The following is a 140,707-nucleotide window of genomic DNA, read 5'->3' as shown; positions in this document are numbered from 1 at the left end:
CGGGGTTGGGCAGTGGGGTACTGGCTGGCGGGGTGCGGGGGTTGGGCAGTGGAGAGCCCAGATTCCCAGTTTGAATTTAGCCATTCCCATCCCTGGGGCCCGGCCTGTAACTTCAACAAGCCTGACCCAAAGCCAAGCCTGCAGCCAATGGAGTTCCTCCTGGACCCACACACTGGCAAGGGAGCCCTGTACCGTGGCACAGAGCACTGCTGCCTCACCGCGCCAGGGACCCGGGTTCGATTCCCCTCTGGGTCATTGTCTGTGCGGAGTCTGCACGTTCCCCCCCCCCCTGTATGTTTCCTCCGGGTGCTCCGGTTTCCTCCACAGTCCAGTGACGCGCAGGTTAGGTGGGGTTACTGGGATAGGGCAGGGAAGTGGGCCTAGGTGGGGTATTCTTTCAGAGGGTCGGTGCAGGCTCGAGGGGCTGAATGGCCTCCTTCTGCACTGTGGGCATTCAAAATGCTGGTCTTCTGAAGCAGGTTCTTGTGACCCCCCCTCCCCCTTCCTCCCCCCCCTCTCCCCCACCTTCCCCCACCACCTCGCAATGTTTTGCCTGAGGGGGGGTTTTTTCGACCTTCATGCAGTCGGAGTTAGGGGAGTGGAGGGTATCTTTAAGTTTCGAACGCTGGTGTTTTATTCCACTTCGATCAGTCGAAAGCGGTGTTATTGGTGAATCAGATGGGGCGGAAAACTTGGCACTGCAAGTTTCGGGAGGGTGGGGGGGGGGGGGGGGGGGGGGGGGTGGGGGGTGGGGGGAGAGAGCCGGGGAGCAGTTTGCATCAATCGAGTGTCATAACATCGCGAGGAGGACTTCACAGGAAGTGTGTGACGTGTTGTTTGTGTTTCTCTCGCTGTGTTCCCTTCCTGACGTAGTCTAAGTGTCAACTTGAGAACAGAAATAGTGAAGATCAACGTCCGGGAGGAGGTGGGGGGAGAGGGGTGGGGGTGGGGGGGGGGAGCGGAAAACAGACGTTCAAACGTGAATCCCTTCCCCGGGACTCGCAAAAGGCGTCGGTTCTGGTCCGTGCGCCTTCGAAGAGCGAGCTCTCGCATGCACCTCTTTGGGGACCTTCCTGCAGACTCGGCACAGACAGTGACCCAAGGCCGCAATCGAACCTGGGACCCTGGCGCTGTGAGGCAACAGTGCTGACTGCTGTGCTAACCAGGCCGCCCCAGGCAGCTGAGGACGCCAAATGGCGACACGATAGAACATCGGAGGTGCTCAAGAGGCCGGAATTGGAGGAGGGCGGAGGTCCCAGAGGCTGGGGGAGATGGCACGGGAAGATTAGCATTGTTGCCTCGCCGCGCCAGGGACACGTGTTCGATTACGGCCTTGGGTCACTGTCTGTGCGGAGTCTGCACGTCCTCCCCGTGTGTTCGTGGGTTTCCTCCGGGTGCTCCGGTTTCCTACCACAGTCCAAAGATGTGCAGGTCAGGTGGATTGGCCGTGATCTATTGTCCCTTGGTGTCCAGGGATGTGCAGGTTAGAGTGGTGTTACAGGGATAGTGTGGGGGAGTGGGCCTGGGTAGGGAGCTCTTTCAGAGAGTCGGTGGAGGCTCGATGGGCCGAATGGCCTCCTTCTGCTCTGAAGGGATTCTATGACAAAACTACACGTGAGCACTCAGTCAGAGGACAACGTTTCACCACTTACTCGAGGTCGAATGAGGTGACTCAACGTGACCTCACCGGCCTATCCACGCCTCATCATTTGACGCGGGGGTTGGAACAAATTAATGTCTCAATCAACCCCAACTGCTCACCATTAATCACTCCCCTCCGCCCCCCCCCCATTAATTTCAGACATTCGTCATTCTAATCAGCTTCCCAACCTCTTCCCAAATTCCTGTACAAGTAGTGATCTGCAGTCCTAGAGATTTCCCATGGTTCTCCGAGTTCTTATCCTCAATCTCACATCCTGTTCTAGACACCGTCACCAGGATCAACTAAGATGGCCGGCAGAGAGGAGGAACTAAGATGGCCGCCAAAGAGGAGGAACTAAGATGGCCGACAGAGAGGAGGAACTAAGATGGCCGACACAGAGGAGGAACTAAGATGGCCGACAGCGAGGAGGAACTAAGATGGCCGCCAAAGAGGAGGACTAAGATGGCCGCCAAAGAGGAGGAACTAAGATGGCCGACAGAGAGGAGGAACTAAGATGGCCGACACAGAGGAGGAACTAAGATGGCCGACAGAGAGGAGGAACTAAGATGGCCGACAGAGAGGAGGAACTGATGGCCAACAGAGAGGAGGAACTAAGATGGCCGACACAGAGGAGGAACTAAGATGGCCGACAGAGAGGAGGAACTAAGATGGCCGACAGAGAGGAGGAACTAAAATGGCCGACAGAGAGGAGGAACTAAGATGGCCGACAGAGAAGAGGAACTAAGATGGCCGACAGAGAGGAGGAACTAAGATGGCCAACAGAGAGGGGGAATTTCTTCTCTCTGAAGATGGTCAGTCTGTGCAATTCGCTCTCCCCAGAGAGTGGTGGGGGCTGTGGGTCGCTGAATATATTCAGACAGATTTCTGATTGACAAGAAGGTCAAAGGGGACAGGGATGGAAAGTAGAGTCAGGGGCCCACAAGATCAGCCATGATCGTATGGTCTTGTGGGGCAGGCTTGAGGGGCCAAATGGCCTCCTCCTCTCAGGTTCTCATGTTCATTTCTTCGGGAATGGGCAAACCTTTACTGTTGATCAAACTGGTGGCTGCACGGGTCGTACCAGGTGTATTTCTCCTGTAAAACTCTACGGGAGGAACGCTTGGTTCACCGACGGCGATTTTGTAATTGGTGATCGGGCGGAGAATCCTTTTTAACGATGGAATCGGGGGTGGCGCCTGTTTTCAGATGCTCCGTCCGCTCCAAAATGGCATCATCGAGGAGCGCGCCGCACGCCGTTGGGAGACCTCAGGGCGTCAGCTGAGGCCCTCCCCCGAGGCTCTGCCTCCGATGGCCCGAGTTCCCAACCACGCGGGGGAACGTTCGGCATCAACGGTCGGGAACCCGGCATGGTGGCTGCGGACTGCGTCTAGCGGCGCCACAGTCGGGTGAGAGCCGTACCGCTTCGGTGAGGGATGGCGGTGGGTGGGGGTGGCCCAGGAGTGGCGAGGGGGGTGTCCAGTTGGACACTATCTGGCAGGTCGGGTCCGCGCGCGGCCACAGACCCGGCCATCTTCCGGCCGCTTTTGTTCTCCGCCTGGTAGCCCCTCACCGGACGATCAGTGCTGGGCCGCCACCGATATTTTTTGACGTAAAACGTCACGGGCGCGATTCTCCGCCCCCACGCCGGGGGGGAGAATCGCGGGAGGTCCGCTCCCGCACCTCCCGCGATTCTCTCACGCGACACGCCGCTCGGAGATTCTCCGACCCGGATGGGCCGAGCGGCCTGCCGTTCGCGACCGTTTCACGACGGCGGCAACCACACCTGGTCACTGCCGTCGTGAAACCGCCGTCAGATGCCCGTTTGGGGCTTGTCGGGGGCCTAGAAAGGAATGAGCACCACGGCCGTGCTCGGGAGGGGACAGGCCCGCGATCGGTGCCCACCGATTGTCGGGCCGGCATCTCAATGGGACGCAGTATTTCCCCTCAGCTGCCCCGCAAGATCAAGCCGCCACGTCTTGCGGGGCGGCTGAGGGGAAGACGGCAATCGTGCATGCGCGGATTGGCGCCGTCGAAACTGCGCATGCGCGGCTGACGTCATTAGGTGCGTCAACCGCGTCATTTTCGGCGTGCCGGGCCTTGATGCCAGCGACAAGGCCCGGCGGCCGAGTTTCCCGGCACGGCCCTCCTATCCCCCCGGGTAGGGGAGAATAGGGGGCCGGGCGAGGCTTCCTGGAGAGGTTCACGACGGCGTCGGGCCTCTGGGAGAATTTCGCCCCACGTATCGTCTGGACATAGCCGGGAAATCGGAGAATCCAGCCCTATGACTTTATGACAGGATAGTAGCCTTTCTGGGAAATCGAGGTGGGAGGGGGGGGGGGAGGGGGGAGCTGAGTAAGTGAGCCTGAGACCAGAAGAACACACAATGGTTTCGACAACGATGGGCCGAATCGACCACTTCCCCCCCCTCCCCCCCTCGTTTGGGGGCCCTTTGTTTTATTTTATATTGGTGTTGTCGAACTCCGAGCAGAGGATGTCACCAGTAAATTCCCCCCCCCCCCCACGGCCAGTCAGAGAAGGAAGGGAGAGGAGGGACAGGGGCAAACCCTCTTGGCAACATTCACTGGGGGCTTTACCCGGCGCCCAAATGTGACAAAAGAAAAGCTACAAGGCCGGCGTCGGCTGTGGGCCACGCCTCCCAAAGCCCCTACCACGTCATTAGCGGAGAGGGGGGGGGGGTGGTTGAATGGTGTTTCCTGGGCCCACGGGCAGTGACGAAGTGCCTCCCTGTTTGGAGAGAAGAGAGGGGGAGGGACACCCCGTGTCGTCACTGACCTAATAAGGCAGCTGCTGGCAAGGGTTCCGGCTCCGACAGTATAAAATGACAAGAGGCAGCTCCCTCACAAAGAAACTAAAAGGATTCAAGTGGATTTAACCTCCAACTGTGCATTCCTCTCTCAGCACTGACCGTAAGTATTTGCCAGGTCGCAACTTAACTCACTTACGCTCTGTAAGACCCGTTGAACTCTCTATTTTGCTGTCACTTAATTAACAAAGAGACTTGGGCTTGTTAACCTTGGAGTCAAACTTGAATCTGAAATGAAAATTGATTAGCTACTTTTTAAAGAAAAATACACCGGACAGAGAGTTAAGTTTAATTCAATCGTTTGGGATCAAACTCAAATCTCTATGTTCTGTGTTTTGTAAATATTCGTGAAGTTATCTTAAATTGCTGATATTGTAGTTTAATTCAACTTTATTTGCCATGTAGTTTAATTTCACTTTTATTGCAACGTGCTGGGATCAATTGAATTTTTAAATGTTCTGTGTTTTTATTTTACGGGCAGCAGGGTAGCATGGTGGTTAGCATAAATGCTTCACAGCTCCAGGGTCCCAGGTTCGGTTCCCGGCTGGGTCACTGTCTGTGCGGAGTATGCACATCCTCCCCCTGTGTGCGTGGGTTTCCTCCGGGTGCTCCGGTTTCCTCCCACAGTCCAAAGATGTGCGGGTTAAGTGGATTGGCCATGATAAATTGCCCGTAGTGTGCTAGGAAGTAAGGTTAAGGGGGGGGTTGTTGGGTTACGGGTATAGGGTGGATACGTGGGTTTGAGTAGGGTGATCATTGCTCGGCACAACATCGAGGGCCGAAGGGCCTGTTCTGTGCTGTACAGTTCTATGTTCTATGTTCAATTCTGTACGATTACTTAAATTTTTTTTTTAGAGTACCCAATTCTCCCCCCCCCCCCAATTAAGGGGCAATTTAGCGCGGCCAATCCACCTACCCGGCACATCTTTGGGTTGTGTGGGGATGAAGCCCACGCGGACACGGGGAGAATGTGCAAACTCCACACGGACAGTGACCCAGGGCCGGGATCGAACCCAGGACCTCGGCGCCGTGAGGCAGCAGTGCTAACCCACCGCGCCACTGCGCCGCGCAGAAAGATCATTTTACCCGTAACTGGAACCGAATCATTAAATTCTTCAAGCACCAGAAAGCTGACTTGAATATAATTGTTGGGAATGGGATTTGATGACAATTTTGTTGAAAAAAGCCACTTTTTTTTTCGAAACAGAAACAAAGAATATCTTCCCACTCGTCAATTTGAGAGAGGGAAATCGTCACAGGATAGAATAAAAGAGAAGTTTTTGTTCATCTGCTACTGTAAGTCGTGCCCCTCATCGCAATATGGTGACCACCGAATCGCTGGAGGTGGACTGTTGCCACTTGGTGAAGCTGCTGGTCGAAGAAATCCTCCTGCTGGACTGTCGCCCGTTCTTGAGTTTCAACGTCTCCCACATCCGGGGGTCGCGCAACGTGTACTGTAACACCATCGTGAAGCGGCGCTCGAAAGGAGCCATCGCCCTGGACTGCATCCTGCCCGAGGAGAGTCTCCGCGCCTCCCTCAGCTGCAGCCGTTACCGGACGGTGGTGGTGTTCGACGACAGGAGCCCCAGCTTGGCTGCGCTCGGTCGGGACAACACAGCCAGGCTGGTCCTCAACACCCTCAATGCTGAGCTGGACACCAGCAGAGTGCAGCTCTGCTTCTTGAAAGGTAAGACTCAATTCCGGCCCCCCTCGAAAACAGATCCAAACGATTATACGAGAGGCACGCTCTGATTTTTTTAAAAAACGACTTGCTCAGCAGGTGAAAGTGCTTGCTCACGGGCAAATCAGCTTAATCTATAGTCTACCCACCAAGATCTGATTACGGTGGGTCAACCTTTGCAATGAATGCCATCTCTCAGCCCTCCCCCTGTGCCTGACTTGCTATTGATCGTATGCCTTGTGCAATTCTGGTTATTAACCTTCTCTCTCTCTCTCTCTCTCGCAGGTGGCTACGAGACCTTCCATTCCCTCTTCCCTGAGATGTGCACAGAGGACCTCAGCTGTTGCCCACAGGCGGGCACCATGCCCACGTTGGTCGCCAGGGGCACACCGCTGTACGATCAGGTGAGGAGTCCAGAGGGGAGTCAGAGCTGGGGGGGGGGGGGGGGGGGGGGGCAGGGAGCACAGTTGGCCACGATAATCAGTACAGCTTTCATTAAACTCGTGTCGTTTCGATCTGTCCTAACGCGGGAGCAATGTGTTTGGTTTCTTTCCAGGGTGGTCCCGTGGAGATTCTGCCCTTCCTCTACCTTGGCAGCGCCGCCCATTCCTCCCGGAAAGAGACACTGCAGTCGCTGGGAATCACTGCCCTCCTCAACGTGTCCTCCAACTGCCCCAACTATTTCGAGGGGGTCTTCCAGTACAAATGTATCCCTGTTGAGGACAGCCACATGTCTGACATCAGCGCCTGGTTTTGCGAAGCTATTGATTTCATTGGTGAGCGAGCGTTTTTTTCTCTCTCCCTTCAACCTCCCGTTCAGCTCTGAGGGTGGGGGGGGCGATGAATCACCGGCCACCCATCAAGCACCTTTCCACGATCGAGCAGACAAGTGCTCGTCTAAATGCTTCTCAATAGTTGTGAGAGTTCCCGCCTTGACCACCCTTTCGGGCTGTGAGTTCCCATCATCCTCTGGGTGAAAGAGCTTCTTTTCAAATCCCCTCTCAGCCTCCTGCCCCTTCCCTTAAATCTGTGCCCCCCTTCCCCAAAAGAGAAACATTTCTACCCATCGACGTCCCTCATAGTTCTATACATTCCCGTAGCGGCCTCCCCGAACAGGCACCGGGATGTGGCGACTAGGGGCTTTTCACAGTAACTTCATTTGAAGCCGACTGGTGACAATAACAGTTTCCTTCCTGAGAAGGGTGGCGCAGTGGTTAGCACTGCTGCCTCGTGCTGCCGAGGCCCCGGGTTCGATCCCGGCCCCGGGTCACTGTCCGTGTGGAGATTGCCCATTCTCCCCGTTGTCTGCGTGGGTCTCACCCCCCCACACAACCCAAAACGTTGTGCGGGATTGGCCACGATAAATTGCCCCTGAATTGGAAAAAGTATAATTGGGCACTCGAAATTTAAAAAGAAAAAAAAATCCTTACCGATTAATGAGCCAGATGGGTTTTTACGATAATCAGTGAGAGTTTCTCGATCTCCGTTATATTTTATGAATTGAATTTAAATAATAATCGCTTATTGTCACCAGTAGGCTTCAAATGAAGTTACTGTGAGAAGTCCCGAGTCGCCACATTCTCCCTGTTCGGGGAGGCTGGTACAGGAATTGAACCCGCGCTGCTGGCCTTGTTCTGCATTGCAAGCCAGCTGTTTAGCCCACTGAGCTAAACCAGCCCCCGCCCTAGTGAGATCTGGCGCCTGTCGTCTGAGTATTAGCCTGGGTACCAGCCCAGTGACATGGCCACTACCACACCAGTTGTGCCAATGTTTAGGATGTGAATGATGCCCACGGTTGACATGTATTAATGAGATTTTCCTCCTTGGATTTGCCCCCTATTAGATTCAGTGAAGAACAATGGCGGACGAGTCTTGGTTCACTGCCAGGCTGGCATCTCCAGGTCCGCCACCATCTGCCTGGCGTATCTCATCCGAACACAGCGGGTGGGCCTGGAAGAAGCCTTCGACTTTGTCAAGCAGCGCCGTGGAGTCATCTCGCCCAACCTGGGCTTCATGGGGCAACTGCTACAGTTCGAGACCGAGGTCCTCTGCCGCTAACGCCAGCTGGCCGGGTTTTTGCATTTCGCATTGAGGGGAAGGGGGGAAACAAAACGCAGGTCATTGCTCTCCCCAGCAGTCCTCTTTCACCCCTCCCCCCTCCCCAACCCCAATGACTGGGAAAACGGCGTGCCTCACTGCCCACTTTTGTGACCCTCCTGTCGAGCCACTAGGCCGGTTCAGAACACATGACGTCAACTCTGTATCAGCCGTCGCCATTCATGACAGACAAAACTGCAGCACATTGCGTCTGCCATGTGGCCATCTTAGCACTTCACTGTTGCGGGAGCTGTTGACTTCAATCCCAGCGTGTTGACGTTCCCATTGGGAATGAGCGGGACAATTCATTCCTTGCCGTCTGTCAAGGAGGCCTGTTTGACCGAAATCTGCGAGTTGAGTTGACGCCACGTCTTGGAGCATGCCACCTTGCCGGTTTTAAGGCTCGGCTCACCGCGAACCATCTCGTAAGGAGACCCTCCCGGAGATTATCCCGCCCAAATGCTGCTCTTCCCATCGCGGAATGGATGCCAGGCGCCTGCCGATGTTTGTTTGTTTGTTTCTTTGTTTTCTGAGCCAGAACCGTCCTGAGAAGCGGTAAACGCTGCCACCATGTGAGACTCACGGGGCGTGCGTTTCTCTACCTTATAGCACTGACTGCGTTCGAGAAGGGGGGAACTTCCAGGCGAGGCCACCTCAGGCCGAAGTCGCTGAAACGATTAGAATCACCCCGGACTCTCGCCCCACAGCCCCCTCTCGAAACACAATGGAAAATGTGACTCTGTTATAAGAGAACTACCTGCTAATTTCCTTCGGAAGAAAAGTACTTTATAAATAAAGATATATATACATATACGCACAAATATATTTTTTGAAATACGCGTTTAGTAAATTATGGGATGCATTATTTATTCTGTGACAAATAAAATGATTTGAAAATTTGCAATATTTAAGTCTCCTTGTTAAGTGTTTGCGATTGTCAGCTCCTTGCCTCTCATGGCACCCTGGGCATTGTCGCACCGTAACAGCCAAAGTCAGTGGGTGATCGCTTTTGGCAGAATGAGCCCACCTTGTCCGTCAGGCAATGAGTACATGTCTCCGGGAGGGGGCGTGTGAAAGCTTTCCAACACGCACCATGGTCAGAGCAGGGGAGATTGCCTCTTCGGAGACCCGGGAGCGTTCAGAGCGCCCAAGGAGGCTAATTAGCCCATCGTTCCCAGGAATATCTGACGACACTGATCCCATTTCCCAGCACTAGGCCCGAGGCCTTGTCTGCTGCGGCGTTTCAAGAGCTCATCTAAACACTTTTTAATAGTTGTGAGAGTTCCTGCCTCTACCACCCTGTCAGGCAGCGAGTTCCAGATTCCCATCATCCTCTGGGTGAAATCCTTTTCCTCAAATCCCCTCTAAATCTCCCGCCCCTTACCTTAAATCTGTGCCCCCTGGTTATTGACCCTCTACTAAGGGGGAAAGTTCCACCCTATCCACCCGATCTGTGTCCCTCATAATGTTGTCCACCTCAATCAGGTCCCCCCTCAGCCTTCTCTGCTCCAAGGAAAACAACCCCAGCCTAACCAGCCTCTCTCCATAGCTGAAACGCTCCAGCCCAGGGCAACATCCTGGTGAATCCCCTCTGCTCCCTCTCCAGGGCAATCACATCCTTCCTATAGAGTGGCGACGAGAACTGCACTCAGTACTCTAGCTGTGGCCTAACCAGCGTTTTATACAGCTCCATCATAACCTCCCTGCTCTTATATTCTATACCTCGGCTAATAAAGGCAAGTATCCCATCAGCCTCCTTAACCACCTTATCTACCTGCCCTGCTGCCTTCAGGGATCGATGAGCATGTACCCCAAGGTCCCTCTGCTCCTCTGTACTTCCCATGCCTGACCATTCATAGTGCAATCCTTTGCCTCCTTCGCCTTCCCCAAGTCCGGTTTTTCCGGGTTGGATTCCATTCGCCACTCCTCTGCACACCTGACGATATTCCCAGTCCGTCACGCGGTGGAACGAACACTGCCGTCTCTCCTGTGACAATCCTTGCTTCGAGCTTACAACAGGCTTGAAACAACGTACGTTGAGAGTCAGAGAGAGAGATGAAACAACGGGAAGACTTGGAGCGAAGAGGCGCGGGCTGGCGGTGCCCGAATGAAGGATGAGAGGTTGAAATCGGAGGAATGGGGGGGGGGGGGGGGGGGGGGGGGAGCAATGGAGATAGGGAGGGATGACACCATGGGATAGAATTGGACCAAAGCTGAGAATTTTAAAAGTCAAGTGTATTTGAAGTCGGCTCACTCAGTGAGGAAATAGCTCCCCTTAGTGGTCACCTAGTGTATAAACCCGGGAATGCTGTGTTCTGAAGACGGATGTGGTTGAGCCTCATCCCTGGCGATCCAGGATAGGAGCTGGAAGATCACCTCACTCCACTTTGGGGGAACTAAGTCACCCACGCCCGCCGGAAGACGGGCGAGAATCACTCCGGACTTTTTCCTCGAAAGTCCGAGGGGGCTCCCCGTTCTCCAGGGGGCTAGCAGGACCCCGGCGTGCGTCCCATAGCTCTGTCCGATCCCCACACCCCCTCCCCACGCTCACACCAGCCGTGACTCTGAGTTCCCGCCGGGTGGAACCACATTAGAACCACGGCGGCGGGACTGGGCGGGCAGTCGGCCCGTCGAGCGCGGATATTCGCCGGAGAATCGCGTGCCGGCGTGGGAGCCTATTTTGGGTCATTCTCTACCCCCTGCGCCGAGCCCGATTTCGGCGCGGAACTTAGGTGAATCCCGCCCCGGCTCTCCAGTGGGGTAAGAAGTCTGACAACACCAGGTTAAAGTCCAACAGGTTTGTTTCGAATCACTAGCTTTCGGAGCACAGCTCCTTCCTCAGGTGAATGGAGAGGTATGTTCCAGAAACATCTATATAGACCAGGGGTTCTCAACCTTTTTTAACCCATGGACCCCTTTTCCTCTTAATTTTTTTTTGTGGACCCCCATAGCCATTCCACAGAAAAAAAAGCTTCTTATATGCGTGGTAAACTAATCCTAAAGTCCATCTACCTTACCGTGAGGGTTGGAAACGGATTAGCGGTATTTTCGTACGTTGCCAAACTTATTCTAATATAAAAAGTAATGAAAAAAACTTTTTACTGACTAAATTGAATTAAATTACTCTAAAAATAACCAATTCATATCAAATATACACAGTTTCTAGTGATTACTGTGTTAAATCATTCATTAAACTTGTCAAGGAGAAACGTGGCATAAGCGTCAGGTCAACCGTGGGTATTTAATAAGCTGCTTCTGTCATTAAAGGTCCTCCAGGCTGTTCCTAGGGGACAATAGCCCGGGCAATCTTCAACAACAACTGTCATTAAAGCACAATAAACCCATTTGTCATCAACCGGTATGGATTTTTTTTCCTCAGAATGCAGTACCACAAAAATAAACACAGCAAATGCACCTTTTTGGTTCTGAGCCCCTTCAGCCCTCAAGGTAAATTAGATAGATTATAATCTCTCTTTGACCTTTGTCAGTGCGAGAGAGAGAGAGAGAGAGAGAAAGGTGAATATTCATCATGAAAACAAACATTTTTTTCTTCTACTTGATTCTCAGTAATAACAATTGTTCTGAAGTAGAATTGCTCTATGGACCACTAAAATATCACCGTGGACCCCCAATTCGGTATTTTTTTGTGCGGACCCCCAGTAATGTTGCATGGACCCCCAGGGAAGGACCCCGGTTGAGAACCACTGATATAGACAGAGTCAGAGATGCCGGACGATGCTTAGAATGTGAGAATTTGCAGGTAATTAAGTCTTTACAGATCCAGAGATGGGGTAACCCCAGGTTAAAGAGGTGTGAATTGTCTCAAGCCAGGACAGTTGGTAGGATTTGGCAAGCCCAGGCCAGATGGTGGGGGATTGGTGCGGAACTTAGCTATCAGTTTCTGCTCAGCGATTCTGCGTTGTCGCGTGTCCTGAAGGCCGCCTTGGAGAACGCTTACCCGGAGATCAGAGGCTGAATGCCCTTGACTGCTGAAGTGTTCCCCGACCGGAAGGGATCATTCCTGCCTGGTGATTGTCGCGCGATGCCCGTTCATCCGTTGTCGCCGCGTCTGCATGATCTTGCCAATGTACCACGCTTCGGGACATCCTTTCCTGCAGCGTATGAGATAGACAACGTTGGGCGAGTCACACGGGTATGTACCGCGTACCTGGTTGGTGGTGTTTCCATGTGTAATGGTGGTATTCATGTCGATGATCTGGCATGTCTTGCAGAGATTGCCCTGGCAGGGTTGCGTGGTGTTGTGGTTGTTTGAAGGCAATTAGTGGGGGTGACCTTGGCAAGATGTTCATCTTCATCGATGATGTGTTGAAGGCTGCAAAGAAGATGTCGCAGTTTCTCCGCTTCGGGGAAGTACTGGACGACAAACGTTACTCTGTCGGTTGTGTCCCGTGTTTGCCTTCTGAGGAGGTTGATCCGGTTTTTTTGCTGTGGTGCGTTGGAACATCGACCGATGGGTCGAGCGCCATATCCCGTTCGTACGAGGGCATCCAGCAGGGGGCGGTGATTCCTCCCTCCAGCAGGGGGGCGGTGATTCCTCCCTCCAGCAGGGGGCAGTAACACCTCCTCTCCAGCAGGGGGCAGTAACACCTCCTCTCCAGCAGGGGGCACTGATACCACCCTCCCAGCAGGGAGCACTGATTCCTCCTATCCATCGGGGACGGTCAAACCTCCCCTCCAGCAGGGGGCACTGATACCACCCTTCCAGCAGGGAGCACTGATTCCTCCTATCCATCGGGGACGGTCAAACCTCCCCTCCAGCAGGGGGCGGTGATTCCTCCCTCCAGCAGGGGGCGGTGATTCCTCCCTCCAGCAGGGGGCGGTGATTCCTCCCTCCAGCAGGGGGCTGTGATTCCTCCCTCCAGCAGGGGGCAGTAACACCTCCTCTCCAGCAGGGGGCAGTGATTCCTCCCTCCAGCAGGGGGCAGTGATTCCTCCCCTCCAGCAGGGGGCGGTGATTCCTCCCCTCCAGCAGGGGGCAGTGATTCCTCCCTCCAGCAGGGGGCAGTGATTCCTCCTCTCCAGCAGGGGGCAGTGATTCCTCCTATCCATCGGGTACAGTTAAACCTCCCCTCCAGCAGGGGGCACTGATACCACCCCTCCAGCAGGGGACACTGATTACTCCTATCCATCGGGTACAGTCAAACCTCCCCTCCAGCAGGGGGTGGTGTTACCTCCCTCCAGCAGGGGGTGGTGTTACCTCCCCTCCAGCAGGGGGCGGTGATTCCTCCCCTCCAGCAGGGGGCGGTGATTCCTCCCTCCAGCAGGGGACACTGATACCACCCCTCCAGCAGGGAGCACTGATTACTCCTATCCATCGGGTACAGTCAAACCTCCCCTCCAGCAGGGGGTGGTGTTACCTCCCTCCAGCAGGGGGCAGTGATTCCTCCCCTCCAACAGGGGGCGGTGATTCCTCCCCTCCAGCAGGGGGCGGTGATTCCTCCCCTCCAACAGGGGGCGGTGATTCCTCCCCTCCAACAGGGAGTGGTGATTCCTCCCTCCAGCAGGGGGCAGTGATTGCTCCCTCCAGCAGGGGCGTTGACTCCTCCCTCCAGCAGGGGGCCTCAGGGGGCAGTGGTTCCACCCCTCAGGCAGGGGGCGGTGGTTCCTCCCTCCAGCAGGGGGCAGTGATTCCACCCTCCAGCAGGGGGCGGTGATTCCTCCCTCCAGCAGGTGGCAGTGATTCCTCCCTCCAGCAGGGGGCTGTGAGTCCTCCCTCCAGCAGGGGGCGGTGATTCCTCCCTCCGGCAGGGGGCGGTGGTTCCTCCCTCCAGCAGGGGGCAGTGATTCCTCCCTCCAGCAGGTGGCAGTGATTCCTCCCTCCAGCAGGGGGCTGTGAGTCCTCCCTCCATCAGGGGGCGGTGATTCCTCCCTCCGGCAGGGGGCGGTGGTTCCTCCCTCCAGCAGGGGTCGGTGGTTCCTCCCTCCAGCAGGGGGCGGTGATTCCTCCCTCCAGCAGGGGGCAGTGATTCCTCCCTCCAGCAGGGGGCGGTGATTCCTCCCTCCATCAGGGGGCGGTGATTCCTCCCTCCATCAGGGGGCGGTGGTTCCTCCCTCCAGCAGGGGGCAGTGATTCCTCCCTCCAGCAGGGGGCGGTGATTCCTCCCTCCGGCAGGGAGCGGTGATTCCTCCCTCCAGCAGGGGGCGGTGATTCCTCCCTCCAGCAGGGGGCAGTGATTCCTCCCTCCAGCAGGGGGCTGTGATTCCTCCTTCCAGCAGGGGGCAGTGATTCCTCCCTCCACCAGGGGGCAGTGAGTCCTCCGTCCAGCGGGAGGGCGGTGATTTCTCTCTCCAGCAGGGGGCGGTAATTCCTCTTTCGCGCACTCCGATTGGCTATACGCGCTGTCACTCACTGCTTCACTCTATTGTGATTGGTGATTCCAGCTGTCAATACAACCTGACGTCACCTTATTTTCTCCTCACTGATTGGTCCATTCCACTCTATCCAGAGCTCTGATCGGTCATTCGCGGGGGCGGTGACTCATCCTTCGTCTCCTCCTCCTATTGGTCAGTTTTCAGATGACGCCCCGAGATCCTGCACTTTGATTGGTCCTCCGCATTGTCAATCTGGTGCGTAAATCTCCCCCGCCCTTATCGTCATCCCGTTACGTTCCTGCTGATTGGTTACCCGCCCTGTCACTGTGGGTAATTCGGTTCGCTGATTGGTCCATTGCGCTGAGTCAGAGGGGGTGGGACTTCCGTACCCGCGGCCCTGCCCTATCACGCCTGCTCGCCGTATCGCGCCTGCTGATTGGTTGGCCCTGCTGACACTCAAGGCGGGGCCGCCCTACCATTGGATGACGCAGCTGTCGATCAGGGGCGGGCTCCACCGGCGGTTTCCGGTCCTAGTCCCAGTGGGTATCGGGGATGCGGCGGGTGACGCTGTTCGTGAACGGGAGCCACCGGGACGGGAAGGTGAGGCCGGGGGTCAGGGGGTAAAGGATCAAGCTTGGGGTCAGGGGGTAAAGGACTGTGCCTGGAGGTCAGGGGGGAAACGACTGAGCCTGGGGGTCAAGGACAGAGTCTGGGGGTCAAGGGGTAAACTACTGAGCCTGGGGGGGTCAGGGGGTAAAGGACAGAGCCTGGGGGTCAGGGGGTAAAGGACAAACCTGGGGGTCAGGGGGTAAAGGACATAGCCTGGGGATCAGAGGGTAAAGGATCGAGCCTGGGGATCAGAGGGTAAAGGACTGAGCCTGGGGGCCAGGGGGTAAAGGACTGAGCCTGGGGGTCAAGGACAGCCTGGGGGTCAAGGACAGCCTGGGGGTCAAGGACAGCCTGGGGGTCAGGGGTTAAAGGACTGAGCCTGGGGTCAGGGGGTAAAGGATCGAGCCTGGGAGTCAGGGGGTAAAGGACTGAGCTTGGGGGTCAGGGGGTAAAGGATTGAGCCTGGGGGTCAGGGGGTAAAGGATTGAGCCTGGGGGTCAGGGGGTAAAGGACTGAGCCTGGGGGTCAGGGGGTAAAGGATCGAGTCAGGGGGTAAAGGGCTGAGCCTGGGGTCAGGGGGTAAAGGACTGAGCCTGGGGGTCAGGGGGTAAAGGACAAACCTGAGGGTCATGGGGTAAAGGACTGAGCCTGGGGGTCAGGGGGTAAAGGACAGAACCTGGGGGTCAGGGGGTAAAGGACAAACCTGGGGGTCAGGGGGTAAAGAACTGAGCCTGGGGGTCAGGGGGTAAAGGACAAACCTGGGGGTCATGGGGTAAAGGACTGAGCCTGGGGGTCAGGGGGTAAAGGACAAACCTGCGGGTCAGGGGGTAAAGAACTGAGCCTGGGGGTCAGGGGTAAAGGACCGAGCCTGGGGGTCTGGGGTAAAGGATCGAGCCTGGGGGTCAGGGGGTAAAGGACTGAGCCTGGGGATCAGGGGGTAAAGGACTGAGCCTGGGGGTCAGGAGGTAAAGGACTGAGACTGGGGGTCAGGGGGTAAAGGATTGAGCGTAGGGGTTAGGGGGTAAAGGACAAACCTGGGGGTCAGGGGTTAAAGGACCGAGCCTGGGGATCAGGGGGTAAAGGACCGAGTCTGGGGGTCAGGGGGTAAAGGACAAACCTGGGGGTCAGGGGGTAAAGGATCGAGCCTCGGGGCCAGGGGTAAAGGACTGAGTCTGTGGTCAGGGATTAAAGGACTGATCCTTGCAGCCGATGTGACCTTTCATGTTGGCAAGTTAATTTTCTGGCGTGAGTTCATGTGGGTCTGAATGAAGCTTTTAATCGCGTTGCAATTTGAAAGGTGGATTTGTTAATTATTTTCAGAAGGGACATATTCCCAGTGTTTCCTCTGATTTCCGCGTTTGGGGTTGTGGGAACCTGCGGGAGCCAGTTCCCTTTTTGAAACCCGGTTGTTTTTATCCGGGAGGGGGCAGGGATGCGGGAGATCGCACTTCCAGCCGAAATTGGAAGACCCGATGGTCTCCCAGCACGGGATCTTGCTGTGCATCCTATCAATTGCTGTGTTGCAGCCTGCATGCAGTGCTCCTGGTCACCTTCTCACTGTTTTCTCCCCCCACTTCCTCCCCACACACTCTCTGGGCAGGTCGTTGCTGTGTACGGCGCACTGTCGGATCTGCTGTCAGTCGCGAGCAATAAGTTGAACATCAAGGCCGTTAACCTCTACAATGGAAAGGGCGGCCTCATCGACGACATCGCGCTCATTCGGTGAGTGTTTCTAACCAGCCAATTCCATCGACGGATTTCTACACCACCAGTTGCCACCGCTTCAGATCTGTGGCCGAACGCAATGCTGGAGGGGGTGATCGAGCACATTTTCCAAAATTCATTAACCGATTGGTGTTTTGAGGGATAAGTCAGAGATTGAGCAGTTCAGGCCTATACGCTCTTGAGTTCAGAAGAATGGGGGGGAGATCAAATTGAGACCGACAAGATGCTCAGGGGGATTGACAGGGTAGACGCAGATTTCCCCTCGTTGGACATTCTAAAACTAGAGGCCAGAGTTTGAGGCAAAAGGGGGCAGAGATTTAAAACCGAAATGAGCAGATCCAGGATGCTGAATCTGTGGAATCCTCGAACTAAAGAGCAGTGGACCCTGGAACACGAAACAAACAACCTAAGGAGGCGTCAGAAAGGTTTTTAATTAGTCGTGGGATGAAGGGTTATGAGGAGCGGACAGGAAAGCGGGGATGAAATCAGCACAGAACAGCGGAGCAGACGCGAGGAGCTAATGGCCCACGCTTGCTCCTCGTTCTTATGTAAAGCCAGCACTCACTCGGAGATCAAATCTGGACCTTTCAGTGTGGGACACACTCAATCTCACCCCAACAGGATAATATGACCATTAATGAATCGAATTAGGAAATTTCTTGTCTCCCAAGGAAATGTGAAACTCGGCAGGACAGGAGATGTTTGAGTTGCGACTGATGCTTTGGAAGAAAGTAGGCGAGTGCAGGAGAGAGGAGGGGGATAGAAAGAGATGCTGAAGTGAATTGGGTGGATGAAAGCGGCCTGGTGTGCAGTGTCCCACCAGCAGGCTCGCTGGGCTGAGTCCCACTTGTTGGGGGGGGGGGGGGGGGGGGGGGTGCGCTGGCAAATGAGTTGCCCATCCCTAAGTGCCCCTGTGACAATAGCCTGGCCTATCCAAGGCTGTGTATTGTCGAGCCCATTGCCATACGGGAGTCTTGCTGTGATTGACTTCCAAACAACAGTCTCCTCTGCCTCCCGAGGATGTGAAAGTGGCTATCGAAATGAAACTCTGCTCGCTGACCCCTCAAGCTGGTCGTGCTCTCGGAGGTGGAAGTTCAGATGTCATCTCTGTTGAGTTTAATCCAAAACTCGGCTATTTCAGAGGCACTAAATATTGTCTTAATAATTTACTCTTCTTTTTGTTCCTGAGCAGAGATGATGATGTACTGTATGTGTCTGAAGGCGAGACATTTATAGGTGAGTGTGCCTCTGAATGAGTTAGACCATGCGTTAGAAACTTTGTGCCCTTTTTGTAAAATTGGATCCTGGGAACGTTCAATAATATAATATAATTTATGAAGCCATAGTGCACAAATTTAATTGGTTTTCATGCTGTGACAACATGGCATGTTAATTGTGTTGTTGGGAGAGACTGGTGATGGGTATTGTTTGATTAAGGGTCTTGAGCATGTAGAAAGAGAGACCGCTGTCCCTTTTGGGATGGTCAGTCTGTTTAATTTGTTTGATTTTACTGGATGAAGAGAGAGATGGTGGGTGGGGGGGGTTTTTGGAAGGTGCAATGCTGTAACTAAACCTATTACCAAGAAACGTCTTGATCGGCATAACGAGCTCGGAAGTGGGCTGGTTCCGTCTTGCGATGCCTGCGCAAACAGTGCCTTGTGATAGAATTGGCTCCTAATGTCTGAATTTTCACCTCCCCATGTTGGCAGACCCGGAGGCACATGATAAGGAGATGGAGGCCAAGTCAAGCATGTGTACCGATTGGATAACACTAAACGTTGGGGGGCAATACTTCACCACGACACGGTAAGGAAGCTCGCGGCGGGAAAATTGGGATTGTCTTCGGGACTGTATTCCTGCCGTACTCGAGCTTTCACGCTCTCGGAATGTGTTAGCTGAAGATCAAAGCTCAATACAGCAGAGGAACAGGCCCTTCGGCCCTCCAAGCCTGAACTGGTCATGATACCAACCTTTGCCAAACCCCTCAGCCCTTCCTTGTGCCGTATCCCTCTATACCCATCCTATCCATGTGTTTGTCAAGATGCCTTTTGAACGCCGTTAATGTATCTGCTTCCACAACCTCCCCCGGCAACGTGTTCCAGGCACTCACCACCCTCTGTGTAAAAAACCTGCCTCGCACATCCCCTCTAAACTTTGCCCCACGGACCTTAAACCTCTGCCCCCTGGTGAGTGACCCTTCCACCCTGGGAAAGAGTGCCTGCCCATCCACTCTATCCATGCCCCTCATACTCTTGTAGGCCTCTATCAGGTCACCCCTCAACCTCCGTCTTTCTAATGAAAACAGTCCGAGTCTATTCAGCCTCTCCGCATAGCTAACACCGTCCAGACCAGGCAACATCCTGGTAAACCTCCTCTGCACCCTCTCCAGAGCCTCAACATCCTTCTGGTAGTGTGGCGACCAGAATTGTGCGCAATATTCCAAGTGCGGCCTTCCCAAGGTTCTATCCAACTGCAGCACGAATTGCCAGTTTTTATACTCCAGCGCTTTTCAAATTGAAGGTGAAGCAAATTATCTCCCTTCTGGTCAGTAAGATGCTAAAGTGTCTCGGCAGTTAATAACGTTTATTTTGAAAGGGGCTCTTTTTTTTTCTCTCCCAATCCAAAAGTGCTGCTTTTACTTAGTAATCTCATTATCGTGTGGGCCGCTAATCCAAATCTGACTTTGGGTCAACATCAGGGACTGGACGAACAAAGAAAAGTACAGCACAGGAACAGGCCCTTCGGCTCTCCAAGCCTGTGCCGACCATGCTGCCCGTCTAAACTAAAATCTACTACACTTCCGGGGTCCGTATCCCTCTATTCCAGGGGTGGGCAAACTTTTCCGTGCAAGGGCCACATTCAGAAATTCACAATTCACAAAGGGCTGCATAGTATATTAAGTAAAATAATTACTTCACCTGGTTATGATTCTGGGCGCCTCATATAGAACATAGAACAGTACAGCACAGAACAGGCCCTTCGGCCCTCGACGTTGTGCCGAGCAATGATCACCCTACTCAAGTCAACGTATCCACCCTATACCAGTAAGTAACCCAACAGCCCCCCCCCCATTAACCTTAAAAAAATTTTTAAAAAAAAATTAAAAAAAAATTTTTTAAATTTATTTTTTAATGACTTGGTGGGCCGCAGAAATACCTTTGGCGGGCCGCATGCGGCCCGCGGGCCGTAGTTTGCCCACCCCTGCTCTATTCCTATCCTATTCATGTATTTGTCAAGATGCCCCTTAAACGTCACTATCGTCCCTGCTTCCACCACCTCCTCCGGCAGCGAGTTCCAGGCACCCACTACCCTCTGTGTAAAAAAACGTCCCTCGCACATCTCCTCTAATCTTACCCCATCGCACCTTAAACCTATTTCCCCTTGTAATTGACGCCTCTACCCTGGGGAAAAACCTCAGACTATCCACTCTGTCATGTTGATGGGGACAGTGTAGAGGGAGCTTTACTCTGTATCTAACCCCGTGCTGTACCTGTCCTGGGAGTGTTTGATGGGGGCAGTGTAGAGGGAGCTTTACTCTGTATCTAACCCCGTGCTGTACCTGTCCTGGGAGTGTTTGATGGGGACAGTGTAGAGGGAGCTTTACTGTGTATCTAACCCCGTGCTGTACCTGTCCTGGGAGTGTTTGATGGGGACAGTGTAGAGGGAGCTTTACTCTGTATCTAACACCGTGCTGTACCTGTCCTGGGAGTGTTTGATGGGAACAGTGTAGAGGGAGCTTTACTCTGTATCTAACCCAGTGCTGTACCTGCCCTGGGAGTGTTTGATGGGGACAGTGTAGAGGGAGCTTTACTCTGTATCTAACCCTGTGCTGTACCTGTCCTGGGAGTGTTTGATGGGGACAGTGTAGAGGGAGCTTTACTCTGTATCTAACCCCGTGCTGTACCTGTCCTGGGAGTGTTTGATGGGGACAGTGTAGAGGGAGCTTTACTCTGTATCTAACCCCGTGCTGTACCTGTCCTGGGAGTGTTTGATGGGGACAGTGTAGAGCAGGGGTGAGCAAACTTTTCCGTGCAAGGGCCACATTCAGAAATTCACAATTCACAAAGGGCCGCATAGTATATTAAGTAAAATAATTACTTCACCCGGTTATGATTCTGGGCGCCTCATATAGAACATAGAACAGTACAGCACAGAACAGGCCCTTCGGCCCTCGACGTTGTGCCGAGCAATGATCACCCTACTCAAGTCAACGTATCCACCCTATACCAGTAAGTAACCCAACAGCCCCCCCATTAACCTTTAAAAAAAATTAAAAAAAAAAAAATTAAAACAAATTTTTTTAAAATTTTTTTTTTTAATGACTTGGTGGGCCGCAGAAATACCTTTGGCGGGCCGCATGCGGCCCGCGGGCCGTAGTTTGCCCACCCCTGGTGTAGAGGGAGCTTTACTCTGTATCTAACCCCGTGCTGTAACTGTCCTGGGAGTGTTTGATGGGGACAGTGTAGAGGGAGCTTTACTCTGTATCTAACCCCGTGCTGTACCTGTCCTGGGAGTGTTTGATGGGGACAGTGCAGAGGGAGCTTTACTCTGTATCTAACCCCGTGCTGTACCTGTCCTGGGAGTGTTTGATGGGGACAGTGTAGAGGGAGCTTTACTCTGTATCTGACCCCGTGCTGTACCTGTCCTGGGAGTGTTTGATGGGGACAGTGTAGAGGGAGCTTTACTCTGTATCTAACCCCGTGCTGTACCTGTCCTGGGAGTGTTTGATGGGGACAGTGTAGAGGGAGCTTTACTCTGTATCTAACCCCGTGCTGTGCCTGTCCTGGGAGTGTTTGATGGGGACAGTGTAGAGGGAGCTTTACTCTGTATCTAACCCCGTGCTGTACCTGTCCTGGGAGTGTTTGATGGGGACAGTGTAGAGGGAGTGTTCTGTTAAGTGGGTGACCTCTGACAGACTGAAACATTGCTTTCCCGATCTTCGACTAACACCTCCTTTCCTGTCATTCCCAGGAGCACTTTAGTGAATAAGGAACCAGAGAGTATGCTTGCTCACATGTTTCGAGATAAAGGTTAGTATTACCTTAGCCTCCAGCACCTTACCAGATGATATAGCTGAATATACTGCTGGCTACACAAACTAAGGGGCAATTAATGTGGCCAATCCATCTACCCTGCACATCTTCAAGTTGTGGGGGGTGAAACCCACGCAGACACGGGAGAAAGTGCAAACTCCACACGGACAGCGACCCTGGGCCGGGATTGAACCCGGGTCGTCGGCACCATGAGGCAGCAGTGCTAAGCACTGCGCCATCGTGCCACTTGTTGCTGTGGCACATGTAGGCCAGATGGGGTATGGGCAGCAGATTTCCTTTCCGAATGGACATTAAGTGAACCAGTTGTGCTTTTATGTCAATCGGTAATAATCGCGTGGTCATCATTACTGGGATTAGCGACAATTACAGATTTTATTAATTGAATTTAAATTCCACCAGCTGCTGTGGTGGGATTTGAACCAGTGCCCCCCAGAGCTTTGGCCGGGGTCTTGATCTTAGTATTCCAACGACAATACCGCTACGCTGCTGTCTCCCTTCACTAGCCTGCGTATTTTGTGAACATGATGTGTAGATGCCGGTGTTGGACTGGGGTGGGCACAGTAAGAAGCCAGGTTGAAGTCCGACAGGTTTGTTTGGAATCACTAACTTTTGGAGCGTAGCCCCATCATCAGGTGAGTGACGAGGTAGGTTACACAAACACAGCATATACAGACAAAGCCAATGATGCAAGATGATACTTCGAATGCGAGTCTTTGCAGATAATTAAGTCTTTACAGGTCCAGACAGTGAGACTGGAGAGAGGGATAATCACAGGTTAAAAAGGTGTGAATTGTCTCAAGCCAGGACAGTTGGTAGGATTTTGCAAGCCCAGGCCAGATGGTGGGGGATGAATGTAATGCGACATGAATCCAAGATCCCGGTTGAGGCCGCACTCATGTGTGCGGAACTTGGCGATCAGTTTCTGCTCAGCGATTCTGCGTTATCCTGCGGCCTTCCGAAAGCTCGTGATTGCAAATAAACCCGTTGAACTTTAGGGCAGCACGGTAGCACAGTGGATAGCACTGTGGCTTCACAGCGCCAGGGTCCCAGGTTCGATTCCCGGTTTGGGTCACTGTCTGTGCGGAGTCTGCACATCCTCCCCGTGTCTGCGTGGGTTTCCTCCGGGTGCTCCGGTTTCCTCCCACAGTCCAAAGATGTGCAGGTTAGGTGGATTGGCCGTGATAAATTGCCCCTTAGTGTCCAAAAGCTTGGGGGGGGGGGGGGTTCTTGGGTTACGGGGATAGGGTGGAAGTGAGGGCTCAAGTGGATCGGTGCAGACTCGATGGGCTGAATGGCCTCCTGCACTGTATGTTCTCTGGTGTCCTTACTATGCCCACCCCAATCCAGCGTCGGCATCCCCACGTTATCTACATGCCGTGTTTGTGTAACCTACCTCTTCACTCACCTGGTGGAGGAGCAGTGCTCCGAAAGCTAGTGATTCCAAACAAACCGGTTGGATTTTAACCTGGTGTTGGAAGACTTATTATTCTGTGAACATGGTTCTGTTATAAGTTGAGGTGTCAAAGATGCCGCCTCGGACCATTACAGGGCATTGGTAAACACACCAACGCGAGCATTATACACTAGCCCGGACGCACCCCTTTCCAGCTGCACCAGCCAGCTTAGGCTGTTGCTTGCCGAGTGTTGAAAATGTCATCGGTTTTGGACAAGTGAGAGGAGGGAGGGTGGGGAGTCGGGGAAAGAGGGAGGCCTCTGATGGGGCGGAGAGCAGGAGAGATTAAACGACAGCACAGTTCTCGACGCGAGGCTCGAGGGAGTGGTCGTGCGGCAGGTAAAGAAAGGGTGGGGGGGGTGAGGTGCGAACGGCAGCACACGAGCCAACTGAAGCAACAGGTCAAGGAACCCTGTTATCCCGAGAAAGCGGGGAGTTTGGAGGCTGAGTTGGCGCTAAGCTTCATTAGAGTTCTGGTAGAGCGACGACAGAGAGATCTCAGAGCGACAAGAAGCCCTGTGGCCATTCGGCCCATTGTAGCTGGACTCTGCACCCTGCTACGTTGCTCATTTTCTGATATTTCCCCCTCCCTCTTTTTGTTGTTGCTGTTTGCCACATGGCTTTCTTCGGCGAGCAAGATGCTTGGGGCAATAAGAGGGACCATCAAGGAGGCTTCCTCATCGATCGGAGCCCAGAGTTCTTCATGCCTATCCTCAACTACCTACGTCATGGGCAACTCATCGTCAACAAAGGCCTCAACTTACTGGGTAAATTCGGAGATGCTGTGTACAGTGTTAGCTCCCGGACCCTGTGTACAGTGTTAGCTCCCAGCCCCGGACCCTGTGTACAGTGTTAGCTCCCGGACCCTGTGTACAGTGTTAGCTCCCGGACCCTGTGTACAGTGTTGGCTCCCGGACCCTGTGTACAGTGTTAGCTCCCGGACCCTGTGTACAGTGTTAGCTCCCGGACCCTGTGTACAGCGTTACCTCCCGGACCCTGTGTACAGTGTTAGCTCCCGGACCCTGTGTACAGTGTTAGCTCCCGGACCCTGTGTACAGCGTTACCTCCCGGACCCTGTGTACAGTGTTAGCTCCCAGCCCCGGACCCTGTGTACAGTGTTAGCTCCGGACCCTGTGTACAGTGTTAGCTCCCAGACGCTGTGTACAGTGTTAGCTCCCGGACCCTGTGTACAGTGTTAGCTCCCGGACCCTGTGTACAGTGTTAGCCCCCGGACCCTGTGTACAGTGTTAGCTCCCGGACCCTGTGTACAGTGTTAGCTCCCGGACCCTGTGTACAGCGTTACCTCCCGGACCCTGTGTACAGTGTTAGCTCCCGGACCCTGTGTACAGTGTTAGCTCCCGGACCCTGTGTACAGTGTTAGCTCCCGGACCCTGTGTACAGTGTTAGCTCCCGGACCCTGTGTACAGTGTTAGCTCCCAGACCCTGTGTACAGTGTTAGCCCCCGGACCCTGTGTACAGTGTTACCTCCCAGACCCTGTGTACAGTGTTAGCTCCCGGACCCTGTGTACAGTGTTAGCTCCCGGACCCTGTGTACAGTGTTAGCTCCCGGACCCTGTGTACAGTGTTAGCTCCCGGACCCTGTGTACAGTGTTAGCTCCCAGCCCCGGACCCTGTGTACAGTGTTAGCTCCCGGACCCTGTGTACAGTGTTAGCTCCCAGCCCCGGACCCTGTGTACAGTGTTAGCTCCCGGACCCTGTGTACAGTGTTAGCTCCCGGACCCTGTGCACAGTGTTAGCCCCCGGACCCTGTGTACAGTGTTAGCTCCCGGACCCTGTGTACAGTGTTAGCTCCCGGACCCTGTGTACAGTGTTAGCTCCCGGACCCTGTGTACAGTGTTAGCCCCCGTACCCTGTGTACAGTGTTAGCTCCCAGCCCCTGTGTACAGTGTTAGCCCCCGGACCCTGTGCACAGTGTTAGCCCCCGGACCCTGTGTACAGTGTTAGCTCCCAGCCCCTGTGTACAGTGTTAGCTCCCAGCCCCTGTGTACAGTGTTAGCTCCCAGCCCCGGACCCTGTGTACAGTGTTAGCCCCCGGACCCTGTGTACAGTGTTAGCCCCCGGACCCTGTGTACAGTGTTAGCTCCCGGACCCTGTGCACAGTGTTAGCCCCCGGACCCTGTGTACAGTGTTAGCTCCCAGCCCCTGTGTACAGTGTTAGCTCCCAGCCCCTGTGTACAGTGTTAGCTCCCAGCCCCGGACCCTGTGTACAGTGTTAGCCCCCGGACCCTGTGTACAGTGTTAGCCCCCGGACCCTGTGTACAGTGTTAGCTCCCGGACCCTGTGTACAGTGTTAGCTCCCGGACCCTGTGTACAGTGTTAGCTCCCAGCCCCGGACCCTGTGTACAGTGTTAGCTCCCGGATCCTGTGTACAGTGTTAGCTCCCAGCCCCGGACCCTGTGTACAGTGTTAGCTCCCGGACCCTGTGTACAGTGTTAGCTCCCAGCCCCGGACCCTGTGTACAGTGTTAGCTCCCGGACCCTGTGTACAGTGTTAGCTCCCGGACCCTGTGTACAGTGTTAGCTCCCAGCCCCCGGACCCTGTGTACAGTGTTAGCCCCCGGACCCTGTGTACAGTGTTAGCTCCCAGCCCCTGTGTACAGTGTTAGGTCCCGGACCCTGTGTACAGTGTTAGCTCCCGGACCCTGTGTACAGTGTTAGCTCCCGGACCCTGTGTACAGTGTTAGCTCCCGGACCCTGTGTACAGCGTTAGCTCCCGGACCCTGTGTACAGTGTTAGCTCCCGGACCCTGTGTACAGTGTTAGCTCCCGGACCCTGTGTACAGTGTTAGCTCCCAGACCCTGTGTACAGTGTTAGCTCCCGGACCCTGTGTACAGTGTTAGCTCCCAGCCCCGGACCCTGTGTACAGTGTTAGCTCCCAGCCCCGGACCCTGTGTACAGTGTTAGCTCCCGGACCCTGTGTACAGTGTTAGCTCCCAGCCCCGGACCCTGTGTACAGTGTTAGCTCCCGGACCCTGTGTACAGTGTTAGCCCCCGGACCCTGTGTACAGCGTTAGCTCCCGGACCCTGTGTACAGTGTTAGCCCCCGGACCCTGTGTACAGTGTTACCTCTCGGACCCTGTGTACAGTGTTAGCCCCCGGACCCTGTGTACAGCGTTAGCTCCCAGCCCCTGTGTACAGTGTTAGCTCCCGGACCCTGTGTACAGTGTTAGCTCCCGGACCCTGTGTACAGTGTTAGCCCCCGGACCCTGTGTACAGTGTTAGCTCCCGGACCCTGTGTACAGTGTTAGCCCCCGGACCCTGTGTACAGTGTTAGCTCCCAGCCCCGGACCCTGTGTACAGTGTTAGCCCCCGGACCCTGTGTACAGTGTTAGCTCCCGGACCCTGTGTACAGTGTTAGCTCCCGGACCCTGTGTACAGTGTTAGCCCCCGGACCCTGTGTACAGTGTTAGCTCCCGGACCCTGTGTACAGTGTTAGCTCCCAGCCCCGGACCCTGTGTACAGTGTTAGCTCCCGGACCCTGTGCACAGTGTTAGCCCCCGGACCCTGTGTACAGTGTTAGCTCCCGGACCCTGTGTACAGTGTTAGCTCCCGGACCCTGTGTACAGTGTTAGCTCCCGGACCCTGTGTACAGTGTTAGCCCCCGTACCCTGTGTACAGTGTTAGCTCCCGGACCCTGTGTACAGTGTTAGCTCCCAGCCCCGGACCCTGTGTACAGTGTTAGCTCCCGGACCCTGTGCACAGTGTTAGCCCCCGTACCCTGTGTACAGTGTTAGCTCCCAGCCCCTGTGTACAGTGTTAGCTCCCAGCCCCGGACCCTGTGTACAGTGTTAGCTCCCGGATCCTGTGTACAGTGTTAGCTCCCAGCCCCGGACCCTGTGTACAGTGTTAGCTCCCGGACCCTGTGTACAGTGTTAGCTCCCAGCCCCGGACCCTGTGTACAGTGTTAGCTCCCGGACCCTGTGTACAGTGTTAGCTCCCGGACCCTGTGTACAGTGTTAGCTCCCAGCCCCCGGACCCTGTGTACAGTGTTAGCTCCCGGACCCTGTGTACAGTGTTAGCTCCCAGCCCCGGACCCTGTGTACAGTGTTAGCTCCCGGACCCTGTGTACAGTGTTAGCTCCCGGACCCTGTGTACAGTGTTAGCTCCCAGCCCCGGACCCTGTGTACAGTGTTAGCTCCCAGCCCCGGACCCTGTGTACAGCGTTACCTCCCGGACCCTGTGTACAGTGTTAGCTCCCAGCCCCGGACCCTGTGTACAGTGTTAGCTCCCAGCCCCGGACCCTGTGTACAGTGTTAGCCCCCGGACCCTGTGTACAGCGTTAGCTCCCGGACCCTGTGTACAGTGTTAGCCCCCGGACCCTGTGTACAGTGTTAGCTCCCAGCCCCGGACCCTGTGTACAGTGTTACCTCCCGGACCCTGTGTACAGTGTTAGCTCCCGGACCCTGTGTACAGTGTTAGCTCCCGGACCCTGTGTACAGTGTTAGCTCCCGGACCCTGTGTACAGTGTTAGCTCCCGGACCCTGTGTACAGTGTTAGCTCCCAGCCCCGGACCCTGTGTACAGTGTTAGCTCCCGGACCCTGTGTACAGTGTTAGCCCCCGGACCCTGTGTACAGTGTTAGCTCCCGGACCCTGTGTACAGTGTTAGCTCCCGGACCCTGTGTACAGTGTTAGCTCCCGGACCCTGTGTACAGTGTTAGCTCCCGGACCCTGTGTACAGTGTTAGCTCCCAGCCCCGGACCCTGTGTACAGTGTTAGCCCCGGGACCCTGTGTACAGTGTTAGCTCCCGGACCCTGTGTACAGTGTTAGCCCCCGGACCCTGTGTACAGTGTTAGCTCCCGGACCCTGTGTACAGTGTTAGCTCCCGGACCCTGTGTACAGCGTTACCTCCCGGACCCTGTGTACAGTGTTAGCTCCCGGACCCTGTGTACAGTGTTAGCTCCCAGCCCCGGACCCTGTGTACAGTGTTAGCTCCCAGCCCCGGACCCTGTGTACAGTGTTAGCTCCCAGCCCCGGACCCTGTGTACAGTGTTAGCTCCCAGCCCCGGACCCTGTGTACAGTGTTAGCTCCCAGCCCCGGACCCTGTGTACAGTGTTAGCTCCCAACCCCGGACCCTGTGTACAGTGTTAGCTCCCGGACCCTGTGTACAGTGTTAGCTCCCGGACCCTGTGTACAGTGTTAGCTCCCGGACCCTGTGTACAGTGTTAGCTCCCGGACCCTGTGTACAGTGTTAGCTCCCGGACCCTGTGTACAGTGTTAGCTCCCGGACCCTGTGTACAGTGTTAGCTCCCAGCCCCGGACCCTGTGTACAGTGTTAGCTCCCGGACCCTGTGTACAGTGTTAGCTCCCGGACCCTGTGTACAGCGTTAGCTCCCAGCTCCCGGACCCTGTGTACAGTGTTAGCTCCCGGACCCTGTGTACAGTGTTAGCTCCCGGACCCTGTGTACAGTGTTAGCTCCCGGACCCTGTGTACAGTGTTAGCTCCCGGACCCTGTGTACAGTGTTAGCTCCCGGACCCTGTGTACAGTGTTAGCTCCCGGACCCTGTGTACAGCGTTACCTCCCGGACCCTGTGTACAGTGTTAGCTCCCGGACCCTGTGTACAGCGTTAGCCCCCGGACCCTGTGTACAGTGTTAGCTCCCGGACCCTGTGTACAGTGTTACCTCCCGGACCCTGTGTACAGTGTTAGCCCCCGGACCCTGTGTACAGTGTTAGCTCCCGGACCCTGTGTACAGTGTTAGCTCCCAGCCCCGGACCCTGTGTACAGTGTTAGCTCCCGGACCCTGTGTACAGTGTTAGCTCCCAGCCCCGGACCCTGTGTACAGTGTTAGCTCCCAGCCCCGGACCCTGTGTACAGTGTTAGCTCCCGGACCCTGTGTACAGTGTTAGCTCCCGGACCCTGTGTACAGTGTTAGCTCCCGGACCCTGTGTACAGTGTTAGCTCCCGGACCCTGTGTACAGTGTTAGCTCCCGGACCCTGTGTACAGTGTTAGCTCCCAGCCCCGGACCCTGTGTACAGTGTTAGCCCCGGGACCCTGTGTACAGTGTTAGCTCCCGGACCCTGTGTACAGTGTTAGCTCCCGGACCCTGTGTACAGTGTTAGCTCCCGGGCCCTGTGTACAGTGTTAGCTCCCGGACCCTGTGTACAGTGTTAGCTCCCGGACCCTGTGTACAGTGTTAGCTCCCAGCCCCGGACCCTGTGTACAGTGTTAGCTCCCGGACCCTGTGTACAGTGTTAGCTCCCGGACCCTGTGTACAGTGTTAGCTCCCGGACCCTGTGTACAGTGTTAGCCCCCGGACCCTGTGTACAGTGTTAGCCCCCGGACCCTGTGTACAGTGTTAGCTCCCGGACCCTGTGTACAGTGTTAGCTCCCGGACCCTGTGTACAGTGTTAGCTCCCAGCCCCGGACCCTGTGTACAGTGTTAGCTCCCAGCCCCTGTGTACAGTGTTAGCTCCCGGACCCTGTGTACAGTGTTAGCTCCCGGACCCTGTGTACAGTGTTAGCTCCCGGACCCTGTGTACAGTGTTAGCTCCCGGACCCTGTGTACAGTGTTAGCTCCCGGACCCTGTGTACAGTGTTAGCTCCCAGCCCCGGACCCTGTGTACAGTGTTAGCCCCCGGACCCTGTGTACAGTGTTAGCTCCCGGACCCTGTGTACAGTGTTAGCTCCCGGACCCTGTGTACAGTGTTAGCTCCCGGACCCTGTGTACAGTGTTAGCTCCCGGACCCTGTGTACAGTGTTAGCTCCCAGCCCCGGACCCTGTGTACAGTGTTAGCTCCCGGACCCTGTGTACAGTGTTAACTCCCGGACCCTGTGTACAGTGTTAGCTCCCGGACCCTGTGTACAGTGTTAGCTCCCAGCCCCGGACCCTGTGTACAGTGTTAGCTCCCGGACCCTGTGTACAGTGTTAGCCCCCGGACCCTGTGTACAGTGTTAGCTCCCGGACCCTGTGTACAGTGTTAGCCCCCGGACCCTGTGTACAGTGTTAGCTCCCGGACCCTGTGTACAGCGTTAGGTCCCAGCCCCGGACCCTGTATACAGTGTTAGCTCCCGGACCCTGTGTACAGTGTTAGCTCCCGGACCCTGTGTACAGTGTTAGCCCCCGGACCCTGTGTACAGTGTTAGCTCCCGGACCCTGTGTACAGTGTTAGCTCCCAGCCCCTGTGTACAGTGTTAGCTCCCGGACCCTGTGTACAGTGTTAGCTCCCGGACCCTGTGTACAGTGTTAGCTCCCGGACCCTGTGTACAGTGTTAGCTCCCGGACCCTGTGTACAGTGTTAGCTCCCAGCCCCGGACCCTGTGTACAGTGTTAGCTCCCAGCCCCGGACCCTGTGTACAGTGTTAGCTCCCGGACCCTGTGTACAGTGTTAGCTCCCGGACCCTGTGTACAGTGTTAGCTCCCGGACCCTGTGTACAGTGTTAGCTCCCAGACCCTGTGTACAGTGTTAGCTCCCGGACCCTGTGTACAGTGTTAGCTCCCGGACCCTGTGTACAGTGTTAGCTCCCGGACCCTGTGTACAGTGTTAGCTCCCGGACCCTGTGTACAGTGTTAGCTCCCGGACCCTGTGTACAGTGTTAGCTCCCGGACCCTGTGTACAGTGTTAGCTCCCAGCCCCGGACCCTGTGTACAGTGTTAGCTCCCGGACCCTGTGTACAGTGTTAGCTCCCGGACCCTGTGTACAGTGTTAGCTCCCGGACCCTGTGTACAGTGTTAGCCCCCGGACCCTGTGTACAGTGTTAGCTCCCGGACCCTGTGTACAGTGTTAGCTCCCGGACCCTGTGTACAGTGTTAGCCCCCGGACCCTGTGTACAGTGTTAGCCCCCGGACCCTGTGTACAGTGTTAGCTCCCAGCCCCGGACCCTGTGTACAGTGTTAGCTCCCGGACCCTGTGTACAGTGTTAGCCCCCGGACCCTGTGTACAGTGTTAGCTCCCGGACCCTGTGTACAGTGTTAGCTCCCGGACCCTGTGTACAGCGTTAGATCCCGGACCCTGTGTACAGCGTTAGCTCCCAGACCCTGTGTACAGTGTTAGCTCCCGGACCCTGTGTACAGTGTTAGCTCCCGGACCCTGTGTACAGTGTTAGCTCCCGGACCCTGTGTACAGTGTTAGCTCCCGGACCCTGTGTACAGTGTTAGCTCCCAGCCCCGGACCCTGTGTACAGTGTTAGCTCCTGGACCCTGTGCAGTGTTAGATCCTGGACCCTGTGTACAGTGTTAGCTGCCGGACCCTGTGTACAGTGTTAGCCCCCGGACCCTGTGTACAACTTTACCTCCCGGACCTTGTGTACAACGCTTTCTATTCCCTTCCATGAGTTGATGTTTTAAGCGACCTATTGTTGTCTGCCGCAGGAGTCCTGGAGGAAGCCAAGTTCTTCGGTATCGAGTCACTAATTGAACAATTGGAATTGGAGATTAAGGTAAATGCGTTGACCGTTACGTTTCTGCTGCTTCATGGAGCTAGCTCAAAATGATGGGCAGAATGGCCTCGTCTGCTGTCATCTGTGATTCTGATTAATGTTGGTGTTCGCTGTGAAGGGCGGTACTTTGCGATTCCGCCTGGCTCTCGTAGCTGAGGCCCCATGTTAATCCTTGCGTTTGGAGGCTCTCGGAGATGTCCCTGTTCTGTCTTGTGGGTCGTGCGTGTGGGTGGGTGGGTGTGCGCGGGCTGGCCGGGCGTGACCAACACGGCAGCGCGAGCGTTCACCCACTGAGCCAATCACTGAGGGTTGAATCGGGCACCAGGATCCGGGACAGCTGACTAACCAATTGGGTCGGTTGCTTCTTTGCAGAATTCCTTGCCCGCTGAGGATCACTCGCCCATCTCGCGGAAGGAGTTTGTCCGGTTTCTCTTGGCCACGCCCACCAAGTCGGAGCTCCGATGTCAGGTGATCCGGGGGGGGGGGGGGGGGGGGCGGGATTTCTATCTCTCAGTGGGTGCTCGGAGGCTGGGTTGCCAGACGACCACGGGCTGGGCTGAAGAGCGAGGCGTGCAGGAGTGTCTCGATGAGGGACAGAGAGCGGCGTAGAGGGAAGGGATTCCAGAGCTTAGTGGGGAGAGGGGGGGGGGGGGGGGGAGGGGGGTCCCAGGCAGCTGAAGGCACGGCCGCCAACGGTGGAGCGATTAAAATCGGGGAGGCCGGAATTGTTGGAGCTCGGAGATTTCGGAGGGTTGTCGGCGTCTGAGGAGATCCGGGGAGATGACACACCCGGGAGAGGTTTGAAAACAAGCAAGCGGGTTTTAAAATCCAACTTGTTGGCTGACTGAGTGCCAACGTGGCTCAGCACAGGGGGTGAGAGCGGGAACGGGGGGGGGGGGGGTGGGGAGCTACCCCGGGGCAAGTTAATACTCTGGCAGCAGAGTTTTGGATGGGTTTACAGAGAGGAGAATGTGGGAGATTAACCAGGAGTGTGTGGGAATAGCCAAGCAACGAAGGGAGTGAAAGAGGACACCCAAGTTTGACTTCATCTCCCCAAGCTCAATAACAAGTGATCTCTGCAGGCTCCAAAGCAGATTAACTCCCCAGGGACTTTCCCAGTCAAACCACAGTCCATTAGCCCAGACTGAAAAACTACATCCCTTTGTCAATTTCACCGACTGGCTGATAAAAGCACCCAGGCCCTGAGAAACAGAATTCTTTTTTTTTATTTAAAAAAACGTGACCACTGCGGTCAAACACACCCTAACCCCAGGCCTTTTAACCCTTAAATTACCCATTACTTAGAATCCAATATTCCAGTCGTCACACTCTGGGGTGTTCAATTGCCGTACCGGCTGAGGTTCTTCATGAAGGCCCCCCCCCCCCCCACTCCTCATCCTTGCCCCCCCCACCCACCTAGTCCGAGGTGTGGTGGCCCCCAGGTTAAATCACCACCAGTCACCAGGCGGCATTGAGATTTTAGAAATCGTGTTATGAATAAAATATGTCGGGGAAATTTTGCGAGAGGCAGGAGACTGGGAAATCTGAAGTTTTAAAGTTATTCCACAAGATGTTGTTGGCTAAACCCAGCATTTGTTGCCCATCCCTAATTGCCCCTTGAGAAGGTGGTGGGTGAGCCGCCTTCTTGAGCCGCTGCAGTCCGTGTGGTGTAGGCACTCCCCCAGTGCTGTTAGGGAGGGAGCTCCAGGAATTTGACCCAGTGACAGTGAAGGAACGCCGATATATTTCCAAGTCGGGGCGGTGAGTGACTTGGAGGGGAGCCTCCAGGTGGTGGGGTTTCCAGGTATCTGCTGCCCTTGTCCTTCTAGATGGTAGAGGCCGTGGGTTTGGAAGGTGCTGCCTAAGGAGCCTTGGTGAGTTGCTGCAGTGCATCTTGTAGATGGTACACACGGCTGCCACTGTGCGTCGGTGGTGGAGGGAGTGAATGTTTGTGGATGGGGTGCCGATCAAGCGGGGCTGCTTTGTCCTGGATGGTGTGGAGCTTCTTGAGTGTTTCTTGGGAGCTGCACTCATCCAGGCAAGTGGAGAGTATTCCCTCACACTCCTGACTTGTGCCTTGTAGATGGTGGACAGGCTTTGGGGGGAGTCAGGAGGTGAGTTACTCTCCGCAGGATTCCCAGCCTCTGACCTGCTCTGGTAGCCACAGTATTTATATGGCTGGGTCCAGTTCAGTATCTGGTCAAGGGTAACTCCCAGGATGTTGATTGTGGGGGATTCTGGGATGGTAATGTCAATGTCAAGGGGCGATGGTTAGATCCTCTCTTGTAGGAGATGGTCATTGCCTGGCACCTGTGTGGCGCGAATGTAATTTACCGCCTGTCAGCCCCAAGCCTGGATATTGTCCAGGCCTTGCTGCATTTGGACACGGACTGCTTTAAATCCCATGAGAGGAGAGGGGAAAGTGAATGCCAGTGGGACGGATTGGAAAGCTCCTTGAAAAGCAGGCAGACGGAACCATGGGCCTCCTCGACCTCACCTTTTGACATCCTTGCCTTCTGCCTTCAGGGGCTGAATTTCCGAGGGACTGATTTGTCACGATTGGACCTTCGTTACATCAACTTCAAGATGGCCAACCTCAGCAACTGTAATCTGAGTCACGCCAACCTCTGCAGTTCAAACCTGGAGCGGGCGGACCTGTCCGGCGCGATCCTCGATGTGAGTGTGTGTTGGACATGCAGTAATGCCGTGCACCCGGGCAGCACGGTGGCACAGTGGGTTATCCCTGCAGCCTCACGGCGCCGAGGTCCCAGGTTCGATCCCGGCTCTGGGTCACTGTCCGTGTGGAGTTTGCACATTCTCCCCGTGTCATAGATCATAGAATTTACAGTGCAGAAGGAGGCCATTCGGCCCATCGAGTCTGCATCGGCTCCTGGAAAGAGCACCCTACCCAAGGTTAACACCTCCACCCTGTCCCCATAACCCAGTAACGCCACCCAACACTAAGGGCAATTTTGGACACTAAGGGCAATTTATCACGGCCAATCCACCTAACCTGCACATCTTTGGACTGTGGGAGGAAACCGGAGCACTCGGAGGAAACCCACGAACACACGGGGAGGATGCGCAGACTCCGCACAGTGACCCAAGCCGGGAATCGAACCTGGGAGCCTGGAGCTGTGAAGCGATTGTGCTATCCACAATGCCACCGTGCTGCCCACTTGTCCGCATGGGTTTCGCCCCCACAACCCCAAGATGTGCAGGCTCGGTGGATTGGCCATGCTAAATTGCCCCTTAATTGGAAAAAAATAATTGGATACACTAAATTTTTTAAAAAGTGGTGCACCTCATCTAGGTCCTAAATGATCGGTTGCTACCTTACCCCGAAGCTGTGCCCCTGCGTTTTCGATTGAGCAATTTATCCTCTCTGAGCTGCTCCAGCGTTCAATATGACCATGGCCGATCTCATCCTGGCTCCAACTCCACCCTCCTGCCCGTTCTCCATAACCCTTCAACACATTACCAATTAAAAATTTAGTCTAACTCCTCCTTAACTTGACTCATTTTCCACCGCACTCTGGGGTAGCGAATTCTACAGATTCACAACCCTTTGGGAGAAGTAGTTTCTCCCCAAATCTGTTTTAAATTTGCGACCTCTTATCCTAAGATTATGACGTCTCGTTCTAGAGTTCCCCACGAGAGGAGGATCCTCTCCACGTCTGCTTTCTCCATACCTTTTATCATCTTGTAAACCTCAATTTGATCTCCCCTCATTCTTCTAAACTCTCGAGTGTATCGACCTAAACTGTTCAATTTCTCCTCGTACGACAAACCCCTCATCTCTGGAATCAATCGAGTGAACCGCCTCTGAACTGCCTCCACAGTCACATCTTTCCTCAAATAAGGGAACAAAACTGTGCTCAATACTCCAGGGGTGGTCTCACCAATGGCTTGTACAGTTGCAACAACACTTCCTCACCTTTATACTCTGTCCCTTTAGCTAGAAATGCCAAAATCCCATTACCTTTATTACTGGCTGTACCTGCAATGCTAATTTTCTGCGACTCATGCACTAGGTCACCCAGATCCCTCTGCAACGGAGCACCCTGAAGTCTGTCCCCCTTGAGCTACCTCACACTTATCCACGTTAAGCTCCGTCTGCAACGCGTTGGCCCATTCTCCTAAACCTGTCTCTATCCATTTTTATTTCCTCATTGCAACTTACTGCCCCGCCTATTTTCCTGTCGTCGGCATGTTTGACTTTGGAACCTTCTATCCCTATATCCAAGTTGTTTCTATAGATTGTAACTAGTTAGGGCTCAAGGACCCAACCCCTGTAGTTACAAATTGCCATCCAGAGAAAGACCCATTCATCCCCGCTCTGTCCGTCACCTATCCAAGCTTCCTTCCCGAAAGGTTTATGACAGACGATTTTTGACGACAATCGACAGTAGTTTTCAAATTCGGATTCTGATTGAATTCAAATTTCACCATCCGCAGTGGTGGGATTTGAACCCGGGTCCCCAGAGCGTTAGCCCGGGTCCCTGGGTTGCTAGTCCAGTGAGAATACCACTGCGTCGCCCTCTCCCAACTGCGCGGTACGTTCCTTATTCCCGTCCCCGGATCCCCCTTGCGCGGAATTTGGATAGGGTCCTTTGCGAAAATGGAGACGAAGGCTTGAATTTTCAGATGCCCCACGTGGGCCGAGGTGCCGTTTGCCGGCTCCTCCTGTTGCGAGGGGGGGGGGGGTATCTCAGCTCGGAATTGATTAGCGGTTTTCACCGAGGGCTGTTTTTTTTTTTAACCGATGTCAGGGCGCCAATCTCCAGGGGGTGAAGATGCTGTGCTCGAATGCAGAAGGGGCCTCGCTCAAAGGCTGCAACTTCGAAGACCCTTCGGGCCTCAAGGCCAACTTGGAAGGTACGTCGAATCGCCCTCGGCATTTCCGGCGTGCAGGTACATCCCAAATTTTCCAGGGAGCGAAACGCCGGGGTAGTGTCGGAAACAGGGCAGCCTGGTTGCCCATGGCAGCGTGGTGGTGGGGGAGTGCGGCCTTGGGGCCCGGCTCTGAGGCGGGAGTGGGGGGGGGGGGGGGGGGGGGGGGGGGCGGTGGGCTGCGTCAAACCGTCGCCCAGTGGGAGGTCTCAGATTTGGTGATTGTGGTGTGGCGTTGGCGGGGATGTGGGGCGTGCGGGGGGTGGGGGGGGGGGGAAGAGAGTGGGGCGTGCGCAGCGGGGATCGGTAATCAGTGTTGGATTTTCCAGGGGCCAACCTGAAAGGAGTGGACATGGAGGGCAGTCAGATGACGGGAATTAACCTGCGGGTCGCCACCTTGAAGAATGCCAAGCTGAAGAACTGCAACCTCCGAGGCGCTACGCTGGCCGGGACGGACCTGGAGGTGAGCTGATCAGACGCTTAAACTCAGATTTCGCAACCTCCTGCTGCCTTGACACCCGTGGTTTACCTCATGGCAAGAGTGGAAAATTAGGGATTTGGAAATAAAAGGTGGGCCGAATGTGATTAAAGTTGCCGAGGGAGGAGTTCCTCCCCCTGCCCGCCTGTTATTGTAATCCTTATCATGGAGGTTAGGGTGAGCTATGCGTGTGTACCTGGGCTTTGGGAAGGTCTGGGGGCCTGTTGGGAAGGCCTCGGGGGGCCTGTTGGGAAGGCCTCGGGGGGCCTGTTGGGAAGGCCTCGGGGCCTGTTGGGAAGGCCTCGGGGGGCCTGTTGGGAAGGCCTCGGGGGGCCTGTTGGGAAGGCCTCGGGGGGCCCTGTTGGGAAGGCCTCGGGGCCTGTTGGGAAGGCCTCGGGGGGCCTGTTGGGAAGGCCTCGGGGCCTGTTGGGAAGGCCTCGGGGCCTGTTGGGAAGGCCTCGGGGGGCCTGTTGGGAAGGCCTCGGGGCCTGTTGGGAAGGCCTCGGGGCCTGTTGGGAAGGCCTCGGGGCCTGTTGGGAAGGCCTCGGGGGGCCTGTTGGGAAGGCCTTGGGGGGCCTGTTGGGAAGGCCTTGGGGGGCCTGTTGGGAAGGCCTCGGGGCCTGTTGGGAAGGCCTCGGGGGGCCTGTTGGGAAGGCCTCGGGGCCTGTTGGGAAGGCCTCGGGGCCTGTTGGGAAGGCCTCGGGGGGCCTGTTGGGAAGGCCTCGGGGCCTGTTGGGAAGGCCTCGGGGCCTGTTGGGAAGGCCTCGGGGGGCCTGTTGGGAAGGCCTCGGGGGGCCTGTTGGGAAGGCCTCGGGGCCTGTTGGGAAGGCCTCGGGGGGCCTGTTGGGAAGGCCTCGGGGGGCCTGTTTGAAATGAGTCCTCACCCGTTCCTGTTTTCTGTTCCAGAATTGCGATCTCTCTGGCTGCGATCTCCAGGAAGCGAACCTCAGAGGGTCCAACGTGAAGGGCGCCATCTTCGAGGAGATGCTGACCCCCTTGCACATGTCTCAGAGTGTGAGATAAGCGGTGCGAGCGAGTTTGGGGCGGGGGAAGAGGCGATGGGTCCCTTCCGACCGGACGTGCGAGCGTCTCGGACGACGCAGCGTTCCCTTTGGGACGGGGCAGGCGCGGGGGCCTACTTAGTATTGCTCCCCCATCCCACACTCTTTCCCCCCCCCCACCCACCTGCATTGCCGTTTCTGTTTTTTTAATCAAGAGGTGACACCCTGTCCAGATTTGACTGGTTTTCACATTGGCGCGATGGCATTGCGAAGCGGACGCCATTTTGCTTTCCTCCAAGTTTGACGTAAGGCTTCTGTCCTGATTTGGGAGGCGCGTAGAGATGCTTTTATCCACACCTATGGGGTACAAAGGGGAGACAGGGGTGAGTTTGAATATGGACGCAACCCCGAGTTTGTGATGCATGGGAACACTTGGCTCAAATATAGCACATACCTATTCGAGCCTGCTTGTAACTTGCTCTGCGTAATACCCACACACACACACACACACACACACACACTCAAAGTACTAGCAGGCTGTTCCACTCAGGAAAACGGGGACAGGCAGCAAGATGTTTTGCACAGAATGGAAAGTAGTTTCAGAAAATGCGACGGTTCGTTGGTCCCAGAATGCTTCACTTCATACCGACCGCTAACAGCGATCTGTGATACCTGGGTGCGAATCTCTCGCCGCCGTCGAGCTGCCCGATTTATAGTTTTCACCTCCTGCTTTACTCTGCGCACGCACAATTTATTGGGCTGGGTTTTTCGAGGGGGGAACTCTTGCTTCGAAGGCCGGGAGCGCGCTGCACTCGGGGTTAGTTGTTCCAGAGAGCTAATCCCGCCCCAACATGAGACAGGGGGAAATGATGTGGGAGGGAGGCCCACTCTTATCGCCCGCCCCAACGCAAGCTAGGAAATTATTGCGTTTGATACCTCAAGAGTGCGTCACGTGCAAACGGATTTACGTGGGCTGGGGGACAGCGAATGGGCCGCGTATAATATCTGGTTTCTATGGCGGCGCTCCCAGAATTCGGCCTGCGACACAGCCGGCAGCTATGGCGGCATGGGCCGGGCAGGCTGGACTGTTGGGATCCTGTCCGACTTTGTCATGATGCGATGCAGTCGGTCCACGTGTGGCGCCATGTTCCAGGCCTACCTATTAAAGGTCCCCGCAGATTCTGGGCCTACTTTCGGTCAATCTCTGCCTGGCTCGCTTGCCCGAGGATAGGGAGGATTTAGTTCTCCCAACGGTGAAGTTCAAGTTTTGGGACAGCCCCCCCCCCCGTTAGCCCGTGACATGAAAGGCCCCGAGCCAAAGACGCAAATTCTTTCTCTCGCAAAACTCCGGCAGGCTCGAGAAGCGGCGTGGGCAGATTGCCCGGGAAGACGACGACACCGACGCACCCCCTACAGAGACGGAGCCTGGTTGCTGGGTGTTTGGAGCGGGAAAGAGCGGAGTTCTGTTCGTCGCACGCAACACTAAGGCGAATGAGCGCAATCTGCTTGTTTTAAAACAAATAAATCTTGGTGCGTTCTGCATATTGCAGGGATACCTTCCTAGCACGATTGACACTTAATTTCCAAAGCTGTAATGGTTAATCATTGCAAAGTTGTACTGATAATCTTGAAGTAAATAATCTTTGCAGGACATCTGGAGGCTGGTTTTTTTTTGTATGTGCATTGACCCCCTTCATTACACATGTAGCCAGTTTTGGTTTTCACTCACAATTTCTGATTTAGGCATTTGTTTCACTTGTGACTTGGGAGCTGGAGGCCGTTAAGCCCCTCGAGACTGCTACCCCATTCAGTACGATCATTTAGGGCAGCACGGTAGCATTGTGGGTAGCACAATTGCTTCACAGCTCCAGGGTCCCAGGTTCGATTCCGGCTTGGGTCACTGTCTGTGCGGAGTCTGCCCGTTCTCCCCGTGTGTGTGCGTGGGTTTCCTCCGGGTGCTCCGGTTTCCCCCCACAGTCTAAAGATGTGCAGGTTAGGTGGATTGGCCATGATAAATTGTCCCTTAGTGTCCAAAATTGCCCTTAGTGTTGGGTGGGGTTACTGGGTTATGGGGATAGGGTGGAGGTGTTGACCTTGGGTAGGGTGCTCTTTCTAAGAGCCGGTGCAGACTCGATGGGCCGAATGGCCTCCTTCTGCACTGTAAATTCCATGAAATGACTGGACTGCCTTTGAGCCGCTCTCCCGCTTGCTCTCCGTTAATTTCCCCAAGGGATCAAAGGAAACCGATCTCTACCTTCAATGTTGCCAAGATGCCCCGGGCTAGTTCATGGCCCCGGAGTCCCAATATAAGCAAATTTACCAATAATTTGTCTAAAATTCCCCAAATCTTTGGCGGTCCAGTAATTTATAGTCGCTAGGTTTATAAGTTGTTACACAATTCTTGTTTATATGTAACCGAAATAAAGATGAAATAGACAGTAATTACTACAGGCTAACCTACTACAGTCCCACCCTCTATCCACAGAAACAGGACAAACAAACAGTGGCGGAATGGAGTAAAAAAAAAAGGAAATCAGATAAAAATAGATGAATCCTTGTTTTCGACCTTTAATTCTTTGCATTATGCTTTCCTCCCAGCATGCTGAGTGCTCAAAGCCACCTGGGCACAGTTGGTAATGGTCTTCCGGCAGGAACATTCAGTCAGTACTCACAGGCAGTATTTCCTCTAAAGAGATACTTTACCCTTATTACCCTGGGCCTTCAACTCAAAGGTCCACCTTTAGTGGAATCCCAACAGGGCAGAAGGAGGCCATTTGGCCCATTGAGTCTGCACCGATCTTCCTGAAAGAGCACCCAATCTAGGCCCACAACCCCATTCTATCCCAGTAATCCTACCTAACCTTTTGGACGCTAAGACAATTTAGCACGGCCGCTCCACCTAACCTGCACATCTTTGGACTGTGGGAGGAAACCGGAGCACCCGGAGGAAACCCACGCAGACACGGGGGAGAACGTGCAGACTCCGCACAGACAGTGACCCAAGCCGGGAATCGAACCCAGGACCCTGGCGCTGTGAGGCAGCAGTGCTAACCACCATGCCGGTCGCTAATATTTGAGACTACACTCATACGGTTCTTGGTCTCGCATTCAACCCAGCTTCCCCAACCCTGTTGGGGCCTCACGGTAGCATGGTGGTTAGCATCAATGCTTCACAGCTCCAGGGTCCCAGGTTCGATTCCCGGCTGGGTCACTGTCTGTGTGGAGTCTGCACGTCCTCCCCGTGTGTGCGTGGGTTTCCTCCGGGTGCTCCGGTTTCCTCCCACAGTCCAAAGATGTGCGGGTTAGGTGGATTGGCCATGCTAAATTGCCCGTAGTGTAAGGTTAATGGGGGGATTATTGGGTTACGGGTTACGTGGGTTTAAGTAGGGTGATCATTGCTCGGCACAACATCGAGGGCCGAAGGGCCTGTTCTGTGCTGTACTGTTCTATGTTCCAGCCCGAGGTTTTTTAAATATAAATTTAAGAGTACCCAATTCATTTTTTCCAATTAAGGGGCAGTTTAGCGTGGCCAATCCACCTGTCCTGCACATCTTTGGGTTGTGGGGGTGAGACCCACACAGACACGGGGAGAATGCAAACTCCACACGGACAGTGACACGGGGCCGAGATCGAACCCGGGACCTCGGTGCCGTGAGACAGCAGTGCTAACCACTGCGCCACCGTGCAGTTTTAATCACAATCCGTTGCAGTAGGTGGATTGGCCACGCTAAATTACGCCTTAATTGGGAAAAAAAGAATTGGGTACTTTACATTTTTTTAAATTGTTCTAGAATCTGCTTGCTTGAATCAAAGGCTGCTTGCTGCTGACTGTTTTACCTTAAAGTCACCGGCCGCTACTCCTGCTTCTGTGAAAGATACAGGATGCCTTCAAGTCACATGTCCATAAATCATCCATAGGTTAAAATTGTAATAGCGAATAAAAGGGCCGGGGAACAGCGAACGAACAGGATTTAAAAAGGAGGCTCCTCACAATGTCTTCAACGATAGGGGATCCACAGCCCTCACGGCATCGAGAATTCCAAAGATTTGTGAGCCTTCACGGTGAAGACATTTCTCCTCGACTCCATCCAAAATGATTGTCCCTCTTGCCCTCAGGCCGTGACCCCCCCTTGATCTCGATTCCCCAACCGGGGAAGGGGGGGGTGACAACCTTCCCTTCAGAATCTTGTACGCTTCAACGATAACACTCCCTCGAGCCATAAATAAACGGCTTGCTCGGAGGGCGATAAAGACTCAGCCGCGTTGCTGTTTGTGATCTGGAGTCACATGTCGGCCAGACGGGGTAAGGACGGCAAATTTCCTTCCCTAAAGGACGGTAGTGAACCAGATGAGGTTTGACCCATGTTTCATGTTCGCCGTTACTGAGACTTTTATGACAGATTGTTTTAAACTAAATTTCAAATTGGGAGTGAGCACACATCTCCGCAACATTCTCTCAGGCTCTGGATGACTGGTCGAGTAACATCGCCCCTGCACTATTGACCCCCCTGTTCAGGGTCTGGTGGGTGCCGATGGAAATGGCTCCTTGTTCGTGGCTTGAGCGTGGAAGGCCCCCTCGGGAGAGGCGTGGTCTGAAACGTGAGCAATAGGCTCGCTGGGCTGAACTATTCCACCATCTTCCAAAAAACCATTTGAAATTTGCAGGAGAGGATTAAACCCATTTCGAGCATCACGTACAAATGCACCAGCGTGAGATCACAGTCATAAGCCAGCGATTAAGCACTGGGTGGTAACGTCTGTGCGAGTGCGATTAAAAAGGCCAATTATCACATTAATCCTTTTGTTAGTCACTCTTCGTCTGTACATATCTGTGAAAGATCAATTCCTAACTCAACCTCAAAAGTTTTAAATGTTTTCGCGCAAGTATTTTCTTCCCTTCGCTCCTGAAGCAATGAACCAAGGTTGTCCTCTGGTGTTAAACTTAAGCGACCAAGATTCCTGTCGTGATCCCATATCCCGTGAGTTTGAAGATGGACTGTAGCGCCTGTCAGTGCTCCAGTTACGATCAGCTAACGGCGTACACTGACGATAGAACTAGCCGCCATATCTATCACTCAATTGTACAGCATGCAAAACTTGCTAGTCGGTCTCTGTGACAGCACTGGAGTAATCTAACAATCTTTATTGTCACAAGTGGGCTTACCTTAACACTGCAATGACGTTACTGTGAAAAGCCCCTAGTCGCCACATTCCGGTGCCTGTTCGGGTACGCAGAGGGAGAATTCAGAATGTCCAATTCACCTAACAAGCACGTCTTTCGGGACTTGTGGGAGGAAACCGGAGCACCCGGAGGAAACCCACGCAGACACAGGGGGAACGTGCAGACTCCGCACAGACAGTGACCCAAGCCGGGAATCGAAACTGGGACCCTGACGCTGTGAGGCCACAGTGCTCTCTCTTTCAGACACACACACACTAAGTATAGATGATAGAGTGTGGAGGATAGATTAAGTAATTGAGAATCTAGTAAAATGAAGGGGGTATGTTACTCTTAGCCATTTGGTCTCTTGGCTGACTCTAGCACGTTTTGGGGATGAGGTGGTTTGAAGTTAGAGACAGACAATTTGTCTGTTCTTCCTGTGACAGAAGTGCTGTGTTGAGTTCTTGTTTAAATCTCTACGGCATCTGGATAGTCAAAATCACTAGACAGGGTTCAAAAGCTGCAAGCTGGATGAGAGAGAGAGGGGGGAGGCGAGACACGCATTCAAGATCTTGTCCTTTCAGTGTCTCAGTTGTTTGCCCTGTCCTGCAGAGGAAGACGGTGCTTAAACCCACAAAGGGCTGGCTCGCCACAAGACCTTCTCTCGCCAACTGCCCAGTGACCCAAATATGGTGATGACTAGTGTATTCCAGTTACCTTGATTAGATCATGAGAATTCAAAGAAGAAAGAAAAGTACAGCACAGGAACAGGCCCTTCGGCCCTCCAAGCCCGTGCCGACCATGGTGCCCATCTAAACTAAAATCTTCTACACTTCCGGGGTCCGTATCCCTCTATTCCCATCCTATTCATGTATTTGTCAAGATGCCCCTTAAATGTCACTATCGTCCCTGCTTCCACCACCTCCTCCGGCAGCGAGTTCCAGGCACCCACTACCCTCTGTGTAAAAAAACTTGCCTCGTACATCTCCTCTAAACCTTGCCCCTCGCACCTTAAACCTATGCCCCCTAGTAATTGACCACTCTGAGCTGGGAAAAAGCCTCTGACTATCCACTCTGTCTATGCCCCTCATAATTTTGTAGACCTCTATCAGGTCGCCCCTCAACCTCCGTCGTTCCAGTGAGAACAAACCGAGTTTATTCAACCGCTCCTCATAGCTAATGCCCTCCATACCAGGCAACATCCTGGTAAATCTCTTCTGCACCCTCTCTAAAGCCTCCACATCCTTCTGACAGTGTGGCGACCCAGAATTGAACACTCTGCTGCAGAAGCATCAGTTTCCGATGCTTGAGTCAGGGTCTCATTGTCCAAATGACTTCAGGTATTTGCAGACAGTTGCTCTCCATTTGAATAGTTTTGGAACACAGAAGGAGCAGCGATGCAAATGTGCGGCCATCTTTGATGACGATCACAGGTCACTGTGTGTTTCTTTAAAAATCAATTAGGGGGACTGGTCAATTCAAATTTAGTCCGAAGTTCGGTATTAAGTTGTAACAAATTAGGGGGCCTTCTGGTAAAAACTCGGGATTGATGCGAGGGAGCTTCCCTTTGCAGTGAGTGAGATCAACGATCCTCCACTCATGCATGGCAACTCGGACCGAGAACTGAACGGGGAAGTCAGTAATACATATTCATGGAGTCGTCGATGTCTACGTAACAGAAAAGGCCCAAAACAACCACCTAACTATTAGAACATAGAACAGTACAGAACAGGCCCTTTGGCCCTCAATGTTGTGCCGAGCCATGATCACCCTACTCAAACCCACGTATCCACCCTATACCCGTAACCCAACAACCCCCCCCATTAACCTTTACTTTTTTTAGGACACTACGGGCAATTTAGCATGGCCAATCCACCTAACCCGCACATCTTTGGACTGTGGGAGGAAACCGGAGCACCCGGAGGAAACCCACGCACACAGGGGGAGGACGTGCAGACTCCACACAGACAGTGACCCAGCCGGGAATCGAACCTGGGACCCTGGAGCTGTGAAGCATTTATGTTAACCACCATGCTACCATGCTGCCCCTAAAATCGCTTATTGTCAGAAGTAGGCTTCAAATGAAGTTACTGTGAAAAGCCCCTAGTTGCCACATTCCGGCGCCTGTTCGGGGAGGCTGTTACAGGAATCGAACCGTGCTGCTGGCCTGCTTTCAAAGCCAGCGATTTAGCCCTGTGCTAAACAGCAACTCCAATCCCATTTTCTAGCACTTGGCCCCAAACACCTTCTATGCCTTGGCATCGCAAGTGTATATCTAAATATTTCTTAAATGTTGTGCAAGTTCCTGCCTCGACCACCCTTTCAGGCAGCGAGTTCCAGATTCCCATCATCCTCTGGGTGAAAAGATTCTTCCTCACATCCCCTCGAAAGTTCCCGCCCCTTACTTTAAATATATGCCCCCTAGTTATTGACCCCTCTACTAAGGGGAAAAGTTCCTTCCTCTGAACTCTACCTATGCCCCTCATAATTTTATATATCTCAATCACGTCTCAGTCTCCTCTGCTCCAAGGAAAACAGCCTCAGTCTATCCAGACCTTCTCCATAGCTAAAACTCTGCAACCCAAGGCAACATCCTGGTAAATCGCCTCTTCGCTGACTGGGGCAATTAGCTCAAATGGTAGAGCGCTCGCTTTGCATGTGAGAGGTAGTGGGATCGATGCCCACGTTCTCCACTTTGATTTTATCTATGGGAAGGGCACGGTAGCACAGTGTTTAGCACTGTTGCTTCACAGCACCAGGGACCCAGGGGTTCGATTCCCGGCTCGGGTCACTGTCTGTGCGGAGTCTGCACGTTCTCCCCCGTGTCTGCGTGGGTTTCCTCCGGGTGCTCCGGTTTCCTCCCACAAGTCCTGAAAGACGTGCTCGTTAGGTGAATTGGACATTCTGAATTCTCCCTCCGTGCACCCGAACAGGCGCCGGAATGTGGCGACGAGGGGATTTCCACAGTAACTTCATTGCAGTGTTAATGTAAGCCGACTTGTGGCACTAGTAAAGATATTTAGATTATTCCACTGCTATCACATACCAGCATAAGGTGGATTCCAGAACTGCACACAATTCTCTAGCTGTGGCTTCACCAATGTTTTATACAGTTCCAGCATAGCCTCCCTTCTCTTAAACTCTATGCCTTGGCTAATAAAGGCAAGTATCCCAAATGCCTTCTTAACCACTGTATCTACCTAACACTCTACCTTAAGGGATATTGTTACAACACCCTGGGCTAGTGTGTGGTCAATTCCAGCCCCACCTGCCCTGGAGTCACCACACAAGTGAATTAGCCAATAATTGTTGGACAAATACCCGCGATCCTTGGCTGTCCAGGTTTGCAAATGTAGAACACAATTACTTGTTATTCGTGGCAAGAACTATAATGAAACCTGCAGCAAACACAACTAGTTAACTATTACCTAATCCCTAATGCCACACTTTAACTTGCCCCCACCCTCGACATACACAGACACACAAGACAGACTAACACAGAGGGGGAAGAATGGGGTAAAAAAAGAATAGGAAAAAGGAAAAACGTGCCTTTGGTTCAGCTGGTGGTTTTCAGCACCGTACTCCTCTTCAAACCTCACTTTCAGTTTGTGGTTTTATTGTAGGTTATTCAGGCCTCTGAGGTTTCAGAACTACTGCACTCATGGGCTTTCCTGGTGAGAGGTAGCAGGTTCTGGTCTTAGTTTCCAGCCTGCAAATGGCTTTCATGTAGCTAGATCCGTTCAGGTTCTACGCCAGTTCAGAAATGCAGCATTCCCAGCTTTTCTGGAGCAAACATGAGGGAGTGGGGGAGTAGCGGGATCTTGTCTGTGTTGCCAGGGTCAAACTCCTTGGGACCCTGAAAAATCATTCCACTGGGATGGGATTCAATCCCCACCGGTTACCGGGCAGAGTACAACCTTTCCAGCCAATTCACTGGCTTCCAGCCAATCAATCAAACCGAGTCGCACCCCATCTTTCTCTCTGGTGTTGACAAGTCTTCCAGCTCCTATTTAAACCAGCAGAGATGAGCGGAGTGTTCCCTCTGTAACCTCTGAATGTCACATAGATACATAGAAGATAGGGGCAGGAGGAGGCCTTTTGGCCCTTCGAGCCTGCTCCGCCATTCATCACGATCATGGCTGATCATCCAACTCAATAGCCTAATCCTGCTTTCTCCCCATAGCCTTTGATCCCATTCTCCCCAAGTGCTATATCCAGCCGCCTCTTGAATATATTCAATGTTTTAGCATCAACTACTTCCTGTGGTAATGAATTCCACAGGTTCACCATTCTCGGGAATGTGGCGACTAGGGGCTTTTCACAGTAACTTCATTGAAGCCTACTCATGACAATAAGTGATTTTCATTTCATTTCATTTCTTGGTGTGAAGAAATGTCTCCTTATCTCTGTCCGAAATGGTTTACCCTGAATCCTCAGGCTGTGACCCCTGGTTCTGGACACACCCATCATTGGTAACATCTTCCCTGCATCTACCCTGTCTCGTCCTGTTAGAATTTTATAAGTCTCTATAAGATCCCCCCTCATTCTTCTGAACTCCAGCGAGAACAATCCTAACCTCGGCAATCTGTCCTCACGTGACAGTCCCGCCATCCCTGGAATCAGTCTGGTAAACCTTTGCTGCTCTCCCTCGAGAGCAAGAACATCCTCCCTCAGAGAAGGAGGCCAAAACTGCCCCCAATACTCCAGGTGTGGCCTCACCAAGGCCCTGTACAATTGCAGCAACACATCCCTGCTTCTGTACTCAAAACCTCTCGCAATGAAGGCCAACATACCATTAGCCTTCTTTACCGCCTGCTGTACCTGCATGCTGACCTTCAGCGAATGGTGCACAAGGACACCCAGGTCCCACTGCACACTCTCCTCTCCCAATTTACAACCATTCAGGTAGTAATCTGCCTTCCTGTTTTTGCTTCCAAAGTGAATAAACGCACACTTATCCAAATTATACTGCATCTGCCATTGGTTTGCCCACTCGCCCAACCTGTCCAGGTCTTGCTGTAGGATCCCTGCATCCTCGTCACAATTCACCCTCCCACCCCAACCCAACATCTGCAAACTTTGAGATGTTCCATTTTGTTCCCTCATCTGCTTGCCTTAAAGACACGTCCATTAATCCATCCATGGATCGAAAATAGTAACGGCAAAAATAATAGACAGAGGAAATAGGGGAATCAACAGGACGTGCCCTCACGACAGGCACACACCAAGGTACCTCTGATCCCCAGTGCATCTTAAAAAATGTGTGCAAAGAATGGGTTTCCATCTTCAAATCTGAGGTGCAAGATCCGAAATATCGCCTTGTCATATGGTTACAAGGTAGGGGACCTGTTTAATGTGTCTTTAATCTGTAACAGCTAAATGGATTAACAGCTCTTCTGAAGGGGAAGTAATTTCTGACTAATACATTTACATCTACGCCCCACTGTGCCACTTTAAGGCGAACTTTTAGCCTGGGCACTTTGGAATCATAATTCGTCCCCCGGAGATTGATCAATTTGTTGGAGTTGACTTCAGCGGCTCAATAATTACAGGTATGGCGGAGAGGGGATTATGGGTTTAGTTTAATCCTCTGCAGGATTCCACTTCCCCCCCCCCCCATTGGGATCTTAATGCCTGTATTGTATATATACAGCGGCCGAGATTCAAACTGAGCACAGGGCTCCGAGTCGCAACCAGACAAGGTAAGGGATTTCTTGTTCCCTCATTGTTATGCTGCCCTCCATGGTCAACTCTTTAATCAGTTGCTCCCGTTCCCTGAGCTAAAGGAGGCAGTTTCCAGCTGTATCATAGATCATAGATCTCCCCACAGTGCAGAGGAAGGCTATTCAGCCCATCGAGTCCGCACTGACCCTCCGAAAGAGCACCCGACTTGGGCCCTACTCCCCCCTCCCTCGTCCTATCCCCGTAACCCCACCTCACCTGTACATCCCTGGACACTAAGGGCAATTTAGCATGGCCAATCCACCTAACCTGCACGTCTTTGGACTGTGGGAGGACGGTGGAGCACCCGGAGGAAACCCACGCAGACACGAACGTGCAGACTCCGCACAGACAGTGACCCAGCCGGGAATCGAACCTGGGACCCTGGCGCTGTGAGGCAAGCGTGCTGAGAACTGCTCCACTGCGCTGCCCACTTGCATATTCCCAAGGAATCCCCTGTCGAGTGCAGGGCTTAGCCAGTTGACGACAGTCAAAGAGCATGTCAAATCTGCAGTGAACAGTCAGTGCAGACTGGACGGGCCGAATGGCTTCTTCTGCACTATTATTCTGTGATTCCGCGAATAGTGAGCCTCAAAAATGTGGGTGTGGTGGAGCCACGGTACACAGTGAAGATGATGAGTAGGCCAGAGTGTTGACTGTGAGGGGTGGGGTTTGCAAGGCAGAACCACGCTCGGGCTGTGAGATAAAGTTTGGGTGGGGGGGGGGGGGGGGGGGGGAGGGAGAGAATGTGCAGGTGCTGGTCAATGTCCTAGAGAAGATGCAATGGGCTGAATGGTCTTTCCTTAACCACCGGCGGCTCACTTGAGCTCCTATTAATAGGAGCAGACTGATACTGGAGGGTTAGGAGGTATTTGCTTGTGACTTGTATCTCCGCAAATAAATCAGTGTGCAAAGATTGTTAGTAATAACGCTGTGATATTCTCTTATAATGGAATGGGGGCGTGCGCAGCAGATTTCAACGGTCGAACTTGTGGGCAGCACGTTGCATAAGTGGATAGCACTGTGGCTTCACAGCGCCAGGGTCCCAGGTTCGATTCCCCACTGGGTCACTGCCTATGCGGAGTCTGCACGTTCTCCCCGTGTCTGTGTGGGTTTCCTCCGTGTGCTCCTGTTTCCTCCCACAGTCCAAAGACGTGCAGGTTAGGTGGATCAGCCATGATAAATTACCCTTAGTGACCAAAAAGGATAGGAGGATTTATTGGGTTATGGGGATAGGGTGGAAGTGAGGGCTTAAGTGACAGATGGGATGGGCCACATGTCCTCCTTCTATACTGTATGTTCTATGTTCAATAAGAAGGGCGTGAAGGCAAGTGGTTTGATGCGATGATGAATACAGGGATCACGGGAACTTAAATAAGAATTTACATCAAGCAAAGAAAGAAGTAGTTTGAAGTTGGCTGTTGAATTTCAAAGGGAAACATATACAATTGAAAGATTGTAAATAAATGAGACAAAGATGGTGTAAGTTTACTTTTAAAATAGGGAAACAGAAAAATAGGAGCAAGAGTCGGCCATTTTGCCCTTCGGGCCTGCTCCGCCTTTCGATATGATCATGGCTGATCCTCTATCTTAACACCAAACTCCTGCACTCTCCCCAGACCTGTGAGAACCAGTTTTCTTTCACACTCAGTGAACGCTACAGCATCAGGGTACTGCGTGGTAAAGTTATTGGAAATTTTGAGGTAAGATAATCTGTAAGGACTGTTGCCATCTAAAGGGTGAGCTGGGGGCGGGGGGTTTATTTGAGGCCAAAACTTTTTTTGGGGGATCTCTTAAAACATACTGCTAACTACGTAAAGGCGTTCTTGTATTTATTTATTTATTTAAAAAACTAAATTTAGAGTACCCAATTTTTTTTTCCCAATTAAGGGGCAATTTAGTGTGGTCAACCCATCCTACCCTGCACAACTTACAGTTGTGGGGGTGAGACCCATGCAGACACGGGGAGAATGTGCAAACTCCACACGGACAGTGACCCGGGGCCGGGATCGAACCCGGGTCCTCAGCATTGTCAGGCAGCAGTGCTAACCACTGCGCCACCGTGCCGCCCAACTTTAATGTAAAATCTAGTTGCTCCTCATAATACACAAATTGCAAAACCGTTCTGGCAGCTGCCTCAAGTCTCCCAAGGGATTTGGGCAGTTTGTCTCTTACCTGGTGTCACGAATCATACTGCAGTATGTAAGGCCCCAAGAAATGCAGCATGGTAGCACAGGGGCAGCACGGTAGCACAGTGGTTAGCACAGTTGCTTCACAGCTCCAGGGTCCCAGGTTCGGTTCCCGGCTTGGGTCACTGTCTGTGCGGAGTCTGCACGTTCTCCCCCGTGTCTGCGTGGGTTTCCTCCGGGTGCTCCGGTTTCCTCCCACAAGTCCAAAGATGTGCGGGTTAGGTGGATCGACTATGCTACATTACCCTTAGCGTCCAAAAAAATGTTCGGCAGGGTTACTGGGCTACAGGAATAGGGTGCGGGGTTAGATAGGGTGCTCGTTCCAAGGCCCGGTGCACACTCGATGGGCCGAATGACCCGAATGTAAATTCTCTGATTCGATGAAATATTTGTTAGTAATGCCCTTAAGTATGGCTGTTAGCTGTACTGGGGTTGGCGAACTGTCCTGTGAGAAGTGGCTGCTTCAACAAGGCCTGTATAAACTAGAGTTTAGAAGGATGAGATTTTAATGGCATCAAGGTGTATGGGGAGAAAGCAGGAATATGGCTTTGAGGTCAAGGGTCAACCCTGATCATATTGAATGGCTGAACAGACTTGAAGGGCCAAAGAGCTTCCTCCTGCTCCTAATTTCAGTGCCTAAAGGATTCTGGGGGGCTAATTAAAACACTTCTTTGGCGGCACGGTTAGCACTGCTGCCTCACGGCGCCGAAGATCCGCGTTCGATCCCGGCCCCGGGTCATGTTAAATGCATCAGATGCTGTGGTATGAAGAGGCAAGCGTTCAGCTCCTTTTTCCCCTAACACACCTTTAATGGTTCAAACTCACTCTGCACAGAACTCTACAGATCATCACAAGTCCACCTGAAGCCCCTTTACATATCAGTGTCAATCATTGAACACTTAACATAAATGAGACAACTAATTGCAATGTCTCTTAACCCATTACTTAACAGGTCACTGTCCGTGTGGAGTTTGCACATTCTCCCCGTGTCTGCGTGGGTTTCGCCCCCACAACCCAAAGATGGGTTTTGGGCAGCACGGTAGCATGGTGGTTAGCATAAATGCTTCACAGCTCCAGGGTCCCAGGTTCGATTCCCGGCTGGGTCACTGTCTGTGTGGAGTCTGCACGTCCTCCCCGTGTGTGCGTGGGTTTCCTCCGGGTGCTCCGGTTTCCTCCCACAGTCCAAAGATGTGCGGGTTAGGTGGATTGGCCAGGTTAAATTGCCTGTAGTGTCCTAAATAAGTAAGTTTAAGGGGGGGTTACGGGTATAGGGTGGATACGTGGGTTTGAGTAGGGTGATCATTGCTCGGCACAACATCGAGGGCCGAAGGGCCTGTTCTGTGCTGTACTGTTCTATGTTCTATGTGCAGGGTAGGTGGATTGGCCGCGCTAAATCGCCCCCTTAATTGGATAGCAGAAGAATTTCTTTTAAAATCCATTCTCTTTTTAAAACAATATTCATTCTTAGAGCTGATTCTGTATGGCACGTACACCCCACCCCACTTATTTTTCCAACTGACGAATAATTCAATCTATGTTTTAAAATTTGCAGCTCACGACGCCCTCGCTCTCCCGGAATGTCACCCACGATGAAATTGCTGGTCTGTTTTGCGCTGGGCAGCGCCATCTTTGTCAACTTCCTGTCTGCACAGCATTGGTCCTTCGATCTGCGGCCTGGTGGGAAACGAGAAGCTGATGATGACCTTGTTGAATCTTTCCAGGAGGTCGGTACCTCCCCCCTGTGTTTTCCCCAATTCCCTTTCGGAATCCACACTGTGGCACAGTGGTTAGCACTGTTGCTTCACAGCGCCAGGGCCCCGGGTTCGATTCCCAGCACTGCCTGTGCGGAGTACGCCCGTTCTCTCCCCCGTGTCTGCGTGGGGTTTCCTCCGGGCGCTCCGGTTTCCTCCCACAAGTCCCGAAAGACGTGCTTGCTGGGTGAATTGGACATTCTGAATTCTCCCTCCGTGTACCCGAACAGGCGCCGGAGTGTGACCTCGCCGGAGTTTAGAAGAGAGTGGATCTTGCTGAAACGTATAAAATCCTTTTCGATTTTAATGGCGTCAATGAGCTTGGGGAGAAAGTGGGAACATGCCTTCGCGATCAAGGATTAGCCGTAATGAGCAGTCTCGAAGGGCTGAATCGTCTTCTGCTATTTTCTATCTTTCTATGTTTAATCTTGTTGAAGTTAACACCTGGAGGAAGTGACTGAAGGGTCAGGGTCATCCTTATGAGATTGTATCCCGTGTTAACTGGAGATTAATGGTGTTTAATAGTGCCGAGGCGTCGCTCAATCTATAAACAGGAGGAGATAGAAACGGGAGTGTGTTGGGAGGTCCTTAAGACATAGGAGCAGAATTAGGCCATTCGGCCCATCGAGTCTGCTCCGCCATTCAATCATGGCTGATATCTCATCCCCATTCTCCTGCCTTCTCCCCGTAACCCCTGACCCCCTTATTAATCAAGAACCTATCCATCTCTGTCTTAAAGACACTCAGTGATTTGGCCCCCACAGCCTTCTGCGGCAAAGAGTTCCACAGATTCACCAGCCTCTGGCTGAAGAAATTCCTCCTCATCTCTGAGGAACCTGCACGTTAACCTTAAGAGAATCGCAAACCAGGACTCCCGCGTCCCTTTGTGCTTCTGATTTCCCAAACCTTTTCCCATTTAGAAAATAGTCTATGCCTCCAATCCTCCTATCAAAGTGCACAACCTCACACTTTTCCACATTGTATTCCATCTGCCACTTCTTTGTCCACTCTCCTAGCCTGTCCAATTCCTTCTGCAGCCCTCCCCCACTGCGTCCTCAGTACAGTACTACCTGTCCTTTACAGAGATTTGAAGGCAGTGGGTGGGATTCTACCCTACCCGGTCCCGGGGCTGAGGAATGGCGTGAACCACTCCGGCCGGGCCGCCACACCTTCAGGGGCTAGGCCGGCGTCGTCGGGGTAGGTCCCGTGCCAACCGGTGCTGAAGAGCCTCCGCCGGCCGGCACGAGTTGGCACACGCGCGGGAGTGCCAGCGTGGTGCTGGTGTCATCCCAGCGCATGCGCGGTGGGGGGGGGGGGGGTTCGTCTCCGCACAGGCCATGGCGGAGGTCCACAGCGGACAGTGCGGAGGGAAAGGGTGCCCCCACGGCACAGGGCCGCCCACGGATCGGTGGGCCCCGATCGCGGGCCAGGCCACCGTGGGGGCAGCCCCCGGGGGCCAGATCCCCCCCCCCCCCCCCGCGCCCCCCTGAGGACCCCGGAGGCCACCCGCAGAGCTGGGTCCCCCCCTGTTAAGTACCAGGTCTAATTTACGCTGGCGGAACCAGCCAGAAACGGGCGGCCGCTCGGCCCATTGCGGGCCGGAGAATCGCCGGGGGGGGGGGGGGTCGGAGAATCATGCCCAGTGTTTTGCAATGAATGTGTCCCTGTGGGGGAAAGACGAGCGGTCTAACCTTATTGTCCTTCATTCCAGGATGCCGGGAATGTGGATGGGTTGACCCACAACAGCCGGATGGAATGTCCCTTCCCTGATTGTTTGCGAGGGACTTTGGTAAGCACGGGATTTGACAATGGCGGCTGGCGCGGGAGTGTCCGCGCGTCGCCCCCCCCCCCCTCTGAACACGTTTCTCAACAACCGTGGCTGTTGGCTTTGATCTTTATCCCTTTCCCGGTACGATTTCCTTGGCCTGAATTCCGTGTTTCTACAAACCTCTCCTTCAAAGTGCCACTGAGTGTTAACCTGGCCTTGTCGACCACAGCGACCTGCACACTCAAGAACCCTCTCGCAATCGGTTACGCTATCTGGCCGATAGTTACCTGTTTTTTTTCGTCTCCCTCAGTTTTACTTTGGCAGTTTTCCAATCCTCTGGTACTTTCCAGAATTGAAGAATTCCTGTACGATTACTACCAGTACATTTCTGTCGCTACTTCCTTGAACATCCTGGAATTCAACCCATCAGGTCCAGGGGACTTCCTGGCCATTAGCCTACTTTCCCTAATACTTTTTCTCTTGTGTGAGTTGATGTATTTATTTCCTCCCCACTCCCTTCTCTATCTCTTAATTATTTAGTATTTTTGGAATGATGTTACTGTCTCCCATTGTGAAGACTGACACAAAGTGTTTGATTAACTCCTCTGTCATCTCCTGGTTCCCCATTGCCATTTCCCAGTTTTGTTCTCGAAGAACGTGCAGACTCCACACAGTGACCCAAGCCGGGAATCAAACCTGGGACCCTGGAGCTGTGAAGGAACTGTGCTAACCACTGTGCTACCGCGCTGCCCTATATATATATGCCTTGCTGTCCGTTTTTATATCAATAGCTGGTTTGCCCTCAATTTAGGGGCTGGTTTAGCTCACTCGGCTAAATCGCTGGCTTTGAAAGCAGACCAAGCAGGCCAGCAGCACGGTTCGATTCCCGTACCAGCCTCCCCGGACAGGCGCCGGAATGTGGCGACTAGGGGCTTTTCACAGTGACTTCATTGAAGCCTACTCGTGACAATAAGCGATTTTCATTTTTAATTTTTTCTTTTATCTTCTCCCTTTTTAGTATAGTTTTTGGTCATCCCTTGTTGGTTTTTAAAAAACTTCCCCAATCCTCTGGTTTACCACTGATCTTTGCCACGTTATATGCATTTTCTTTCAGGGTAATACCGCCCTTCACATCCTTGGTTAACCACGGCTGACTTATCCCCTTCCCAGAATCCTTCTTCCTCACCGGGATATATCTTTGTCGTGAGTCATGAACTATTTTCGGTGACTCATCAACAAGACCCTTTCGGGCATCAACAATTCCCTAACCTCTCTCACCAAAACAAGAAGCGAGTGGGGCCGTTTAAATGAACCGTGTGTCAAAATTGTTCGATTCCTGTCTTTTCCAGGCAAAGTTCACACCGAGGAGGAGGAAGCTTTAGCGGGGAATGGCGATCAATATTCCGGGGGAGTGGAACAATAAATCGCTTCTCCTTTTCTCCCGCCGGCAGTTGTGAAGACGGCCGGTCCTGACCAGATGGTTTCTGGGAACCGTACGTTACTGAAGCGTCGAGTGGAAATAAAATGAAGTGTTTGAACTCGTTGAGTCACAGTGTGGTCTTATTCGCTCTCCGTTCACTCAATATGTCTCTTTGGAAAGAGGCCTGGAGCGGGGATTCTCCGTCCCGTTTTCCGGCACGGTTTTCCCATTATGGCCACCGTCGGGAAACCCCGTGGGTGTAGATGCGCTGCCGAGGAAGCGGAGGAGCCCGCTGTTGGCGTTTGATGAGATGCTAGGCCGAGAGCCTAACCACGTCGGACAGCATCAGTCTGCCTTCTGTGCAGTAAAATGTCCCAAGGTGCTTTGCAGAAGCACTATCCGTGTCTTACATTGCAGCACGTCCCGTTCCCCTATTATAACCCCCCCCCCCTCCCCCCACCCCCCGGGGCGCACTCTGGCTCCTTGCCTGGCCACAATTTTCAAATGATCACTCTCGTCCTCAAACCCCCCCCCCCCCCCCCCCCCCCATGGTCTCATCTCTCTCTGTATCTCCTCCAGTGTAAGGCTCCTTCCTGTTTATTCCCATCATTCCCCTTTCTTTTATTCTGCCGTCCTTGTTTTGCTTCATGGACACGCCCCTTTAAGACAAGCGGCCTGTACCTTTAATTCCTGCAGGAGCGATCACTCTGCCAGCATTTAGTGCTGGTTTGAGCAGGAGACCACAGAGGTGCCAGCATCAGTGAGCAAGATGGGGAGAGACTCGGTTTGATTGGTGGCCAATGAATTGGCCCAAAAGGCCGCACTCTGCCCGGTAACAGGTGGGGATTGGATCCTGTCCAAATGGGATGCTTTTCAGCATCCTAAGGAATTTCAGTTTTGATTCTGGCAGAGCAGAGGGAGAACCGACTATCTATCGCTCCCGTAAGCCTGTGAGTGCTAACTCTCTCCAGAAAGCCTGTGTGAGAGCTGCATTTCTAAAACTACAGAGAACCTGGATGAATGAATCTACAGAGACCATTCTGGGCTGCAAACAAAGACTTAACCCATAAGCGTGCTGTGAAAGAAGATATGCTAAAAAAAAAACATCATCTGAAACATAAACTCTTTTCCCTTTCATTTATGGTTTTTACCCCTTTCCGCCCCTCGGTGTTTGTCTGTCTCTTGTGTGTGTATGTGTGTCGAGGGTGGGCAGGCAAGTTAAAATGGGGAATTAGGAATGAGTTAATAGTTAACCAGTTGTACTCGGCGTATCGGTCATTATAGTTCCTGTTATAAACAAACGCTAATTGTGTTAAAACTTACAAACCAGGTGACTGTAATTATCGGGCAGCAACGTGCCAAAGACTTCAGACGTTATGATGAGAAATATTGGTCAATGCACTGGTGTTGCGACTCCAGGACCTGTCGGGATTGAATTGACCACACACTAGCCCAGGATGTCGTAACCCCAGACCCCTCCGCGATCTCTCCGCTGCCCAAAACCGGGCCTCTTGAGCACTCCCCCGATTATTTTCTTTAAAGTTTAGAGCGCCCAATTATTTTTTTCTCCAATTAAGGGGGCAGTTTAGCGCGGCCAATCCACCTACCCTGCACCTCTTTGGGTTGTGGGGGTGAGACCCACGCAGGCAACGGGGAGAACGTGCAAACCCCACACGGACTGTGACCCGGGGCTGGGATTCGAATCCGGGTCCTCAGCGCCGCAGTCCCACCGCTAACCACTGCGCCACATGCCGCCCCTACCCCCCCCCCCCACCGAATATAATCGCTCCGCCATTGTTTGCCCGTGACCCCCAAGATCTGGAACTCCGCTCTCCCCTGAAACGGGACGAACTCGATTGGACCCTTGGCAGTGAGAGGAGGGTGGGGAGGCGTTTTGTCTTACGAGTTGAGTCCGCGCGCGTATTCGCGTCCAACACCTTTTGGAATCAATTTGTCCTGAAGTCGGATTAATGGCTCTATTTCTTGCATGGAGGCTGGATGAGAACCTGATACCAAAAAAACCTTCTGTTCAATGGTTGTCTCTCCAAAGACTACCGGTGTGATTAAGATTGGAGGTGGGGGTGGTGGGGAATAATTGGCATCATAGCCAGTTATTTCACGTGGGTCAATATATATTTGGACCATAAGACATAGGAACAGAATTAGGCCACTCGGCCCATTGAGTCTGCTCCGCCATTCAATCATGGCTAATAGGTTTCTCATCCCCATTCTCCTGCCTTCTCCCCATAACCTCTGATCCCCTTATTAATCAAGAACCTATCTATCTATGTCTTAAAGACACTCAGTGATTTGGCCTCCACAGCCTTCTGCGGCAAAGAGTTTCACAGATTCACCACCCTCTGGCTGAAGAAATTCCTCCTCATCTCTGTTCCCTTTAGTCGGTGATGGTGTCCTCTGGTTCTTGTTTTTCCTACAAGTGGAAACATCCTCTCCACGTCCACTCTATCCAGGCCTCGCAGTATCCTGTAAGTTTCAATATGATCCCCCCCTCATCCTTCTAAACTCCATCGAGTACAGACCCAGAGTCCTCAATCGTTCCTCATACGACAAGCTGTTCATTCCAGGGATCATTCTTGCGAACCTCCCCAGGACCCTTGCCAAGGCCAGCACATCCTTCCTTAGATACGGGGCCCAAAACTGCTCCCAATACTTCAAATGGGGTCTGACCAGAGCCTTATACAGCCTCAGAAGTACATCCCTGCTCTTGTATTCTAGCCCTCTCGACGTGAATGCTAATATTGCATTTGCCTTCCTAACTGCCAACTGTTAACATAGAACATTACAGCGCAGTACGGGCCCTTCGGCCCTCGATGTTGCGCCGACCTGTGAAACCATCTGAAGCCTATCTGACCTACACTATTCCATTTTCATTCATATGTCTATCCAGTGACCACTTAAATGCCCTTAAAGTTGGCGAGTCTACTACTGTTGCAGGCAGGGCGTTCCACACCCCTACTACTCTCTGATTAAAGAAACTGCCTCTGACATCTGTCCTATATCTACCACCCCTCAATTTAAAGCTATGTCCCCTCGTGTTTGTTATCCTCATCCGAGGAAAAAGACTCTCACTGTCCACCCTATCTAACCCTCTGACTATTTATATGTCTCTATTAAGTCACCTCTCAGCCTTCTCCTCTCTAACGAATACAACCTCAAGTCCCTGAGCCTTTCCTTGTAAGACCTTCCCTCTATACCAGGCAACATCCTAGTAAATCTCCTCTGAACCCTTTCCAAAGCTTCCACATCCTTCCTATAATGTGGTGACCAGAACTGCACGCAGTACTCCAGGAGCGGCCGCACCAGAGTTATGTATAGTTGCAGCATGACCTTGTGGTTCCGAAACTCAATCCCCTACTGATAAAGGCTAGCACACCATATGCCTTCTTAACAGCCCTATTAACCTGGGTGGCAACTTTCAGGGATTTATGTACCTAGATGCCGAGATCCCTCTGTTCATCTACACTACCAAGAATCTTGCCATTAGCCCAGTACTCTGCATTCCTGTTACTCCTTCCAAAGTGAACCACATCACACTTTTCCGCATTAAACTCCATCTGCCACCTCTCAGCCCAGCTCTGCAGCTTATCTATGTCCCTCTGTATCCTATAACATCCTTCAGCACTATCCACAACTCCACCGACCTTCGTGTCATCTGCAAATTTACTAACCCATCCTTCTACACCCTCTTCCAGGTCATTTATAAAAATGACAAACAGCAGTGGCCCCAAAACAGATCCTTGTGGTACACCACTAGTAACTGAACTCCAGGATGAACATTTGCCATCAACCACCACCCTTTGTCTTCTTTCAGCTAGCCAATTACTGATCCAAACCGCTAAATCACCTTCAATCCCATACTTCCTTATTTTCTGCAATAGCCTACCGTGGGGAACCTTATTAAACGCCTTACTGAAATCCATATACATCACATCAACCGCTTTACCCTCATCCACCTGTTTGGTCACCTTCTCAAAAAACTCAATAAGGTTTGTGAGGCATGACCTACCCTTCACAAAACCTTAAGAGAATCGTGAACAAGGACTCCCAAGTCCCTTTGTGCTTCTGATTTCCGAAGCCTTTTCCCATTTAGAAAATAGTCTTTGCCTCCATTCTTCCCACCAAAGTGCACAACCTCACACATTTCCACATTGTATTCCATCTGCCACTTCTTTGCCCACTCTCCTAGCCTGTCCAAGTCCTTCTGCAGCTTCCTCAATACTACCTGCCCCTCGACAGATCTGTGTATCATCTGCAAACGCGGCAACAGTGCCTTCAGTTCCTTCCAGGTCTTCAATCTGCCATCCTACCCCTGTCTGGCCTACATGTGACCCCAGAGCAACACAGTTGACCCTCAATTTCCCCCTTTTGAAAATAGGGAGCCTTGATCCCGGCTCTGGGTCCCTGTCCGTGTGGAGTTTGCACATTCTCCCCGTCTTTGCGTGGGCTTCGCCCCCCCCACAACCCAAAAGATGTGCAGGGTAGGTGGATTGGCTGCGCTAAATTGTCTCTTAATCAGAAAAAATGAATTGGGTACTCTAAATTAAAAAAAAGAAAAGGAAATAGGGAGCCACTCGGTTCAAGGGCAATGAGGGACGGGCGACAAATGTTGACCCATGCCCGGCGATGCCCAAATCCTGGAGAGATTGAATAAAGGAGAGAAAGGAGCAGAAAACGAGCAAAGTAATCACTGTACACATCGTATTTAATAATGAATACAAAGGAAGCTCAGAATTTCATTTCGATGTGGCGGCGCAGAGTACGCGCGCACCCGTCTCAATAAAGACATTTTATTCTTTCTAAAAATCAGTATATTTACAAACTTTACAGCAGGAGTGCATGTTAAACATTACGAGAAGTCACAGTGCTTTGAACTGGTATTCTATCGGGGGGTGGTTACGGGAGGGGAGCCTTCTCTACAGGGCCCTCTGTTTTTGATTGTGCGTGGTTGTGGGTGGGGGTGGGGGTATAAGTGTGTCTCTGAATGTTGTTGCTGGGAGAGGGGATGTCCGATGGGGGCTAGGATGTACTGGGTTACTTGTTGCGCGCGGAGTAAGGCCCGTCCTCTCGCTCGTCTCGGACCACAGGCCTTCCTGTAAATTATTTGTCAGCTGCAGATAGCAGGGCCGGCCTGTGGCTAATAATTAGGGCGATTGTTAAAATATCATAGAATTTACAGTGCAGAAGGAGGCCATTCGGTCCATCGAGTCTGCACCGGCTCCTGGAAAGAGCACCCTACCCAAGGTTAACACCTCCACCCTATCCCCATAACCCAGTAACCCCACCCAACGCTAAGGGCAATTTTGGACACTAAGGGCAATTGATCACGGCCAATCCACCCAACCTGCACATCTTTGGACTGTGGGAGGAAACCGGAGCACCCGGAGGAAACCCACGCACACACGGGGAAGATGTGCAGACTTCGCACAGACAGTGACCCAAGCCGGGAATCGAACCTGGGACACCCCCCCAACCAAGCTAATCGAACCCAGTCCTCTTCAAGGGGGCCTTTGCGATTAGCATGGAGTCTCATTCGGCCTGGGGACTCAGCACTGAGACGGCACTAAAGGCTCCAGGGCAGGGATGTAGTCTGGCCAAATTATCATTACCCCCCCCCCCCCCCCCCCCCCCCTCCAGTTTCAGACGTTGTAGCAACAAGAATAGTGAACGGGTCCAGTTCTGATTAGTCAGGGCATTAAATGTGTGGTGGGGGAGGGGAGATGGGGTAGAACTGCCTCTCAGGTGAGGCAGAGCAGTTAGAATCCAGAGCATTTGGCTCAGTTTGCCACCAGTGACCAGCGCGTGCGCAATGCTGATGTCGGATTAACCCAGATCGTTCGGGGCAGGGGGCAAACATGGCCGCTACGACACGCTGTCAAAACAGCTGCTTGACAGTCTTGGCGCTCAGAACGAGAACACGTTGCTGGGGCTGTAATGGCTCCCCAGGCAAAATGCAAAGAGTGTCAAACTTCAAACAACCACAATTTACACCCCCGTAGGAAAGGCTGTGGTAAAAGGGGCAGCGCTCGATGAACAATCCTGAGTGGGCTACCAACCAATTCAAGATGATCAGACGATCTCATAACACGGCTCATTTACACTCGCTCGAAGCGACGCATATCCATGCACATGGTCTGTAAGCAAAAGGAATATGTCCAAGCCCTGTGCTTTCTTAGAATTATCCAGGAGCTTGGGGTGATTAGAATTGCTTTCTCCATGGTGACCCCCCCCCAACCAGTCAGTCGACTTGCCAGCCAATCAGCACCGTTTTCACTGCAGTGTAGATTGTTGCGATTGGTAGAAATTTGGCATTTAAAGAGGCTCTTCAAAAAAGAAAGTTGCGCAACACTGGTCCAACAGGATGCATGAGTTCGACTGAAGGTGAGACGTGAACTACTGAGATTGACCACTTGGACTTTATTCCGATTGGTTTAGTGTGCTGATTGTTTCGCCCAGTGGGAAAAGTGCTGAGGTTTTCAAGTCCGTGTCCTTGGCAACAGGAGCTCAACGCTGGGATGGAGCTCAGAGGGTGCTGGGCCAGCTTCCTCAACCTTGTTTGGCGTCAGAGTAAAATGAAACTTTCACCTCTGAGACAGTATGGTTCGACGCCTTGCTTCAGTGCCACCCTGCATCTGGGTCCGAGGGAGAGCCACCTTTATTTTCCAACAAGCACAGGGCCTGTACTTGTGCTGGAGTGAGTGGAAAAAAAAGGGGGTTCTGTACTTTCAGAAATCATCGGTACCTCGGTTCGAAGCTCTCAACGGCTCTTTTTGGGTTGCAGTGTTGGAGAGGGAGTAGTGGGGTCCAAGGGGGGATGATTCGTGACACGGAAGGTGGACCACAACACTTCCAAGGAGTGTGAACTCCAGCTCTGGAACCAAATGTGGAACGGCAAACCCCAATTCAACCAATGGTGTGTTAGAAACAAACATGATATGATTATCAATAATCAACTGCGGCTATTAACATCCTTACATTCAAGTGGTTTAGAATCTTAAATTAATGAGTTAATTAACCCTCTTAGTTGTCCATTTAATATACAATTTAAATTGTGCATTGCAATAAACATTCCTTATTAACTGGGAGAGAGAGTGTTGGAGGGCTGGGGGCGCTGAAATGCTGTCAAGGTAGCTTGGCGAGTTTTGATTGTCCCTTCCAATTTCGTCTGCCTCTTTCTCTCTCTCTCTCCGCCACGCACGTCGAACGATCTCCCTCCACCCCACTCTGGTGAACTCCCATTCTGCATTGTGAAGGCGTCTCGATTGGAGGTTGGCGCTCGATGCCCAGGCATGGCTAACGGCAGGCAAGAGTGTGCTGGTGGAGGGGGGGGGGGGGCTGTATGTGTGTGTGTGTGTGTGGGTGGGAGGGATGGTGGAGCGTCAGCCGGCGTGGAGTGCAATCCGGGGTCTTGCTGTGGCCGCTAGCCGCACCGACCGAGGGAAGGGACAGGATCTGGTATGAACCCGTGCGCCAGGCCCGGATTTGAGAGCCGTACACGAGATGGAAGGCGCGCTCCGGTGAACGCCACGCGGCGAGGGCGGCAGTCGGGCCTACACGTCTGCTGTTAGCGTACAGCACTACCGCCCCCCCCCCCCCTCCACCCCGGCCCGTGTTCGCTCTCAGGAGTCTCCCGCGTGCCCGGGAGGGAAACGATTCCAGTTGGAGACGGAGGTCCGCTATCGCTGCTATTCAGCTCCGAAGGAATATCCGGCGGGGATAATTGACTGCGATCTCCTCACTTTCGGTGGAGGCGTTGGAGGCCGGGGTGAGAGCTTGTCGGGCAGACGCGGGGCGACCTGAAAAAAGAAACACAGCCCAATGACGGATCGAGCTCTCACTTCATGCCGATTCAACTCTTCATTCGAACCAGTATGGCTGCTGTTCGCTCTCCCTCTCCTCTCTTCCTCCACCCTCAATTTCATCGTTCCTCCTCTCTCGCTATTCCCTCCTGTCCTTGGGTCCTTCGCCAGCACCTCTTCTTTCTCCCACCTCTCTCTCTTCCCCCCCTTCTCCCCGTTCGCCCTCTTTTCCTCTTTTCCCACATCTTACAGGAGGAACATCAGGAGCAGGAGGAGGCCAATCAGCCCGTCGAGCCTGCTCCACCATTCATTTACCATCATGGCTGCTCAATGGCTGTGTTACCACTCTGGCACAGTTCCCCTATCGCTTTGTGGGGCATGTCTCTCTCTCTGATGCCTTTGTTTATTCTCCTCCCTCCCTCTCTTTCTTTCTCTCTCTTGCATTCTCTCTCACTTTGTTTCTCCCACTCTCTTATAATCTATCTCTCTCATCCTCTCTCCCCTCCCTCTTTCTCCCAATCTCTATCTCTCCTTCTCTCTCTCTCTCCCACTCTCTCTTTATTCCTCTCCCACTTTATCTTGCTCTGCCTCTTCCCCTCTCTCTCCCTCCTTCCATCTCTCTCCCACTCTCTTCCTCCCTCCTCCTCTCACCACTCTCCCCTACTCTCTCTTTCCATCTCTCTCTCCCCTCTCTCCCTCCCTCTCTCCATCCCCCTCTCTCTCCCCTTTCCCCTTGCCCCCTCCCCCTCCCACTCTCTTTCTTTCACTCCCACTCTCTATCCCTACCACTCTCTATCTCCCTCTCTTTCGTCCCCTTCACTTCCTCACTCTGTTTCCCTCTGCCCCTCTTTCCCTCCCTTTCTCTACCCCCTTCTCTCCCTCTCTCTCTCTCTCCCTCACTCTCTATCCTTTCCTTCTCCTATCCCCCCTGCACAGATTTCCTCTTCTTTCCGATTTCTCTCTCCTTTCACAAGACCCCTTTCCCCCCCCTCCCGTCCACCCTTTTCTCCCACTCGTTCGATGCGCTCACTTCCTTTGTCGCGACCTCTCCGTTGCCTCCTCCCTCTTTCTCTCTCTCCCCCTCTTTCCCTCGCTGCCTGATTTAATCGGCACTCTCTAATCCACTCAAATCCACTGCGCCTCACCTCCGACACGTCTCTCTGGCTCCCAACCTCGTAGGGTTTGTTTTTCGGTGGGGTTGGTGGAGGAAGGTCAACTGAATCCGGTGTGACCTCTGGGCTACTCTGAAGTGTGGGGTAACCTGCGAGAGAAAAGGGAGATTCCTTCAATCCCCTCGGCCTACGAAAATCATAACCCGTCGTCCGATTTGAACATGGGCTCGAGAGGCCTCCAGACCCGTGACGATCATGGCCTGCAGACTGGGCCGGAACCCTCTGTCGCGAGATCCGCCCCGCCATTGCTGCCAGTGCGCTCGGAGAATTTACCACAGAGAATCCCGCCCCTGATATCACTCCCCCATCCCAAATTTGGAATAAAAGTTATCCGGCGTCAACACTCGCCAAGTGGTTCCAAGGAAAACATTTGGAAATTGGTATCTGATTGGTCAGAACATCAGAAACAGGAGATTTGGGGGGAGAGTAACAGGATGGTGTAGCAGTCCTCTGGACTGAAAATCCAGGCTAATGATCTGGGGACAGAGGTTCGAATCCCACCAGGGAAGATGGCGGAATTTAAATTCAATGAATAAAATCTGGAATTGTCACTAATCCCAGTAATGATGACCCTGGAACGATTATCTTCTTAAAATAAATTTAGAGTACCCGATTCGTTCTTTTTCCAATGAAGCGGGGCCAATCCATCTACCCTGCACATCTTTTTGGGTTGTGGGGGGGGGGGGGGGTGACACCCCGCAGACACGGGGAGAATGTGCAAACGCCGCATGGACAGTGACCCGGGGCTGGGATTGAACCCGGCTTCCCGGCGGCGTGAGGCAGCAGTGCTAACCACTGTGCCGCCTGACCATGAAACTCTTATCGATGGTCATTAAAAACCCATCTGGTTTACTACTGACCCTTCAGGCAAGGAAATCTGCCGTCCTGACCGATTCTGGCCTACATGTGACTCCAGGCCCACAGTAAATTTGGCTGATGGTTTCGGGCCCCTCTGGAATGGCCGAGCGAGCCTCTCCGATCGAGGGCAATCAGGGAGGGGCAGCAAATGCTGGCCTGGCCGCAACGATGCCCACGCCACATGAGAGAGCGAACACAACGAAGCTGAAGGAGGCCATTACCGTCGAACATCAAGATTCCCAGCCTCTGACCTGCTCTGGTAGCCACAGTATTTATATGGATGGATCCAGTTCAGTGTCTGGTCAATGGTAACTCCCCAGGATGTTGATAGTGGGGGATTCAGCGATGGTAATGCCATTGAATGTCAAGGGGCGAGGGATAGATCCTCTCTTGTAGGAGATGGTCATTGCCTGGGGCTTGTGTGGCGTGAATGTAACTTGCCACTTGTCAGCCCCAAGCCTGGATATTGTCCAGGCCTTGCTGCATTTGGACATGGGCTGCTTCATTATCTGAGGAGTCGCTGAACATTGTCCTCTCGCCACCTCTGACCTTACGGTGGGAAATAGCTCTATCTGCGAAGAATTGACAATCAGATGCACCTTTGGGGAGATGGGTGTTGGATGGAGAGGGAGGGGGGGGAGGGGGGGTGACAAATCGATCGAGAACAGCACCAAAAAGTTTAAGAATGTTGGGGAAATAAAGGTTGGAGAGTTCCAATGCCTCGGGAAATAAATATTGGTAAATAAAGACCAATACAGCACAGGAACAGGCCCTTCGGCCCTCTAAGCCTGTACTGGTCATGATAACAATCTTGGACTAAACCCTAAAGAACAAAGGACGCTGCAGCACAGGAACAGGCCCTTCGGCCCTCCAAGCCTGTACTGGTCATGATAACAATCTTGGACTAAACCCTAAAGAACAAAGGACACTGCAGCACAGGAACAGGCCCGAAGGCCCTCCAAGCAGAACATCTCTTACGTACTTAGGGTCCGCGTGGCACTCGGAGCCCTGCTTGGCAACGACAGGTATGTCAGCTGGGAGGAGCAGGTCTGCAAAGGAGAGTGACGGCTGTCGCCGAACTGAAGACTCTTTGGCCGCTGGGGTCTCTGCGAGGCAATCTGGAAGATCAGAAGGAATGAACAGAACAGGGTGGCGGCCATTTTCCCCAACCCATCGCGCGGAAATCTCTCGCTTTGAAGCCAAAGTCACGCTTCCAGTCGCTAACTGGGACCCTGTTGTTTGTTTTTCTCGAACGTACACACCGACGGATATCGGATTCGGAGCAGGAATAGGCATCCCGGCCTCTCGAGCACGCCCCGCCACTCAATAAGATCACAGTTGATTTTTTTCTAAAATTGAGAGTACCTAAATCATTTTTTCCAATTAAGGGGCAATTTAGCGTGGCCAATCCACCTACCCTGCACATCTTTGGGTTGTGGGGGGCGAAACCCACGCAGACACGGGGAGAATGTGCAAACTCCGCACGGACAGTGACCCAGAGCCGGGATCGAACCTGGGACTTCGGCGCCATGAGGTAGCAGTGCTAACCACTGCGCCACCAGGCTGCCCTCAATCACTGTTGATTTAATTGTAACCGTAACCCCCCGCATTCCTGCCGACCCCCCATAACCTGTCACCCCCCCCTTTCGTTCATCATGAATTTGATTAAATGACTTGGGGGACTGTGCGGAGTCTGCACGTTCTCCCCGTGTCTGCGTGGGTTTCCTCCGGGTGCTCCGGTTTCCTCCCACAAGTCCCGAAAGATGTGCTTGTTGGGTGAATTGGACATTCTGAATTCTCCCTCTGTGTACCCGAACAGGCGCCGGAATGTGGTGACGAGGGGATTTTTACAGTAACTTCATTGCGGTGTTAATGTAAGCTTACTTACGACAATAATAAAGATTATAAACTCTACTCGATACAAACCTACCCTCACCAAACCATTCCTCATGAGACAACCCGTCCACCCTTGCTATCAGTCTAATAATAATCTTTATTATTGTCACAAGTAGGCTTACATTAACGCCGCAATGAAGTTACTGTGAAAATCCCCTCATCGCCACATTCCGGCGCCTGTTCGGGTACACAGAGGGAGAATTCAGAATGTCCAATTCACCCTAACAGCACGTCTTTCAGGGACTTGTGGGAGGAAACCGGAGCACCCGGAGGAAACCCACGCAGACACGGGGAGAGCGTGCAGACTCCGCACAGCCAGTGACCCAAGCCGGGAATCGAACCCGGGACCCTGCTAACCACTGTGCTACTAGTCCTGTAAACCTTTCAGCAAAAACTTGCTCGAGAGCACTTAACAGATCCTCCAGGTGACAGCGACTATTACACGCACATTCAATGAGGGGAATGGTCGTGTCGTGGTTACGTTACTCGAAGGATGAATGTCCTTGGAGATAAATGGGTTCAAATCCCAGAGGCTACTGTTGAAATTTAAATTCAATTGATTAATACATTTATTAAAATGATTGACCTGATTTTTTTTTTAAATTTTAGAGTACCCAATTATTTTTTCCAATTAAGGGGCAATTTAGCGTGGCCAATCCACCTACTCTGCACATTTTTGGGTTGTGGGGGCTGAGACCCACGCAGACATGGGGAGAATGTGCAAACTCCACACGGACAGTGACCCAGAGCCGGGATCGAACCTGGGACCTCAGCGCCGTGAGGTGGTTGTGCTAACCACTAGGCCACCGTGCTGCCCTTTGATTGACCTTAACTAACAATGATCTTGAAACTACTGCAGAAACCCATCTGGTTCACTAATGTCCTCTGTGAGGAAGGAACTCTGCCACCCTGACTTGGTCTGGCCTACCTTGTGTCTCCAGGCCTCACAGTGACGTGGTTGACCCGTACACGCCCGTCTGAAAATGGCCGACGAGCCTACTCTGTCGTATGGAAACCCGCTCACAGCAGAGCTGCAAGGCTGGTGGAGTATTGACCAGAGGGGCAGGAACGCTGAGACTGCACCGCGGGCGTGCCGACACGGCATTTGACCGCGGCGTTTCAAGGAGGCAGCTGACGGCTGCCTTCTCGAGGGGGAATTCGGGGGTGCTGGGCGCCTGGAGGAATGGAAGCGCAACCCAAACGTGGGCGCAAAGTACGTACGGTTTCGGAAAAGTAGATCTTTTCAGTCGAGAGGTCGTTCTTCTGCCCCCTCTCGAAGATCACCTGGGATTTGCTGAGGTGCGCCTCCCTCCTCTTCGACTTGTTCGCTTTGCCATCTAACTCGTCCTTGTCTGGAGTGTCGTCGGGCCCAGCGGGGGGCAGAGGCCTGCGTTCCAGCAAGGGGTCCAAAACGGACCTGCAAGGGGTACAGAACAGATCATTGCCTTCGTGAGCTGGGTGCGGTGTCTACTTGAGGGAAAGATGGCATCTCTACAACTGTGCCGCACTGGAATGTCTATCCCACCTCCCCAACTGAGTTGAACCAGAAACCACGTGACCTTGAGGCGATCAAAAATTCCATTCATTGAAAATTCAGGGGGACAAAGGCGCAGGAGCAACGTAAACTGACGGCAAAGGAGACGGAGGTGGCCATTTTGGCGCTTCCAGCGGTTGGAGGACCCTTAGGAGCCCTGCGCCGCCTGACACAACTTCCATCAAATCAGGCACTTGTTTAGACAGCCATCTGAGTTATGGGCGCTGTTGAGTGGAAATCCTGCTTTATTGCCCCCCCCCCCCCGCCCCCTCCTCAACCCCGAAGAGATGCCACCACCTACTCAGAGGCCTGTACAACACTCAGGCCCGCAAGGAGGGGGGGGGGGTCTCCCACACTGCCCCCCGCCCCAACACCCCGCCTCCCTCCCGCTACGCCGCCCAACCGCCTCATGAATAATCCACTCACCCATTGGACGCCGGCCTAGAGGAGGCACTGTCCGATGATGTGGAGGAGCTGGATGCTGCCGACGAGGCCACGGATATGGTGGAGAGGCGCCAGAGGGTGGACGACATGATGTAGGGCAGGACCATGGAGCCCGATCTGCTTCGCTTCCTGTCAGTGAGAGAGGGCGCCTGGGCGGAAGAGGGGAGGGGTGGGGGAGATGGTCAGACAATAGCCAATCTACTCAGCCAACCAGCGCGCGCAAAACCCAAAACATAACGCCTACTGTTTGGCCTGTTTTTTGCGTTTGGGCAGCACTTTTTGAACAGTCCTGAGTGCGCTAATAGCTTCACCTACTTCCAACTTCATTTTTTTCCAATTAAGGGGCAATTTAGCGTGGCCAATCCACCGACCCTGCACATCTTTGGGTTGTGGGGGCGAAACCCAGGCAGACACGGGGAGAATGTGCGAACTCCCACACGGACAGTGGCCCAGAGCCGGGATCGAACCCGGGACCCTGGTGCCGTGAGGCAGCAGTGCTAACCACTGTGCCGTCGTGCGGCCCTCTAACTTCCGACTGAAGATAATCAGTCTCGTTCATACTGTGGCTCATTTATACGAGCTCGAAGGGGCATACACAGCGACACCTTGTCTGCAAACAAAAGGAATAGGTTCAGGCCTTGGGCCTTTTGCGAGTCAACCGAGCGCTTGGGGAGGCTGTCACCAGTTGATTTCAGCACCCTGTCACCAATTCATTTTCACTATTCTGGGTCGGCGGAAACAAACCCGGTCTTCAGGGTTTAGGTTGCCGTAGAGACACCGGGGTCATAAACCCTCATAAATTGAGTTTTCAAACAGCGGGGTTCAAAGACGGGAATTAACAGGGCCATACGGGGTCGTGACGGCAAATGTCTCTGTGTTAGCCGATTGGGGGTTGGCACTGAGGGCCCCCAGCCGCGGGCGGGGCCTGTTCCGGGCAGCAAGCCTCCGCCAGCTTTGAAGAGGGCACCGGTTGGCATTAATCTCTCCCAAGTTGAAAGGCGTTAAAGACGTCATCCCAGCCCACTCGTTGCCCCAGCTCGGGTGGCCCCCCCCCCCTCCACCCGCGCAGCCGCAGACCGTGCGCGCCCGCCCCCCCCCCCCAGCAGGGCGGAGGCGATAATGACGCACCAGTGTGATCACGCCGTAGAGCTTTTCCACCTTCCCCTTCAGCTCCTTGAAGCAGGACGCGATCCGGGCGTGAAGAGGTTTCAGCTCCTCCGTGGACTTTTCCCCGTGGATCCGTATTCCTTCCGTCAACAGTGGAATCTGGGAAAAGGTTCGGGGTGGGGGGGGGGGGGAAGATGAGGAGATCCACACTCAGCGCTTGACTGTGCAAGAACAAAGCAACGAAGAGGAGGGGGCCTTGGGGTCAGGGGTCACGGGTGACCAAGTCATGGCAGTGTGGGAGGCGGGCAATGTACCAGCGGGCACCAATTGACTTTCCGCTCCTTATTTCCCGAAGGGATTTAAGAAAGGGCACAGATTATTATCTCAAGTGTGGCCGCCCCTTCCCCCCACCATGCAGGCACTAGCCCCACCAAAGATGGAGGCCATTCAGCCCATTGATTCCAGCCGGTTTCTTTTATCCCATTCTACTCCCTTCTTCCCCCACTACCCTGTAGTCATAGTCATAGAATTTACAGTGCAGAGGGAGGCCATTCGACCCATTGAGTCTGCACGCTCCCTCCCCCCATAGCCCTCGAACCGCCGTCCAATTCTCTTTCGAAATCGCCCCGGCATCTCTGCTTCTCCCTCATCCCCCCCTACCCCACCACTTTGTTCAGATCACTCTGATTATTGTTTCATTCGTGGCCCAGTTTGGGCCAATCTTAATCAAGGATGAATACTGTCCAAAAACTCCCGTGAGAGCCATCACTCGGGTGTGCCAGGTTCTGTGGTGATATGCATCACTGTAAATACACAAGGGGTTAATGTAAGTACACGTAGACTAGCTAGACACTAGAGGGAGCACCAGAGACATGACACACAGACACTCAACCAATAGGTCAGTAAGATAGGACACGACCAATGGGCATTCACGACACACACAGAGGTGACACTACCACAGGAGGGCATTACACCGACCCATATATAAAGGACACAGCACACACAATCTTCCTCTTTCCAGTGGAGACACTCAGTGAGTACAGACACAGGGTTGATTGAGCATCACACCCACCACGTGGATTGTAGCAGACTGGTTCGTCAGTCTGAGTAGCTATAGAAGGATTAACAGGAGAGGCGAATCCGAGTAGGAGAATTGTTAGTAGTTTAATAAACGTGTTTATTAAACGCAGCACGGTAGCATGGTGGTTAGCATAAATGCTTCACAGCTCCAGGGTCCCAGGTTCGATTCCCGGCTGGGTCACTGTCTGTGTGGAGTCTGCACGTCCTCCCCGTGTGTGCGTGGGTTTCCTCCGGGTGCTCCGGTTTCCTCCCACAGTCCAAAGATGTGCGGGTTAGGTGGATTGGCCATGCTAAATTGCCCGTAGTGTCCTAAAAAGTAAAGTTAGGGGGGGAGGTTGTTGGGTTACGGGTATAGGGTGGATACGTGGGTTAGAGTAGGGTGATCATTGCTCGGCACAACATCGAGGGCCGAAGGGCCTGTTCTGTGCTGTACTGTTCTATGTGTTGAAGCTATCTCCAGGTCTGAACCTTCCTTTGTCAGAGTGCACATCAAGGAAGCAGCTTATGCTACGTCAAGTATAACAAAACAGGTTCAAACCCCACCATGGCAGATGGTGAAATTCGAATCCGATTAAAATCGATTGCTGATTGGTGTAAAATTAAAATCCCATCGCATTCCCGGACGTCAATTTTGGGAAGGAAATCTGCCTGTTCCCAGGGCCCAGTGCTCTATCCCCATTAGTTAGCGAACTCACGCAGTGTAGGCCCCAAACCAGTTACGTAGACCCTAAGGGATCGCCCGTCAAATGTGGTTGACTCTTAAAACGCCCCCTCGGAAACTCTCTCAGTTTAAAATGGAACTGTGCGCAGTTTTGGCCTCCATATCGAAGAAAGGATATATTTGCGCTGGAGGCTGAACAGCCGAGGTTCGCTCAATTGGTCTCTTTCTCTTCCTCAGGATAAACCTTGTGGACCTCCTCCAGACTGCCTCCAATGCCAGTATACCTTTCCTCAGAGAAGGGGGCCAAAACTGTCGACAGTATTCCGGGTGTAATCCAAAGGCTAATGTGCCGAGTTTTGAGTTCAAAGCTCACCGGGGCCAAACTTAATTAATTAATGTGGTGGTGGTGGGGGGGGGGGGGGGGGGGGGGGGGGGTGATAGTAGGCTTACCTGCAAGGCGATGAGCTGTTTCAAGGTCTCGATTTTTTCGAGATCTTCGGGACGATCTTGCAAGTACCTGGAATTGAAGAACGCCTGAAAAAAAAAGAGAAGAGCAAAGAGAGAGAGAGAGAGACGTTTTTCTTTCAAATTTGGCCAGCTCAGTTAAGACGACGCAGCATGGGGGCGGCGGGGAAATCACAAGGCTTGAACATATTCCTTTTGTTTGCAAGAGAACGGACCCCCGTGGATGAACGTACGGCGCTTCGAGCATGTGTAAATGAGCCACGTGACGAGCTCAATCTTAAACTGATTGCTGCTGTAGGTATCGGCGCACTCAGTATTATTCATATATTGCTGCCCAGTCAATTCTCAATTGGGGTTTCGCGAGCGGGAGGTTGGCCGGTGAACCTGATGGCTTTCTCTCAGCACCCACCCCGCCTGACCTTGTTCAGATTTCCCGCGGGCTCTGCGTACCTTTTCGTAATTCGCGAGTCCGCCCATCACGCTTGCGTCGACTATGCCAGAGAGGAGCATGGAAAGAGGGTGAGCGGGGAGTGTCCTATCCCAGGCATACTGCTGCACCATGTTGCTGATCTTCTCGTTCGTCCTCTCCATGGTTTCAATGGCGTTTTCCAGGGGACTGATCTCCTCCTGTGTGCAGGAAATTGGAAAGGGGGTAAACATTTTGGGCTGGGGCGTGACTCTGTGCACCATCGTCCATCTGCCTCCCTCCAAAAAACAGCCTCTCCTGAACAGTGAGGCCTTACTACGATAGCGTCGCCCTGTAACTCACTCAGATTTCCTCTTTCTTCGAGCAAAATCTGCTCGAATTTATCCCTGGTGAATTTGATGACGGGGTAGTTACTATTGACCAGACACCGAACTGGACCCAGCCATATAAATACTGTGGCTACCCCAGCAGGTCAGAGGCTGGGAATCCTGCGGAGAGTAACTCACCTCCTGACTCCCCCCAAAGCCTGTCCACCATCTACAAGGCACAAGTCAGGAGTGTGAGGGAATACTCTCCACTTGCCTGGATGAGTGCAGCTCCCAACAACACTCAAGAAGCTCCACACCATCCAGGACAAAGCAGCCCCAGCTTGATCGGCACCCCATCCACAAACATTCACTCCCTCCCCCACCGACGCACAGTGGCAGCCGTGTGTACCATCTACAAGATGCACTGCAGCAACTCGCCAAGGCTCCTTAGGCAGCACCTTCCAAACCCACGGCCTCTACCATCTAGAAGGACAAGGGCAGCAGATACCTGGGAACCCCACCACCTGGAGGTTCCCCTCCAAGTCACTCACCGCCCTGACTTGTAAATATATCAGCCGTTCCTTCACTGTCGCTGGGTCAAAATCCTGGAACTCCCTCCCTAACAGCACGGTGGGTGTACCTACACCACACGGCCTGCAGCGGCTCAAGAAGGCGGCTCACCCACCACCTTCTCAAGGGGCAATTAGGGATGGGCAACAGAAACTGGGCTTGGAATGTTGAGGAACGATGGGTGATTTGAGAGTTTAGACTTGGTTCGATGGTCTCTTCAGTCTTCTGCTCCTGACTTGTTCTCGGCACGAAAAGCTCACCATAAAAGGGTAACTCTTTAAAAAAAGGAATGAAAACAATGCTTACGGACACAGTGGCCTTGACTTCGAACCATTGTAGGATGCCGGGGAAATTGTATGCCGTCGTGTACGTCACTCTTTCAATCCACATCGTCTGGAAGGTAAGAGGCATCTTTAGGGTTACTCATCGCCTTCCCCTGACCCTGACAAGATGGAGACGGTTCCGCCCCTTCCCCACCCTGGCGTTAACGCCCATCCCCGCACCCCCCCCCCCCCCCCCCCCCCCATTATCCCAGTGTCAGCCTTTCATAGATGAGACAGAGAATCAGAGTCAACCTTTCTGATTGGTCGACCTGAAGCAGATTAAGAGGCTATTTGGTTTAGTGGAACTGATTTCATGTCAAGGGTCAAAGGTTAAGAATGGTCTGCAGGGGGTGGGTGAGTCAATGTGGGGGGGGGGGGGGGGGCGCGGGGGGGGGGGGCCCATTTCCAACTTTACACACACCCCTTGATGGTTCAAGGGGACAAAACAACCCTTGGTAGCAGCACGGGACCTGACGTTCACTAAAAAAGAAATGTCTTGTCAAAGCTTTTCATCTCGGACCCATCAGGACAAACAGAAGAATAGTAAAATTTCAAACAGTCGCAACGATCTGTACAACAGCGCCGGTTGGTTGAGGTGTTACCATAGAGAAAGCAATAGGGAACTATAGGCTCTTGGGTAATTTGAAAATGCCGTGAGGAAACAGTGCTAACCACTGCGCCACCATGCCACCCCAATAGGGCTCTACATATGAATGAATGTGACTTAAGCATGTATGAATGAGCCGTGTCATGACAAATTATCTCAAATGTGTCGCTCTTGTCGCACTCAGGAGTGTTCAAGTTAGGAGCTATTTTGGATACCTGGGAGCGTATTGTTCCCCTTGCTTTCTCCATGGCAACGCCTTGGCCAATCAGAGTCCACTTGCCGACCAATCAGCCCCCATTCCTCCCGTGGTATAATAATTGCGACAATTTGAAATTTGACATTCTTGTTTTTCTCCCGACGCCGAATGAGCCCCCCCCCTCGCCGCGACTGTGCGCCTTACCGCAAACTCGTTGTCGGGATCTTTCTCTCCTTTCCTGAACGGCCGCGAATACTGGAACTGCTGAACCTCATTCGCTCGGTAGAAACTGTTTGAGGAACAGAGAGGGAGGAAGTGAGGATGGCTCCTGGTGCCCTCCCTATTCGCCATTTCGAAACCCCCCCCCCCCCTCAAAATGTCTGAAATTCAGCGGCCGGAGCGGGTACGTGGGGTGAGGTCGCAAATTAGCCATGATATCGTCGGTACAGCCTCGGGAGGGGCTGAATGGCCTCCACCTCCTCCATTACCTAATTTTCCAATCAGGCCCGGCCATTGTGGGAAATGGTGAAGCCCACTATGTTTATTCACCCCTCGAGGGGGGGGCGATCTCACTTACTTCAAGATCTGTTCTGGAATGGGCTTGTCCTTGTAGTGCAGCGGGAGGTTAAGAACGGGCTTGACTGTAAAACACTGAGCATCTGGCCGCTCGGGTTAAGGAATGGAAACAGCGGTAGATTCGCAAGGTTCAAGGTTTGACATCTACCTCACGCCTGAATCCACCCCCTTAGCCGTCACTCCAGGGTCGATAGTGGCCTGAATTTCAACTGTGGGTGGTGGGGGGGGAGGGAGTAGCAGCTAACGACACGTGCAACTTGCCAAGAACAATCAGGCGCAATGGGGGACGGTATTGCCGGAAGCGAAACTGGCAGGCAAGGAAGCCTTCGGACGGTGCAAGCGAAGAGCGTCGGCCATGGCCAGGTTGAAGGCTGGCGTTTCCAGTGACTTCTCCTCGGAGGGCGGAGCTCCCACTGCTCACGCAAGGATGTCAGGTGACGGTTTCTGGCGTTCCAATCACCTCCAGCAGTTACGCCCCACTGCCAGCCTTCACCATGGTCTGGCGGCAGCTTGTGAAACGCGTACGTCAGTCGCTGAAAGTAAGCGCTCAAGTACGGCAGGCAGCGAAGGCAAATGGCATGTTGGCCCTATAGCGAGAGGATTTGAAGATAGGAATAGGGATGATTCACTGCAATTGTATCAGGCATTGGTGAGGCCACACCTGGAGCATTGTGTGCCGTTTTGGGGTCCTTATCTGAGGAAGTATGTTCTTGCGATGGAGGGAGGGCAGCGAAGGTTTCCCAGGCTGATTCCTGGGATGGCGGGACTGTCATATGAGGGGAGACTCAGTCGGTGAGGATTATATTCATCGGAGTTTAGAAGAGTGAGTGGGGATCTCGCAGTAACTTATAAAATTCTGACAGGATTGGACAGGGTAGATTAAGAGAGAATGTTCCCGATAGTGTGGGAACTAGGGGTCGTAGTTTGAGGATAACATTCATAGATTCATAGAATTTACAGTGCAGAAGGAGGCCATTCGGCCCATCGAGTCTGCACCGGCTCTTGGAAAGAGCACCTTACCCAAGGTCAACACCTCCACCCTATCCCCATAACCCAGTAACCCCACCCAACACTAAGGCCAATTTTGGACACGAAGGGCAATTTATCATGGCCAATCCACCTAACCTGCACATCTTTGGACTGTGGGAGGAAACCGGAGCACCCGGAGGAAACCCGCGCACACACACGCGTGTGCAGCAGAGGCCATGGAACACATGACGGATGATATCGTCAGGCCCCCTGGGACAAGACCTCCTTCCCAACGAAGGGGAGGCAAGCATTGCCAGTGACCATCAGGGAATGCGGCATGGCTGGGTCGGCAGAGCGGCGCAGTGGTGAGCACTGCTGCCTCACGGCGCCGAGGGCCCGGGTTCCATCCCGGCCCTGGATCACTGCCCGCGTGGAGTTTGCACATTCTCCCACCCCGCGTCTGCGTGGCTCTCACCCCCACAACCCAATGTAGGTGGATTGGCCACGCTAAATTGCCCCTTAATTGGGGAAAAAAAAAATCAATGCGACATGGGGGCAGCGGTGGGAAAAGCCAGCGATTTCTGAACACTCGATTGAACAACGTACAATCCTCAACCCATTCACGGACAACAGAAGTCTGGCTGTGAAAGTGAAACAAGATGTCTTAATAGACTCAGGGAAAAGGATACATTGTTTTGGGGATGTTTTCAGCTCATCACTGGGTGGGGCGGTGCTTGTCATCTTTTCTGCATTGGGAAAGTGGGTCGCTAGCTTCAATCGAAAGTCCTCGTACCGTTCGTATTCCTTTCCACGGTGAATAAACATTCTATTCTGGAGAAGGAAAGCAGACTCAAATGAGGTCCACTGTCGTCACCTCAGTCGAAACACACTACCTTGACACGTAGCCCTGTCTCATCTGGATACATTCCCATCGCTCACTCCAGATTCAGACCAGCGCTCGGATAATTCCATCCCTTGTTTTACATACATCCAAATGGACGAGTGCGGAGGGAGCTCCAATCTGCACTGAAGTCCGGTTATGTAGACCAGTGTTGGAGACAATTATATTCAGCTTCTAACCCCGTGCTGTACCTGTCCTGGGAGTGTTTGATGGGGACAGTGTAGAGGGAGCTTAACTCTGTATCTAACCCCGTGCTGTACCTGTCCTGGGAGTGTTTGATGGGGACAGTGTAGAGGGAGCTTTACTCTGTATCGAAGCCCGTGCTGTACCTGTCCTGGGAGTCTCTGATGGGGACAGTGTAGAGGGAGCTTTACTCTGTATCTAACCCCGTGCTGTACCTGTCCTGGGAGTGTTTGATGGGGACAGTGTAAGGGCAGCTTTACTCTGTATCTAACCCCATGCTGTACCTGTCCTGGGAGTGATTGATGGGGACAGTGTAGAGGGAGCTTTACTCTGTATCTAACCCCGTGCTGTACCTGTCCTGGGAGTGTTTGATGGGGGCAGTGTAGAGGGAGCTTTACTCTGTATCTAACCCTGTGCTGTACCTGTCCTGGGAGTGTATGATAGGGACAGTGTAGATGGAGCTTTACTCTGTATCTAACCCCGTGCTGTACCTGTCCTGGGAGTGATTGATGGGGACAGTGTAGAGGGAGCTTTACTCTGTATCTAACTCCGTGCTGTACCTGTCCTGGGGGTGTTTGATGGGGACAGTGTAGAGGGAGCTTAACTCTGTATCTAACCCCGTGCTGTACCTGTCCTGGGAGTGTTTGATGGGGACAGTGTAGAGGGAGCTTTACTCTGTATCTAAGCCCATGCTGTACCTGTCCTGGGAGTCTCTGATGGGGACAGTGTAGAGGGAGCTTCACTCTGTATCTAACCCCGTGCTGTACCTGTCCTGGAGTGTTTGATGGGGACAGTGTAGAGGGAGCTTTACTCTGTATCTAACCCCGTGCTGTACCTGTCCTGGGAGTGTTTGATGGGGACAGTGTAGAGGGAGCTTTATTCTGTATCTAACCCCGTGCTGTACCTGTCCTGGAGAGTTTGATGGGGACAGTGTAGAGGGAGCTTTACTCTGTATCTAACCCCGTGCTGTTCCTGTCCTGGGAGTGTTTGATGGGGACAGTGTAGAGGGAGCTTTACTCTGTATCTAACCCCGTGCTGTACCTGTCCTGGAGAGTTTGATGGGGACAGTGTAGAGGGAGCTTTACTCTGTATCTAACCCCGTGCTGTTCCTGTCCTGGGAGTGTTTGATGGGGACAGTGTAGAGGGAGCTTTACTCTGTATCTAACCCCGTGCTGTACTTGTCCTGGGAGTGTTTGATGGGGACAGTGTGGAGGGAGGAGCATCACTTACCCGCAGGAAGGAGGGAAATCCCAGACCATAATAACCGACAGCAAAATACTCAGGCAAAGGCCTCATCGCCTTCATAATCTTCTCATAGAACTTGGCCTGCTGTCTCTGTGATGAAAATGCACAAAGGTCAGCAGTGAGAGACGAGAGGGAGACACAGAAACATTGGCCGACTGTTGTGTATCCGTGTGCCTCTTTTTAAAAAAATGTTTTTATTCTCCATTTTCACATTTTTCTTCAGAATGTACACCCCACCAACAAGAAGTAAACGGTAACAGATACAAAGTCAACACCCTTAACATCAGCAACGATTCCCTTCCCCCACCACCCCAACCAACTGCCCACCCGCCAATATATGCATCAAATAAAACAAACCCTCCCACGGTGGGAAAACACAAAGGCGATAAAGAGAAAGGAGTCCGGGACGGCCCATGGTCACCATTAACCTATAGAGCCCCCTCCCCCCCCTCCGACGACACTCAATGCCATCCAACCTCCGAAAGAGTACGTGAATGACACCCAAGAGTTGTAAACCACCCCCCCCCCCCTCAACTCCCCTCCACTTCCTCTTGTAAAAACCCTCCCCCCCCCCAACCCCGGTTCCTTCCCCCCCCCCCCCCCCCCGACTTTCCACACCGGCTAGACCCCTCGGACCCTGTACTGCCAGGCTCCGATGGCCGAAGCCCCTCCCCCGCACCTCACCCCCGTTCACTGGCCGGTTTAAGCCGGCCAGCGTGGAGGCCCCCGCCCATGTCTCTCTCCCCCTTGCCCGGCCCCAGGAAAAACCCAGAAGTCCCCTTCAGCGCACAAACCCCTCATACACGCCCACAGCCCAAAGGACCGATTGAAAGTCCCATTTCTTCCCTTGTCCAAATATACACAACGTTGGCTCCTGTAGCCCATACACCAGCACACAGTGAAACAAAAAAGGAAGAAAAAATACAGTCATGAGGCTACATGACCATTTCTCAATTCTGCCACAGTCCTTCTGCCTTCGCAAACTCCTCCACTGCTTCCGCCGTCCCAAAATAAATGTCCTTGAACTTGTAGGTCACCCTCAGCTTCGCTGGATATACAATGCCGCACTGCACCTTGCTGATGTACAGTGCCCTCTTCACCCGGCTGAAGGCAGCCCGCCTCCTCGCCAGCTCCACCGTAAAGTCCTGGTATACGCGTATACCAGCTCCAGCCCACTGCACCACCCGCTTCTGCTTAGCCCAGCACAGGACCTTCTCCTTCACGCTGTACCTACGGAAGCACAGAGTCACTACCCTTGGCGGCTCACTCGCCTTTGGTACAGGCCTCCACGGCCGAGGAGCCCGATCCAGTCCATACCGGGAGGGATCCTCCCCCAATAGTTTCGCCAACATCGTGGCAAAATACTCAGTCGGCCTCGGCCCTTCCACCCCTTCGGTCAGACCCATAATCCTCAAATTCTGTCGCCTGGATCTGTTTTCTAAGTCGTCCATTTTGCCTCGCAGAACCTTGTTGATCTCGATGACCCTCCGCATCTCCTTCCCCATCGGGGTAAGTTGATCACTGTGCTGCAATAATGTCTCTTCCACTTCCTTCAGAGCCTCGCCTTGCTCCCGCACCTCCGCCACTGCGCTCACCACCAACGTCGTCACCGGGGAAATCGCCTCCTCCACCAGCCCTTTCAATACCGCCCCCATCTCCTTCCTCATTGCCTCCATGTGTTTTGCGAACTGTCTTTCGACTTCCACGGCCATCACCTTAGTTATTTCTTCAGCCGTAAGCAATGCGGCCTCCCCTGGTGCTCCAGCCTCCATTTTCTTTACTGACCCCGCGGTGACCTTTCCACTCCCCGACGGACTTTCAGCCGCTTTTTTCACGGCCGTTTTTTTTTGCTGATCTTTGACATTTCCTCCCCCCTGTGCTGTCTCCCGACGTTTGCTGCCTCCGCTGCCCTTAGGACCGGGTGTTACCCCTCCCCCCCTCCCCCGACAATGCCGTTTCCCGAATGGGAGCCCTCCAACGCGCAGCTGCCTCCCGCCCGCCGTCACCGGAACTCATCCGCGCGCCTCTTACCAGCAGATTGCTCAGCTCCTCGTACTCGAATATCTCTTTCTCGTACATCCCTGCCAGCTCTTTGCACAGCTTGATCGCGTTTTCCCACATCTGTGAGCAAGATGAGGCAAACCTGAGTCTTTTTAAGACATGACAGGACGTCATTTATTCATTGGAGCGTGCGCATCCCGCTGGGATCGAGGAATTAAGGGATCGCTTTGTGACGGATAGTATTGCAACTGTACTGGGCTTTGGCGTTTCCGCATCCGAAGTACTGCGCGCAGTTTTGGTCCCCTTACTCGAGGAAGGGTGTTAAATGCATTCGAGGCGGTTCAGAGAAGGTCCGTGAGATTGATTCCAGGGATGATGCACTGATGAAGAGGGATTGAGTAGCTCATGGTCTGTACCCGTTTAGAAGGAGAGATCTAATTGAGGTGTATAAGGGGATTGACGGGGTAGATAGAGAGCAGATGTTTGCCCTTGTTGGGTGCTTCTGAATGAGAGGCTATAGTTTTAGGTTAAGCGGGCGGGATTGGGTGGGGGAGGAGGGGTCGGAGAGCAAACAAGACATACAGAGGGATGGAATTGAAGATTATTGAACTCTGGTTGCCCCAAACCTTTGAGGACTTGTGCCATGGACTGGAACAGTGCCTGGGTTGAGGAACTACGGGTACTGAATAGATTGGAGGGGTTGGGACTGTCCTCGTTGGAGGAGAGGAGATTGAGAGGAGATTTGATCAAATTGTTCAAAGTTACGAGGGAGTTTGGGACAGAGTCGATAATCTAAGGGTCCTTCCTGTTTTCTTATTTCTTATTTTTGCCGCCATCTTCCTTGATCTATGGATGGCTGGTGGGCCATGTGTCTTTAAGGAAGCCTGTATCTTTAATTCAAACAGAAGAATCCAGAAGGATTTAAACTGGAGTTGCAGACCAAGTGCGAAAGATTGACAGCGACTCAGTTTGATTGACTTGTAAGGCGCTGAACGAATTGGCCCAAAAGGCTGTACTATGTCTGGTAACAGGGAGTGATCGGGTCTCATCCCAGTGGGAGGTTTTCGTTTAGATTCTGGCAGCACGGTAAACAGACCCAGCTAATTCTCCACAGCAAGATCCTGCAAACTCTCTCCAGAAAGCCTGTAGTGAGGTCTCTCTCTCTCTCTCTACCTCTCTCTCTCTCTCTCCCCAGTATCCTGTGGGTTTTGAGTTCCTGGAATTACAGGGGCCTGAAGACAAACCAGGGGCTGAAAGCAAGGTTTGATGAGAAGTAAGAGGCGCCTACAGAAAGGTTGTGAGTACTAGATTTTTCAAACCAAGGCGAACCTGACTTAATGAATCTACAGTGAGGACTACTGCAACAAAGACTTTAATCTGCCAGCTTGCTGTGAAGAGAACCATCACCTGAACCAAAGATTCTTTCTCCCTTTTTATTTTGATTTTTACCCCTTTCCAACCCTCGGTGTGTGTCTGTCTCACGTATATGTGCGAGCGTGTGTGTATATCGAGGATGGGGGGGTGGGGGGGAAATTAAAGTGGGAGTTGGCTCAGTCAACCAACAGATTCTGCTACGTATTTCATTATAGGTCTTGTGATAAATAAACAGTAAATCTGTTTACATTTACAAACCTGGTGACTGTAATCATTGGACAGCCAAGGGGCCAAAGAATTCGGGTGTTTTTGAAATAATTATTGGTCAATTCACTTGTGTGGTGACTCCGGGGTCTGTGGGACTGGAATTAACCGTGAACTAGTCCAGGGGGTCGTACAAGTAGGGAGAGGCTGTTGGAAGGATCGAGAATGAGCGAGGACAGATTTAAGGTGATTGGAAAAAGAAGCCATGGAGACTTGAGGATAACCTTTTAACGTAGAGAGTGGTTACGATGTGGAACTCGCTTCCTTAGAGCCCGGCGGAGGCAGGTTCAATCGAGGTTTCAACAGGGAATTGGCGAATTATCTGAAGCAGGTTACAGGGAAAGGTGGGGTCGGGGGGCTGGGAGAAGAGGGAGATTACTCTCGCACAGGGCTGGCAGAGACCTGATGGGCTGAACGACCTACTGGTGTCACCATTCTATTCCAAAAGAAATTGCAGGAGGCGGGGCTCGAGGGACATAGACCTGCGTTGGGGAGCACGCGGACTTGTGTGTGTGTGTGGTTGTGTAAGTGTTTGAGGCGTGTGGGTTGTGTGTGTGTGTGGTTGTTCGAGTGTTTGAGGTGTGTATGTGTGTGTGTGGTTGTTCGAGTGTTTGAGGTGTGTGTGTGTGTGTGTGTGGTTGTTCGAGTGTTTGAGGTGTGTATGTGTGTGTGTGGTTGTGCAAGTGTTTGAGGTGTGTGTGTGTGTGGTTGTGCGAGTGTTTGAGGTGTGTGGTTGTGCAAGTGTTTGAGGTGTGTGTGTGTGTGGTTGTTCGAGTGTTTGAGGTGTGTATGTGTGTGTGTGGTTGTGCAAGTGTTTGAGGTGTGTGTGTGTGTGGTTGTGCAAGTGTTTGAGGTGTGTGTGTGTGGTTGTGCAAGTATTTGAGGTGTGTGTGTGTGGTTGTGCAAGTGTTTGAGGTGTGTGGTTGTGCGAGTGTTTGAGGTGTGTGTGTGTGTGGTTGTGCAAGTGTTTGAGGTGTGTGGTTGTGCAAGTGTTTGAGGTGTGTGGTTGTGCAAGTGTTTGAGGTGTGTGGTTGTGCAAGTGTTTGAGGTGTGTGGTTGTGCAAGTGTTTGAGGTGTGTGGTTGTGCGAGTGTTTGAGGTGTGTGGTTGTGCAAGTGTTTGAGGTGTGTGGTTGTGCGAGTGTTTGAGGTGTGTGGTTGTGCAAGTGTTTGAGGTGTGTGGTTGTGCAAGTGTTTGAGGTGTGTGTGTGTGTGGTTGTGCGTGTGTGTGTGGTTGTGCGAGTGTTTGAGATGTGTGGCTTTGTGTGTGTGTGTGGATGTGCGGGTGTTTGAGGTGTGTGTGTGTGAGGTGTCATTCTGCGTGTGTGTGTGTGGTTGTGCATATGTGTGTGAATTATCATTATGCGTGTGTGTCTGTGGTTGTGCGCGTGTGTGTGTGCGCATGGTTGTTCAAATGTTTGTGGAGTGTGGTTGTGTGCGCATGGTTGTTCGAGTGTTTGAGGTGTGTGGTTGTGCAAGTGTTTGAGGTGTGTGGTTGTGCAAGTGTTTGATGTGTGTGGTTGTGCGTGTGTGTATAGTGTGTGGTTGTGCGGGTGTTTTAGGCGTGTGATTGTGCGTGTGTGGTTGTGCGAGTGTTTGAGGTGTGTGGTTGTGTGTGGTGTGTGGTTGTGCGAGTGATTGTGTGTGTGAGGTGTCATTGTGCGTGTGTGTGTGGTTGTGCGTATGTGTGTGAATTATCATTATGCATGTGTGTGGTGTGTGACTCTGCGCAGTGTACCGACCTTGCCCATGTCACAGTAATGGATAATTTCTTGGTATAATTTCTCTTTGAGTTCCCGGTTCGTCAGCATTTGATAATCCTCTCTGTGGATGAGATAGGCAGCACAGGACTGGTCCGACCACTACATGGAGCAACAGAAGAGAATACAGGGGGATTCAAAAACGATTATATTATTTGTTTCTGGGCCAAATCTCGTGTCTTGTCGTTACCACGCTACGCAGCACAAAAATGAGTCATGCGTTGAAATGATTTCGGTACGAGGTACACAGGGCGACCATCCCAACAAACTGGTGGACCGTAACAAACAACATGTCCCTCAGTGACCATACTCAACCAGCCAATGCCCTTCAAACCTAACGTTGAACTGGAAATATTTCAATGTTGGGGCAGCACTTACTGAACAATCCCAAATGTTCTGCAAATTACACGAACCGATTTAAGCTCATCAGTACTTCACTTAACGTAAAGTTGCCATAGTCCCAGATAACTATAGGTCGCTTTCTCCTTGGGGGGGGGGGGGGGGGGGGTGAGCTGAGAGGTGGTGATTTAGCCTGAGTGTCACCACGCCTCAGGCGAGAGGTAAGATTGAGAAGGTGGGGCCCTCATGCATAACCTCAGCCGGTACGGGAAGTGAACCCACGCTGCTGGCCTCTCTCTGCATCAGCTGCCGAGCCCACCAAGCTAAACCCGCCTCTCTTACATTTACACTCCTCTGCAAATAAAAGGGACACGTCCAGGCACCTTGCATATTTTTTGAATCAAACAAAAGGCCAATAGAATCCTGGTTCCTTCTCCACACCAACGCCCCAGTCAATTCGCCAACCAATTATACTCATGCAGTATAAATTGTGCCTCCCTCGAAAATGCGGCACTTCTGCCCCTATTCTAACAAGCACGAGACGGAAAAGCTTCGACCGAATATCACTTTGTCCAGCGGCCTCCGGGTTCTGTCGTCCCTTATCGCCACTGAGGGGAACAGGTGCCCCTCGAAGCTGGCGGGCACTCATTTGGAGGATGTGGCGCCAACACTATCCCAATTGCCCGTTGCGCTGTGGCTTGTTAAGGCTATCAGTCCCTTATAGATTGCCTCTTACCTGGAGCAGCTCTGCGTGCAGCAGCAGTGTGTATGCGGCCTCAGTGTAGTTTCCACAATCACGGTGCAAATCCCGCAGTTTGTAGAGGTACCTGACGGCCAGAATGCCAGAGAGTTAGAGAGTCCTCGGCCACTTCTATCCCGGGCTTTCCGATTGCCAGGCTCGCGTTTCAAACGTTGGCATTTCTTCCCAGAATTCCCTCCTCCTGGCTGAGCTTGTTCCTGTCAATCAATAAACCCTCCCCACTGCCCCTGTATTACCATCTTTGGGGCAGCACGGTAGCATTGTGGTTAGCACAATCGCTTCACAGCTCCAGGGTCCCAGGTTCGAATCCCGGCTTGGGTCACTGTCTGTGCGGAGTCTACACATCCTCCCCGTGTGTGTGCGTGGGTTTCCTCCGGGTGCTCCAGTCCAAAGATGTGCAGGTTAGGTGGATTGGGCATGATAAATTGCCCTTAGGGTCCAAATTGCCGTCAGTGTTGGGTGGGGTTACTGGGTTATTGGGATAGGGTGGGGGTGTGGGCTTGGGTAAGGTGCTCTTTCCAAGAGCCGGTGCAGACTCGATGGGCCGAATAGCCTCCTTCTGCACTGTAAATTCTGTGAACATCTCAATGACATTCGTACCTACTTTATCTAACTTTCTGCTGCGTCGCTTGTGTCAAGAACGTTAAAAACAAAAACATTCTTGGTATTTATGTATTAAAACAAGTATTTAAGAACGTGAAATGGAGGCAGAATAGGCCATTCAGCCCCTTTCAGTCCATCCTGCTACTGCTTACTATCATAGTTGTAGAATCATAGAATTTACAGTGCAGAAGGAGGCCATTCGGCCCATCGAGTCTGCACCGGCTCTTGGAAAGAGCACCCTACCCAAGGTCAACACCTCCACCCTATCCCCATAACCCAGTAACCCCACCCAACACTAAGGCCAATTTTGGACACTAAGGGCAATTTAGCACGGCCAATCCACCTAACCTGCACATCTTTGGACTGTGGGAGGAAACCGGAGCACCCGGAGGAAACCCACGCACACACGGGGGAGGATGTGCAGACTCCGCACAGACAGTGACCCAAGCCGGAATCTCCCCATATCCTTTAGAATCCGAAAGTCTATCGATTCCTTTCTTGGATATACTCAACAATTCCCTTCTGGGATTGGGAATCCCTAAGATTCACCACCCTCCGAGTGAGGAGCTTTCTCCTCATCCATTTCCAAAATGGTCGACTCTTTATCTTGAGACTGTGTTGCCAGGTTGGAGATGCCCCAGCCAGGGGGTCGGGGGTGCGGGGAAATAACCTCCCAGCTCTACCCCTGGATAGCTATCGATAACCATCACCTCTCGTTCTTCGAAACTCCACGTAACATAGCCCGAGCCTCCTCAAAGGACAATGCCCTAATTTCCAGGAAGATCGACTGCGGGAATGAAAGACGTGTCTTACGAAGAGCGATTGAGCAGTTTTAAGACTCACTCTCGCTGGAGTTGGGAATAATAAGAGGAGATCTAATTGAGGTGTGTAAGATGCTGAGGGGGGTTGAGAGGGGAGATGGAGACCGGGTGTTTCTCCTAGTTGGACATTCTAGAAGGAGGGCATAGTTTGAGACGAAGGGGAGAAGATTTAAAATGGAAAGGAGGACGAATTAGATTAATCTGTGAAATTCTTTACCCTAGAGTGCAGTGGACCCTGGAACACTCAACAAATTAAAGAGGAGATTGATAGCTTTTTAATTAGTAACGGGATGAAGGATATGAAATGAATGAAAATCGCTTATTGTCACGAGTAGGCTTCAATGAAGTTACTGTGAAAAGCCCCTAGTCGCCACATTCCGGCGCCTATGGGGAGTGGGCAGGAAAGTAGGGATGAGATCGGCCAAGATCATGTCGAATGGTGGAGTAGGTTTGAGGGTCTGAATGGTCCACTCCGGTTTCCAGTTCTTCATTCCACTCCGTCTGTGGCAAGTATTTAGAAAATCACACCATAATTGGGCAGAGCAGGGCAGCACGGTGGTGCAGTGGGTTAGCACTGCTGGCTCACGGCGTCGAGGTCCCAGGTTCGATCCCGGCTCTGGGTCACTATCCGTGTTGGGTTTGCACATTCTCCCCGTCCTTAAATAACGGGATTAAATCTGCAAAGGTACCATAATCCAGGCATGGCTTCACCAAAGCCCTCCTCAATTTCAGTAATACTCTTACGGTCAATCCCGAACATACCTTCTGAGTTGCTGCACCGAGCTCTCTGCGATTCAGACGCAGGAACACCCTGGGCCCTCTAAATATCGACACGCGCACCAGTTAGAAATATTCTGTCGCTCTCTTAAAGTGGATATTTTCACTCCTCCCCTCCCCGCATTATATTCCATCTGCCATTTTCTTGCCCGCTCAATTAACCTGTCTATATCCCTGTGTGTTCTACTCACAGCCTACATTCAAAAGCGAATTGGGTACTTATCTGAAAACAAAGAACGTGTTTGGGTCACGACGTGAAGGGCGGGGAGTGGCACTCGGTAAACTGCATAACCAAAGGGCCAGCAGAGGGGGCCGAATGTCCTCCTTCAGCGTTTGTAACCATTCTGAGATTCTATGCACCTCTTTTGCGGCATCTTAACAAATGCCTTTCGCAAATCTAGATATACTACATCTACTGGCTCCCCCTTATCCATCCTCCAACAGATAGGCCAAGCACAATTTCCTCGATATACTGCATCGACTGGTTCCCCCTTATCCATCTTATCTGGTTTAGCTCACTGGGCTAAATCACTGGCTTTTAAAGCAGACCAAGCAGGCTAGCAGCACAGTTCGACTCCCGTACCAGCCTCCCCGGACAGGCGCCGGAATGTGGCGACTAGGGGCTTTTCACAGTAACTTCATTGAAACCTACTCGTGACGATAAGCGATTTTCATTTCATCCTCCAACAGATAGGCCAAGCACAATTTCCTCGATATACTGCATCGACTGGTTCCCCCTTATCCATCCTCCAACAGATAGTCCAAGCACAATTTCCTCGATATACTGCATCGACTGGTTCCCCCTTATCCATCCTCCAACAGATAGGCCAAGCACAATTTCCTCGATATACTGCATCGACTGGTTCCCCCTTATCCACCCTCCAACAGATAAGCCAAACACAATTTCCCTTCCATAAACTTTGTGACCACTCTGCCCAATTATTTATTTATTTATTTAAAAAATACATTTAGAGTGCCCAACTCATTTTTTTTCCAAGTAAGGAGCATATTAGCACGGTCAATCTACCTACCCTGCACATCTTTGGGTTGTGGGGGCGAAACCCACGCAAACACGGGGAGAATGTGCAAACTCAATACGGATAATGACCCAGAGCCGGGATCGAACCAGGGACCTCGGTGCCATGAGGCAGCAGTGCTAACCACTGCGCCACTGGGCTGCCCTGTTCTGCCCAATTATGCTGTGATTTTCTAAGTGCTTGGATACCACATTAATAATAATAGATTCTAATATTTTCCCTGCCATCGATCCCTGGTTAACTAATTTATCGTTTCCCGTTATTGTGCTTCCTTAATAAGTAAAAACACATGGGTTTGGAGTCACGTGTAGGCCAGACCAGGTAAGGACGGCATATTTCCTACCCTTAAGGACGTTAGTGAACCAGATGGGTTTTTACGATAATTGATAATAGTTTTATGGTCATCATTACTGAGATTAGCGACAACTCCAGATTTTAGTAATTGAATTTATGTTCCACCAGCTGGCTGATGTGGTGGGATTCGAACCCATGTCCTCAGAGCACTGGTCCCTCTGGGTTACCAGTCCATATCGGTGAAGTGAGCCTGTGCAATCGGTGTGTTCAGTGCGATGATGTTTACCTACCTGATGTAAATGTCCTCCCGTTTCTTTTCCTTATAGAAGGTCTGTGGTAGAAAGGGAAAGGATTTCTTTCAGTTTCACATCTTTCCATTGGCTCCCCAACAGAGGGTGGGGGAGGCGAAAATTTCCCTCCATTTCCTCTTTGACATGCATTAGACGTACAGTGCAGAAGGAGGCCACTTGGCCCATCGAGTCTGCACCGACCCACTTAAGCCCTCACTTCCACCCTGTCCCCGTAACCCAATAACCCCTCCTAACCATTTTGGACACTAAGGGGCAATTGATCACGGCCAATCCACCTAACCTGCACGTCTTTGGACTGCGGGAGGAAACCGGAGCACCCGGAGGAAACCCACGCACACACGGGGAGAACGTGCAGACTCCGCACAGCCAGTCACCCAGCGGGGAATCGAACCTGGGACCCTGGAGCTGTGAAGCGAAAGTGCTAACCACTGCGGTACCATGCTGCACTTTAACCCGCCCCCCCCCCCCCCCCCCCCGGCAACTTTGCACTCATCTCTCGAGCTTATTGCTTGCTGGGAGGCTGTGTTTAAAGAGCTCTTCTAAACACTTCTTAATAGTTGTGAGAGTTCCCGCCTCTACCACCCTTTCAGGCAGCGAGTTCCAGATTCCCATCATCCTCTGGGTGAAAAGGTTTTTCCTCAAATCCCCTCTCAATCTCCTGCCCCTTACCTTAAATCTGCGCCCCTGGTTATTGACCGTCCGCTAAGGGGGAAAGTTCCTCCCTATCCACCCTATCTGTGTCCCTCATAATGTTGTCCACCTCAATCAGGTCCCCCCCTCAGCCTTCTCTGCTCCAAGGAAAACAACCCCAGCCTAACCAGCCTCTCTCCATAGCTGAAACGCTCCAGCCCAGGCAACATCCTGGTGAATCTCCTCTGCTCCCTCTCCAGGGCAATCACATCCTTCCTATAGAGTGGCGACGAGAACTGCACTCAGTACTCTAGCTGTGGCCTAACCAGCGTTTTATACAGCTCCATCATAACCTCCCTGCTCTTATATTCTATACCTCGGCTAATAAAGGCAAGTATCCCATCAGCCTCCTTAACCACCTTAGCTACCTGCCCTACTGCCTCCGGGGATCGGTGGACATGTATCCCAAGGCCCCTCTGCTCCTCTGTAGGTCCCACTGTTCATTGTGTATTCCCACAATGCATCACCTCACACTTCTCAGGATTAAGTGAGGTTTTCTCTTTAAATATAAAACATTTTTTCTAATTAAGGGGCAATTTATCGTGGCCAATCCACCTACCCTGGACATCTTTGGGCTGTGGGGGTGAGACCCACGCAGACACAGGGAGAATGTGCAAACTCCACACGGACGGTGACGCGGATCCGGGATCGAACACGGGTCCTCGGCGCCGTGAGGCAGCAGTGCTAACAGGGTGAGGTGACGACATCAACTGTGACATTCCTTTTGACTGCAAGACACATTTCCTCCCACAGTCCAAAGGTGTGCAGGTGAGGTGGGATTGGCCATGATCTGGGTAACGGGGATAGGACGGGCGATTGGGCCCAGGCAGAGTGCTCTTTCAGAGGGTGCAGACTCGATGGGCTAAATGGCCTCCTTCTGCACTGTAGGGATTCAAAGGTCGTGGGAATGCGAAAGGCGATGAGGTTAAGACTGCAGCTGTACAGACCCTTAGTGGCCTAATTTCTATGTTTCCATCATAGATACATAGAAGATAGGAGCAGGAGGAGACCATTCGGCCCTTCGAGCCTGCTCCACCATTCATCACGATCATGGCTGATCATTCAACTCAATAGCCTAATCCTGCTTCCTCCCCATAGCCTTTGATCCCATTCTCCCCAAGTGCTATATCCAGCCGCCTCTTGAATATATTCAAAGTTTTAGTATCAACTACTTTCTGCGGTAATGAATTCCACAGGCTCGCCACTCTCTGTGTGAAGAAATGTCTCCTTATCTCTGTCCGAAATGGTTTACCCTGAATCCTCAGACTGTGACCCCTGGTTCTGGACACACCCATCATTGGTAACATTTTCCCTGCATCGACCCTGTCTAGTCCTGTTAGAATGTTATAAGTCTCTATGAGATCCCCCCCCCTCATTCTTCTGAACTCCAGCGACAACAATCCTAACCTCGGCAATCTCTCCTCATGCATCAAACCCCCCCCATCCCCAGTACAATTTGTGTCAATCCCCTCCCGCGCCCTCTCAAGAGGCCTTGACAGCCGACTGAAAATTTGGCGCCCCGTCCTGGACTCATTGGTCCAGCCAGGATGTAACCAGTGACCTATAAAAGGTTATCATGACCTCCTTGCTGTTACGCTTGGCAGAGCTCGTGTGGAAAGAAGAGGGGCAGCAGCTGAAGGCCTAAAACGGCGAAGGGGAAACCGCATAGCCTCCCCAAAACTTACCAGGACGTTGACGGTACAGCTCATCTTGTTTTCCTTGCTTCCATCGTGCATTATAGCCCTGTAATCAAGGAGATTTTCCAAAAGACTGGATACCAAAAGGACGAAGGTCTCTCCAGAGTTAGCGAGGTATTTATGCTTCCGACAGTGCTCCAACAGGCTGAAGAAAGGTTAGCACAAGGTGAATGCTCAGACATAAATCATCACTTTAGCAACTCGCTCCGCTTCCCGACCCTCCTCGCCCACCTTTCCCTCGACGTTGATACTCCCGATGTTAAAAAAGAACCAAATTTATATTGTGCCGACCCATGTCCAAGGGAGTGTCACATCTTAACAAAGTGCTTTGAAATGCCAGGGACAGACCTTGAGGCGGCAAATGGAGCTGTGTTACTGCGCACAGTAAGATCCCATGGCCAGCAGTGATCTGTTGAGGTGTCACTCTGCTGTGAGCGAGACGCGAGTTCCTATCAAACTTCCACCAGAATGGCCAAACAGCCAGACACATGGACTTGGATAATTCCTCGTATGAAGCATGATGCCGCTGACAGTGCAGCACTCCCTCAGTACTGACCCTCTGACAGTGCAGCACTCCCTCAGTACTGACCCTCTGACAGTGCAGCGCTCCCTCAGTATTGACCCTCTGACAGTGCAGCTCTCCCTCAGTACTGACCCTCTGACAGTGCAGTGCTCCCTCAGTACTGACCCTCTGACAGTGCAGTGCTCCCTCAGTACTGACCCTCTGACAGTGCAGCACTCCCTCAGTACTGACCCTCTGACAGTGCGGCACTCCCTCAGTACTGACCCTCTGACAGTGCGGCACTCCCTCAGTACTGACCCTCTGACAGTGCAGCACTCCCTCAGTACTGACCCTCTGACAGTGCGGTGCTCCCTCAGTACTGACCCTCTGACAGTGCAGCACTCCCTCAGTACTGACCCTCTGACAGTGCAGCACTCCCTCAGTACTGACCCTCTGATAGTGCGGCACTCCCTCAGTACTGACCCTCTGACAGTGCAGCACTCCCTCAGTACTGACCCTCTGACAGTGCAGCACTCCCTCAGTACTGACCCTCTGACAGTGCAGCACTCCCTCAGTACTGACCCTCTGACAGTGCGGCGCTCCCTCAGTACTGACCCTCTGACAGTGCGGCACTCCCTCAGTACTGACCCTCTGACAGTGCAGCGCTCCCTCAGTACTGACCCTCTGACAGTGTGGCACTCCCTCAGTACTGACCCTCTGATGGTGCAGCACTCCCTCAGTACTGACCCTCTGACAGTGCAGCACTCCCTCAGTACTGACCCTCTGACAGTGCGGCCCTCCCTCAGTACTGACCCTCTGACAGTGCAGCACTCCCTCAGTACTGACCCTCTGACAGTGCGGCACTCCCTCAGTACTGACCCTCTGACAGTGCAGCACTCCCTCAGTACTGACCCTCTGACAGTGCAGCACCCCTCAGTACTGACCCTCTGACAGTGCAGCACTCCCTCAGTACTGACCCTCTGACAGTGCAGCACTCCCTCAGTACTGACCGTGTGACAGTGCGGCGTTCCCTCAGTACTGACCCTCTGACAGTGCGGCACTCCCTCAGTACTGACCGTGTGACAGTGCGGCACTCCCTCAGTACTGACCCTCTGACTGACATTCAAACATATAATCCAAGATGGCTGCTTGGAGCCTGGTGCAAGTCCAACACTTACATTCTCTCGAGCAGGACCTTGTACTGTTCATCTCCACCTCCTCCTTCCACCTCTTGGTCCAGTTTCGTGATGAGCTCGTTCTCAAACTGAAATGAGAATATCTCCCTTGGTCAATATACAGGAGCGGCCATTACTGGAGGGACTGAATGCTCTCTATCGAGGTGCCAGATTGCCAAATCTTCTTTTTATTCCTTCCTGGAGTAAGCGAACGGTGTTTTTCATTATTACCCCCTCCCCTACCCCACAGCTCCTGCGGGAAGGAATGTCAGCCGGCTATTTGACGACAGGAGGCATCGCGGCCGAACCTGACCCTGTCCCCGTAGAAACGAGGGTCACTAAACGGTGAGCTGGAGTCGGGGCCCTGGGGCTAATTTCCTCCTCGTCATGCCTGAGGGCGCGGGCGAGGACTGTGGCGGTTGGAGGTTAGGCCGCCTGCCTTGGTGCCTTGGAGGCAACCTGGGCTTGGCGTCGGAGCAGGGGGCTTGGTTGACTCTTCTGAGGGGGCTTGGTTGACTCTTCTGAGGGTATCTAGAACGAGGGGGATACAGTTTCAGAATGAGGGCCTCCCACCGAAGATGGAGGCGAGGAGGAATTTCTTCTCTCAGAAGATTGTTCGTCAGCCACATTTTCTCCTCCAGAGGTGGAGGCAAAGGGTCACTGGACACCTTCAAGGCCGAGATTAGGTTTTCGATCGACGAGGGATTCGAGGGGACAGGGAGGAAAGTGGAGTTGAGGCCCACAATCAGGAGCAGCCATGATCTCCCCAAATTGAGGAGCAGGCTTGAGGGCCTAGTCCTCCCTCTTTGTCCTCATGCCAAGTTCTGCACTCTCGACCTGAGCGAGGGCACTTACCGTGTGGAAGGACCGGTTGACGCTGTATTCGCATTGCATCATGTCGAAGAAAATGGGAATGGTGGCCCGACGAAGCTCGGGCTCTGGGACCAGGGTCATTTCCAGGATGGGGCCCACCATTCCTGGGATGAACTTGATTTTGTGTGGGCCTGCAACACAAGCACAGAAGTCCTGTTCAGCAAACCCCTCCAATCTTTCGGTCGATCCCTTCAAATCTATGCCCCTCGTCACTGTCCTCCCTTGAAGTAAATCGACTCGAGGCGTCCTCGCTGACTAGGCCCCTCACATTCACCCCCTGTGCTGAGCAGTTCAATGTGGCCTCCATCGTGTCCCTCCCCCTCCCCTGGCCGAGGATTCTCATTCCGTTTATTGAATCCCAAATGGACTGAGGTGCTTCCCACCGTTAGCCAATTACAGTTGGTGAACGCGGGGCGTCGCAATTCTAATTGTCGGCAAATGTAAATTCCGCCACCTTCAACATTCACTCCCGTCACCGCTGATTGCAGCAACTCGCCAAGGCCCCTTCGACAGCACCAAATCTACAACCTCTACCATCTAGAAGGACAAGGGCAGCAGATACCTGGGAACCCCACCACCTGGAGGTTCCCCTCCAAGTCACTCACCGCCCCGACTTGGAAATATATCGGCCGTTCCTTCACTGGGTCAAAATCCTGGAACTCCCTCCCTAACAGCACGGTGGGTGTACCTACACCACATGGACTGCAGCGGCTCAAGATGGCGTCCATGGTGGAATGGTCGAATGAAGGGACAGCAGGGAGAGGTGAGGCTGAATGGCCTCTTTTCTGCCTATTTAGTCCAATTGAGGTATATTCTCTCTGAGGCCTCACCTTGGGGTACTAAATACCCCAACACAACTCTGACATTTCAGCTTCAAACTCACCAAGATTGTACCACATGTCTCTGAGTTTCAAACCTATTTCTTTACGCATGTCACCATACCTACAAAACAAAGTGGATAAAACAAAATAGTGAAATCAAACTTCAGCAATTATTTTTTATTTAACATAATTTATATTGCCTGTGCTCACTGGGGTCAGATACAGAGTAAAGCTCCCTCTACACTGGCCCCATCAAACACTCCCAGGACAGGTACAGCACGGGGTTAGATACAGAGTAAAGCTCCCTCTACACTGTCCCCATCAAACACTCCCAGGACAGGTACAGCACGGGGTTAGATACAGAGTAAAGCTCCCTCTACACTGGCCCCATCAAACACTCCCAGGACAGGTACAGCACGGGGTTAGATACAGAGTAAAGCTCCCTCTACACTGTCCCCATCAAACACTCCCAGGACAGGTACAGCACGGGGTTAGATACAGAGTAAAGCTCCCTCTACGCTGTCCCCATCAAACACTCCCAGGACAGGTACAGCACGGGGTTAGATACAGAGTAAAGCTCCCTCTACACTGGCCCCATCAAACACTCCCAGGACAGGTACAGCACGGGGTTAGATACAGAGTAAAGCTCCCTCTACACTGTCCCCATCAAACACTCCCAGGACGGGTACAGCACGGGGTTAGATACAGAGTAAAGCTCCCTCTACACTGGCCCCATCAAACACTCCCAGGACAGGTACAGCACGGGGTTAGATACAGAGTAAAGCTCCCTCTACACTGTCCCCATCAAACACTCCCAGGACAGGTACTGCACGGTGTTAGATACAGAGTAAAGCTCCCTCTACACTGTCCCCATCAAACACTCCCAGGACAGGTACAGCACAGGGTTAGATACAGAGTAAAGCTCCCTCTACACTGTCCCCATCAAACACTCCCAGGACAGGTACTGCACGGTGTTAGATACAGAGTAAAGCTCCCTCTACACTGTCCCCATCAAACACTCCCAGGACAGGTACAGCACGGGGTTAGATACAGAGTAAAGCTCCCTCTACACTGTCCCCAGCAAACACTCCGAGGACAGGTACAGCACGGGGTTAGATACAGAGTAAAGCTCCCTCTACACTGTCCCCATCAAACATTCCCAGGACAGGTACAGCACAGGGTTAGATACAGAGTAAAGCTCCCTCTACACTGTCCCCATCAAACACTCCCAGGACGGGTACAGCACGGGGTTAGATACAGAGTAAAGCTCCCTCTACACTGTCCCCATCAAACACTCCCAGGACAGGTACAGCACGGGGTTAGATACAGAGTAAAGCTCCCTCTACACTATCCTGAGCCCCTTTGTGCCCATTCCCTGAGGGGACTGTTGGGTGACGTATCAATGAGTTTTGGAATGGTTAGGTGAAGGGTATTACTTGCTGATGACTTTGTTCCGTTTCTCGGTGGAGAACGTCTCAAGCTGCAGCGAGTCCTGTGTCAAGAACGCGATGGCCAAATGGAAGTAGTTACTCCAGAGCTGAAAGAATAAACAAAAAGGTTTCTCATTAATCCCCAGGTTCGATTCCCGGCTTGGGTCACTGTCTGTGCGGAGTCTGCACGTTCTCCCTGTATCTGCGTGGGTTTCCTCCGGGTGCTCCGGTTTCCTCCCACAGTCTAAAGACGTGCAGGTTGGGTGGGTTTGCTGGAATAGGGCAGGGATTGGGCCTCGGGTAGGGGGCTCTTTCGAAGGGTCGGTGCAGACCCGATGGGCTGAATGGCCTCCTTCTGCACTATAGGAGTTCTATGAAAGTCATGTTGTTCCTGTTAGTTGATGGTACAAGCACTGGAGAGGGGAGGGGGAGGGGGAGGGGGAGGGGGGGGGGGGGGAAGGGGGAGGGGGGGGGAAGGGGGAGGGGGGGGTGCACAGATTTAAGGTTTTGGGTGAGAGATGTGGGTGTGGGGTCGGGGGGGCGCGGAGATCTGAGCGAGTTACTCAGCGAGTTGTAATAACACTCCCTGCCCACAAGGGCGGTGACAGAGGGGATGATGAAGGATGTCAGAAATAAATTGGACGGGCATTTGAGGGGGTAGAGTGGGAGCGGGGGGGGGGGGGGGGGGGGGGGGGGGCGAGGGGGACGGGGGACGGGATTGCTCCGCAGAGGGCGAGCATGGCCTCGATGGGCTGAACGGCCTCCACCTTTGCTCAAGAGGCTCTGCGAACACGTGGAGGACTCCTCTTCAAAATGGCGGCTTGCACTCCTTCACGCCCGCCTGAGGGGAGGGGGAGGGAACAAGACGGACAGTTGGGCGGGGTTGTGGGGGGGTCCCATTTTCTGAATGGTTCTGGTGACTCTGGGAAACGCGAGGCAAGGGTAAGAATGGGATCCCAACCTTAGGAAAGCTATGGGCCGGATGGTCGTGACACACGATTGGGTGGGGCAGGTCGGAATTGAGTAGGCCCCGTTCGAGAAGCGAAGACGGCAAAGTTAGGGTTGATCAAAGCCGAAAGATCATCCAGCTTCCATCTTGATGATGAAAGGAATTTGAGAATAAGGGTATATATATCGATCATGGAAAATGTTGAGTCTGGAGGGTAATGCCAATTGAAACTTGGAAAAGTTTCCACATCCCAAGATATTTGCTTCTGAGGAAAGACTGAAAGAAATCGAACTTGATATTTTCCTGCAATCATAGAATCTCTACAGTGGAAAAGGAGGCCATTTGGCCCATCGAGTCTGCACCAGCCCTCTGAAAGAGCAACCTAACTAGGCCCACACCTCCGCCCTATCACCGTAACCCATCTTTGGACACTGAGGGCCAATTTTATCATGACCTAACCTGCACTAGAACATAGAACAGTACAGCACAGAACAGGCCCTTCGGCCCTCGATGTTGTGCCGAGCCATGATCACCCTACTCAAACCCACGTATCCACCCTATACCCGTAACCCAACAACCCCCCCCCTTAACCTTACTTTTTTTTTAGGACACTACGGGCAATTTATCATCGCCAATCCACCTAACCCGCACATCTTTGGACTGTGGGAGGAAACCGGAGCACCCGGAGGAAACCCACGCACACACGGGGAGGACGTGCAGACTCCACACAGACAGTGACCCAGCCGGGAATCGAACCTGGGACCCTGGAGATGTGAAGCATTTATGCTAACCACCATGCTACCGTGCTGCCCAATCCGTGCTACCCGGAGGAAACCCACGCAGACACGGGGAGAACGTGCAGACTCCGCACAGGCCGTCACCATTTTGACAAAGAACGTTGACGTTTGCCGTTCAGGGGACTGGGCGTCGCTGATCAAGGCCAGCGATTGTTGCCCAGCCCTAGATGCCCTTGAACGGGAGTCTCTCGCTCGACCATTTCAGACGGGCAGTTGAGTTAGCCACATTGGAGCCACATGTAGGCCAGACCGGGTAAGGACGGCAGATTTCCTTGCCTGAAGGACATTAGTGAGCCAGATGTGTTGTTACGACAATCTGCATAAATTTCACCAACTACCGTGGTGGGATTTGAACCCTTGTCCCCAGAGCATTAGAGGCCGGGCCTCTGGATTGCTAGCCCAATGACATTACCACGACGCCGCCGTTTCTCCTTAAATTGGTGGCTCTAAGACCGGGAAGAATCACTACGATTGGCCCACCCGGACACCTTGCCCAGGGTGTTGCGAGGTTCGAAGGTCAGAGGTCGCAGGCCGGAAATGTCAGGGGGAATAGTCTCCCGTAGAAGAGCTGAAGCCATAAGCGGTGCGGGCGCCAGACTAATGGGGGCCGAGGGGGACGTCATTGGGGAAGGGGAGGTCCTGCCCTCTGGAGCCTCTGGCCAATTAGATCAGCCGGCAGCCCCAGGAAGTGGCCAATGATCACGACTGGGACTGGCGGTGAAGAAAGGAGGCCGAGGCCTTGGATCACCGCGGAGCAGGTAGGCCCGGAATCTTGGGTTGGGCTAGGTTCGGGTGAGGGGCTGAGGTTTGAAGGGTGCGCTCCCTCAATACCGCGCTGGAGTGTCAACCCATCAGGGAGCGAGATGCCCACGTTTTCCTTCCCTTCACGAGAGAAATCTCCCACTCACCTGCAACTCAAAGTTTGCTTGGTCGAGAAAAAGCTTGTTGAGGACAACTGCGAACTGGTTGATGGCACGGAGGAAGACCCTGGGAGGGAGAGAAAGAGAGAGAGAGAGAGTGTAAGGCAGCAAATCTGACCACAAAGGAGACGGTCTCCTCCTTGCATTCACCTCTCTATTCATTCTTTAATCTGGCTGAAACAGATCGTCAAGGTTTCTCGCCTTGCACCAATCAGGACAAAAGGAGGAACAAGCACGGCAATACACTGGGGGGATTGGTTGGCAAGTTGACTCTGATTGGCTGAGGTGTTGCCAAGGAAAGAGCCACTGGGAATTACAGGCTCCCCGAGCAACCAGGTAATTCAAAAAAAGGTGCAAGGCTTGGACATATACCTTTTGTTTGCAGGGAACAGGTCCCTGCGTATGAATGTTGCTTCGAGCAGGTGAAAATGAGCCACATCCCTGATTGTCTTAACTTGGTTGCTGGTGGAGCTCTGAGCGCACTCAGGATTGCTTGTCAAGTGCTCAGTCGTGGAATCACACCCCACAGTGCGGGAAGTGTTTCGTTTTACAAGCGCTTGAGGTCGGAAGTTCATCTCGTGACCGCCCCTCCCCCCCGCCACCACCAAGGTTTACGAGGGAGGAAGGGGAGCAGAGTTTGGAATCAGGGAATTGGCTTCTCGACATTGAATCAATAATCAGGCATTGGGAGCGCGATTCTCCCAGCCCCGCGCGGGGCCGGAGAATCGGCGCAATCGTGCCACACCGCCCCGACGCCGGCGCGCGATTCTCCGAGGTGCGGAGAATCGGTGCCATTTGGGCCGGCGCGTTTTACGCGGGCCGTTGGAATCGATGGGGCCACCGATTCAGGCCCGAGCGGCTGCGCGGATATGACAGAGTCCCGCCGGCGGCCGTTCACCCCGGTCGCTGCCGGCGGGAATTCTGCGCGAATGGTCGGGGGGCGGCCTGTGGGGCGGGGAAAAGTGCTCCTTCACCGTGGGGGGGGCGCCTCCGATGGGGTCTGGCCCGCGATCGGGGTCCACTGATCGGCGGGCCGGCCTCTCCCCCCCCCCAGGCCTACTTTGTTGCGCGGCCGGCCCCTGAACCCCCACGGCGTGTTGCGTCGGGGCCAGCGCGCTGAAGAAGTTCCTCGCGCATGCGCAGCATGGTGCGGCCGAAGTGCGCATGCGCGGGTTGGCGCCGCGCCCATTTGACGCCGGGAAGGGAGGCTGGAGCGGCGTGAAGCACTCCAGCGCTGTGCTGGCTCCTTGTGGGGGCCAGAATCCTCGTCCCCGCATCCGTTTCGCGCCGTCGTGAAACGGGACGGCGTTCACTTAGTCTCCATTTTGGAGAATTGCGCCCCGAGGGGAATTGATCCCAGAATCAGTGCTGAATAGGATAAATGGCAGGGGAAGCGAGAGGCACTCAGTTCTAGTACCCGCTGTGCTGAAGGGTGGGGGGAGGGGATAAATTCCAACGGTATCTGTTGAGGCCATGTTGAGAGGTGACGCCACTTCAAAGGGTTTGGATCCATATCGTGGAATCACACTCTGCTCTTTTTCCTGCCTGCGAATATCCCTACCTGTTCTGCACCATATTCATCACCATCCAATCCGACGGATATACATTCTTCCCAATGAGATCCTTGAACATAATGAACGTCTCCATCAGGAAGTCCTGGGAAGGAAGCACATGGAGGTGAAGTCAGTTTTCAAACCTTCAGCCACTTGTCACGATGCCAGAACATTCGATGAATAGTGTGAGGTTCGAAGGCGGGGCAGAAACAGTTCGATATTCAGCCAAGAGCATTTCAAATTAGAATTGTGCTGTAAAGACATGGGAGCCTTCATTATCTCTGCCCGACAGACTCCCTCTGCTGGTACAGGTGTGTGTGGAATTTTCAAAACGCTACACGAGGACCGTGCAGCGTCTTCTCACAAGCTCAGGGCCGAGCAGGCAGTACCAATCAAACCCGCACTTATGTCAAGATGCTCCAGGGGTGAGGCAAGATCATAGATATGTTATGCATTGGGTCAACTAGGGTAGCTAATGGATTAATCTGGAATAAAATGGTCATCGCATTATTGGCGGCCATGAAGCCATGGACGGCAGTAAAAGTCCATCTGGTTCACTAATTAAGGAAGGAAATCTGCCACCCTTATCTGGTCTGGCCTACACGTTTCTGAGTGACCTTTTCCTATGATTCGCAACTGAAGCAGAGGTTTCAGAGTTAACAGATGTGCATTTAAAGGGCCAGATGGGCTCTCCCTGTTCCATAAGATATATAAGACCATAAGATATGGGAGCAGAATTAGGCCATTCGGCCCATCGAGTCTGCTCCGCCATTCTATCATGGCTGATATTTTCCTCATCCCCATTCTCCTGCCTTCTCCCCATAACCCCTGATCCCCTTATTAATCAAGAACCTATCAATCTCTGTCTTAAAGACACTCAGTGATTTGGCCTCCACAGCCTTCTGCGGCAAAGAGTTCCACAGATTCACCACCCTCTGGCTGAAGAAATTCCTCCTCATCTCAGTTTTAAAGGATCGTCCCTTCAGTCTGAGGCTGTGGCCTCTGGTTCTAGTTTTTCCTACAAGTGGAAACATCCTCTCCACGTCCACTCTATCCAGGCCTCGCAGTATCCTGTAAGTTTCAATAAGGTTTCCCCCCTCTCATCCTTCTAAACTCCAACGAGTACAGACCCAGAGTCCTCAACCGTTCCTCACACGACAAGCTCTTCATTCCAGGGATCATTCTTGTGAACCTCCTCTGGACCCTTTCCAAGGCCAGAACGTCCTTCCTTAGATACGGGGCCCAAAACTGCTCACAATACTCCAAATGGGGTCTGACCAGAGCCTTATACAGCCTCAGAAGTACATCCCTGCTCTTGTATCCTAGCCCTCTTGACATGAATGCTAACATTGCATTTGCCTTCCTAACTGCCGACATTAACCTTCAGAGAATCGTGAACAAGGACTCCCAAGTCCCTTTGTGCTTCTGATTTCCAAAGTTGTCGCATTTAGAAAATAGTCTTTGCCTCCATTCTTCCTACCAAAGTGCACAACCTCACACTTTCCACATTGTAGGGGCTGGTTTAGCTCACTGGGCTAAATCTCTGGCTTTTAAAGCAGACCAAGCAGGCCAGCAGCACGGTTCGATTCCCGTACCAGCCTCCCCGGACAGGCGCCGGAATGTGGCGACTAGGGGCTTTTCACAGTAACTTAATTGACACCTACTCGTGACAATAAGCGATTTTAATTTCATTTCATTTTTCATTTGTATTCCATCTGCCACTTCTTTGCCCACTCTCCCAGCTTGCCCAAGTTCTTCTGCAGCCCCGCCTGCTTCCTCAATACTACCTGTCCCTCTACAGATCTTTGCATCATCTGCGAACTTAGCAACAGTGCCTTCAGTTCCTTCTTCCGAATTGTTAATGTGTCTCGTGATCTCGTGTGGTCCCAACACTGACCCCTGCGGAACGCCGCTAGTCACCGGCTGCCATCCTGAAAAAGACCCCGTGAGCTCCCTCATGAGAATACGCGGAAACGGGGTTTTACTCACGATAATGTCATGCCGCGTCTTGAAGGTGTTGATATAGTGTGTGTAATGGTTGTCCTCCATCTGGTTGAGAATGGCTATCATACAGGCGATGAAAACACCCTGTAGGGGGAGTCAGAGAGGGAGTTAGTGTCCTGGGGCGACCGATGGAGAAGCCATGTTTCCCTTCCGACACCCGTTGCCGGGAGACGGATTCCACCGCGATCCGCAGGCTGAGTGCCGAAGATTCCCGAGAGGGGGAGGGAGTTGGACACTCTCGCCTGGCAAAGATTCCATGCTCAAGGGAAACTCCCAGCCATGGATCGGATGGGCTGAATGGCCTCTTTGTGTGACTGATAAGGGGATCTGGGAGCAAGTGTTGCGCAGATCCGCACGGGGATCTCCACCGAACTGACACCCCTGAAGTGACTGTAGTGGAGAGACCACTATTTCTTGGAGAGTGGGTGGAGGGGTGAGGGAAGCGAACGTCCGGCGGCTATGAGATTCTGGGAGAGCCTGGTACCGGAGTGTGGACGGGACAGGGGGGAGGAGGAGGGGGGTGGGGTGGGGGGGGCGACTCACAATCTGGCTGGCCTGCCGGTCCATTCCAATCACCGTGCGGTTAATCCTCCTCAGCAGCCTCTCCATGATCAGCTGGACGTGCGTCTGGCGTGGTCCCTGTAACGGCACGAGACGTCGGGCAGAAAGGCGCTGACGGGCTGTCCCCTTACACCCAGCACGTTGACAAGAAACCTCCCCCACCCCCCCCCCACCCCCCCCCCCCACCACCCCGGCAATCTCGCTGCCACGTATACCCCAACCAGACCTATTTCTCCCCGCGATGATTCGTGCCAAATTTGTGGTGCTCCAAATTATTGCGTGCTCCCTTGGAATTAAGGATACGGCGGGGTGGGTGATGGGCCGAATGGGCTCCGTCAGTGGGCCTTTAGGACAGGTCAGAGGGCTACTCACGATGGATTTGCTGTCCAGGACCTGGAGAACGCTGCTGAGTAACTGGCCACAAGCTTCATGGTCAGGTTTGCTGGAGTTATCGTCGAGCTGCCCACTCAGTTGGTCGATGATCAGGGGCAGCAGGATGTCCCTGCACTCTGTGGGAGAAAGGCCCAGACAGAAACATTCTCAACATCTGCTCCAACTGGGAGCTGCTGCAGTTCAACATCCGAGTCCCCGGGGGGAGCCAGACATCACCGAGCAGCTGTGAAGCACGTTCCCACTCCCTCTCCTCACTGTCTTGTGACACACTCTCCTCTCCCTCTCCTTTCCCTCTCACACCATCCTGTAACACACTCCCTCTCTCTCTCTCACACGCCATCCTGTAATCCCTCTCTCTCTCCAACTATCTCTCCAACTCTCTCTCTCTCTCACACGCCATCCGGAAACGCCCTCTCTCCAACTCTCTCTCTCTCACACCATCCTGTAATCCCTCTCTCTCTCCAACTATCTCTCTCCAACTCTCTCTCTCTCTCTCACACCATCCTGTAATCCCTCTCTCTCTCCAACTCTTACTCTCCAACTCTCTCTCTCTCTCACACCGTCCTGTAATCCCTCTCTCTCTCCAACTATCTCTCTCCAACTCTTACTCTCCAACTCTCTCTCTCTCTCACACACCGTCCTGTAATCCCTCTCTCTCTCCAACTATCTCTCTCCAACTCTCTCTCTCTCTCTCACACCATCCTGTAATCCCTCTCTCTCTCCAACTATCTCTCTCCAACTCTTACTCTCCAACTCTCTCTCTCTCTCACACCATCCTGTAATCCCTCTCTCTCTCCAACTATCTCTCTCCAACTCTCTCTCTCTCTCTCACACCATCCAGTAATCCCTCTCTCTCTCCAACTATCTCTCTCCAACTATCTCTCTCCAACTCTCTCTCTCTCTCACACCATCCTGTAATCCCTCTCTCTCTCCAACTCTCTCTCTCACACGCCATCCTGTAACACACTCCCTCTCTCTCTCACACACACACCATCCTATAACTCCCTCTCTCCCTCTCCCTGTAACTCCCTCTCTCTGTAACCCTATCTCCCTTCTCTCTCTCTGTAACTCCCTCTCTCCCTGTAACTCCCTCTGTCTGTAACCCTATCTCCCTTCTCTCTCTCTGTAACTCCCTCTCTCCCTGTAACTCCCTCTCTCTGTAACCCTATCTCCCTTCTCTCTCTCTGTAACTCCCTCTCTCCCTGTAACTCCCTGTCTCCCCTCTCACTCTCTCTCTCTGTAACTCCCTCTCTCCCTGTAACTCCCTGTCTCCCCTCTCACTCTCTCTCTCTGTAACTCCCTCTCTCCCTGTAACTCCCTGTCTCCCCTCTCACTCTCTCTCTCTGTAACTCCCTCTCTCCCTGTAACTCCCTGTCCTCCCCTCTCTCTCTCTCTCTCTGTAACTCCCTCTCTCCCTGTAACTCCCTGTCTCCCCTCTCACTCTCTCTCTCTGTAACTCCCTCTCTCCCTGTAACTCCCTGTCTCCCCTCTCACTCTCTCTCTCTGTAACTCCCTCTCTCCCTGTAACTCCCTGTCTCCCCTCTCACTCTCTCTCTCTGTAACTCCCTCTCTCCCTCTTTCTCCGTAACTCCCTCTATCCCTCTCCCTGTAACTCTCTCTCCCCTATCTCTCTCTGTACCTCCCTCTTTCTCTCCTGTACTCTCTGATCTCAGCCACTCTCCTTGGCTGTGCTGCGCGTCACTCGGCAGTGCCTGTGTCACACCAGGGGCTGCAGGGCTTCACTCACCGGGCTGCTTGAAGAGCTCGCTCTCCACTATCTTACACATGCAGTTGAGCTTTTGCCGCACCAATTGATAGTCCGGGATACTCTGGATGAATTTGGTAAAGAGGACACTGCAGGAGGAAACAACAAGGGGAACGTCAGCCAGCCGCAAACAATGGAAGTCAAAATATCAATAAACTGTTCCCATTCGCTAATGTTTTAAGGACCAGCGGGGGATGACTGTCTGGAGTGTTAGCACGGAGTTGATGGGCTGAATGGCCTGTTTCCAGGCCAAAATGGCTCCAAACCAAAATCGATTGACCGGTTCAAGGGTCGCAGGTCGCAGGGGGAGTGACGGCGAGGATGGCTACCTGAGTTCGATGGGATCGAACACCAACATCACGTGGTTGACAATCGATGGCAGGTACTTCAGAGCGGCTCCCTGTGGAGAAGAAATATAAACTTTAACAAAATCACAAGGGTGGAGCGCTTAGCTACAGCACCCCTTGTGGCAGGAGGCTGGAATGACGTCACTCGGCCCTGGTGCAAATGGATTGGCTGTGGGGGTATTTCCATCCCCCATCATCCCCTCATCACTCTGGGAGTCTCCCGCTCGCTCCCGAGCTGTACCTGTCCTGGGAGTGTTTGATGGGGACGGTGTAGAGGGAGCTTTACTCTGTATCTAACCCCGTGCAGTACCTGTCCTGGGAGTGTTTGATGGGGACGGTGTAGAGGGAGCTTTACTCTGTATCTAACCCCGTGCTGTACCTGTCCTGGGAGTGTTTGATGGGGACGGTGTAGAGGGAGCTTTACTCTGTATCTAACCCCGTGCAACTCCTGTCCTGGGAGTGTTTGATGGGGACAGTGTAGAGGGAGCTTTACTCTGTATCTAACCCTGTGCTGTACCTGTCCTGGAGTGTTTGATGGGGACAGTGTAGAAGGAGCTTTACTCTGTATCTAACCCCGTGCTGTACCTGTCCTGGGAGTGTTTGATGGGGACAGTGTAGAGGGAGCTTTACTCTGTATCTAACCCCGTGCAACTCCTGTCCTGGGAGTGTTTGATGGGGACAGTGTAGAGGGAGCTTTACTCTGTATCTAACCCTGTGCTGTACCTGTCCTGGAGTGTTTGATGGGGACAGTGTAGAAGGAGCTTTACTCTGTATCTAACCCCGTGCTGTACCTGTCCTGGGAGTGTTTGATGGGGACAGTGTAGAGGGAGCTTTACTCTGTATCTAACCCCATGCTGTACCTGTCCTGGGAGTGTTGATGGGGACAGTGTAGAGGGAGCTTTACTCTGTATCTAACCCCGTGCTGTACCTGTCCTGGGAGTGTTTGATGGGGACAGTGTAGAGGGAGCTTTACTCTGTATCTAACACCGTGCTGTACCTGTCCTGGGAGTGTTTGATGGGACAGTGTAGAGGGAGCTTTACTCTGTATCTAACCCCGTGCTGTACCTGTCCTCCATTCTCAGGGCGGTACATTAACACAGACACGCAAGATTCTGAAGGTGGTACAGAACAATAATAAAAGGTTGACGGGGGATAGCGATGATACCCCTCAATAAACACCAGCAGTTCAGCCGTCCCGTCTGAGAACGAACCTTAATTTTCACAGATTCCTCCAAGGGCCTGTCCATCAGCGAGTTAAACGAGAGGAATAGTTTTCTGATGGATTCTGAGAATTCAGTGTCGCTCTCCTGTGTCCCATAGATCCTGGGTTCGAAAGACAAGAACGTCAAGAGAACAAAGAAAAGTACAGCACAGGAACAGGCCCTTCGGCCCTCCAAGCCTGCGCCGACCATGCTGCCCGTCTAAACTAAAATCTTCTACACTTCTTGGGCCTTTGGCTGCACGGATATCAGGGGATGCGAGTGAAGGTTCTGGATGAAATAGTTAGGTTTTCAGGCCTTACTGAGGAAAAAAGAGATGGCGGAGAGGTGTTGGGAGGGGATTTCAGAGCTTTGGGTGCACCAGGCAGTTGAAGACCAATTGTGGATCAGTTATACATCGGGGCAGTCGCTGCTCAAGGGGCCAGAGTTGGACGAGCACAGAGATATCAGAGGCGGGAGGAGATAGGTAGGTCTTGGAGGAAGAGCCAGAGGCGGCCAATGAGACCATAAGACCATAGGAAATAGAATAGGAGCCTGTCCGCCATTTAATAAGATCAGGGCCGATCTAACACTCACTAATCCACTTTCCTGCCTTCTCTTCGTAACCCTAATTCCCCTCCTGATTAAAAACCTATCGATCTCGGCCTTGAACATGTTCCAGGACTCGACCTCCACAGCTTCCTGAGGTAAAGAATTCCAAAGATTTCCCACTCTGCGGGAGAAGAAATTCTCCCTCAAATCCGTCTTAAATGAGCTCCCCCTTATTCTGCGACTCCGCCCTCTGGTCCTACATTCTCCCATGAGTGGAAACACCCTCCCAACATTGATCCTGACGAACCCCCTCAGAATCTTATATGTTTCAATCCTATCGCCTCCCATTCAGAACTCCGAGGAATACAGACGCAACCTGATTAATCTTTCCTCAAATTTCAGTCCCTCCATCTCCGGGATCATCCCAGTAATCCTCCTCTGTCCTGCCTCCGGTGATAATCTATCTTTGCTTAAATAAGGGGACCAGAACTGTACCGAGTATTCTAAATGTGGCCTCACTAGTACCTCAGCTGCAGAAACACCTCTTGACTTTTATACTCCAGTTCACTTGATATAAAAGGCAGTGGTCCATTTGCCTTCCCTATTCCCTTCTGTACGTGTCTGCTAGCTTTCTGGGTTTCATGAACAGCGACCCCCCCCCCCCCCCCCCCCCCCCCCCCCACAAGTCTCTTTGTGCTGCAACTTTCTGCAATCCCTCTCCATTGAATATAAATCCTCCTTCTCATTGCCTTCGTCCGAAATGAACAATCACATATGTTCCCACAGTGAATTCCATTTGCCAATTATATGCCCACTTACCTAACCTACCACTATCTCCCTGTAAACTATTTATATCCTCCTCACAACCTGCTTTCTCTCCCACCTTTGTACCATCTGTAGATTTGGCTACAACAAAGAACAAATAAAAGTACAGCACAGGAACAGGCCCTTCGGCCCTCCAAGCCTGTGCCGACCATGCTGCCCGTCTAAACTAAAATCTTCTACACTTCCGGGGTCCGTATCCCTCTATTCCCATCCTATTCATGTATTTGTCAAGATGCCCCTTAAACGTCACTATCGTCCCTGCTTCCACCACCTCCTCCGGCAGCGAGTTCCAGGCACCCACTACCCTCTGTGTAAAAAACATACCTCATACATCGCCTCTAAACCTTGCCCCATCGCACCTTAAACCTATGCCCCCTAGTAATTGACCCCTCTACCCTGGGAAAAAGCCTCTGACTATCCACTCTGTCTATACCCCTCATAATTTTGTAGACCTCTATCTGGTCGCCCCCTCAACCTCCCTCGTTCCAGTGAGAACAAACTGAGTTTATTCAACCGCTCCTCATAGCTAATGCCCTCCATACCAGGCAACATCCTGGTCAATCTCTTCTGCACCCTCTCTAAAGCCTCCACATCCTTCTGGTAGTGTGGCGACCAGAATTGAACACTATACTCCAAGTGTGGCCTAACCAAGGTCCTGTGCAATGCTTCGATCCAGAGTACACGGTTTCTTCCTCCGAATCATTAATATCTATTTTGGGAAGGAGGGGATTTGGGATCGAGATGCTGCTGGACTGAGAGGCAATGGAGGGTCGTCGGGCTCCTTGTGAAAGGGGGCGTGCTGCGAAATGGGGTAGGGGCAGTGGAAGTTTTGCTTTTTGACTCCAACACACCAGAATTCCGAGACAGCCCATCAGATCTGAGACCAATCAACGTCCTTGAACTGATTAAACTGACGATTGTCAGAGGGTCACTGTCTGTGCGGAGCCTGCACCTTCTCCCCCGTGTCTGCGTGGGTTTCCTCTGGGCGCTCCGGTTTCCTCCCACAGCCCAAAGACGTGAAGGTGAGGTGGATTGGCCGTGATCAATTACCCCTTAGTGTCCAAAAAAGGTTAGGTGGGGTTACTGGGTTACGGGAAGGCGTGGGCCTAAGTGCTCTTTCGAAAGGCCGGTGCAGACTCGATGGGATGAATGGCCTCCTTATGCACTGTCAATTCTATGTAAATCTATGTAAATATGGCATACTTGCCTCCATTAGCCGGGGCATTGAGTACAGGAGATGGGAAGTTATGTTGCAGCTCTGTAAAATCTTGGGTAGGCCGCATTTGGAGTATTGCGTGCAGTTCTGGCCACCACATTATCAGAAGGACGTGGAAGCTTTGGACACAGTGCAAAGAAGGTTCACCAGGATGTTGCCTGGTCTCGAGGGTGTTGGCTACAAGGAGATGTTGACTAAACTAGGATTGTTTTCACTGGAGAGATGGAGGCTGAGAGGAGACCTGATAGAGGCCCGCAAGTTTATGAGAGGCGCAGACAGGGTGGATAGTCAGAGGCTTTTTCCAAGGGCGGAAGTGTTGATTACAAGGGGGCAGAGGTTAAAGGTGAGAGGGGGAAAGTTCAAGGGAGATGGTGCGGGGCAGGTTTTTCATGCAGAGAGTGGTGGGTACCTGGAACCCGCTGCCAGAGGATGTGGTGGAAGCGGGCACATTAGCAACACTGAAGAGGCATCTGGATGGGTACATGAAGAGGGAGGAAATAGAGGGATACGGACCGAGGAAGGCAGAAGGTTTACTTTTTATTTAAGGCATCATGGTCGGCACAGGCTTGGAGGGCCGAAGGCCTGTTCCTGTGCTGTACATTTCTTTGACATCCCGCGGGAGTGAGCGGGCCTCCCAGTTCCAAATCCGATGGTTCCTTACCTCAGGTACAGTTGCTTCGATTGGACGATGAAACGGAAGATGTACTTCAGGGCCTTCAGAGCAGAGAATAGGAGGTCCGTCTTGTCCGCACGCTCAGCGTTCGAGACGTAATAGTGGAGTACTTTGGCCAACTTCCTGTCAAGTGGATGGAGGGGAAGGAAGGGGGGGGGAGTGTCAGGTGACCATTTCAACCCACACGACCCCGCCGTATTCGTGTCTGACGCATGCAGCTTCCTTGAACCTGCCTTACCTCACTTTCCCATGCGAGAGGCCGAGAGGCCTAGCTCTCTCGAAGGCCTGCCGCTGAGGAAACGCGGTTGGGGATTGCCCCTGGGCGTGTTGGCTGACCCGTCACAGGACGTTGGCGCACGTTACTGTCAACGGCAAGCCCAGTGCAGTCGGCAGGAATCTCTAACTCCCAATAGTCGGGATCTCGGACCTAGCTCCGGTTGGGATTTCACCCACAAACTGCGATTTGGAAAGCTGAACCTAACCTCAGTTACAGCACTTTCTTATCATTCACGAGATCTGGGCGCTGCTGGCTGGGCCCAGCATTTATTGCCCATCTCTAATTGCCCCTCGAGAAGGTGGGTGGGTGAGCCGCCAGCTTGAGCCGCTGCAGTCTATGTGGTGTAGGTACACCCACCGTGCTGTTAGGGAGGGAGTTCCAGGATTTTGACCCCAGCGACAGTGAAGGAACGGCCGATATATTTCCAAGTCGGGGCGGTGAGTGACTTGGAGGGGAACCTCCAGGTGGTGGGGTTCCCAGGTATCTGCTGCCCTTGTCCTTCTAGATGGTAGAGGCCGTGGGTTTGGAAGGTGCTGCCTAAGGAGCCTTGGTGAGTTGCTGCAGTGCATCTTATAGATGGTACACACGGCTGCGACTGTGCGTCGGTGGGGGAGGAAATGAATTATAGAATCCTTACAGTGCAGAAGGGGGCCATTCGGCCCATCAAGTCTGCACCGACCCTTCGAAAGAGCTCCCTAACTCAGTCCAATATCCCGCCCTATCCCCGGAACTAGATGTAACCTATGGGACACTAAGGGGCAATTGATCATGGCCAATCCCACCGAACCTGCACATCTTTGGACTGTGGGAGGAACCCGGAGCACCCGAGGAACCCACGCAGACACGGGGAGAACGTGCAAACCCCACACACAGACAGTCATCCCAAGGCTGCATACAAACCCGTGGTACTATGAGGCAGCAGTGCTAACCACCGAGGGAGTGAGTGTTTGTGGATGGGGTGCCGATCAAGCGGGGCTGCTTTGTTCTGGATGGTGTGGAGCTTTTTGAGTGTTGTTGGGAGCTGCACTCATCCAGGCAAGTGGAGAGTATTCCCTCACACTCCTGACTTGTGCCTTGTAGATGGTGGACAGGCTTTGGGGGGGGGAGTCAGGAGGTGAGTTACTCTCCGCAGGATTCCCAGCCTCTGACCTGCTCTGGTAGCCGCAGTATTTATATGGCTGGGTCCAGTTCAGTATCTGGTCAATGAATCAAACCTTGCAATGCACCCCCAACTGAACTAGACCAGCAGAGACTCCCCGGAAAAACATGAATGATTTTCTGCGCACCCCTACATCTATACTTACACGTATGCAAGCGTGGCGCTGAAATGGTTGGTGATGTAAGTTTCCAGAACAGGATTAAAGTGCTGAAATTTGATATCTCCGATCAGGGAGATGATAAAAACCTGGAAAAGAGAGAGCGGAGAGGTTTGGAATTATCTGGGAAGATAAAAAAAAAACAGTGCATTGATGTAGCGCCTTGGAAACGGAGCGGACGAGCGACATCGTCGGTGCAGGTGTGGGTTTATTTCGTATTGACCCGCGCCCAAGACTTCTCGTGGCCTCCCAGGGTGCAAGGTCGAATTGGCCGCGAAGAAAGGGCCTCCAAAGATGAGCACGCTATCGCGCTTTCCACGTTGCCCACCGAAGTGACTCACCGTCAATTGGCGTACCTGCGGAATTTGAGTCATCCAGCTAGCCAATTGGCGCACAGGAAGATTCCACACATACACCACCCCACCCCCTCCCCACCCCACTCGCATATCCCGACAGAAGTGGAGAGTATTCCGTCCCCACTCCTGAAACTGGCGACGCACTCAGCATTGCTCAATCAGTGCTGCCCCGTTGCAGAATCACCCCTCACAGCATTCGCCGTTTTCTGCGCCGCTGTCTGAACCTCCTCACCTCTCCCTCTCTAAGGAGTACAGTCCCAATCTCTCCCGATGAGAGGGCGTTCTTTCGTTTTAAGTGTGTGTGTGTGTGTGTGCCCAGCGGTGATACAGGTCGGGAGCTGAACTGATAGATCTTACCAGGGCATCGAATACCAAAAGTCGTAAGTGTCCCTGTCTGAGGTTTCCATCATTATGTTGAAGAGTGCGTCGAGAGTATCCTGTAGGAACTGAGAGAAGGGGAGTTAGTTCTTTTGGAAATGCTTCACCTCTTTCACACACACACATAGGAAACAAAACAATTTGACTGTGTCATGTGAGTGTGCCTTTAAGAAAGGCTTCGTCTCTTATCATGTCTCGTGTAGCACATTGGGCTGTGAGGTGGGAGGGGTTTTCAGTTTGACTACTTTTGGACTGCTGAAGGAGAAAGACGTGTTCTCCCTGTTTCATTTTTGAAGCTGTTCCAGTTAAAAAGCCCATTGGTTGCGGCTAACTGCCTCGGTAACTTTAAAGACATAGTTGCTTTCCGGAAGGAGTTCAGATCTGCTGGCTGGACCTGGATCAGAATTTCAGGAAAAGGACCAGTCCCATTCAAGTGGGAATGCAGTATGCTGCACCACATCCTTGAAAAGGGGTTTTGGTAAAATTGGATTTTGTTATTGAATTGGAACAGTTAAGGGGGGAATTCATTAAGTGTTATACATAGATTACTGTAGCTGTGTGGGGTATTTATATTTGTAATTGATAAAAATTCTTGCTGTGTTTATACATAGATATGTTAACTACATTCTTAGAATAAATCTTGGATTGATTAAAGTGTCGAGGAAGACTGATGAATCGGCTGAAGTGAAGACTTCCGTGCTCACCTTAGCCAAATTCAACACAAAGGTTGTAGGTCAGGTGAACTCCATGATACATTTGAGTTTCTAAGCCCTGGTCCATGACGACTGGTATTAACGTCCCTGAGAATCTCCATCACGGATTTCTATCTTCGATTCCGTATGGGTTAACCATATGCCAGGAACCCTGACCTTCTCCCCACACCCTGTACCTTTTGTGTACGCCCCTCGACAGTGATTCAACAGGCTGTCCAACCATGGGGCAAGGGGGTGGGCCTCGCCTCTGTGCCCCCTATGTTCCCCAAGGCCACTTTCGGAATGGCAGCCAGGGCAGGGGCCATTCTCAACCCCATCACTGCCCAAACTGTTGTCCAGCTGATACCGTTTTTCTGGGTGTTTCTGACTGGGCCTAGCATTTATTCCCCCTCCCTAATTGCCCCGTGCAACATGGCGCCGGACGCGCACGGACCCGGCCTGCTAAAAAACTGCCCCCCTGTAACCAGCCTCGCCCGCCCCGTACCACCCCCCCACCAGTACCCCCAGCCCACGCCGAAGCCCCCCTCCCGCCAGTGGAACAGCCCCCCCCCCCCCCCCGCCGACTGTGGCGGTGCTGGACACAGCCTGCACACGCCATGCGAGGTCCCTGAAGGTGGTGAGGACATCTGTCCCACGCCATCGCGGACTCAGCCTATCGGGGGCGGAGCATCGGGGAAGGGCCTCAGGTGACGTCTGGAGGCCTTCCCGACGGCGTGCGGTGTACTCCTCGAGCACGCCATTTTTGAGGGGTAGCATCGGAAAAAACGGCACCAACCCCCCCCCCCCCCCCCCCCGGTTCTGGCGCAAAAGTGGATTCTCCGGCCGATCGCCGAACGCAATTTCGGCTTTGCCGATCGGGGAATCCCACTGTCTCTAATTAACTTCGCCACAGGGAGCCCTATTATCCAAACAAAACTCCTCTGACCAAACTTTTACGATGCTTTAATTACACCTCCAGTTCCCAAAATGCCGAGCTGTCTTTCAAACCAGGATTTTTAAAAAACGTGACTGCAGCAGTCGAACACACACACAAACCGAGTCTTTTAACCCTCACCGCAGCAACTACATACGTATCTGCAATTCCTAAATTCATCACCTCATGATCATTAATAATAAGACTGCCACTTTAGCCCCGGATTCATGAATTCAATTTAAATTTCCCTTCTTTCCTTGGTGGGATTCGAACTCGACGCCCGTGGGCTGCTCACCTTTACAATCTCGCTGCCGTCCACTTCCATTAACCGCCTGAGGTTTTGCTCGATGCTTTGGTGACTCGATCGCCAGTTCAGCAGGCCCAACAAGTCAACTGTGAACACACAATCCACACAGCGCACACTTTATATGTCCAGGAAGACACAATTGCATTTGTCTAGCGCCTGCCGCCACTTTATCTTCCCCAAAGTGCTTCGCAGCCGCTGACGTATTTTCGAAATTGAGTCACTGAGATATTGGGAAAAACTGCAGGAACGCATAAAGCGGAATCATGATTTAAAAATAATTGTTCCGGGATGTGGGCTGGGTCCGACATTTGTTGTCCATCCCTAATTGCCCCCTTGAGAAGGGGGTGGGTGAGCCGCCTTCTTGAGCCGCTGCAGTCTGTGTGGTGTAGGTACACCCACAGTGCTGTTGGGGAGGGAGTTCCAGGATTTTGACCCCAGCGACAGTGAAGGAACGGCCGATATATTTCCAAGTTGGGGCGGTGAGTGACTTGGAGGGGAACCTCCAGGTGGTGGGGTTCCCAGGTATCTGCTGCCCTTGTCCTTCTAGATGGTAGAGGTCGTGGGTTTGGAAGGAGCTGCCTAAGGAGCCTTGGTGAGTTGCTGCAGTGCATCTTGTAGATGGTACACACGGTTGCCACTGTGCGTCGGTGGTGGAGGGAGTGAATGTTTGTGGATGGGGTGCCGATCAAGCTGGGGCTGCTTTGTCCTGGATGGTGTGCACCTTCTTGAGTGTTGTTGGGAGCTGCACTCATCCAGGCAAGTGGAGAGTATTCTATTGTGCGTCTCCAGTTAACAGGGCACTCAGGGTTGTTCAAAGTGTGCTGCCCAAAAACCACAAAATCATCTCGTATCGAGTGGTGGACGTTTTGATTTGAGTTTTGCGGTGGGGGGGTGGGAGGGGGGGGGGGGGGGGGGGGGGGCTGGTCGAGCAGGCTCTGTACTCTGCCTAGAGAAAGAAGCTGTTTAAATTGATTAGCCAATCATTGGAGAGCATGGCCCCCATATGAGACTATTCAGTCGAGTTACATTACACCCGAGCAGTGGAGGGCTCTCTCTAAAGTGGAAATTCAAGCGGGTCGACTGACATTAGTGAAGCGATCTTTTATCAACTCAACTATACAATCACGTTTGGCCTGGTTATGTTTGGGACGTACCATTTTGAGTCAGTTTGGTCGAGCAGACCAGCGTTGCGATCTGAAAACTGTCCTTGATGATCGATAAGGTGGCAGAGTGCTGAACCCCTTTTCCATTCTGACTCTCTCTCAGTTCCTGCTCTTCCTTGGTGCCAGGCTGCGCGAGGTAACACTTGGCGTCTTCCGCTTTCTTGGTGTCCCCCTGGCAACGAGTCAGAAGTTAGTAGCGTGGGACGGATCCGGCCCAGACGGAGGCCAGCCGGCCCGTCGTGCCAGTACCGGCCCCCTTCTGCTGGCGCAACCCTTGCTCCCTTCACCGCCAGGCCAGGCCAATGGAACACCCCGAATCGAGGGGAGGGTGGTCGATGTCAGGAAGGCAGCCCTCCAAATATCCGCCATTGGGAAAATATGTAAATCCACAATTAAAGATGGCGGTGGGGCACTTCGAGAATCATCACACAATCAGGAGGAGTCAGCCTGGTTTCGTGAAAGGGAAATCGCGATCAACAAATTTCTTTCAGAGTTCTTTGAGAATGTAATAAGCAGGGTGGATAGAGGTGAACCTGAAGATGTCATGTATTTAGATTTAAATTTTGTTCAGAGTTCTTTGAGGGTGTAATAAGCAGGGTAGATAGAGGCGAACCGGTAGATGCAGTGTATTTGGATTTCCAAAAGACATTCGATAAGTTGATATATAACGGGATATTGCAGAAGAAAAGACTGGGGAGTAACGTACTGATAAAATCGTAGAATCCCTACAGTGCAGAAGGGGGCCATTCAGCCCATCAAGCGAGCACCGACCCTCTGAAAGAGCACTCCACACAAGCATTATCCCAATGACTCCTTAACCTAACTTGCACATCTTTGGACACTAAGGGGCAATTTAGCACGGCCAATCCACCTAACCTGCACATCTTTGGACTGTGGGGGGAAACCGGAGCACCCAGAGGAAAACCACGCAGACTCGGGGAGGAGGTGCAGACTCCATTAAGAAGGTCACCCGAGGCCGGAATTCAACACAGGCCCCTGGCGCTGTGAGGCAGCAGTGCTAACCACTGTGCCACCCCCGAGCCGGCCAGTACCGAGGACTGGCGAACGAACAGCAAACAGAGAAGGAGGGATAAATGGAAAAGAAAAGCAGATTGGTATTTCAATGGAGGCAGACAGTAGAACGAAATGGTGCAGAGGGATCTGGAGTACTGCTGACTGTTTGGACCCCTTATTCAAGGAGTGTCATCTACACATTGGAGACAGCTCCGGCAAGGTTCGTTAGGCCAATTTCTGGGATGGGCGGGTTCGTCTCATGAGGAGAGGGTTGGGAAGGTTGGGCCTGGACTCATTTGGGAGTTTAGCAGAACCAGGGGCGATCGTACTGAAACATATCAGATTCTGAGGGGGAGCGGGGGGGTGGGGGGGGGGGGGGGTGGGGGGGGAGAGTTTGACAGGGTGGAGGCTGATGTTTCGCCTCCTCATGAGGGAACCGAGAACGAGGGAGGCGCAGGGTCGAAAGGAGGGGTCGGCCATTTCAGACGGAGGTGAGGAAGAACGTCTCCCCTGAGGGTGATGGGTCTGTCGGATTCTCTTCCCCCAGAGAGAGGTCAAGGCCGAGACACTCACCGCTACAGAGAGAGCTGACAGGCTTCAATCCCAGAAGCCTCCAGTCATCATTCCCAGAAGCCTCTAGTCATCCCTCATCTGCCACCGCGGCCCCCCCCCCCACGCTCCGCCTTCCCCCTCCTCCCCTACCTTAAAGACGATTAAGTCGTGCTTCCCATCACGTAACGTGGTGCCGTCCGGCTTCATTAGCTTCACGAACGACATTCCGAAGAGCTTCTCCGACTTGTCCTTAGCTGCACGTACGGCAACAGGGTAACGTATCAGAAAACAGGTTCCAGCACCACAGGTGGCCGACAGAACTAACCCTTCCCTCCAAATCTTGGCGCGATTTAAAAAAAAACTCCCGACGAGTCCGGCTCTTTAATTTGGCTTCCCTTTCGAAAATTACGGTCTCCCGTAAAACCCCCCCCCCCTCCCCCCCTCCACTCCCTCAGGTTACGACCTTCCTCAGAAAGCTGTAGAGGGCACGTGTTATTGTCATGTTCATTATATTGTTAAGATACGCAGACGGAATTGTCTGTTATATTGAGCACGCATAAATGGGGGACATTTGCACATTTATTTAAGCGCAGGTGGTAAAATTTGAATTATTGATCTAATTGTCGTTAAAACAAACCATCTGGTTCATTAATGTCGTCAAGGAAAGGGTCAAGGGTCGCAGACTGAGTACATTAGGTTCAGGGGCAGCCGTGAGGGCCTGAGTGGGCCCCTTCGCTTTCAAGTGCGCTCGAAGTAATTCTCCAATTGCCTCCTGGGTGGAGGGACAGCCTCTATTGTGAGGAACATTCTGACTCTAAGGAAACCGGAATAACTTGCATTATTGGCAGAGAGCTTCAATCACTTACACTCCTGTGAGGACCTGTGCCGGAAGGTAAAGCGGAGGTGACACCGGTGCACGTCCTCGACTGCGATGGCCACCTGCAAACAGAAACAATTTCGCAAGTTCCGAGTCTAGTTCCTTCCACTGTGACAAATGCTCCCACCTCCAGGTCCCCGTCACTCCCCACTCCCCTCCTCACACTGCTGAAGACACTGCCTCCTCTGACAGTGCAGCACTCCCTCAGTACTGACCCTCTGACAGTGCAGCACTCCCTCAGTACTGACCCTCTGACAGTGCAGCACTCCCTCAGTACTGACCCTCTGACAGTGCAGCACTCCCTCAGTACTGACCCTCTGACAGTGCAGCGCTCCCTCAGTACTGACCCTCTGACAGTGCAGCGCTCCCTCAGTACTGACTCTGACAGTGCAGCACTCCCTCAGTGCTGACCCTCCCACAGTGCAGCACTCCCTCAGTACTGACCCTCTGACAGTGCAGCACTCCCTCAGTACTGACCCTCTGACAGTGCAGCACTCCCTCAGTACTGACCCTCTGACAGTGCAGCACTCCCTCAGTACTGACCCTCTGACAGTGCGGCACTCCCTCAGTACTGACCCTCTGACAGTGCAGCACTCCCTCAGTACTGACCCTCTGACAGTGCGGCACTCCCTCAGTACTGACCCTCTGACAGTGCAGCACTCCCTCAGTACTGACCCTCTGACAGTGCAGCACTCCCTCTGTACTGACCCTCTGACAGTGCAGCGCTCCCTCAGTACTGACCCTCTGATAGTGTGGCGCTCCCTCAGTACTGACCCTCTGACAATGCAGCACTCCCTCAGTACTGACCCTCTGACAGTGCAGCACTCCCTCAGTACTGACCCTCTGACAGTGCAACACTCCCTGAGTACTGACCCTCTGACAGTGCAGCACTCCCTCAGTACTGACCCTCTGACAGTGCAGCACTCCCTCAGTACTGACCCTCTGACAGTGCAGCACTCCCTCAGTACTGACCCTCTGACAGTGCGGCACTCCCTCAGTACTGACCCTCAGACAGTGCAGCACTCCCTCAGTACTGACCCTCTGACAGTGCGGCATTCCCTCAGTACTGACCCTCTGACAGTGCGGCACTCCCTCAGTACTGAACCTCTGATAGTGTGGCCCTCCCTCAGTACTGACCCTCTGACAGTGTAGCACTCCCTCAGTACTGACCCTCTGACAGTGCAGCATTCCCTCAGTACTGACCCTCTGACAGTGCAGCACTCCCTCAGTACTGACCCTCTGACAGTGCAGCATTCCCTCAGTACTGACCCTCTGACAGTGCAGCACTCCCTCAGTACTGACCCTCTGACAGTGCGGCACTCCCTCAGTACTGACCCTCTGACAGTGCAGCACTCCCTCAGTACTGCCCTCTGACAGTGCGGCATTCCCTCAGTACTGACCCTCTGACAGTGCGGCACTCCCTCTGTACTGACCCTCTGACAGTGCAGCACTCCCTCAGTAACTGACCCTCTGACAGTGCGGCACTCCCTCAGTACTGACCCTCTGACAGTGCAGCGCTCCCTCAGGTACTGACCCTCTGACAGTGCGGCGCTCCCTCAGTACTGGCCCTCTGACAGTGCAGCACCTCCCTCAGTACTGACCCTTTGACAGTGCAGTACTCCCTCAGTACAGACCCTGACAGTGCAGCGCTCCCTCAGTACTGACCCTCTGACAGTGCAGCACTCCCTCAGTACTGACCCTCTGACAATGCAGCACTCCCTCAGTACTGACCCTCTGACAGTGCGGTGCTCCCTCAGCACTGACCCCCTGACAGTGCAGCACTCCCTCAGTACTGACCCTCTGACAGTGCGGCACTCCCTCAGTACTGACCCTCTGACAGTGCAGCACTCCCTCAGTACTGACCCTCTGACAGTGCGGCACTCCCTCAGTACTGACCCTCTGACAGTGCAGCACTCCCTCAGTACTGACCCTCTGACAGTGCGGCACTCCCTCAGTACTGACCCTCTGACAGTGCAGCACTCCCTCAGTACTGACCCTCTGACAGTGCGGCGCTCCCTCAGTACTGACCCTCTGACAGTGTAGCACTCCCTCAGTACTGACCCTCTGACAGTGCTGCACTCCCTCAGTACTGACCCTCTGACAGTGCAGCACTCCCTCAGTACTGACCCTCTGACAGTGCAGCACTCCCTCAGTACTGACCCTCTGACAATGCAGCACTCCCTCAGTACTGACCCTCTGACAGTGCGGTGCTCCCTCAGCACTGACCCCCTGACAGTGCAGCACTCCCTCAGTACTGACCCTCTGACAGTGCGGCACTCCCTCAGTACTGACCCTCTGACAGTGCAGCACTCCCTCATTACTGACCCTCTGACAGTGCGGCACTCCCTCAGTACTGACCCTCTGACAGTGCAGCACTCCCTCAGTACTGACCCTCTGACAGTGCGGCGCTCCCTCAGTACTGACCCTCTGACAGTGTAGCACTCCCTCAGTACTGACCCTCTGACAGTGCGGCACTCCCTCAGTACTGACCCTCTGACAGTGCAGCACTCCCTCAGTACTGACCCTCTGACAGTGCGGCACTCCCTCAGTACTGACCCTCTGATAGTGTGGCCCTCCCTCAGAGGGGCACGGGGAGATTCCCTCTGGACTCTGCTCACGGAGCGAGTACACAATGTGTTATCTCCGAGATGGGTTCTGGAACCTGCTAATAATTGGAGGTCCGTGATGCTGTGGACAGAGAGGAGAGAATATCCACCTACCTTCACTGTCTCGTACCAGAATGGTTGCTTTACTTGATAATAGACGACGGATTTATATTCTGAAATCCCCTGGTAGCCTGATCCTGGGAATATCGCCTTCTGTTGGAGCAACGGAAGTGAGAGGGTTAGACTGGGACTGTGCCTGGGAATAAAACTCATCTGATCCCAAGATTCGAGTTTGGAATAACTCCTTGGTGTGGGAGGGTGAAATGCTTTGAAGTTCAATCAGGCATGGGCAGACAAGCGGCAGATGCAGTTCAGTACAGAGAAGTGTTGCGTGTGTTGGAGACAATGTAACTATAAATGGGGATTAGCTGGGGTTGTGGCAGTGGGGGGGGGGGGGTTAGCTGGGGGAATAGCGGGAAGTGAATTGCCTGCTTCCGGTTCCACCGGGCAGTGAAGGGATTCAGGAACAGGTCAGACCATGGCAAAACATTCGAACACACAGCTCAAGAGACCGGCAGTTACTTCCGCAGCGAGCGCCCCTCCTCAACCGCTCGCCAGCAATTCAGGGTCGGAATGGATTTGTCAGGGGAACCGTTCAACGCTTGTCGAATGAGTTTCGGGATAACTCCGAGGAGGAAATATCTGTCTAGCGCTGATTCCTGGAGCTTTGCGTCCCTGGGATTGGGGATGGGAACCTGACTGGTGTAGCCATCTGGGATGGCCACTTACAACCAGGAACAGGGAAGGTTGCAAGGCATGGTGGGAAAAATGGACAATGCGAGGTTCAGACAGGCTCAGAGCCTGAATGGATATTTGCGAGTGAGGAATCCAGGCGGTATCTTGATACTCGAGCGACCGGTACAACCCGAGACATTTCGGCGCCACTCCCTGTACGAGGGAAGTGTAAACAACAGGGTCAATGACCGCTTAGGACACGCCCAGCCATCCAGGCCCCGCCCCTTTATTGGCTCAAATCGATCACAGTGATCAGGAATTACCCAATTAGTGGGGCCCAAACTGAAGGACCGCCCAAAAGAAAGTGAAACCCCCCCAAGGATAAAGAGAGAGAGAGACCACCATGTGTTCGGCCTCTCTTGGACCTGGAGCTCCGGCAGCGTCTCCCTCCAATCGCAGCCCCACCAGAAGCAAGGTCAAGTTCAACTCCCGCTACCAGGCGGATGGGCCCAGCTGGGCAGCAGTTACTCCTACAGACCCGATAGATCCAGAACCGAACAGCGGCCACTGTTCCTCTGACCTAAGCCGGGTGACTGAAGTTAAGTACAGGTTGTCATAGTCGATAGGTGTAGTTTAACTAGTAGTGTTTACGTTGCATGATTAATTGTGTGTGTAAATAAAGTTCCCTTGATCTTGAACTAACTAACTGGTGTTTGGCTCTTTGATCGATCGCCGGTTGAACCTTGTGGTGGTATTTGATTCCTGGTGACTCTGAGCAATATAATTTCGATACCTAAAGAAAGGAGGGCAAACTCACTGCTCTATTTACAGTAGGTAAAAGAGGCAACACCGGGAAGAGTCGGAAGCAGGGATAATGGCCAGGACAGCGATAGCGCCACCTGGAGGGAGGTTGACCCCCCCCACATCGTACCTCAATTCGGGTGCCTTCCTCATCGTATACCCCCATGGTCACCTCCACATTCTTTGGCGTCTTTTTTTTGCCCTTGTCAAACTCGCCCTGGATCAGGGTGACGTAGATATCGTTCCGGATGTCCCCTGCCAGGAGAGACGGGAGCGTTACACATCGCCGCACAGCGTCCGCCCTGGAGACCCTTACCCCGCCACACGCCGACAGCCCACCCACCGGCATTTCTCAGCCCGTGACTTACCGGGAAGGACAATTTCCGGGAATCCCATTTTACGGGCCACTGCGGTCGATCTGTCGACGAGGTGCGGAAAATCCTTGTGGACTTGCTTCATGTCTCCAGGTAGTAGCTTCATCGAGACCCATAGCCCTGGTGAGCATGAGAGAGAAACGTGACCAATATTGTGCGACCCGATCCGCGACCATTCAGCCCCTTTGAGCCTGACCCACTACTCAGTTTAATCGGTGGCGTCTCGACGTCATCCACCCAACATTCACTCTGTCAAGCATCGAACCCCGACAGAATTCCTGCAATCCGCTTGATTGGATCCAACTATTGAGGGAATGAGGCCTCGCTCTCGCAATCTGGAGTCATTCCAGCGCAAAAGGAGGCCATTCAGCCCTTCGGACCAATACTAGCGGTCTGTAGGTCAATCCAGTCAGGCCCCATTGCTCCATCCCCATAACCCCTCATTACCGCTTGCTGAATAAATAACGTTCTTCCTCATATCCAGCCCCCTCCCCCCCATATCTCTCGCCCATAAATGGGCGTGACCCTAACCTGACCCCCAGAATCGAATCAGGAATTCCGCCGAGCGTGAACTTCGCCCTCCGCCCAGTCCTTTACCCATCGCCCTCTGAGGCTGATTGACGTGGCCAATGATGTGCCCGGCACATTTCCCTCCCCCCCCCCCTCCAGAGACACCGGGCGGTTACCTTGCCCCTTGTGGTTGACCTCCTTGGCCGCGATGACCTTATTGAAGACGGACGTGAGAGGCTCATTCTCGCCGATCACCCGCGACGTCAGCAGGGGCGACATGATCAGCTGCCTCTGGCGGATGTAGGTCTCCATCGCAATCCTGGGAGGGCGGCAGCACAAGGAAAGTAGTTCAGGGCCCCTTGCGTTGCCAGGTTACCCGATTTTCAGAATGCCACACTACCCGCTCTGTCCCGCCCCCCCCCCTCATTATTTCGATCAAACCTCCCCTCAACTTCCTCTCCTCCAAGAGGAATATACCCAACCTCTTCAATCCACAATGGAGTTGGTGATTCTTAATGACAAAAGTTAATTTTGGTCATGTCCAACTTGATTCAAGATTGCAAAATGTGAGGAACTGTGTGAGACCAATATACTTAGTTACCCCATTCCCCTTTCCCATCGAGCTACCTTTCAAAGTGCTGCTCAATCCCTTCCCTCTCCAATTCTCTTTTGATGCCCTCTTGAGTTCCCAACTTCAAGAACTCCGCCTGTTCCTTATTTCCCTGGTCCCCCGGGAAAATGGACCAACGGTTGGTGAGATACCGCGCGGTTTGATAAACGGACCAATGATTGAAGAGATCCTGAGGGAGGTTGAGAAATGAGCCAATGGTTGAAGAGATCCTGAGCTTGGATAGTGCTATTAGTGCCAAAGCTTTATAGAACATAGAACATACAGTGCAGAAGGAGGCCATTCGGTCCATCGAGTCTGCACCGACCCACTTACGCCCTCACTTCCACCCTATCCCCGTAACCCAATAACCCCTCCTCACCTTTTATGGTCACTAAGGGCAATTTATCATGGCCAATCCACCTAACCTGCACGTCTTTGGACTGTGGGAGGAAACCAGAGCACCCGGAGGAAACCCACGCAGACACGTGGGGAGAACGTGCAGACTCCGCACAGACAGTGACCCAGCGGGGAATCGAACCTGCGACCCTGGCGCTGTGAAGCCACAGTGCTATCCACTTGTGCTACCGTGTTTCTCATTCTCTGGACCTGCTCTCTGCAACCAAAAGGTATATGTCCAAGCCTTGTGCCTTTTTTTGAATTACCCGGAGTTTAGTGGAGGTATAGACCCCCCCCCCCCCCCCCCCCCCCCCCCCCCCCCCCCCCCCCCCCCGTTGCTTTCTCTATGACAACAGCTTGGCCAATGAGAGTCTTGACAACTGATCAGCCCCTTTTCTGCTGTTGCATAATTTGTTGCGGCTGTTTGAAATTTGCCACTCTGTGTTTGCCCTGATGAGTACAAGATGAAAAGCTTCGACAACATGTCCCTATTGTCAGCAGGAAGCTGAGCTCTTTCTTTGAGAGGTGACGAGATGCCAACTCACTGTTGGAAAGGAATAAAGTGCTGTTTCTCCTCATCATTGTTCTGGCCTCCAATCATGTCGGTGATGTCCATCACTGTAGAGAGAGAGAGAGAGAGAGAGAGAGGAAAAGATTAGTCAAGCCGATAGTCAGCGGAAAGGTTTGTCGGCATTGGGTGGAAGCAGGGTGAGATACGACTCCTGCTCTGAACACGATCGGGCGCATCTGCTTGAAACGCGTATGTGTGCACGTATTTGTGTGTGGGACCACCTGCTCAGTCGGCGTAGCTACAGGCCCCCCCCCCGCCCCCCCCCCCCCCGTCGCATCCGGAGGGCGTTACCAAGACGCAATTAGAGGAGATGGGAGCGAAGGCTAGTCTCCGAGAGGATAACGCCCGTGGCTCAGTCAGTAGCATGCTCGCCTCTGAGTCAGAAGGATGGGTGTGGAGCAGGTGGGGGGGGGGTGTTGAGCATTCCCGATGCAGCGCTGAGGGAGTGCTGCACAGTAAGGGGTAGCATCTCCCCTTCCACCCACAGTCCACCTCAAGAAGAGCGAGGTGTTTGCCTCCCACTCCTGGGGTGCTCTGGACAATATTTACCCTACAGCCAACATTGCTATAACAAGTGATTCGATCGTCACTGTTTGCGGGATCTTGCTCTGCACTGCTGTGCTTCTTACAGTGCCGACACTTGACAAGTATTTCATTGCCTATAGAGGGCAGTCGTTCTCATCTAATGATAGGTGCGATATAAGTAGGCGGCGTTGGCACAGTAGTTAGCACCGGGGTCGATCCCGACCTCGGGTGACTGTGCAGAGTTTGCACCTTCTCCCTCGTGTCTGCGTAGAGTTCCCTCCGGGTTTCCTCCGGGTGCTCCGGTTTCCTCCCGCAGTCTAAAGATGTGCAGGTTAGGTGGATTGGCTGTGATCAATTGCCCCGAGTGTCCAAATTAGGTGAGTCAGAGGAATAGGGTGGGGTATTGGGCCTAGGTACGGTGCTCTTTCCAAGGGCGAGTGCAGGCTCGATGGGCCGAATGGCCTCCTTGTGCACTGTCGGGGTTGCTACGACATGCAAACTTCCTTGTTCCACACAGCTCATTGAAAAATAATCCGTGTTTGGTTTGTGACAGTTTTGGCACACTGACATCGCTTTCCGGAATGTTCCCTTTTCCCAGGGTGGCTGACTCAGTCGTGGAATGGTTCCACCATCTTGGACTGGCCTCCAATCGGACACCACCCCACCCGGGAGGCCATGTCTGCAGACCTAGTCCAGGCGGGCTGGTGGGGGAGGGGGGGGGGGGGGGGGGGGGGGGGGGGGGGCTTGGGTGGGTTCCATTCACACAGTCAGTCATCGCAAAGCCCACACGGATGGAAGTGAACTTTCAGGAATGCTGGATTCGAAGAAAACAACTAATTTCCACATATTGTTCGACTGGAGTTGGAGAGGAGATGCAGAGAGAGAGAGAGAGAGACAGTGAAAGAGAGAGAGCGAGAGATAGAGAGACAGAGACGCAGGGAGAGAGAAACAGCGATAGAGAGAAAAACAGAGAGAGAGAAAAATGGAGAGAGAAACAAAGACAGGCTGAAAGAGAGAGCGAGAGAAAGAAAAATAGAGAGAAAAACAGAGCGCAAGAGGAAGAGAAAGAGAGAGAAACAGAGAGTGAGAGAGAGAGAAAAATAAAGAGAGAAAAACTGAGGGGGAGAGAGGAAGTGAGAGAGAGAAACAGAGAGGGAGAGAGAGAAAGAAAGAGAAAAATAGAGAGAAAAACTGAGGGAGAGCAGGGAAGAGAACATAAGAACATAAGAACTAGGAGCAGGAGTCGGCCATCTGGCCCCTCGAGCCTGCTCCGCCATTCAATGAGATCATGGCTGATCTTTTGTGGACTCAGCTCCACTTTCCGGCCCGAACACCTTAATCCCTTTATTCTTCAAAAAACTATCTATCTTTATCTTAAAAACATTTAATGAAGGAGCCTCTACTGCTTCACTGGGCAAGGAATTCCATAGATTCACAACCCTTTGGGTGAAGAAGTTCCTCCTAAACTCAGTCCTAAATCTACTTCCCCTTATTTTGAGGTTATGCCCCCTAGTTCTGCTTTCACCCGCCAGTGGAAACAACCTGCCCGCATCTATTCTATCTACTCCCTTCATAATTTTATATGTTTCTATAAGATCCCCCCCTCATCCTTCTAAATTCCAACAAGTACAGTCCCAGTCTACTCAACCTCTCCTCGTAATCCAACCCCTTCAACTCTGGGATTAACCTAGTGAATCTCCTCTGCACACCCTCCAGCGCCAGTACGTCCTTTCTCAGGTAAGGAGACCAAAACTGAACACAATACTCCAGGTGTGGCCCCACTAACACCTTATACAATTGCAGCATAACCTCCCTAGTCTTAAACTCCATCCCTCTAGCAATGAAGGACAAAATTCCATTTGCCTTCTAAATCACCTGCTGCACCTGTAAACCAACTTTTTGCGACTCATGCACTAGCACACCCAGGTCTCTCTGCACAGCAGCATGTTTTAATATTTTATCATTTAAATAATAATCCCGTTTGCTGTTATTCCTACCAAAACGGATAAGAGAGAGAGAAAAAACAGAGAGGAAGAGAGAGAAACAGAGGATGAGAGAAAGAGGGAAAAATAAGAGAAAAACTGATGGGGGAGAGAGGAAGAGAGAGAGAGCAAAACAGAGAGAACAATTGAGAGGGAGACAAAAAGAGACAAAAAACAGAGATTTAGAGATAGAGGGAAAGAGATAGAAAAGCAGAGAGAGAGAAAGAGTGGGAGAGAGAGAGAGTGAAACATAAAGAGAAAAATAGAGGAGAAAGAGAGAGAAAAAGAGAGGGAGAGAGAGAGAGAAAAATAGAGAGCAAAATTGTGAGGGAGAGGAAAAAGAGAGAAAAAACAGGTTGAGAGAGAGGGAAAGGGATAGAAAAAATATAGAGGGAAAACAGAGAGGGAGAGAAAGAGAGAGAGGGAGAAATAGGAGCGAGAAACAGGGTGAGAGAAAGCGAGAGAGAGCGTAAAACAGAAAGAGAAAAATAGAGAGGGAAAAGGGAGAGAGAGAGAGGGTGAGGGAGAGAGAAAAATAGAGAGAAAAACTGAGGGGAAGAGAGGAAGAGAAAAATAGAGAGAAAAATTGAGAGGGAGAGAAAAAGAGGGAAAATCAGAGATTGAGAGACAGAGGGAAAGAGATAGAAAAGCAGAGGGAGAAAGAGTGAGAGAGAGAGGGAGAGAGAGAGAGAAAGAGCGAGAGAAACAGGGAGAGAGAAACAGGGAGAGAGAGAAACAAGGAGAGAGAAAGAGAGAGAGAGTGAAACAGAAAGGAGAGAGAGACAAATAGAGGGGAAAATTGAGAGGGAGAGAAAAACAGAGATTGAGAGAGAGGGAAAGAGACAGAAAAATAAAGAGAGAAAACAGAGAGGGAAAGATATAGAGAGAGAAAGAATTAGGAAGAGAGAGAAACAAGGAGAGAGAAAGAGTGAGAGAAAGTAGAGATGGGAATAGAGGGATACGGACCCCGGAAGTGTAGAAGATTTTAGTTTAGACGGTGATGCGCGATCAATGAACACAGAAATGAAGGAGTAGTTCGAATATAAGGCTTTAATCTACAAGAAGTGTGCCCAGCAGCAGGCGTACAGAAATAACGGTGGCTGCTGTAGACCACGGGTTCTTATACTCCGCCTCGTAGGCGGAGCTACCTTCCTCTCGACCAATGAGAAGACAACACTTTGGGCCAATGGGCAGCGAGCCTTCTACACTCCCAGCTCACACTCCCAGGTACCGTAGTACCTCTAGTCATACTACCACAGACGGGCAGCATGGTCGGCGCAGGCTTGGAGGGCCGAAGGGCCTGTTCCTGTGCTGTACTTTTCTTTGTTCTTGAAACGGAAAGAGAAAAATAGAGATAGAGGAGAAAGGGAGAGAGACAGAAAAAGAGAGAGGGAGGGAAACAGAGAAAGGGGGAGAGAGAGAGAGAGAGAGAGAATGAAACACAAAGTGAAATGGAGGGAGGGATGAGAGAGAGCGAGCGTGAGGGAGCGAAACTGAGCCACAACGGGAGTGAGAGACGCGGACAAACAGAGATAGCACTTCCCCAGGGCTGGGGATGGCCTGGACACCTCTGGCTGCTCTCTGAGGTATAGGTGGTGTGACTGCGTGTCAGGCCTTTCCGAAACACGCGCACACACACACACACACACACACACAGACACACACCGAGCGCCTTTACCTGCAACTCCGAAAGGGCGGCGCAAACCACACGTGTGCTTCTTCCCTTCCTTCAGCTCCATGTGGCCCACCCGGACAATTTGGCAGACCAGGCTAATTCTCAGACGGATCAAATCACTGCTGCTGAGGTCCTTTGAGGAGAGAGAGAGAGAGGAGAAAGAGAATGAGGCCTAGGGGAACAGGTTAACCCTGCCACCGAGTGTCTCGCGCGGGCCACTCTCAGAGGGGCCAAAAAGTGGCAGCCGCATTGCACTGTGGGATCTGGAGTCACCAGTAGGCCCAGACCAGATAAGGGAGGCAGATTTCCTTCCCCAAAGGGGATTAGTGAACCAGACGTTTTTTCACGTCAATCGATGACAGCTTGGCGATCACCTCGGCTACGATTAACTTTACAATTCCAGATTTTATTCGCTGAATTTAAATCCTGTCAGTTGCCCTGTGGGGATTTTAACCCGTGTCCCCCAGTATATAAGCTTGGCCTCGGAAACCGTCGCTAGGCCATGATCTCCCCATTGGCTGAGGGTTTATGGAGACTGGTTCTATTCCAGTTAAGATTAGGCCCACTCACTGTGAAAAGTGCTTCCAGTTTGTTTTGTCGGTCAAACTCTTTGGGTTTTCCAATCTTGCTCCAACGGACCAAGTAATTCTCACTGAAAAACAAAAAAAAAAAACCCGGGTCAGATATGGCCGACAGGGCGATCCTTAGCGTCACATTCCGGGTCGGGAAGGGTTCAATATTCGTTCACCACCAGCCCTGGCACCTGGGAGACAAATGGCGCTCTGGCATGAGTACCAGGCAGAGGGCGTTATGACAACTGGATGGAATGGCCGTCGGCGCGCCGCCGCTTTTAACCGTTCCCGGGATGTGGGCGCACTGGCTGGGCCCAGCATTTACTGCCCGTCCCTAATTGCTCCTTGAGAAGGTGGGGGTGAGCCGCCATCTTGAGCCGCTGCAGTCCGTGTGGTGTAGGTGCACCCACTGTGCTGTTAGGGAGGGAGTGCCAGGATTTTGACCCAGCGACAGTGAAGGAACGGCCGATATATTTCCAAGTCGGGGCGGTGAGTGACTTGGAGGGGAACCTCCAGGTGGTGGGGTTCCCAGGTATCTGCTGCCCTTGTCCTTCTAGATGGTAGAGGCCGTGGGTTTGGAAGGTGCTGCCTAAGGAGCCTTGGTGAGTTGCTGCAGTGCATCTTGTAGATGGTACACACGGCTGCCGCTGTGCGTCGGTGGGGGAGGGAGTGAATGTTTGTGGATGGGGTGCCGATCAAGCGGGGCTGCTTTGTCCTGGATGGTGTGGAGCTTCTCGAGTGTTGTTGGGAGCTGCACTCATCCAGGAAAGTGGAGAGTATTCCATCACACTCCTGACTTGTGCCTTGTAGATGGTGGACAGGCTTTGGGGGGGGAGTCAGGAGGTGAGTTACTCTCCGCAGGATTCAAAGGGAGGGGGCTGGAAGGCCCAGAGGCCGGTGAGAGGGGGGAATTATGATGAGGCTGTAGCTGCCACGGAGGGAAGGACAACCAGGCTACAACTCCACTACTTCCTGGGGTGAGAGGTCAAGGAGACACTGAGGTTCAGGGCGGCCATTTTGGAGATGACGTCTTCACTTTGGCGTGGGGAGATGTTTTGGGATTTCTGACTCCGCTCCACCACACTGGCATGTAGCTATGGATGGTCAGTCATTGAGAATATTCAACACAGAGATAGAGAGACTTTAGTAGAAGTTGGTGGCGAGGTGGGCGATTGACCCTTGACCTTGTCTAATGGCGGCGAATGGTATGAAGGACTGAGGCCCACCCCGATGCTGTTACTTTTGTTCTTGTCATCAGGGCAGAAATCAAAGATGGACGAGACAGAGAGAGAGAGAAGGAGAGAGAGAGAAGGAGAGAGAGGGCATACTCACAGCTCTTCTCCGAGAGAGAGAGAGGGCGAACGTACCTAATGAACTCGGACTGAACGGGGTCGTAGAGAGACATAAGCAGTTCCGCAGCCTCCCCAAGGTTGCAAACAAAGTTTTTCAGGTTGATGTAGAGGCTGTACGTGTGGGTGGCGCTGAATATCGACTGGCGCCGCACCTCCATATTGTGAGTCCTGGACTGGACATGAGGGAGAGAGAGAAAGAGTGAGAGAGACAGGAGTACGTCAGTGGGGTTTATTCCCAACCTTATCGGCTGTACGTCTCGAATGATCTCAACATTCTGTATCATGAGGTGGGTAGAGGGTCAGTACTGAGGGAGCGCCGCACTGTCAGAGGGTCAGTACTGAGAGAGTGCCGCACTGTCAGAGGGTCAGTAATGAGGGAGTGCTGCACTGTCAGAGGGTCAGTACAGAGGGAGCGCCGCACTGTCAGAGGGTCAGTACTGAGAGAGTGCTGCACTGTCAGAAGGTCAGTACTGAGGGAGTGCCGCCATGTCAGAGGGTCAGTACTGAGGGAGCGCCGCACTGTCAGAGGATCAGTACTGAGGGAGTGCCGCACTGTCAGAGGGTCAGTACTGCGGGAGTGCTGCACTGTTAGAGGGTCAGTACTGAGGGAGTGCTGCACTGTCAGAGGGTCAGTACTGATGGAGTGCCGCACTGTCCAGAGGGTCCGTACTGAGGGAGTGCTGCACTGTCAGAGGGTCAGTACTGAGGGAGTGCTGCACTGTCAGAGGGTCAGTACTGAGGGAGTGCTGCACTGTCAGAGGGTCAGTACTGAGGGAGCGCTGCACTGTCAGAGGGTCAGTACTGAGGGAGTGCCGCACTGTCAGAGGGTCAGTACTGAGGGAGCGCCGCACAGGCAGACGCGAGTGCTGCACTGTCAGAGGGTTAGACTGATGGAGTGGCTGCACTGTCCGAGGGGCAGTACTGAAGTGAGTGCCTGCACTGTCAGAGGGTCAGTACTAGGGGAGTGCTGCACTGTCCAGAGGGCCATACATATGAGGGAGTGCTGCACTGTCAGAGGGTTAGTACTGAGGGTAGTGCTGCAACTGTCAGAGGGTCAAGTACTGAGGGAAACGCTGCAGCGGTCAGAGGGTCAGTACTGAGGGAGTGCTGCACTGTCAGAGGGTCAGTATCTGGAACAGCCTGAGGGTCTAAGGACTCTCTATGTAAATTCAAGACATCCCTTTTAACTCAACTCTGTCAATCACGTCCATCGATCCTGGCCTAACTTGAAGGCAATTAGAAAGACACGAAAGGGGGTTAAAAAAAGGGAACCGATTCTGAGGTGTTAAGATCGGCCGCCGTGGGGGTTGGGGGGGGGGGGGGGGGGGTGGGCGTAAATCTACCTTATCCTCCTGTATCCTTTCATCTATTCCTCGGGACACAGCCGCGTGAGCTTTGAAGAGGGTGATGGTGCTGGTGAGGTCAGGATCCAGGATGTTGCCCTGCTCGTCCCGGACTACCAGGTCGAGTCCGAGGATCCTGAAAAAAATCAAGGATTTGCCAGATTAGGACGGGCAACGAGAGTCACGCACAGCAATTTTCATTCGGTGGATATGCGGCCGAGGCCGTTCGCCTTTGCACTTGTCCGGACAGTTAAAGAATCCCAAATTTCAAAGCGAACAACGGCTTATGCTCCCGGGAAAGGGTTGGCATGAAGTTGGCTCTGGTGAAGAGTCATTCAGACTCGAAACATTAGCTCTGTTCTCCTTCCACAGATGCTGTCGGTTCTGTTGAGATTTTCCAGCATTTTTTCTTTTTGTTTTGCCCAAAGATCATTTGGTCGCTTGGAGAACGCACAAGCTACGGACCTGTTCATACTCCTTCTGCAAGCATAAGGAACATGTCCAGGCTTTGCGCCATTTTTGACTTTAAAAGAGTCGTGCGGGAACAGTAGTTCCCCTGTTGCACTCTCCACGACAACGCCTCAACCAATCAAGAGTCCACTCACCAACCAATCGGAACTCTGCTTCCTTGCAGTATAAATAGTTGCTCCCTCTGAAATTTGGTTCTCTTGTGTTTGTCCGGAGGAAGAAAATTTTGAAAGCTAGCGCGGGATTAAAGATATCCCACGGATCGCAACTTTTCAAACTTATGTACGCGCGCGCTGAGTCCCCGGGGGAATGTCCTCCATTCCTTCGCGGAAGGCGCCCTGCGGAACTTGGGGACCGGTTTTCCATGTTTGTGGTGGGGATTGGTCAGTTGTCACCTGTTCCCGTAGTCGATCTTGGCAATGACTCTCCTCTTCAGCTCCAGCAGCTCATCCTTGGGAAGGGTGCCCGATAAGATCTGGGAACGCCACTCGATCAGGTTGTAAGTCATCTGTTGGACGTGGTGGAACATCACCTTGTTGCTGTTCTGTAGGGGACATGAGATAAGCTTTGTCAACTGCGCAAATTGGCGTCATTTCGAAACACTTGCCCCAGATTTTTTTCCCAACCCACGGAAACGACTCGGAATTCCATCTCCTCCACCGAGCGGCTTCATCAGGCGACAGCACCTCTGACATGGCAGCCTTCCCTCAGTCCCGGGGCCTGTCAGCCTGGCTTTTCACCAAGGGGTCGAACTCAAACCCGCAATTCTCCTGACTCCGGAGCAAGCGGGCTACCCGCTGTGATGAAGCGAAAGCCCAGGTTTCCGATCCTCGGGGAAAGTTAGTACGCAGATTCAGCAAGTGATTCACAAGGCAAACTGAATGGCGGAGCTCATTGCAAACCGGACAGGGTATAAAGTATGGATGCTTCGCCCAAATTGTACAGGGCCTTAGATCGTCTATACCTGGGGTATTGTGGACAGATTTGGTCTCCTTACTTAAGGATGTAATTGCAATGGAGTTCGTGGGATTCCGAGGACAAAGATCGTCTTAGAATAGATCGAGCAGGTTGGGCCTACAATTCTTTGAGAGAAGGGTGACACGGTGGCGCAGTGGTTAGCACTGCTGCATCACGGCGCTGAGGTCCCAGGTTCGATCCCGGCCCCGGGTCACTCCCCGTGTCTGCGTGGGTTTCCTCCGGGTGCTCCGGTTTCCTCCCACAGTCCAAAGATGTGCAGGTTAGGTGGATTGGCCACGATAAATTGCCCTTAGTGTCCAAAATTGCCCTTAGTGTTGGGTGGGGTTACTGGGTTATGGGGATAGGGTGGAGGTGTGGGCCTGGGTCGGGTGCTCTTTCAAAGAGCCAGTGCAGACTCGATGGACCGAATGGCCTCCTTCTGCACTGAAAATTCTATGAAAGAAATTGCCCCTTAATTGGGAAAAAATAATTGGGTACTGTAAAATTAAAAAAACAAACTCTTTGGGAGAGGGGCTCTTAATAATAATAATCTTTATTAGTGTCACAAGTAGAATCATAGAATTTACAGTGCAGAAGGAGGCCATTCAGCCCATCGAGTCTGCACCGGCTCCTGGAAAGAGCACCCTACTCAAGGTCAACAACCACCCTATCCCCATAACCCAGTAACCCCACCCAACACTAAGGGCAATTTTAGACACTAAGGGCAATTTATCACGGCCAATCCACCCAACCTGCACATCTTTGGACTGTGGGAGGAAACCGGAGCACCCGGAGGAAACCCACGCACACACGGGGAGGATGACATTAGGCTTACATGAACACTGCAATGAAGTTACTGTGAAAAGCCCCTAGTCGCCACATTCCGGCGCCTGTTCGGGTACACAGAGGGAGAATTCAGAATGTCCAATTCACCTAACAAGCACGCCTTTCGGGACTTGTGGGAGGACACCGGAGCACCCGGAGGAAACCCACGCAGACAGGGGGAGAACGTGCAGACTCCGCGCAGACAGTGACCAAGCCGGGTTTCGAACTTGGAGCTCACACATATCAGGTTCTGAGGGGGGGGGGTCGACAGAGAGAATGTGGAGAGGATGTTTAAAAAATGAGGGCTCTCCCATTTAAGTTGGAGAGGTGGAGAGTGGTTAGTCTGTGCGTTCGCCTCCCCCCCACACTCCCCCCAGAGTGCGTTGGGGGCTGTAGGTCACTGAATATATTGAAGGCCAAGTTAGACGGATCATTGACTGACAAGCGATCGAGGGGAACAGGAGGAAGGTGGAGTTCAGGGCACGGTCAGATCAACCATGATCTTAATGACCAGTGGGGCAGGCTCAAGGTACCTATTTCTGCTCCCTATGATGAGGTCTGAGGTACTCGTCGTATCTGGGGGGGTGATCAGGAGCGATCAAATCCTGAATCCTTCCTGTTCAAATACACGAGCAGGGCGTGGATTTTTTTGTTTTGTAGGCCCGAAATGAAGGGTTTGACAAAAGCTTTGCGACTTAAAAGACAACAATACTCCAGCACGTTCTCAGGTTTACAGAATTGGATACTGACATTTCCTGAAAGCCCAGGGCCTGTTTGAACATGTTGAGGAGAGGCGTGTGAGCACGCAAAGCTCGGAGAAACTAGAAGCCTGTCTCAAAAGGCCAAAGGAGCCCAATCCATTGTCGGGCATCTCCCTAACTAACAATTATGATATCGGGTGACAGCTGCTACGGCGTCTAAATTTCAAATCACCGGGCTTCCTCCTGTCGGACACGTGAGGGCAATGTAGAATTTCAACAAAAAAGGCCCTGAAGCAGCCTGCTGTATCTGGAAGGGGAGCGGCGGCCATTTTGATATGCTGTGTGACAGCCGCATTGGCCACAACAGCAGCCAAAATTATTTAGGCCCCCCCCCCCACGTTTACAAGCTACCCCAAAGCGCTTTGCGGCCAATTGGGATGTGCTTTCAAAGTGTTGGAATGCAGGGAAGGCGAGTGGGGGCACAGCAAGATCCCGCACGCAGCGACTCGGTAATGATCTGTTTTTCCTTTTCAATATTATTTCGACATTGGGGGAAGAGGGATAAATATTGGCCAGGACCCTTGGGCGGGGGGAGGGGGATGGGGGCTTGGGAGGGGAAGCAAGCGGGGAGCAGTTCCCTATTCTGCGGCAATATAGTCAGGAGCTTTTACGGGAGGGAAGGTCAGTGATTAAACCCAGAACTGTGGGCTTACATTATCAGGAAAGAATTAATCAGCCAGTTAGTGAAAAAAAAGCAAATGATTGGGTGACCTAATCGAGCACTTTGCAATCCTGAAAGGTGTTTGATGGAATAGACACAGCGAGAATGTTTTCTCCTATTGGGAAAGAGGATGATTAGAGGCCATGTAAAAAAAAAACATCGTTCATCCTTTGCTAAACGTTCAAAGCTCACCAGGTACAGCCTGTGCCAGATAATTGCCCACTCTCTCAAGGTCGTGCTCAGCTCCTGGACCAGTGACACTTCACCGGGAATCACAGTCTCATCCTGCCTGCTGGAAGAAAAAAGGTCGGGTTAGCGGCTGCCGATGTCGTGGCGCAGGATGGCCAGCCGATTCGGAGAGCAGGATGGGAGGAGCACGCGGGACGTGCTGCGTTGATGGCTACAGTGTCTCTCGAGCTGACCGCACAGCGCACGTGGGTTAACCCCCCTCTGGGGGGGGTAAGGTGCCCGGCAAAGAGGAAAAGTGGTGACACGTTACATGGCAAGGTTCTGAAATTTGGGATTGCTTTAACCGAATGAGTGACCCAACCCCCCTCTCCCCCCCCCCCCCCCCCCCCAGAATTACGATACGCTCAAACGAAATTCGATTCAGACGAAACAGAAATGACACATTGAGCAAACCGAATTGGGAACCCAAGGAGGCCCCGATAACCTTTCACCCCCTTGCTTATCAAGAATCCGGGTTGGGGTTCCCCCGTCGCGAGTCCGTCCCTCGAACCGCCGCGAGCAAGGACAGGGCATTTGACGCTCTCCCGCCTTTCGAGGAAGAGAGCTCCGAAGATTGAGCGGACAATCTCCTCACTTCCGCCTTCAATGGGCGGCACGGTAGCACAAGTGGATAGCACAGTTGCTTCACAGCGCCAGGGTCCCAGGTTCGATTCCCGGCTGGGTCACTGTCTGTGTGGAGTCTGCACGTCCTCCCCCTGTGTGCGTGGGTTTCCTCCGGGTGCTCCGGTTTCCTCCCACAGTCCAAGATGTGCAGGTTAGGTGGATTGGCCGTGCTAATTTGTCCCTTAGTGTCCAAAGACGTGCAGGTTAGGTGGATTGGCCGTGCTAAATTGTCCCTTAGTGTCCAAAGACGTGCAGGTTAGGTGGATTGGCCATGCTAAATTGTCCCTTCATGACCAAAAAGGTTAGGAGGGCTTATTGGGTTGCGGGGATAGGGTGGAAGTGAGGGCTTAAGTGGGTCGATGCAGACTCGATGGGCTGAACGGCCTCCTTCTGCACTGTATGTTCTATGGGCCACCCCTTATTTTCAGACAGTTTGTAAAATAACGAAATAAGGCTGATTTAATTTAACTGCCACTCACGTGAAAACACACACAAAAGGTGTACATATTTCGCGAGCAAAAATAATCTTTCGTTGTCACCTTGGCAGCTCTGGCCAATGGTAACGTGCTCAGGTAGCCTGGATGACTTATATAATAATAATAATAATCTTTATTGTCACAAGTAGGCTTGCATTAACACTGCAATGAGGTTACTGTGAAAAGCCCCTAGTCGCCACATTCCGGCGCCTGTTCGGGTACACAGAGGGAGAATTCAGAATGTCCAATTCACCCTAACAAGCACGTCTTTCGGGGACTTGTGGGAGGAAACCGGAGCACCCGCTCCGTGTGCGGTAAACAATTCACTCAATCATCCAATCTCCAGACACACCAACACATTCACAGTGGGGAGAAGCCATTCACCTGCCCCGAGTGTGGGAAGGGATTCAATCGATCATCCAACCTGCTGAGACACCAGCGGGTTCATGTGTGACTGCAGGAGTTGGGTGTTGGGTAACACGGTAGCATTGTGGATAGCACAATTGCTTCACAGCTCCAGGGTCCCAGGTTCGATTCCGGCTTGGGTCACTGTCTGTGCGGAGTCTGCAAATCCTCCCCGTGTGTGCGTGGGTTTCCCCCGGGTGCTCCAGTTTCTTCCCGCAGTCCAAAGATGTGCGGGTTAGGTGGATTACCATGATAAATTGTCCTTAGTGTCCAAAATTTCCCTTAGTGTTGGGTGGGGTCACTGGGTTATGGGGATAGGGTGGAGGTGTTGACCTTGGGTAGGGTGCTCTTTCCAAGAGCCGGTGCAGACTCGATGGGCCGAATGGCCTCCTTCTGCACTGTAAATTCTATCTATCTATCTGATAATCACCCGGAAGAAACCCACGCAGACACGGGGGGAGAACGTGCAGACTCCGCGCAGACAGTGACCCGAGCCGGGAATCGAACCTGGGTCCCTGGCGCTGTGAAGCAACAGTGCTAACCACTGTGCTGCCATGCTGCCCATACGGAGCGAAGTGGTTCTATGGGACGCCTCTGCTGTTGACACAGCCTTATTACAATCCCAGACCAGCCCCCAACAGTGGGTAAGATCCTGGATAAAAAACCCCCAATATTTTGACTGTGAGGAAAGAAGTCCTGTTTGAGGAGCGATCTTATGAAGAAATAGGAATATGGTTTATTAATACAAACTTTATGACTAATGGTATTAAAATATTTTTGACATCACAGCAGAAAATAAGTTACAGTTACCCCGAAACGATGCTAATCAATACAGTGAATACACTACCCTTAACTGCTATCTTTATTCCCACTCAAACAACTAGGAACAAACCATCTCAGCTCATAGTCCACGGTAACTGCCAATGGCACATAGGAATACCTGCTTTCCAGAGCTGTTCTTTGAGAAAGAGCAATCTTTCGACTCTGCTTCAAAGATAAGATCTGACTCCTCTCAGACCCATGCAGGAACTCTGGCTGCATTTCTTCAGCAGTTGTTTCAGATGTATTTTCCACCTTTCCAACCACACAGCTGAACCTGCATTTCCTCCAAAACGCCCGCTACCGTTGCTCCACCCAGCAATGGGGTCATCTTGCCAAGCTGAAGTCTATTTAACTCCACAGGGAGCCCCCCCCCCTTCATCAAAACAACATTCCATTGGCCCAAGCATTTTTATGATGCTTTAATTGCACCCCTGGCTCCCAGAATATTTCAAACTGGGATTTCCGTTTAACATGTCTGCAGCAGTTAAACACACTCTAACCCAGATTTCTAACCCTTATTGCACTAGCTACCTATAATACGACACATCTGAGATTCATCGCCCACAGCAACACGGAGACGATATTAATGCACTCACCGACTCTTTGAAACACGCACGTGATCACGTCAAAGCCTCCATTACTACTGAGTGGGTCACATGTCATTCTAGAGACACAACAAGGATGGGGTTGTATGACCGAGAGAGTATTTTCTCTCTTTCCTGCGGCCTGTGGGTTTCCGACTGGGTCCCCGGCCGTTCACGTCTAAGTCATGACTACGTCAACGACTTAGATTCCAACATTGGGGGTGCCTGGCGAAGATATTTGCGGGTGGTGTGAAGAGGGGAACCACAGGGTTCAGAGTTGAGGGTGGAAGATGCGGACTGCCAGGAGATGGGAGGGAAAAGCGGCAACTGGGATTCAAGGGGCGATGGTGACATGGTGGTAATATCACTGGGCTCGTAATCCAGAGCACCCAGACAAGTGCTCTGGGGCAGTGGGGAGGGTGGGTGGAGTGGGGGGTGGGGGGTTGCAGACATAGGTTCAAATCACACCTTGGCAACCAGTGGAATTGAAATTTAATTCATAAATCTGGAATTGTCGCTAATCCCAGTAATGATGACCGTGACAACTATAATCGATTGTCGTAAAAACCCATCTGGTTCACTAAGACCCCCTTTGAGGGAAGGAAAGCTGCCGTCCTTGCCCGGTCAGGCCGACAGGGGCCTCACAGCGCCAGGGACCCTGGTTCAATTCCGGCCTTGGGTGACCGTCTGTGTGTGGAGTTTGCACGTTCTCCCCGTGTGTGCGTGGGTTTCCTCCGGGTGCCCTGGTTTCCTCCCACAGTCCAAAGATGTGGAGGCCAGGTGGATTGGCCGCGCTAAATCGCCCCTTAGTGTCCAAAGGCTAGTTGGGTTGAAGGGATGGGGCCTAGCTATGGAGCTCTTTCGGAGGGTCAGTGCAGACTCGATGGGCCGAATGGCTTCCCTCTACACTGTATGATTCTTCTATCAAATACGTGACTCCAGACCACGCGGCAAATGTGGTTGCTCCTAACTGACCCTTTGAAACAGCCGAGCAGAACCACTCAGGGAATGTAAGGATAGAGAGATCACCTTGTCCTCAATGATTACCCGTTAATCTCAGAGGATTCTTATACTCACCCGCCGCTTTCCAATTTAGCATCTTTTAAATGTATGTACGTCGCAGGAAAGATGCCCTGTGAGGTGGCAAGAGAAACACC

The 140,707-nt window shown here is 52.7% G+C and overlaps 4 protein-coding genes across 6 annotated transcripts; 3 read left to right on the top strand and 1 right to left on the bottom strand.

The window, feature by feature from the left end:
• The first annotated feature begins 4,087 nt into the window (after positions 1-4,087).
• Positions 4,088-9,150, top strand: dusp2 (dual specificity phosphatase 2). 2 transcript variants are annotated; one of them, XM_038785535.1, is made up of 5 exons: positions 4,088-4,569; positions 5,674-6,153; positions 6,433-6,551; positions 6,704-6,923; positions 7,991-9,150. In XM_038785535.1, the coding sequence occupies exons 2-5, from the start codon at positions 5,787-5,789 to the stop codon at positions 8,203-8,205; spliced, it is 921 nt and encodes a 306-aa protein (XP_038641463.1). In that variant the 5' UTR covers positions 4,088-4,569; positions 5,674-5,786; the 3' UTR covers positions 8,206-9,150. The 2 variants fall into 2 exon arrangements, with proteins under 2 accessions (XP_038641463.1, XP_038641464.1); XM_038785536.1 differs by lacking the exon at positions 4,088-4,569 and having other exon boundaries at positions 5,531-6,153.
• A 5,897-nt stretch (positions 9,151-15,047) lies between these two features.
• kctd9a (potassium channel tetramerization domain containing 9a) lies at positions 15,048-39,844 on the top strand. 2 transcript variants are annotated; one of them, XM_038785432.1, is made up of 12 exons: positions 15,048-15,177; positions 16,787-16,908; positions 18,104-18,147; positions 18,621-18,717; positions 21,883-21,941; positions 24,057-24,185; positions 31,752-31,819; positions 32,192-32,287; positions 34,346-34,495; positions 36,592-36,697; positions 37,042-37,175; positions 38,097-39,844. In XM_038785432.1, the coding sequence occupies exons 1-12, from the start codon at positions 15,130-15,132 to the stop codon at positions 38,211-38,213; spliced, it is 1,170 nt and encodes a 389-aa protein (XP_038641360.1). In that variant the 5' UTR covers positions 15,048-15,129; the 3' UTR covers positions 38,214-39,844. The 2 variants fall into 2 exon arrangements, with proteins under 2 accessions (XP_038641360.1, XP_038641359.1); XM_038785431.1 differs by having other exon boundaries at positions 24,027-24,185.
• Positions 39,845-48,975: 9,131 nt separating this feature from the next.
• Positions 48,976-56,319, top strand: LOC119957481 (progonadoliberin-1-like). Its single transcript, XM_038785574.1, has 4 exons — positions 48,976-49,054; positions 52,815-52,986; positions 54,725-54,802; positions 56,131-56,319. Exons 2-4 carry the CDS (start codon positions 52,840-52,842, stop codon positions 56,161-56,163), a joined length of 258 nt encoding a protein of 85 aa, XP_038641502.1. The 5' UTR covers positions 48,976-49,054; positions 52,815-52,839; the 3' UTR covers positions 56,164-56,319.
• A 5,294-nt stretch (positions 56,320-61,613) lies between these two features.
• LOC119957341 (dedicator of cytokinesis protein 5-like) lies at positions 61,614-133,740 on the bottom strand. The gene is given in 48 exon segments (XM_038785242.1): positions 61,614-64,015; positions 65,164-65,279; positions 67,031-67,166; positions 69,166-69,361; positions 69,905-70,071; positions 71,051-71,188; positions 73,221-73,304; positions 73,686-73,862; positions 74,847-74,933; positions 75,871-75,955; positions 76,244-76,325; positions 77,901-78,042; positions 79,526-79,630; positions 81,572-81,661; positions 84,920-85,039; positions 86,013-86,103; positions 89,859-89,899; positions 92,255-92,411; positions 93,947-94,032; positions 94,799-94,947; positions 95,700-95,758; positions 97,074-97,174; positions 99,722-99,800; positions 101,295-101,389; positions 103,276-103,374; positions 103,834-103,929; positions 104,224-104,360; positions 105,992-106,098; positions 106,339-106,409; positions 107,568-107,679; positions 110,810-110,944; positions 112,403-112,503; positions 113,128-113,147; positions 113,150-113,216; positions 115,070-115,167; positions 116,236-116,416; positions 117,961-118,064; positions 118,677-118,749; positions 121,408-121,506; positions 122,960-123,084; positions 123,198-123,323; positions 123,890-124,032; positions 125,265-125,337; positions 129,476-129,605; positions 130,043-130,124; positions 131,412-131,564; positions 132,740-132,875; positions 133,603-133,740. Coding segments are annotated over 47 exon segments (5,049 nt in total). The 5' UTR covers positions 132,763-132,875; positions 133,603-133,740; the 3' UTR covers positions 61,614-63,904.
• Positions 133,741-140,707: the final 6,967 nt, after the last annotated feature.

Source organism: Scyliorhinus canicula, chromosome 26 (assembly GCF_902713615.1).
Source record: "Scyliorhinus canicula chromosome 26, sScyCan1.1, whole genome shotgun sequence".
Lineage (NCBI taxonomy): Eukaryota > Metazoa > Chordata > Chondrichthyes > Carcharhiniformes > Scyliorhinidae > Scyliorhinus > Scyliorhinus canicula.
Note: the sequence above shows the minus strand (reverse complement) of the source record. Positions and strands in the feature narration are given on the sequence as shown.

Coding starts and splice junctions, on each gene's coding strand:
- dusp2 (XM_038785535.1), top strand. CDS start 5,787: ATGGTGACCACCGAATCGCTGGAGGTGGACTGTTGCCACTTGGTGAAG. Junction 6,154..6,432: donor GCAGCTCTGCTTCTTGAAAG/GTAAGACTCAAT, acceptor TCTCTCTCGCAG/GTGGCTACGAGACCTTCCAT. Junction 6,924..7,990: donor CGAAGCTATTGATTTCATTG/GTGAGCGAGCGT, acceptor GCCCCCTATTAG/ATTCAGTGAAGAACAATGGC.
- kctd9a (XM_038785431.1), top strand. CDS start 15,130: ATGCGGCGGGTGACGCTGTTCGTGAACGGGAGCCACCGGGACGGGAAG. Junction 15,178..16,786: donor GGAGCCACCGGGACGGGAAG/GTGAGGCCGGGG, acceptor CTCTCTGGGCAG/GTCGTTGCTGTGTACGGCGC. Junction 32,288..34,345: donor AGTCGGAGCTCCGATGTCAG/GTGATCCGGGGG, acceptor TTCTGCCTTCAG/GGGCTGAATTTCCGAGGGAC.
- LOC119957481 (XM_038785574.1), top strand. CDS start 52,840: ATGTCACCCACGATGAAATTGCTGGTCTGTTTTGCGCTGGGCAGCGCC. Junction 52,987..54,724: donor TTGTTGAATCTTTCCAGGAG/GTCGGTACCTCC, acceptor CCTTCATTCCAG/GATGCCGGGAATGTGGATGG. Junction 54,803..56,130: donor ATTGTTTGCGAGGGACTTTG/GTAAGCACGGGA, acceptor TGTCTTTTCCAG/GCAAAGTTCACACCGAGGAG.